We start from the raw sequence: 144179 nt of genomic DNA on the forward strand, positions 1-144179 counted from the left end.
AAATTATGATTGGAAGAAGGTGCTCCAGTCAGATGAGCATCGGCATGTTTGGCGTCGAAACACAGATGCAAACTAGGAGAGGCACCTCATACTCACGGTGAAATATGGTGGTGGGTCAGTGATGTTTTGGGGCTGTTTTAATTCCAGAGGTCCAGAGGCACTGGTTAAGATTGATGGCATAATGAATTCCACCAAGTACCAGGCAATTTTGGCTGACAATCTGGTTGCCTCTGCCAGAAGGCTGGACTTTCCAACAAGACAATAACCCAAAACATACCTCAAGATCCACACAGAAATGGTTCTGTGACAACAAAATCTATGTTCTGTCATGGCCATCTCAGTCGCCGGACCTAAATCCAATCGAAAACCTGTGGGCTGTTGAAGAGGGCAGTTGATAAGTTCAAACCCAAGAATGTGAAGGATCTTGAAAGGATCTGCATAGAGGAATGGTCCAAAATCCCTCCAAATGTGTTCCTTAACTTTGTCAAACATTACAGGAAAAGACCATGCTGTGGTCACTAAGTACTAAATGAGGAGTGCCAATAATTATGAAACATTGATTTTGGTGAAATCTATTTTGTATTAAATAATTCTATGATTTTGGTGGGTTCCATTGAAACATTAATAATGTACAGTATTTCTAACATGTTGGTATTTTGAGTTTATCTCTATAATTATACTGTTTATACTTTTTCAAGGTATTGTTTGTGCATTTGCAGCCCACTGTATGACATTCTATAAAGGTGTGATTAGCTAATAATTGTATTTTTAATATGGACCCTACCCCCTGATAAGTTTGCCACTGGAGAAAATGCTAAAGGTATATCTTTGTAATCAGTGATTTTCATGGCAGTAACACCAATGACACACAACTGAGGGATACACATTATACTAGTAAAAAATATATTAATTTTAATAGCCTTTATTTATATTGATATATACTTTTGTTCACTGTCTAGCATTCAAAATAATAGATATCTCTCATTCCCCAAAACTACACCTCTACACATCATCAGCGGGACAAGCCAATTTGCTAGCCCCCAGTAGTTTCTACAATGCGTACAAATAGATGTTTTGCGGTATAAAGGACTTACATACAGTATGTTATCTTATTAAATAACTTCCACGTTTTTAATGTCACATGCACAAGTACAGTAAAATGTCTTTCTTGCAAGTTCTAAACCCAAGAATGCAGTAATCAATATCAATGTAGTACTAAAAACAATAAATACAAATAAGAACACGAGAAAGTAAGTAAGCTATATATATATAGCGTCAGTTTCAATACCATATTTATAATGTGCAGGGATACTCGAGTGATAGAGGTAGATACTTTTGGTCATGTAGTGTATGTGGTCACCTGCTCGTTGAACATGGGCATTAATATGGAGTTGGTTCTTCCTTTGCTGCTATAACAGCCTCCACTCTTCTGGCAAGGCTTTCCACTAGATGCTGGAACATTGTTGCGGGGACTTGCTTCCATTCAGCCACAAGAGCATTTGTGAGGTCAGGCACTGATGTTGGGCGATTAGAACTGGCTCGCAGTCGGTGTTCCAATTCATCCCAAAGGTGTTCGATGGGATTGAGGTCAGGGCTCTGTGCAGGCCAGTCAAGTTCTTCCACACCGATCTCGACAAACCATTTCTGTATGGACCTCGCTTTGTGCATTGGGGCATTGTCACGCTGGGCCTACCCCAAACTTGCCACAAAGTTGGACGCACAGAATCGTGTAGAATGTAATTGTATGCTGTAGCGTTAAGATTTCAGTTCGTTGAAACTTAGGGACATACCATGAACCAGACCATTATTCCTCCTCCACCAAACGTTACAGTTGGCAGTGGTGTAAAGCTCGCCGCTATGCGTTGGAGCAGGTAGCGTTCTCCTGGCATCCGCAAACCCAGATTTGTCCGTCGGACTGCCAGATGGGGATGCATGATTCATCACTCCAGAGAACACGTTTCCACTGCTCCAGAGGAAACGTGTCGGCGAGCTTTACACCACTCCAGCCAATGCTTGGCATTGCGCATGGTGACCTTAGGCTTGTGTGCGGCTGCTCAGCCATGGAAGCCCATTTCATGAAGCTCCCGATGAACAGTTCTTGTGCTGACGTTGCTTCCCGAGGCAGTTTGGAACTCGGTAGTGAGTGTTGCAACCGAGGACAGTTGATTTTTACGTGCTTCAGCACTCAGCGGTAATGTTCTGTGAGCTTGAAGGGCCATTTCCATTTCACAATAACAGCACTTACAGTTGACCAGGGCAGCTCTTGCGGAGTAGAAATTTTACGAACTGATTTTTTGGAAAGGTGGCATCCTATGACGGTGACACGTTGAAAGACACTGAGCTCTTCAGTAAGGTCATTCTACTGCCAATGTTTGTCTATGTAGATTGCATGGCTGTGTGCTCGATTTTATACACCTGAAACTGAAATAGCCGAATCCACTAATTTGAAGGGGTGTCAACATACTTTTATATGTGCCAATATACTGCCAATGTTTGTCTATGTAGATTGCATGGCTGTGTGCTCGATTTTATACACCTGAAACTGAAATAGCCGAATCCACTAATTTGAAGGGGTGTCAACATACTTTTATATGTGTAGTGTATGTTTAGGGGTAAGGTCACACTGCTGTTCATTGGCTACAGCTCAGCATTCAACACCATAGTGCCCACAAAGCTCATCACTAAACTAAGGACCCTGGGACTGAACACCTCCCTCTGCAACTGGATCCTGGACTTGGAAAGGTGGCATCCTATGACGGTGACACGTTGAAAGACACTGAGCTCTTCAGTAAGGTCATTCTACTGCCAATGTTTGTCTATGGAGATTGCATGGCTGTGTGCTCGATTTTATACACCTGAAACTGAAATAGCCGAATCCACTAATTTGAAGGGGTGTCAACATACTTTTATATGTGCCAATATACTGCCAATGTTTGTCTATGTAGATTGCATGGCTGTGTGCTCGATTTTATACACCTGAAACTGAAATAGCCGAATCCACTAATTTGAAGGGGTGTCAACATACTTTTATATGTGTAGTGTATGTTTAGGGGTAAGGTCACACTGCTGTTCATTGGCTACAGCTCAGCATTCAACACCATAGTGCCCACAAAGCTCATCACTAAACTAAGGACCCTGGGACTGAACACCTCCCTCTGCAACTGGATCCTGGACTTCCTGATGGGCCGCCCCCAGATGGTGAGCGTAGGCAACAACACATCTGCCACGCTGACCCTCAACACAAGGAGTACTTCACTGGGGCCAAGCTCCCTGCAATCCAGAACCAGAACCAGAACCAGGCGGTGTCAGAGGAAGGCCCTAATAAGTGTCAAAGACTCCAGCCACCAAATTCATAGACTTATCTCTGCTACCGCACGGCAAGCGCTACTAGAGTGCCAAGTCTGGGACCAAGGCTCCTTAACAGCTTCTATCCCCAAGCCATAAGACTAATAGTTCATCAAATGGCCCCCCAGACCATATACATTGACCCCCTTATTTTATTCTTATCTATTATAATTTTTTTAGCACAGGCTCGAAGTACACTCACTGGACTCTAAACACCCACACGTACTACACGAACACTCCAACACACACACACACACACACACATAACACATACACACAACCCGTACACACATGCATATTGACGCCACACACACATATACATTCACACTTTTCACACACGTTGCTGCTACTGTCTGTTTATTATCTATACAGTCACTTTACCCCTACCTATATGTACATATTACCTCAATTACATTGATTACCCCGTGTACCCCTTTTTGTTAGTTATTTAGCAGTTTTATGGCTTGGGGATAAAAGCTATTCAGGCCCCTGTTGGTGTCAGACTTGATGCACTGGTACCGGTTGCCGTGCCGAAGCAGAGAGAACAGTCTATGACTTGGGTGGCTAGTGTATTTAACCATTTTCCAGGTCTTCACCACCTGATAGAGCTCCTGGATGGCAGGGAGCTCAGCCTCAAAGATGTACTAGGCTGTCCGCACCACCCTCTGTAGCGCCATGTGATCGAGGGCGGTGCTGTTGCCATACCAAGCAGTGATGCAGCCAGTCAAGATGCTCTCAATGGTGCAGCTGTATAACTTTTTGAGGATTTGAGGAACTATGCCAAACCATTTCAAACTCCTTATTAACGGCTGTGCGCATGTGGACCATTTTTTTATTCCTTCGTGATTTGGACACAGACTTGAAGCTCAGTTAAATTAAACTGAACATGTTTTAAAGTGTTTTTACATGGTGCCAAAGTCAAGGGACAGACCACAATAGAAGGCCTCAGCAAAGGGTCATCCGCAAGTCACCTTTTCGTCACCCTGAATCCATCCTCACTCTGTTACAGCTGGGGAAAGACATGGCTTATAACTGAGTCTGAGGTGGAGGGGAAACTGAGTTTGAGCGAACACAGTGGGGTCCTGTCCTGATGGTAGTTCTGCTCTCCTCAGTGGAGGTGAAGGCTGTGACATGGGCTTATCAACATCAGATAAGGACAGAAACACGCTGGAATGGAACTTAATTTATTGCACATGGCTTCTTAGGCCATTATCTAAGGAGGAGAACTGGGTTTATGTATGAGAGAGAGAGAGAGAGAGAGAGACACACAGAGAGACACAGCGAGAGAGATGTACTATGGGCTGAGGTTTCTCTGTCTAAACTGGTTCACCCACCAGCCAGCCACCACAACCCTACGTAGGCCACCAGCGCCTCTGGCCATTTTTCCAGCTTTGACTTCCAGATGTCAATAAAATATGTAATTATAATCACCTACCTCAACTCCTAAATCATCTAGTCAGGTCTGGCCACACAAGAACCTTCCTTATTACTGGTGGTGTAAAGTACTTAAGTAAAAAATGCTTTAAAGTACCCTAAGTCGTTTTGGGGGGTGTCTGTACTTTACTATTTATATTTTTGACAACTTTTACTTTTATTTCACTTCATTCCTAAAGAAAATAATGTACTTTTTGCTCCATACATTTTCCTTGACACCCAAAATGACTCGTTATATTCACACACTTATCAAGAGAACATTCCTGGTCTTCCTTTCTGCCTCTGATTTGGCAGACTCACTAAACACTCGTGCTTTGTTTGTAAATGATGTGTCTGCCCCTGGCTTTCTGTAAAGAATTTAAAAAAGAAAGAAAATGGTGCCGTCTGGTTTGCTCAATATAAGGCAGGGTTCCCCATGTTTTTTTAGCATTTTTTTGTCTTTTTTATTGTTGGACATGAGACTTTAAAAACACAAACAAATCAGCTCCAAGTGATTTTAATTTAGGAAATCCAAAGTATTTCCACGCATAATCGAGATATACACTGACTGTACAAAACATGCTCTTTCCATGGCTCCTGGGGTACCAAAGGTACTAACCCTGACAGACTGACCAGGTGAAAGCTATGATCCCTTGTTAATGTCCCCTGTTAAATCCACTTCAATCAGTGTAGGTGAGGGGAAGGAAAAGGGGATACCTGGTCAGTTGTACAACTGAATGCATTCAACTGAAATGTGTCTTCCGCATTTAACCCAGAGGTGCGGAGGGCTGCCTTAATCGACCACGTCTTCGGCTCACGGGGATGGGAGGAGACATGTCAACGAAGGATTTTTAAGTCTTGAGACAGGGATTGTGTATGTGTGCAATTGAGGGTGAGTAGGCAAGACAAAGGATTGAAGTACCGTTGAACATTGTATACGGTAGTAGGTGCCAGGCGCACCGTGTCAAGAACTGCAACGCTCTGGGTTTTTCACACCGTTTCACAAGAATGGTCCACCACCCAAAGGACATGCAGCCAACTTGACACAACTGTGGGAAGCATTGGAGTCAATATGGGTCAACATCCCTGTGGAAAGGTTTTGACACCTTGTAGTCCATGCCCTGATGAATTGAGGCTCTTCTGAGGGGAAAAAGTGTGCATCTCAATATTAGGAAGGTGTTCCTAATGTTTTGTACCTTCAGTGTACGAGATAGTATACAAATGTAAGCAAGGTTTGAAATAATGTTTTAGTCAAATATTATATCTGTTTAGGCTTCTTGCGTTATGTTTGCAGTCTTCAAATGATTTGCAGCTATGTTACGGCCCCCTGCTCATCGCTCAAGAAAAAATTGGCACATGACTGAATCTAGATGATGATCTCTGATATTTGAAATGATTTATACTTTTACTTATACGTATATTTTAGCAATCACATTTACTTTTGATACTCAAGCATATTTAAAACCAAATATTTTTAAGAGTTTTACTCAAGTAGTATTTTCCTGGGTGACTTTTACTTGTCATTTTCTATTAAGGTATCTTTACTCAATTATGACAATGGCCTTGGTATAGTGTTATTAGTTTAGTTTGTTGACAACCTGGTTGATTAACAATATTGGGTTGTTAAAACGTTTTGTTTTTTATATAAATAAATGTGGGACACACAAAAGGCTGTGCAAAGCAACATTGCACATCATGCATTGCTCTAATAACTTTTGAAAGATTGTTCCGAAGTTTGCCTCCTCTAAATGAATATCGCACAAAAAAATGTGTTTTCCTACGAATTAAGCCACACAAAAATGCATAAAATACTTTTTGTACATATTTGCAGTGTGAGAGTGTGTGTGAGAGTGTGAGATTGTGTTGATGAGAGAGATTTTCACCGACCACTTTTGGCTCGTGAGCCTACTTTCAAAACTACTGGCTAAAAAGTATACAAAAGCACCGGAAAATCCCTTTAAAATTGTCTCAGTCATTTGAAATGATATTATACTGTATAGTAATTTTGTGTATAGCCTCTATGCCAAAGTATTCACAGATGGATATTACTATTCAGAGATATCTCAAAACTCCAAATAAGCATCAAGCTGATTACAAGCTTGTTATAAGGTCCCAGCTTCCTATAACCATTAAGGGAAAAGGAAAAGCATCAGCAGTGTAATGTCCAGATGACAATTTCCTTCCAAATGTATCACTCTTGCATGCGTTTGCCCTGGGGCCCTTGTGTTATCAAATTGACACAGATAGCCATAAATCAAAGACTTATCTTCTCCCGCCATGACACTATAACCCCACTTTACAGCCAAAACATTAGCTTGGGGTTTAGCTGGGAGGAGGGGAGGGGGGGGAGATAGCTTGACTGGCAGAACCAAAAGATTACATTCTCCTCTGACTGTCCTGTCGCTCCTACCACAGACAGAAAAAGACAGAGCTGCAGAGATGGGCTCGTTGTGCAACACTGACAGATTGCATGCTGGGATAGCCCCGGGGTGCCTGTCGTTTGCGGTCCTGATTTATGCCCTCTTTCCTGTTTAGCCAGCTCAAGTTATGCCTGTCTGTGTGTATGTGGTGCGACCGCCTGCCAGCATATAAATGAAAACCACACACACGCACACTGCCATGCACTAATTCGTTTCTGTTCTGGTACTCACCAGTACTCTTTTATCTCTGGCATTTTGTTTGTCGTAATGATCTTGTGAGAGATGGCTGGCATGTTCTGGATGTATGTGTGTGTCTGCTATAACACTCCCTGTAGATATACAGTCAGCTCCAAAAGTATTGGGACAGTGGATTTTTGTTGTTTTGGCTCTGTACTCCAGCACTTTGGATTTGAGATTTCATTGGAGGTTATTTTCATCCATATCTGGCGAACCGTTTAGAAATTACAACACTTTTTGTGGTGTGTGTGTGTGTGCGTGTGTCCCATTTTAGTATTGGAACAAATTAATTGTGAGTTATGATAATAAGTGAAAAAGTTACAGATGCACAAATATCATACCCCCAAGACATGCCACCCTCTCGCCATTACAATTTTATTTATTTAACCAGGAAAAGCCCATTGAGACCCAGAGTCTCTTTTTCAAGGGAAGGCAGCAACAATCAATACATTACAGAATTAAAACATACAACAATACAATACAACAACATGATCCAGCGTAAAAAAAAGCATTTACACTCCTCTGTAACAGAGTGTCCCTTCAAAATTTTAAATGAATTCAGTGGCACTAACATATCTAGATGAAGCATGGATTGTAGATTATTCCATGTGTCTGGGGCACAAGAAGAGAAGTCTTGTCTAATACTGTGAATGTCCTGGGGACTTTTAAGTAGCAACCACCTAGCAGACCGGGTATGGTAACTGCTGGTGGTGAAGTAGACTACAGAGGTAAAGAGTGAGTTTTGTAGATGAACACATACAAATGTATCTTTCTGCGCAGATAAATTGAGGTCCAACCTACCATTTGGTACAATGTACAATGGTGGGTGAGTGACTTTGCATTTGTAATAAAGCGCAAGGATGCATGATAAACAGAGTCCAGTCTCTGTAAGACGGAGGAGGCTGCATGATAAACAGAGTCCAGTCTCTGTAAGACGGAGGAGGCTGCATGATAAACAGAGTCCAGTCTCTGTAAGACGGAGGAGGCTGCATGATAAACAGAGTCCAGTCTCTGTAAGACGGAGGAGGCTGCATGCATATACAACAAGTCACCATAATCATTTACAGAGAGAAAAGTGGCCTGAACAAGCTTATTTCTAGTCATTAGCGGGAAGCAAGCCTTATTACGAAAATAAAAATCAAATTTCAATTGAAGCTTTGTCACAAGATTATCCACATGGACAACTTGTCATCCAACCAAACACCTAGGTATTTGTAGGATGACACTTTTTCAATGGACAAGCCAATGCTTGACAATGCTACATTTCTCAGGCAGAGTTCTAGCTCTGGAAAAAGGTCATGAATTTATTTTTTTGTACATTCAAGACCAGTTTGAGACCATAAAGGGAGGCCTGCAGTGACTGAAAAGCAGTCTGGAGCTCTTCAACAGCCTGAACCAGAGAAGGAGCACATGAATATATGGCTGTATCATCTGCATATAGATGTAACTTTGCATGTTGCATCCCATAACGGGAGGTTAGCATTTTGGTGGGGAATGATATTTAGGCTTCTAACTTTCTCATTCATGATTCATTCAGGACTATCCGTAATCATGGTATCATCCACATTAATGTAGACATTTTTTAGAAACATTATATTCTTATTTACAATAAAAGTGACTCCAAAATGACACTACATTATTTACCATTCATTTCTATTGGGCACAAAATAATCTGAAACACAACCAAAACAAACAGCAAATTCATCCAACAAGTTTGTAGAGTCACAAGCTTGATGTAATGGTTGCGCACTAGGAATATGGGACCAAATACTTCACGTTTGACTACTTTAATACACATAGAAGTGAATTTGTACCAATACGTTTGGTCTCCTAAAATGTGGTGGACTATGTACAAAAAGTGCTGTAGTTCACCCGATGGATGGAAATACCCTCAAAATCAAGCTGACAGTCTGCACTTTAAACTCCATCGTCATTGTCTTTCAAATACAAAGTGCTGAGTACAGAGCCAAAACAACATAATTGCCACTGTCACAGTACTTTAGGAGCTCGCTGTTGTAGAACCCGAGAGAAGAGCGTTCCAAATGTATACCTCTGTGCACACAAAATGACTCCCGCTGTTTTAACATGACAGTTCTATAAAAGGGACGTCAGTCTCACGGCCGGGCAGAAAATCTCAGGATCAATGCACAGGCCAGTGTGTATATATATATATATATAACTACAGTAATTTGTGTATGTAATGTAGCCCTTTGGCCCTGTGTCATACGTTATGACAAATGAGCTCAGTGCCAGAGTATAGGCAGGGTGATCATTATGTGGAGGCCTATACTGTTGGAACAGTATCCTGTTGTGTTAGGCACTCACCTTTAGCCAGTGACAAAATAGCTGCCCGTTCCTGCCCCTGCCACTTCCACTGGCTGGGATGGGAAAGTCAAGAGGACATGAACTTGGGGAGAAATCCCAACTTTCCCTGTAAATATGGAGGAGTTCCAGGAGCAGGGTATGTATCCTTTCCCTGCTGTGGCTGACTCTTACAGTAAGTGACCATGAGACCATGAGAAACAGCCAGGGCTGCACCATCCGCGCCAGCAGGAGGGGGGAGTTTCACAAAGCCCTGATAAGAATATTAACTTCAGACACTGTGTGCTCCCCCTCTTCTCGACCAGTCCAGGGGAGGATGTCTTGATGGTGGTGTTGCTGATTATGACAGTGCATCTGCTATGTTCTGTTGTGCTCTCCCAATGCAGGCTGAGCAGGCCAGGGTCTTCATTAAAAGTGTGTTAGGTTGCCTCCCCTGTGCTCCGGCCTCACCCATCTCTCCTCACCTTCCCTGGCCTGAGATCTCTCCGCTCGCACCCCAAGCCAACAGCCCACCTCACTTCATCACTGACGTCCAACAAAAACAGCAGGACCTGGGAGAACCCATGGATCACATTTTCCATAATACCTGGTTGTGCACATCTACCCCAAACCTCTCCCACACACACACACTATTATTCTCTCCCTCTCGTTCTCACACTCACACACACTAGATTTTCTTACAGAACAAAACTCCAGCATCATGTAAGATTTGTATTGTTTTAATGTAATGAAAAATAATTGTTATGCTTCAAATTGTCCAATCAACCTATACAGACATCTGTGCTTGGTATGAGAGCCCATCCTTGAACAGTATTAATCATTGGATTCACCAGGGTGTTGAATGCCTAACTTCAAACTTTAGTCTTCCAATATACAGTGCCTTGCGAAAGTATTCGGCCCCCTTGAACTTTGCGACCTTTTGCCACATTTCAGGCTTCAAACATAAAGATATAAAACTGTATTTTTTTTGTGAAGAATCAACAACAAGTGGGACACAATCATGAAGTGGAACGACATTTATTGGATATTTCAAACTTTTTTAACAAATCAAAAACAGAAAAATTGGGCGTGCAAAATTATTCAGCCCCTTTACTTTCAGTGCAGCAAACTCTCTCCAGAAGTTCAGTGAGGATCTCTGAATGATCCAATGTTGACCTAAATGACTAATGATGATAAATACAATCCACCTGTGTGTAATCAAGTCTCCGTATAAATGCACCTGCGCTGTGATAGTCTCAGAGGTCTGTTAAAAGCGCAGAGAGCATCATGAAGAACAAGGAACACACCAGGCAGGTCCGAGATACTGTTGTGAAGAAGTTTAAAGCCGGATTTGGATACAAAAAGATTTCCCAAGCTTTAAACATCCCAAGGAGCACTGTGCAAGCGATAATATTGAAATGGAAGGAGTATCAGACCACTGCAAATCTACAAAGACCTGGCCGTCCCTCTAAACTTTCAGCTCATACAAGGAGAAGACTGATCAGAGATGCAGCCAAGAGGCCCATGATCACTCTGGATGAACTGCAGAGATCTACAGCTGAGGTGGGAGACTCTGTCCATAGGACAACAATCAGTCGTATATTGCACAAATCTGGCCTTTATGGAAGAGTGGCAAGAAGAAAGCCATTTCTTAAAGATATCCATAAAAAGTGTCATTTAAAGTTTGCCACAAGCCACCTGGGAGACACACCAAACATGTGGAAGAAGGTGCTCTGGTCAGATGAAACCAAAATTGAACTTTTTGGCAACAATGCAAAACGTTATGTTTGGCGTAAAAGCAACACAGCTGAACACACCATCCCCACTGTCAAACATGGTGGTGGCAGCATCATGGTTTGGGCCTGCTTTTCTTCAGCAGGGACAGGGAAGATGGTTAAAATTGATGGGAAGATGGATGGCGCCAAATACAGGACCATTCTGGAAGAAAACCTGATGGAGTCTGCAAAAGACCTTAGACTGGGACGGAGATTTGTCTTCCAACAAGACAATGATCCAAAACATAAAGCAAAATCTACAATGGAATGGTTCAAAAATAAACATATCCAGGTGTTAGAATGGCCAAGTCTAAGTCCAGACCTGAATCCAATCGAGAATCTGTGGAAAGAACTGAAAACTGCTGTTCACAAATGCTCTCCATCCAACCTCACTGAGCTCGAGCTGTTTTGCAAGGAGGAATGGGAAAAAATGTAAGTCTCTCGATGTGCAAAACTGATAGAGACATACCCCAAGCGACTTACAGCTGTAATCGCAGCAAAAGGTGGCGCTACAAAGTATTAACTTAAGGGGGCTGAATAATTTTGCACGCCCAATTTTTCAGTTTTTGATTTGTTAAAAAAGTTTGAAATATCCAATAAATGTCGTTCCACTTCATGATTGTGTCCCACTTGTTGTTGATTCTTCACAAAAAAATACAGTTTTATATCTTTATGTTTGAAGCCTGAAATGTGGCAAAAGGTCGCAAAGTTCAAGGGGGCCGCATACTTTCGCAAGGCACTGTGCATTTTGGTAAGACTGGACTGTGGCCCATTGGCCAAAATCCTCTGAAAGAGTCACTGCCTAGAGTCGACTTCAGACTTAACCACATCCACTGGATACATGATGGACAAAAACCTCAAAGTACATTGTTTATTATTCCCGTGTGAGAATTTCTTGAGCGCAGTGCAAGGTGATGACTGTAGACAGTAGATACAGGTGGTCTCCACAGCACTCGCCACATTATCCTAATACCTCTACTCCTCTTCTTCAGGTATTTCCAACACTAAGTTTACCTGACAAAATTATATACCTAAAAAAAATGGAGAATGCTTGAGGATTAGCTGGATATAAGGATGAACAACTACATTTCCTGGTAGTTGTAATGGATAGCTCATGCTGTGGTGGCTGTTGAAAGGCTTTGCCAGTTCCCACAGCCATGCAGATGTGGCCCTGGCTGGCTGCAGTTCTGTGAGAGTCTGCTCCACTGTCATTAAGGGCTCTGAACCAAAGGAAAGACAGCATGGCACAGCATGGTAAACCAGGTTAGACGGCATGGTAGACAGGGTTAGACAGCATGGTAAACCGAGTTAGACGGCATGGTAGACAGGGTTAGACAGCATGGTAAACCGGGTTAGACGGCATGGTGCAGCATGGCAGACAGGGTTAGACAGCATGGTGCAGCGTGGCAGACAGGGTTAGACAGCATGATGCAGCATGGTAGACAGTCTTAGACAGCATGATACAGAATGGTAGACAGGATTAGACAGCATGAAGCAGAATGGTAGACAGGGTTAGACAGCATGATGCAGCATCAAATCAAATCAAATGTTATTTGTCACATACACATGGTTAGCAGATGTTAATGCGAGTGTAGCGAAATGCTTGTGCTTCTAGTTCCGACAATGCAGTAATAACCAACAAGTAATCTAACTAACAATTCCAAAACTACTGTCTTATACACAGTGTAAGGGGATAAAGAATATGTACATAAAGATATATGGATGAGTCATGGTACAGAGCAGCATAGGCAAGATACAGTAGATGGTATCGAGTACAGTATATACATATGAGATGAGTATGTAAACAAAATGGCATAGTTAAAGTGCTAGTGATACATGTATTACATAAGGATACAGTCGATGATATAGAGTACAGTATATACGTATACATATGAGATGAATAATGTAGGGTATGTAAACATTATATAGGGTAGCATTGTTTAAAGTGGCTAGTGATATATTTTACATCATTTCCCATCAATTCCCATTATTAAGTGGCTGGAGTTGAGTCAGTGTGTTGGCAGCAGCCACTCAATGTTAGTGATGGCTGTTTAACAGTCTGATGGCCTTGAGATAGAAGCTGTTTTTCAGTCTCTCGGTCCCAGCTTTGATGCACCTGTACTGACCTCGCCTTCTGGATGATAGCGGGGTGAACAGGCAGTGGCTCGGGTGGTTGTTGTCCTTGATGATCTTTATGGCCTTCCTGTAACATCGGGTGGTGTAGGTGTCCTGGAGGGCAGGTAGTTTGCCCCCGGTGATGCGTTGTGCAGACCTCACTACCCTCTGGAGAGCCTTACGGTTGAGGGCGGAGCAGTTGCCGTACCAGGCGGTGATACAGCCCGCCAGGATGCTCTCGATTGTGCATCTGTAGAAGTTTGTGAGTGCTTTTGGTGACAAGCCGAATTTCTTCAGCCTCCTGAGGTTGAAGAGGCGCTGCTGCGCCTTCTTCACGATGCTGTCTGTGTGAATGGACCAATTCAGTTTGTCTGTGATGTGTATGCCGAGGAACTTAAAACTTACTACCCTCTCCACTACTGTTCCATCGATGTGGATAGGGGGGTGTTCCCTCTGCTGTTTCCTGAAGTCCACAATCATCTCCTTAGTTTTGTTGACGTTGAATGTGAGGTTATTTTCCTGACACCACACTCCGAGGGCCCTCACCTCCTCCCTGTAGGCCGTCTCGTCGTTGTTGGTAATCAAGCCTACCACTGTTGTGTTGTCCGCAAACTTGATGATTGAGTTGGAGGCGTGTGTGGCCACGCAGTCGTGGTAGACAGGGTTAGACAGCATGATGCAGCATGGCAGACAGTGTTAGACAGTATGATGCAGAATGGCAGACAGGGTTAGACAGTATGATGCAGCATGGCAGACAGGGTTAGACAGCATGATGCAGCATGGTAGACAGGGTTAGACAGCATGGTAGACAGGGTTAGACAGCATGATGCAGCATGGTAGACAGGGTTAGACAGCATGGCAGACAGGATTAGACAGCATGATGCATCATGAAAGACAGGGTTAGACAGCATGATGCAGCATGGTGCGGGATGGTAGACGGAGATCTAGACAGATAGTGTCTGATGGATCACTAAGGGTTGTTGCTTTTAGCTGTGTTATCTAAAAGAAATGGCTCAATTGCCTTGTTCTTGGGTCATATACTTGGTTTTAAGTTTCTTTGCTGTCAACAAGAATATATATTTTAGTTGAATAATAACAGGTATTAGGCACAACACAAGCAATAAACATGTGTTCTATAGATTTGATGTTAATGTTCCAGTTTCCACTGTATGTATTCATTACTCTATGGTATGTATTCATTACTCTATGGTATGTATCCATTACTCTATGGTATGTATCCATTACTGTATGGTATGTATCATTACTGTATGGTATTTATCCATTACTGTATGGTATGTATCCACTACTGTATGGTATGTATCCATTACTCTATGTTATGTATCCATTACTGTATGGTATGTATCCATTAATGTATGGTATGTATCCATTACTCTATGTTATGTATCCACTACTGTATGTTATGTATCCACTACTGTATGGTATGTATCCACTACTGTATGGTATGTATCCATTACTGTATGGTATGTATCCATTTCTGTATGGTATGTATCCATTACTGTATGGTATGTATCCACTACTGTATGGTATGTATCCACTACTGTATGGTATGTATCCATTACTGTATGGTATGTATCCACTATTGTATGGTATGTATCCATTACTCTATGGTATGTATCCATTACTGTATGGTATGTATCCATTACTCTATGGTATGTATCCATTACTCTATGTTATGTATCCATTACTGTATGATATGTATCCATGAACTAACGCTGCAGTCTTGTTGAGTGTTTTGCACTGGATGGTTGGTGTATCTCCTCTGTGGTGAGAGAGAAGACCATTCTGAGTGAGTGACAGGATACTGATTCTAGTTCTATCTACGGTTTGGCTGCATGGTCAGGTCCAGCCAACAACAGGACCTGGCTGGGCTGGACAACCTAAAGCCTTTCTAATTTGGTGATGAGCTGTAAGATGACCTGCTTGCCCCTTCCCTCTTGGTTGGATGGATAATAGTGATCATAGTAACCCCCCCCCCCCCCCCCCCTCCTTGGACCCAGGGAGACCGGGGCACTGGCACCCAGGTGCACTGGGCTGGCAGACATTGTCATCCACACGAGGTAAACTGAGACACAGCCACCAATAATTGATGAAGATGTAGGGCATGGCATTTGACCAGGCCAGTCAGCAGGCACGTTCCTGTGGCCCTCCACTGAAGGGTCATAATCCTGCCACCTCCATTAGCTGTAATTGATTTAACCACAGATGCCCCTCCTTCCTCCTCTCCCCTCCTCTTCATTCCCTCCATCGACTGTCTGCATTCTCTTCCTCCTCCCTCCCATCACATTAGCTACAGGTATATGAAGTGGTTCTTTCTCTCCCACTTCTTTTTGGTTTTTCAGCTGTGGTTGATGTAAAGTAATCATTCATGACCATGTGTGTGGCATATTTCCAAGCCCTCATAAAGACAATACGTCACACTGTACATGAATTCTTCTTCATGCCAAATTCTTCCTTGGTCCCTAACAATATTTTTGACCGAACACCTGTGATCTTGTATTCTTTATTGTTTCATTTAGGAGTGAGGGGGAATTGCTCAATGTAGCCATCTTCCAGCCTTAATCCATGGCCCCTAAAGAGGTTTAAAACACTCTGGTTACATCTAATCTTCTCGCTCAGACCCAGCCGAGCTTGAAACCTATTTTCTATGATAGGAATGGACAAATAAAGGTCTCTCCCAGCACACTCATGAAAGGACACTGTGTGCTCTGTGGATTAGGGGCTTGTTTTTTTCTCTTTCTCAATTACACTGAAAAAAATATATTTTTTAAATATAGTCTCGTTTGCTCAGTATTATACCTTGCCAAAGGTTTTGCAGATTCTACTCGTCTATTTTCAAACCTCAGCTGTGCTCTCCAGAAACAGCATATTCTGTCTTTGACGGGACTCGGGATCTCTCAAGTCAAATCCAGGTTTCAGATTGAACATATTCAGAGAATATTTAGAATATTTATTTATTGCTAAATTGTCAGTGGTATTATTAGTAACCACCTTACAAGTTGAGTGGCTTTTATGGGGCTTCATATTTTCATATGCTATGACTGAATCTGATATATTTAATAAATGTGAAATTTGTATTATCCTTGGGCTATTCATATAGGCCTACACTCAGATTCAGACGTGTTAGGTTGTGCCATTAATTAATTGTAAACACAGCACACATCTGATATAATATATAATTCATTATATTAAGTTATGTTATATTATATTATCATGATAATATCTCTTTAGTATTGTATTTACTGTAGGCTAATCTTTAGAAATTCAAATTGTTTCATTTACACTACGAGAGAAAGGGGCACTCAGTTGGCGTTGGTACAGCCAAAAGCTCAATGGCCCAGCCTGTCAGCGCATGAACTGCAAAAAAAAATGCAGGCACTGGTAAGGACGACTGAAAAGAAGGGTCCTTCAAGTTCAACCGGGGCTTGTTTTGCATCGCTTCCCTACGCCTTACTAAGGTACCTTCCTTGACACCTTTCAAATTACATGCACATTGATAATGTATCGTTTTTCCTATTGTTAGTATCACTGGTATTTGGACTCACGTTAAAGAGCTAGTGCTGTGTTTTTTTTTGCAAATGTTGATAGCCTGTGGACTTAGATAGCTAATAAGCACACTGCATTGGAAAGCCTGTGCTAGCTAGGCTAACGTTAGCTGGGATAGAAGCTTCTAGCGAGTAGTTAAATAATAATATCTTAAACGTTGACAATACATACAATTGTAGTATAACTGCATCTGTATAGGTAAATCAAGCTAGATTGCGTTGTTTACAGCAAACTCTTAGATATGAATCCCTGCTAGATCCATGCTTCCTGTTCAACACCAAGGTTAGTAAGAGACTAACACCAACATTAGTAACAGACTATCAAGGAAGAATAGTGTCACACGGGTTGTTAAGCACACACTTTAAACATGTCAGGAGAATGTGTGATACAAGAGTGCAGATGAGAACAGTGATTAAATTGAGAGCCAAAAAAGTTGTCTAACTAGTTAGTCAATTTTATTGATTTGTTATGTCTTGGAGAGGGCACATCAGGTGGTTAGCCAGAGGAGTACAGCAGTGGTGTAGGCTGGTGATGAATAGCAGCCAATCCTCATGTCCCGCTATCCTGAAGTGTGCAGGTAAAACCCCAAGAGGAGGGAATTGATGATAATGCAAACAGATAAGACGGAGGTACCTGTTGCCTTAAGTCAGGACGATGCAGCGACAAAGTGCTCCATCAGTGCCTGCCTGCTTGATTGAGGCTTGTATGGTATTAGAGCCCCTTATCTACCATGGCCCCAGTTCAGCAGTCACGCCATTGACGGGAACAATGCCTCCTCTTCCCCCCCCATTGGCGCCATGAATGACAGTGGGCGTGGGTGCACTTGTGTCTGACTTTACCCTCTATCTAGGCTAGCTGCCGGTGTGCTGGGGTGTCAAGTTATTCCAGTCCAGATACCCTCCCCACCAGCCGATCAGTCACACAATAAAAGGGCGTGTGTCCCTTCCACTTCCTATGCTGTTGAATAAACTGGAGTTTTATAATGGACCCGGGTCTCCATTCAGCTCGTTGGTTTCCTCCTCGGGAGAATCTGATAGTATTGGCAGGGATGTGGGGAGGGTCGGAAGAAAGGCTGACTAATGGTTAAAGAGTCAAGGCAGCCTGGCCCCCAGTGAAGTGGAAATACCCTTGGAGGAAAAGGGAAACGCGAGATAAGACTTCCGAGGCGCAAATTGAAGATGTTGGAAGAACCGTCCACGTTTACTTTTTGTCAGCCAACAAGATGAGTAGGCCTAACGAACAGCAAAAGGACTGGCCTATATCAATCTACTATCCCCTATAGTACAAAAGTTGACCTATTTTATAATGCGAGAAATAAATATTCCAAACATAGTACAGCTGTCCCCGACTAAAACAAATATTGGTCGACCGAGAATCGTCCTGTTCTTTCAACCAATTGATTGGTCGAAATGTTTAAACTTATTTTCCATGTATTTATTTTATTTATTTAACATTTTATTTAACCAGGAAAAGCCCATTGAGACCCAGAGTCTCTTTTTCAAGGAAAGGCAGCAACAATCAATACATTACAGAATTAAAACATACAACAATACAATACAACAACATGATCCAGCCTAAAAAAAAGCATTTACACTCCTCTGTAACAGAGTGTCCCCTCAATATTTTAAATGAATTCAGTGGCACTAACATATCTAGATGGAGCATGGATTGTAGATTATTCCATGTGTCTGGTGCACAAGAAGAGAAGGTAGTCTTGTCTAATACTGTGAATGTCCTGGGGACTTTAAGTAGCAACCACCTAGCAGACCGGGTATGGTAACTGCTGGTGGTGAAGTAGACCAGACTACAGAGGGAAAGAGTGAGTTCACCCAAAGGGGCTTTGTAGATGAACACATATAAATGTATCTTTCTGCGCATATAAAGTGAGGTCCAACCTACCATTTGGTACAATGTACAATGGTCGGTGAGTGGCTTGGCGTTTGTAATAAAGCGCAAGACAGTCACACCCTATGTGTTTGAATAAAATCAACTACATATGCACTGAGCCTGTCTGATGCTTTAAACACACTGTTTGATTCAATAATTATGACACACAATTGACTAAAGAAATAGCCCGATGGTCACACTGTTTACATTGTTTTTTACAGCCAATGTCTGTGTGACTGGCGCACATTGTCTCGCTCTCCTCCCTACTGCAGCAAAAAAGCACCACAGCAAGTGTTTATTGCGCTGTGTGTGCTGAAGCTGCCACATCATTTTATCCGTATATTTTATTACTTGTTTCAGACTGAACATTTCTGTTACCGAAATCCCTAATTTGTTTAGGAAAAACATCCCCTATTCCCTCGACCCTTGCTCTCTTTACTTGACCAATAGGGCCTGATCTATAGCCTATCATAATCACATCAATAAATTGGTTATAACAAACTCTGAACACAGTAACACATGACAGTAAAATAGATGAGGAGGATGTGAAAAATGTACTTGAAACGGGCAAATGTTTACTGGTTGCTCAGGAGGGAAAGGGGAAGTCAGATCTGTGGAATACATTGAGTTAGTTGTGGAAACTACTGGAGATCCAGATAAAGGAGGGTATAGGAGCAAGAGTTGCGAGAGGTATTGTGTGTCATGAAGTTGATGTCAGATTACAATATAAATGTTTCTGACCGTTTGGAACAGTGTAAACAACACTAAATAAATACATGTACCGGAGTGTCATTTCTAATGAGAGAAAAAAAGATATCTAAAGCCCTTATTACAGCAAAAAAACAGTTGCATGCGTTCGTGAATTGCCGTTTATTTATTGTTTAGGCTAATTATTCAAAGCTGAATGCTCCCTTTTTGATATTTATTTAAAAACTAAAATGATTGATTGCATTTCAAAGCATGAATGTCTTGTGATACACTAGGCCAGGGCTGCCCAACCCTCTTCCTGGAGATCTACTGTCCTCTGGGTTTTCTGTCCAACCCTAATTTAACATACCTGGTTCTACTTATTAGCTGCTCAACAAGAACTTAACTAGCTGAATCAGATATGCTAAATTAGGGTTGGATTGAGAACCTACAGCACAGTTGATCTCCAGGAAGAGGGTTGGGCAGCCCTGCACTACACTATATATTGAAATATAGGCCTAAGTAAGTTACGGTATTAAGACCAAACAGGATGCGCTCTTAGGCCTACAGTTCGATGGTGTTTATACAAGGCTGCTATACTAAACCTACTAATGATAATGACATTACTTATTATTATAATGATGATCATAATAATAGTAATTATAACAATAAGGAGATCAAGAAAAAGGAGTGTATAGGAGCGAGAGCCTCTTTTGAACAGTGTAAAGAACACTGAATAAATTATAAGCAATACCAGTCTATTATAACCAAATCAATTGTAAAGCCTTTACAGCATAGCAAAGATTTAAAAACAGCTGAATCTGTGAAATTGCTTTATCCAACATTTTGCCATTGCATGAGGCTTGGTGCTCGCAGAATCAGTAAGCTATTAAACACTCAAACAGGCAACAAAAGCTAAATCTGTCTCAATTCTGTAGATCAATATGGACTATTTATAAAGCCAGGCACATTTTAACAGTTAGGCTATTGATTATAGACCTAATTAAGTTTAGTTTCCTCTCTCCTCAATTTTCGTAGACAATTAGGCTAAGGCAAGGGCTGTTTCCTTGTCTCTGCTGCTACTGGCTCGTCCTCTGCTTTTCCTATGGTTCATTTTCATGCCAGCCAGTTAGGCTATACTCCTGTTGTAAAGAGAAGCAATGTGCGTAATATTAGGAAAGTTGAGAAACATATAGTAGGCCTAGCCTATAGAAAGCTGATGGGATCCTCCTCTTTTTATTAGCGGCCATCACTCTGTTTTCTCCCGCAATTACATAGCCTATAGAAATGTTGAACAACTTGAGCTCATGGGCTCTCATGAAGTGTTTGATTAGATTTTTCATATACATTTCTATTGATGTCAGAGGGATTTAAAGGGACAATAGTACCCGTTAGCAAGTTTGGTAGCCTACAAACGACCATCGGCAGCATCAGAGCTTGGAGAAGCCTAGTAACCGTGACCAAAAGGTAATGTGGAATTTGACTACAGTCATGACTCGTGACCACCGGTGAGGCGGTAATACAGTCACCGTAACAGCCCTAGATGTGGGGAGGGTCTCAGAAGATAGGCTGACTAATGGTTAGAGTCAATGCAGCCAGGCCCCAGTGAAGTGGAAGTGCCCACAGAGGAACAGCGAGAAAAGGGGGAAATGCAAGATAAGACTGTTCCAATAAAGAACAATGACTAATAGCTGAGGTATGATCTCACTAAAGGAGGCATTTCATAGTTGCCATGGAACCTACCGTAGTGTGTTTAGCCAAGTAGGTCAAACCTGTAGTAGAAATATTGTTAATTAAAATAACCTGTAAAAGCAGGCTATTCAGAATGTGTGTGTGTGTGAATGCTCTGCAAGGTGCTTGTCATTTTCATCATGCTTATCAAGGCTGAAATGTGATTATTATAATCAGACCCTGGCCCTGTTCTCTCTACATAATGGGTAGTGGGAGACTGGGTAGTATATTTTCCGTAACAGCCTCCCTGTGATCTGTATGTCCTGCTCGTATTTATGAATGGCATAATATGACAGGGGCAGCTCAGGTGGGTGGCTAACTATCATGTGAGAGGCAGCTACCGACTCCAAAGAGCCACTGAAGGAATGTGGTCTGGACAGCCGTTATTCCACAACTTTGAAGCCCCCCCTTCATATAAGCAGCAAGCTCTGCGGAGCAGGGGACACAGGTAGTGGCTGCGTTTGATCTGAAGGTCGCCAGCCCCTTGCCGGTGTTGAGCGATACCTGGCTGGAGGAGCTGGCTCTTATTTAATAACATGAAGGGGAAGCGGACTCTCTCATAATTAGGCCTAATTACCCCACAGGTGTTGACAGATGGGCCGAGAAGAGACACGCTGCCTTTATCCACGGACTTAGAGTCAGATTACCAGAGCTGTCTTATCTGTTACAGGGCCAGTAGGAGACTTACTCTTTCCCTCCCTGGCCTGGCTGCCTGGCTCTTCCCACTGGGACAGGCAGGCAGATCTGGTCCGGAGGAGCTCAGGTATATTAATCAGTCAATGTGATTTATTATTCCCTTCCTCCCTGTCCCACAAATTTAATTAACCCTTCTATAATTTCTTGCGGGTAGGCTATATGACAAATTCCCTGACTGACCCACTGGTTTTATGGTTATCTGTTGGTTCAATCATTTTTGAAATGTCGGGTATTTAGTTTTATTAACTTGGGGGGGGTTAAGACCTGTGGTTTGCCCAACAGTGATGATCCTCCACAATAGCGTGCGGCCTACTAGCCTAGTCTCCTATTTGCCTTCTATAGACCTACTGCTACAACGATCCATTCCTCCACACAAAAGGTGAGCATGCGAGGCGTGTGTGTCATATATTTTAGAACTCATTGTTTTGAATTATAATGATGCCTTGCTCAATTAGAATGTGTCTCTGTTTTTGTGTTTTGTCTGGCACTGTAGTCACACAGGGAAATGTTGTCTTTGTTCACTTTTTTCCCAAGCTCATTTCAGTTGAGGTAGCTACGGGTTAAGGCTTTACCATACATGTTAAATAACATCAACGCATCCACTTAATAGAAACACAACATCGCTATCAGCGAAGGTGATTGGAGATATGGACTATCCTGCTAGCATACAGGCACTGCTCTGCCTGTCCCGTCCTTTCCACCCGCCTCGCTCTGTTTGTTCCGCCCACCCGCTTCTGGTGAGTTTTTCGCTTAAGTACAGTATTTGTCTTGATTTTACATACAACATTTGGACTAGAATACCAATTACAGCTTTGTTTGCTTGGTTGCCGCCTCAGGTTAGCGTGAAACAATTGATGAGCCTCTCTGAATGGGTTTGAGTGACACCCTGTCACTGGACTGTTTATTTGTGTAGTTTCACTGCCTTCCACATGTTTGTATTGGGGTTTTTGGGTGACTTGCTAACAACCAGCCACCATAACAGCTCCATTGTTGGGGCAATCACAGGCAGCGGCTCTGGAAATGCTGACGCCACTAAACAGAGGATGAGGACAGTGGACTGAGGAAGCAGTGGTGTGGTAGATGGGGTTGTTTCTATTTCCACCTTCACCATTCTATTGTGGGGGATGCAGGCTGGGTGGTGGACGCACAACCTACTTCTGTGATATTTTCCCAACTGCAGTAGTTTCCTTGTCAATCATCCAAACCCCCCCCCCTGCACAGCCAGTGTGTTTGATTGACATGCAGGCGGTTGGTCAGGGGAGGAATGTTCTGAGGCCCAGGCAGTCAGTGTTTGTACAACGAAAGCACAGTGTGGTTCCAAACTAGTTGAGCCTCAGCCCAGCTCCAAGAGCTGTAGGCCTGCAGCAGTACAATAAGGGAAAGGTACCTTAATCCACCTGTTATCAGGGTGAGCCTCCTTGTCACATACAGAAACAGCACGACAATAGCTATGGAATGTAGCCTGGCCTTCCCACCCATCCTTTCACAACCTCAGGCTTAACTAGTATATCTTCACAAACTTCTACGGTTGCCGTTTTGTTCAATTTCTTCATACCCCAATGTAGGTTACTACACTGGGTGTACAAAACATTAGGAACACCTTCCTAATGTTCTACCCCTTTTTGCCTTCAGAATAGCCTCAATTCGTCGGGGCATGTGTCGAAAGGATGCTGGCCCATGTTGACTCCAATGCGTCACACAGTTGCCAAGTTGGGTGGATGTCCTTTGGGTGGCGGACCATTCTTGATACGCATGGGAAACTGTGGTGGTGAAAACCCAGCAGCGTTGCAGTTCTTGACACACTCAAACCGGTGAGCCTGGCACCTACTGCCATACTGCGTTCAAAGGCACTTAAATATTTTCTCTTGCCCATTCATCCTCTGAATGGCACACAAAGTATTCAAACCCCTTGACTTGTTTCACATTTTGTTACGTTACAGCCTTATTCTAAAATATATTTAAATAGTTTTTTCCCCTCATCAATCTACACTCATTTATATTTAAAAAAATAACTATCACATTTACTTATGTATTCAGACCCTTTACTCAGTATGTTGTTGAAGCGTCTTTGGCAGCGATCACAGCCTCTAGTCTTCTTGGGTATGACACTACAAGCTTGGCATACCTGTATTTGTGGAGTTTCTCCCATTCTTCTCTGCAGATCCTCTCAAGCTCTGTCAGGTTGGATGGGGTGCGTTGCTGCACAGCTATTTTCGGGTTCGGTCTCTGGCTGGGCCACTCAGGACAAGTCTCTGAATGTCCTTGAAACCACTCCTACTTTGTCCTGTTGGAAGTTGAACCTTCGCCCCAGTCTAAGGTCCTGAGCGCTCTGGAGCAGATTTCATCAAGAATCTCTCTGTACTTTGCCCCGTTCATCTTTCCATTGACTAGTCTCCCAGTCCCTGCCACTGAAAAACATCCCCACAGCATGATGCTGCCACCACCATGCTTCACCGTAGGGATGGTGCAAGGTTTCCTCCAAACGTAAGGCTTGGCATTCAGGTCAAAGAGTTCAATCTTGGTTCCATCAATCCAGAGAATCTTGTTTCTCAAGGTCTGAGAGTCCTTTAGGTGCCTTTTGGCAAACTCCAAGTGGGCTGTCATGTGCCTTTTACTGAGGAGTGGCTACTGTCTGGCCAATCTACCATAAAGGTCTGATTGATGGAGCGCTGCAGAGATGGTTGTCCTTCTGGAAGGTTCATCCATTTCCACAGAGGAACTCCTCTCCCTGAACAAGGCCCTTCTCCCCCGATTGCTCAGTTTGACTGGTCAGCCAGCTCTAGGAAGAGTCTTGGTGGTTCCAAACTTTTTTGGGGGGGGGGGGGCACTGTGTTCTTGGGACCTCCAATGCTACCCTTCCACAGATCATTGCCTTGACACAATCCTGTCTCTGAGCTCTACAGACAATTTCTTCGACCTCATGGCTTGGTTATTGCTCTGACATGCACTGTCAACTGTGAGACTTATATAGACAGGTGTGTGCCTTTCCAAATAATGTCCAATCAATTGAATTTACCACAGGTGGATTCCAATCAAGTTGTAGAAACATCTCAAGAATGATCAATGGAAACGGAATGCACCTGTGCTCCATTTCGAATCTCATAGCGAAGGGTCGAATACTTATGTAAAAAGGTATTTCTGTCTTCGCTTTGTCATTATGGGGTGTTGTGTGTAGATTGATTAGGGGGAAAAATATTTAATATATTTCACATTAAGGCTGTAACGTAACAAAATATGGAGAAAGAGAAGGGGTCTGAACTTTTCGAATACACTGTACACAATCCATGTCTCAATTGCCTCAAGGCTAGAAAATCATTCTTTAACCTGTCTCCTCCCTTTCATCTACACTGATTTTGAAGTGGATTTAACAAGTGACATAGCTTTCACCTGGTCAAGGGCTCATAGCTTTCACCTGGTCAAGGGCTCATAGCTTTCACCTGGTCAGTCTATGCAATGGAAAGAGCAGGTGTTCCTAATGTTTTGTACAGTCAGTGCTTTAGATTATTAGGTCGCTTGTGGTAAACCTATAATATGCTTACGATGTAGGCCTATGTCTCTGGTTTCTGGTTAGACTAGTCATTTATGATGATGCAGTGACCGATTCCAGAAGCTTTAGGGGATCCTCTTTCTCTCTGCTTGAGCGGTCAGACCCTGGGTGATAGTGTGATAGTGGTGGCTGGCTGGCTGAAGTGGTAATGGGATAGTGGTGTGGGACTGGGGATGACTGTGGTCTTTGTGATGGTTCGAGTTAGACGGTGGTGCAGGTGCCCTCTTCTTAATTAGGGAGGCTGTCCAGAGGTCTGTCTCTCTCAGCTTCACAGATTAACATGGACAATTGAACCAATAACCTTCTGAAATGAGCTTCTCCAAAATACCTGCGGCTCCAGTTTCAGCGTGTGCTGATGTGGAGGGCAAGGGTTAGCCTATAGGAGTAGGGGTGGGTGTGATTATAAACTAAGATTGCCGAAAAAGGAGTAATACAAAAGTCTTGAAACAAAATCGGCCTATTCTCACGTTTCTTACGGAGCGATTTCAGTGCCAACAGAGATTGGATTTGAATTCCATCATTTTTTACTTTGTATTAAGATAAGGAACTTGAATTTGTTTTTCGATGGTAATGCAATTGAATCATTGAATTCATTCATTTGAATTTATCGTTCACGATTTGAAACTGAATTGAATGAATTGCATTCAGCTTTAAATTTCCATTTCAATTTATATATTCAATATTTAAATATTCAGTTTCAATATATATGCTATATATTGCATTCATTGTCCGTGTATCAAGTTTACAACCAATCATTTAAGTTTGTCAACGTTTCATATATTCAACTTCTGCATTCAGATTCAGTTTTTAAATTCAGTTCTCTAAATTCAGATTCAAAAACAGACACAACATCCTGGTACTTTGCCAGCCAAGAAAGATATAGAATCAGAAACCACCAATGTGACATGTTGAATTGATTTCCTTCCTATGGATTTGGCTCTAGCGTTTTAACCATTTTGTCTATAAGCTAGTATGACCCCATTCCTGAAAGCTAAGACTCTCCCCTCTATGATGATCACAGGGCCTTTCCACTCCTTGTTTAATATGTGACTGACTGGTTTTGAACCAGGTCTCCTGCATTTTACAAGACTGTGTTACCCCACTTAGCTTAAGCCCATGGGGAGGAGTTCAGGAAGCTGACACAAATCTTCAAGTCTCCAGCAATGTTAGGCCTCCTCATCAAAATTGCATGGTTCGTTCATCAAACCACCGCAGTTAGGTTTCATACCCCCTTTGACCTCACACGCAGAGATCACAGCACCAATATAACTGACTGGGTTTGAAATCAGGCCTCCTGCACAACAACAATTTCCAGGAGGATCTGTGTACCATGTTTAATGAGAGTGCAACAGAGGTGGTTTGGTGATCCATGCATGTGATGAGCAACCTTGCCTGAGACCTGAAGACATGTTAGTTTGACTGATGGGGTTCTAACCAGGAAAAAAAGAAACGTCCCTTTTTCAGGACCCTGTCTTAAAAGATAATTAGTCAAAATCCAAATAACTTCACAGATCTTCACTGTAAAGGGTTTAAACACTGTTTCCTGTTTCTTCACTGACGAGTCGCGGTTTTGTCTCACCAGGGGTGATGGTCAAATTTGCGTTTATCATCAAAGGAATGAGCGATACACCGAGGCCTATAGTCTGGAGCGGGATCGATTTTGGAGGTAGAGGGTCCGTCATGGTCTGGGGCGGTGTGTCACAGCGTCATCGGACTGAGCTTGTTGTCATTGCAGGCAATCTCAATGCTGTGCATTTCAGGGAAGACATCCTGCTCCCTCATGTGGTACCCTTCCTGCAGGTTCATCCTGACATGACCCTCCAGCATGACAATGCCACCAGCCATACTGCTCGTTCTGTGCGTGATTTCCTGCAAGACCGGATTGTCAGTGTTGTGCCATGGCCAGCGAAGAGCCCGGATCTCAATTCCGTTGAACACGTCTGGGACCTGTTGGATCGGAGGGTGAGGGCTAGGGCCATTCCCCCCAGAAATGTCCGAGAACTTGCCGGTGCTATGGTGGAAAAGTGGGGTAACCTCTCACAGCAAGAACTGGCAAATCTGGTGCAGTCCATGAGGAGGAGATGCACTGCCGTACTTAATGCAGCTGGTGGCCACACCAGATACTGACTGTTACTTTTGATTTTGACCCCCCCTCCTTTTGTTCAGGGACATATTATTCAATTTCTGTTAGTCACATGTCTGTGGGACTTGTTCACTTTGTCTCAGTTGTTGAATCTTGTTATGTTCATACAAATATTTACACATGTTAAGTTTGCTGAAGATAAATGCAGTTGAGAGTGAGGGGACTTTTCTTTTTGAGTTTAGTTTGTAAACTTGATACACAGACAATGAATGCAATATCTACCATATTAAAACTGAATATATTCATGTTGAAATTTGAATTTGAAAACTAAATGCAATGTTAATTCAATCCAGTTTCTAGTCCTGAACTACAAGTTCAATTTGAGTTCAATGATTCAGTTTGTGCATGACAAATTCAAAAAGGTTTAAATTCAAAATCCTGCTGCTGCCTTTTGAGAAGCGTATGTGGATCGAAACTCGAGGGAAAATCCTAACTCTGTGTTTGCAGTAATTAAGCTGTCAAGTGGTGGGATTTAGGACGTATTGAGTAAGATCAGCTCTTATCATGCAGGCCTAGAAGGACGAGGAAGAAATATCTCATCCACTTCTTCGCCTAATGCCCACAGGCCTTATTTATGTAGTGAATAGATAGTGTCTATTAGACATTCTCAAATGATTACCATAATGGAAGATGGCTGAGGATTTGAGGATGTATGAAATATAGTCCTTTTGACACTGTCCAAAACATTTTGTTTTTATAGCAACAAATGAAGATGGATACTAAGGCTTGTTTTAGGCACGTTATTATTATCCCTCTAACTTGCACAAATTCCTTCTACAAGAGTCAATCTAATCAGCTCTGTCTGGAGAGTAGTATTCATTAATTCCCTTTTGTTAATGGCAAGGTCTTTCTCAATCATAGCTGACACCGTTGACATCAGCCCAGGCTTGCGTGTTAGCCAAACTCCATCTCACTATCGGATCTGGATTTGGATCTGCACTGATTGGAATAATTCACCTAAATGAAGTTAAAATTACACCCTCATTCCTTTCACTTATTATCAACCCCCTCAATTCCATTGTAATCAGAACAGGATTTACCCAACTCACTTCAAACAGTCTCCATTGTTTGGTTGACCTCTCTCCTTTTTAACACAGTTCAGTTGTGACTGCGGGATCTTGCTTGCGTTCCAGTGGATGAGATGACTGTGGTGGTGACCTCCAGAGCTTCGAGAGTGACCCAGTGATGGCTCGTCCTGCCCCTGCTCCCCTGTACACCCTGAGGGGGGCTGGATCCCCCCTTAATGCCTTGCACTTCGGCTGCTGTGAAGGGGACCCTCCCCTGCTCTTTTCTGGGTACGGGATCACGCCCCGTCTCCATAGAACAGCTGAGCTGCATTAGTAGCCAGACACGCAGCATTTGTCTTTTTTTAAACATGTCCTTGTTGAATGGTTGGGTATATGATTTGTTGTTTTTGAAAACGTCTCGTACGTAACAACATGCTTTAGTTACATGCAGATGAATCTTTATGACGTAAGAATGATGAGGACTTGAATGTTGTGTTGTGTAGCTCAGGCCAGGGGTCAGTCCATGTGTGGAACCTGACCACCAGAAGAGCTGAGAGGGTTCTAGAAGGTCATTCTGGAGCCTCTGTCACCTGGCTCAACATGCTCCACTCCAGAGACACTCTCATCAGGTAATGACAAACTACCTTACTGACAATACCAGGCCTCAACTGCTCTTCAGTTTTTTCTTACCATGCGCATTGTTTAGCTGTATGAAATTAGCCAGGTTCAATGTTAGCATGACACATGCTGAATTAAATGGTAAAAGGATTTGAAAATAGAAACGCTTGGTATACACTCAGTGCTTGCTCTGTTGACATTGCAGCAAAAATGGCTTGTTTTTTTTTTGTTGAGAAATCTTCATGACAGAACTGGAATTTCAAATTAACATGAAAAGCGTATACCATCAGAGACTCTGGGTTCGCGCCCAGGCTCTGTCGTAACCGGCCCCGACCGGGAGGTCCGTGGGGCGACGCACAATTGGCCTAGCGTCGTCCGGGTTAGGGAGGGCTTGGCCGGTAGGGATGTCCTTGTCTCATCGCGCACCAGTAACTCCTGTGGCGGGCCGGGCGCAGTGCACGCTAACCAAGGTTGCCAGGTGCACGGTGTTTCCTCCGACACATTGGTGCGGCTGGCTTCCGGGTTGGATGCGCACTGTGTTAAGAAGCAGTGCGGCTTGGTTGGGTTGTGTATCGGAGGACGCATGACTTTCAACCTTCGTCTCTCCCGAGCCTGTACGGGAGTTGTAGCGATAAGACAAGATAGTAGCTACTGACAATTGGATACCACGAAATTGGGGAGAAAAAGGGGTAAAATTAAACAAAAAAAACAAAAAAATAATAATATATGAAAATACTACATGTCCCTTGTCAAAATTGATATTCATCTTACCTCTTGTTTTATGTCCTGCGGATTCGAAAAGATGACGAGTGAACCTGTCAGGTAGCCTTAATCCTTGCACAGATTCCAGCCTGGTTTACAAGGTGCAATTGTCCAGATTTCCTATTGCTTTTTTCCCTGTGGTCTCCATTGATTTAGTCACCTGAATCCTGGCCAACCTACGAGGGTAAAAACTCCAATAACCTTTTGAACGGATTATGATAGAGACATGAGGTTGGACCATTGGTTTAGTCACCTGAATCCTGGCCAACCTACGAGGGTAAAAACTCCAATAACCTTTTGAACGGATTATGATAGAGACATGAGGTTGGACCATTGGTTTAGTCACCTGAATCCTGGCCAACCTACGAGGGTAAAAACTCCAATAACCTTTTGAACGGATTATGATAGAGACATGAGGTTGGACCATTGGTTTAGTCACCTGAATCCTGGCCAACCTACGAGGGTAAAAACTCCAATAACCTTTTGAACGGATTATGATAGAGACATGAGGTTGGACCATTGGTTTAGTCACCTGAATCCTGGCCAACCTACGAGGGTAAAAACTCCAATAACCTTTTGAACGGATTATGATAGAGACATGAGGTTGGACCATTGATTTAGTCACCTGAATCCTGGCCAACCTACGAGGGTAAAAACTCCAATAACCTTTTGAACGGATTATGATAGAGACATGAGGTTGGACCATTGGTTTAGTCACCTGAATCCTGGCCAACCTACGAGGGTAAAAACTCCAATAACCTTTTGAACGGATTATGATAGAGACATGAGGTTGGACCATTGGTTTTCTTATCAACTAGATTCAGCCATGGGCCGATTTTATAATATTTTTTTCTTGAGCAGATTGTCGGGGGGGGGGGAGCATAATTACAAATAATTTGTAGACTGCAAATGAAGTGCAAGTTGGGGAACCCTTGCCCATACATTTGTAGCCTCACTGCGGGTGCCATGTTAACTGCAGTCTTTTCTGTAATATGTTAGTGTGTGATTATGATCCATGTACTGTCGGTCAGTCAGGGGCGCGACATGCGTGTGTGCTTGTGGGACCTGGCAGAGGGGCGCGGTGATGTCACGGACGCCCTGTGGACCGGCAGTGTGGGGTTCTGTCGCTGTTCCCTGCTAGAGACTGGCCCTGGGAGATGGCTACTGGCCCACGCTGGAGAAACCATGGAGGAGGTGAGAGAGGGAGGGGAGGGGCTGAGGGATGATGAGAGGGGGGGGGGGGAGATTTGTGTTTGTGGAAGTGCTTAAGCCTCTCTTACAGAAACTTGTGAGCAGGCGTAGGTTTCGTGTGTATCAGCCAATGACAGACGAATGATTGCACATTTCACCTTCCCCCCCACTTTCATGTGAGTTATTCTTAGTGTCTGTGACAGGCAGCTTTCCAGGCACCGTTATTCAGATTCGTGTTATTCACCCTGTTCTGATGAAGCCTCACATGAATGAGACAGATGTGCCGCCGCTAACTTCAGCCTATAGAGACCGGCAGGGCGAGGCCACGGGGCGCCTGCAAGACCAGCACCCTCAATAATGACATTGTGACGGCACTCATGCGTATACACACACACACACACACACACACACACACACACACACACACACACACACACACACAAACCCTCTGTCTTATCACTCTGTCCCACTCTCCTGTCTCACCCCTGGCTGCCCCACAGTCATCCATGCCTTTCCCACAGTCATCCATGCCTTTCCCAGGGGATCTTAATCATAGGTCTAGACCCATGCCTCCACAGACCCATGCCTCCACACACACACACTCAGCTACAAAGCATGGCACGCTGGTGTAGATCTGAGCCAGAGGCGGAGGGAGGGAAGGAGTTGCACCATCAATTTGGGAGGCAGGCAGGTTTAATGTTTCCCCCTCGCTACCTCGTTGCCATCGGATTGCTTCCATTGCAAAAGCATTAATTAAAAGAGTGGGTGTTTTATTTATGGATATCAGTGTGTGCACCTGAGGCACAGCGAGTGAAGCAGCTACTTAAAGCCCTCTTTGTCTGGCTGGCAAGTTCGGGGTAAACATGAGGCACCCCGATTAAAATACAGATCACTCCCTTAAACGGGATGTGGAATCCGATTGGTCCGCGTAACGTGGTGTGAATTGGATTGGTCTGTTGAACAGGATGTTTAATCTGAGCCTTAATGAGGATGTATCTCTCTGTTTCTGTGTCAGTCAGAGAGACTGAGTAGTCTAGCCATAGGGGCTGCCTCCCTCTCATTAGATTGTATCTAGGTACAGAGACGGAGTAGCTATAGGCTCTCTCTCTCTCATGGGCTTTCATTAGACTGTATTTTATCAGTCAGTGCCAGCGTGTCTAGGTCAGGAAGTCAGGTCTTATTGGGATGTATTATAGACTGTAGCTCCGCTCCCCCCTGTTTGAGTCTAATAAGAAGAAGACGGCCATAAAGTGTAAAGCTGTTATGTTTCCTGTTGCTGCGCTGAAATGAGGGATTCGAGTTTGAACTTGATTAATGAAAAATAAATCAATTAAGTGACTGGCACCCGGCCTAAAGTTTGCCTTGTCTCCGTTGTTCATGTTTTATATTTATTATGGATCCCCATTAGCTTCTCTTCCTGGGGTCCAAACACATTAAGGCACTTACATCACACATAAAACCAAATATAGAGCAGTACATCATGTAACATTATTACACCACGACATATCTGCTTGTTTGATCATCTCTTGCCTGGGTGGGAAAGTTAATGACTTAGTTTGAATGTAATAACCATGTAGAACTCTGTGTCTTATTCTGCCAAAGTGTTTGACTGTCCCTCTTCCTACAGGTGAAGATCATTGAGCTGCCCAGCAAGAGCCCAGTTTGCTCCCTGATACCACAAGCCAAGCTGGGGATGGTCATGTGCATCAAGCTATGGCAGGCAAGGAGTATCCAATACATTGTCTTGTTCTCCCAGAAGTCTCGGCCTGCGTCCCAAATGGCACCCTATCTCCCATATAGCGCACTAGTTTTGACCTTTTGGGACACAGTCTAGCCACCTGCAGCTACAGTGCAGCATCACACTGCACTATAGAGTTCAGTCAGTTCACTTTACAACCATAAAAGGGAGAGGGAAAAAAATGTATTTTCCCTTCCTCTCTCTTCCTTCTTAATGTTTCTATTTTTACTGGTTGTAAACGGATTGGCTGAGAGCCTTTGACAAGACGCATACATAAAAGATACGTCAACAAATATGAGACTACTCTTGGCTCTGTGATTTATAGCTAGAACTTGTCCCGGGCCATTTTTTCCAGTGCCTTTCTCGATTGACGACGAGCGAGTCGAGTCCCAACACTGTAATTACAGTGTGTGCAAGGGCTGGGGTTCAACAGCCATATATCAGCCACTCAACCAGCCCTCTAACCACCAGCCAGCTGCACATTGCATCTAAAGATTCTTCACCGCCCTCTGTTTTGTAAATACTGTCGAGTTTTATTCCCCCCCCCCCATGAAAGAGACCTGTAATTATTTTCACGGTTAATTAACATTTCTTGCTTTGCAGTATTTCTGATTTTCTGCTTATGCAAGACGTTTAATGAATTGCGGCCGGTTGGTTTGATGACACAACAGGGGCGGTTTGGGTCTGCGTTCGTTGGGAGTTTAGTGGCAGCAGGAAGCAGAGCAGGCGATAACGTGTGTGTACTGTGTGTTGACCCAGGGCAGTTTGGGTGGCTGTATGTATCACCAGACATCAATGGTAATTGTCCTTTATTGCTTAATACTTTTTTGTTTTCTTTCCTTGTTGTGTTCTTTACTATTTCCTTTCATTAGATTTTGGAAGCCAATGCAGTTTCAGTGTTAAGTGCCAGAAAATAGTATTATTAATTATGGAATGTCAATGGGAGGGATACTTTTGCAGGCAGGCAGATCTGTAAGACACCAGGCCCAGGTTACATTAAACCATTCCAGTTTGATCCTTTCAACACCGGGCCAGAATCATCTGTTACTATCACAGAGCTACTTGAAAACTCACTGCAATGCTGCTGGGTGGAGATCAATACAGAACCTTAACTGCCAGGGGAGAGTTGAAAACAATGTGTGTTTGTGCGTACGAGAGTGTGTACTATATGCGTGTGAGTGAATGTGTGTGTGTCTGTACGTCTTTGTGTGTTACACGTTTCTGCGTGTGAATGTGTTAACCAAGCGTTGAGGGGTATAGTAGGTCCAGCCACACACAGGCAGCCTGAATATATTGGCCACACATTCTGTCAATCACAAGACGCTCACCTCGTTATTCACGTGATCCCTGCTGGTGCAGCCCGCTGTTTCCTCAACCTCTGACCCTCTGGAGGGGAGACAATGAGTTGGCTCTCCTTTCTCTCTCCTCCCTCCATCCCGCCACAGAGTGAGAGCAAGGATCCTCCATCATGCTGACGGAGACCTGAGAACAGATTTATTGGCGCCTTTTAAACGCTCGACGCTGGACGTTTGGAGAGGATTAAATCCATATTACGGAGCTCTTTCATTTGCCCTCCCCTCTTGGGTTTTTGCTCTGTATTTTTTCCCCCTCCTCTCTCCTCCCCAGGCCTCCCTAAAGTTAGCATGCGTAATGGGGTCTGGGTCTGGAAGGTAAACGAGCTAACGGCGCATTCTGATTGGCTAAGGCCGGCGAGCGGAGGGAGAAAGTGCCTCCATGTGTTGTGCGGAGGGGAGATGTGGACGTGATGTATGATGTGCAAGGCTTTTAACATGAACAGAGGCTGCCGGCTAGAAGGAAATGTTCCTATACAGATATCCATCACTCTCAGCTCATCGCCCCACAGCCATCGTCGAAGTGAAGTGAAGTGGAGTAGAGCGGATGGATGGACGGGGATGGGATTGGTTCCGTATGTGCTGCTGTGGTGGGGTGCCCACCGCTCCTTTCCCCTGATCAGTCACATCACCGGGCCTCTCCCTCTGTCTCTCTCTTTCTCTCTCTCCCTTTCCCACCACTGGTTTGGGACATACTGTAGTCTGAGTCCTGTGACTGTGTGACTGATGATGATGAACAGGTTGAGTATGGTGTGCTACATTACATACAGCAGATTGGTAGAGCATGTGTGACCCTGCTTTGGTTATTAGAAGAACACATGAAAAATCGCAAGACCTCTTCTGCTCAAGTCTGACCCTCTACTCAGTGAAGCAAAGCTTCACACACATATATATATATATGGTGCCATTCTGTACAGACCTCACCTCACTCTGTGCTCCTAAGCTTTGCTTCGTGTGTGTGATCAAAAGTAGTGCACTTTATAGGGAATAGCGAGCCATTTGGGTTGCACCTAGGAGATGGTGTTGGATGGTGAACAACAGTTTCCTGGAGTACAGTACAGCGGCCCCACTTCTCTGACTCCGGGTGCACCGTTCATCCATCTGGCCAACGGTGCTTTATGATGATGAATCTTTCCCTGAAGCGTGAGCCCTACTCCAGCAGAGAGCCCTCTCATAGAGGGGCTACGGAGGATGTAATGAATTAGGTGTCTACCCGGGGTTCCCTGACCTCCGCCCTGTGACATCGTCAATCGAGGAGCTCCTACACTTAGAGTGAAGTGCAAGGGCCGAGGGGCAGCAGGCGGTAACGCTTAGCAACCCAGAGAAACCCAGCCGGCAGGCAGGCGAACGCTGATTTTCACTTTGTTTTTATTTGTTTTTTTTTATCTCATTAATATCGTTCGTTAGTGACGTGTTTGTAAGGAATACACGGGTCTGTCTATAATTTGTTTAAGGCTTGAGAAGAGAAATATACTATTATACTATTAAGTGAGAGGAGGACTTGCGGAGGAGGGGAGAAAGTGTCTTCGGTTCTCTTGGCTCCTTACACATATGGAAAGAATTTCTGTCGTCCATCAGCCTTGCCTTTGCAGGGCACACTATCGCTTGAGGCCAGATGGTATGCCCAGCCTCTAGATGGGTCAAGTTTGTAGCGAAGGCTCCAAGACGAGTGCTACCAATACAGAGAAGCATAGTTGCTTTCTAAATACTTGATGGTTATGGTTGGGTTGCGATACCTGCAAGCATTCTATTTTTGTTTTTTTGCTTGACTTTTCCCCAGAAGACATAATGATAGGTGAGGTGGAGGTGGTTGTAAGGGGGTGGGGCTTTCAGACTGAGGGGGCTGTGCGTTTACTTTCTGAGAAAGATGAATGGTGGGCCCGTGGTCAGGGGCGGGGAGAGGGAAGCGCCCTCCCTTTCTCCCGCCTTTCCTTTTCTCCCTTCCTCCCTTTCTCCAGCTGTGAGGTCATCTATGAAGCCCTCTGCTTGTTTTCATCCACTCAACTGATTTAGGAGCCCACTGTATTCCTCCTCATAACTCCTCTTTCCTGTCTGATCCTTCAGTCAGCCAGTAAACACATAGTAAAAGGCTGTTGTCTGGATGTGCAGTAGAATAGGATATGTAGAATACGTCTGTATAACCTGTGTGTGTGTTAGGACAGTGCCCCCCCCCCCCCCCCCTCTTATCTCCTATGCTATTTCTCCATTGCTCTCTTTTCCCTCTCTCACCCTCGTTATCTCGCTCTTTCATCCCCCTTAGCCAGACTCAAGCCCTGGCCCTCTCCTCCTGGCCGGTTATGAGGACGGCTCCCTGACGCTGTGGGACGTATCCCAGAGGTCTGTGCTGAGCCGTGCGGCCGCCCACCCTGAGCCTGTCATGTGTCTGGACTTTGACCCCGCCGGGCAGAGGGGCATCTCTGGCTCCTCCGAGAAGAGTCTCGCCTCCTGGAAGCTTGACGGACAGCACAGACTCCAGGTCAGTGAGTGTGAGCCCTCTCCGCAGACTCTCTCCTAGACCTGGGTTCAAATACTATTCAAAATCTTTCAAAGGCTTTGACATTTGCTCTAGCCAGACTGGAGTGCCATGTGGGCGGGGTTTGCCCTTTTGATTATTTTCTATTGTTTCCGTCGCAGCTCAATCAATCACTAATAGTATTTGAAAGGATTTTAAATAGTATTTGAACCCATGTAGTTCTGTTCTTTCCAGACTCTTCCTGGCTCTCGTCTCTCTCTGGTAAAACATACAGTCCAGAGGAAGAGTCTCTGCAGGGCTCTGGGACATAAATCAGACCGCTGGTTACACAGCGTTGGCAGGCCCAGGGCTGGGGTGTCACTAGAGGCGCAGACCGTCCGCCATACACACACACACACACACACGTGCGTGCTCAGTCCTTCACAGACCAGAACCATCCTGATGCTCTAGTCTAGCTGCTTTAGTGACTCTGAAAAAACAAACATCCCATCACTCTTCTGCCATATATTATCTTGCGTAACAACCGAGCGCATCTGAGCCGCAACGCCTCATTTGACGCCATATTTTCTGTTGATTTCATGAGTCAAAAGGAACGGCCCAATATTTCACGTCTACCCCATGAATCAGTGTAGAGGGGAACCTGAGACTTGATATACTACAGTTCTGTACTGTGGAGGGGTGTTATTCTTTCCAGGCCTTTTTACAAATGAACGCTTGAATTAGAAATATTTGTAAACCCTCAGTTTTTTTGCTGAAAACGCCTGCAATAACACTGGAAAGGGTTTGATTCAATATACTGAAAATAGGAGCCCTGGCTATTCGGTTTATTTTGAACAAACACAAAATATTGATTTAATATGTCATTCTGGAGAAGATTTTAAAAAGTGAGTGGGGGAAAGGATCCAACTGGGGCTTTTAAATGATCCTGAAGTGCAGCGCAGTGTGACGCCCAGACAGCCATCTCCACTTCTTCCCACAAAAGTATTTTTGTGCGGACGGCAGTATAGTGAGGCGGAGGGCTGGGGTATCTGCCTTCCGGGTGGCTGCCCTTCTCGGCCCTGCTCTGCCTTGCCTGTTGAACGACCCGCGAGAGGTAATACAAATATAAAAACCTCGGAGGCCGTTAACCAAACAAAAAACACATCTGCAGTAAAGGAACAGTAGTTCACAGTGGGAGGCTACAATCAAGTCTGAGGAGCTGGAAGTACCCTAGGACCGCCCAGCGCAGTGGAATCAGCCCCACACCGCCCAGCACAGTGGAAGCAGCCCCACCACCGCCCAGCGCAGTGGAAGCAGCCCCACCACCGCCCAGCGCAGTGGAAGCAGCCCCACCACCGCCCAGCGCAGTGGAAGCAGCCCCACCACCGCCCAGCGCAGTGGAATCAGCCCCACCACCGCCCAGCGCAGTGGAATCAGCCCCACCACCGCCCAGCGCAGTGGAATTAGCCCCACCACCGCCCAGCGCAGTGGAATCAGCCCCACCACCGCCCAGCGCAGTGGAATTAGCCCCACCACCGCCCAGCGCAGTGGAAGCAGCCCCACCACCGCCCAGCGCAGTGGAATCAGCCCCACACCGCCCAGCGCAGTGGAAGCAGCCCCACACCGCCCAGCGCAGTGGAAGCAGCCCCACACCGCCCAGCGCAGTGGAATCAGCCCCACACCGCCCAGCGCAGTGGAAGCAGCCCCACACCGCCCAGCGCAGTGGAAGCAGCCCCACACCACAGGCCCGAGCTGGGGGAGGGATGGAGTGAACTCTGAGGTGGGGGGGGGGGGGGGAACTGAGTTTGAGCGAACACAGTGGGGTCCTGTCCTGATGGTAGTTCTGCTCTCCTCAGTGGAGGTGAAGGCTGTGACATGGGCTTATCAACATCAGATAAGGACAGAAACACGCTGGAATGGAACTTAATTTATTACACATGGATCCTAGAGGCCATTATCTTCTGTTCAGATGAGCCTTGGTGTCTAAACTGTTTTTGTTAGTTACTTGTATGTGAGGATACCGTGTGTGTGTGTGTGTGTGTGTGTGTGTGTGTGTGTGTGTGTGTGTGTGTGTGTGTGTGTATTGACCAGGGGAGAGTGCATGGATATGGATTTAGGTTGCTGCTCACTGCTGACAGACACTGTGAGATGGTTTCCTCCAGTCAGATATAGATAGACAGGTGGAGGAGAGAGAGACTGAGGTAGAGAGAAGTGGGCATAGAGAGAGACCGAGGGAGATTAGCCGTGTAAATCAGGCATGGCTGAATCTGAGAGGCCAGAGACATGATGACAGCTCTCACAGGTGGAGCTCCACATCCCACAATCACAGCCATCTCTAACCCCAGCGCCATCTCAACCTCCCGACCCTGGCCCAGCTCCCGAATGCCAAGCATCCCCGGGTCACCAACACATACCTGCATAGACACTCCTGTGCTGACCTGGGTTCTAATACTATTTGAAATAATTTCGCATACTTTAGGTGTGATAGGGTGAGCTTGTTTGTGGAAAATTTTACTGACACCAATAGAGAAGTGCCAAAAGTGCATATCACACCCGACTGGCACTTCAGGCAGGCTTAAGCAAACACTCAAAGTATTTCAAATAGTATTTGAACCCAGGTCTGCTCCTGTGTACCAGGAATTCTAGTGAGGCCTACATCTATCAGCCCGACAGGGAGCATAGGTCAGGTCATTACAGACTGATGTCTAATCTAGGCTGGAGGTGATGGACTGAGGGATGGATGACTTGGATCCCTTCTTTCACAGTTCCTCTGAGGCGTGGCCCAGCCGCCCCGGTGTCAAGAAATATTCTCTTTTAGTGTTTTAAAAAAAAATGTTTTGAAGGGCAGGTACAGGTGTAGCTCTTGCCTGTCCGTCACGTCCATCTCCTTTCCTCTCTCTTGAGACGGGGCCCCTGACACTGACACCCACAGTGTTATTCAGACCTGGGTGGGGTGTCAGAAATACCTGCTAGAATTCCGGAATGGAATGGACACGATGTGCTCGAGTGAGACTGTGATGATGGGACGTTTCAATAGATCAGCGTGAAACTTTGCGCTCCGTGCCAAGAAATGGTCCTCCGAAGCTATCTGTGCCGAGGAGCAGAGCAGACGCTCCTTTTGAACTTCCGCCTTATCTGTCCGCTTCGCCAAGAGCAGGATCTGAACGTATGAATTTTCATTGGACCAGACCCTGTAATCTGGGGAAAGGAACGGCATTTTGGGAAGGCCCCAGCTATGGAACTGAGCAGAGCAGGAGGTAGCCTAGTCGTGACTGACTGCTGAGATTACTGGCATTTAGACAGCAGGCCTTGTGTGTGTGTGTATGTAACCAAGCCAGGAAAGAATGCTCAAACAGAAAAATGAATGAGTCCCAAAGACTTATTTTCATGATATAGAGAATTTGATGGTGGGGGGGGGGGTTAATGACACTGCTAGTGGATGACTACACTCACTGGAGGAAGTGCCTGATGTAGGAGGGAGGGAGGGAGGTGTGAGACGGAACCATCTAGACTACAGAAGGTTCTGCTAGAGGACAGCCCTGCAGCCATTTTCTCAGCATCATGTCTCAGATTGGAGAAAGTGTAGAGAGAATAATTAGGCTTACAACCTAACAATGGATGGACGATTACTTACTGTTTTTTTCTACGGCCATTTGCGGCTTACAACTGACCCCTTCAGTCGAAATACATTTTCCTGACACAATCTATGGGAAGCAAAACAAACAAAAATAGACAGTTGAACCTATCATTATCAAGGTCTGTAATGACAACCAGATGGAGAGGGGTTTGGGCATACCAACTTCTTGAGGTAATAATGGGATTCCAAATGATCTCTCTTTCACCCCCCAGCCACCCACCCAGCCCCACTTTGTTGAATAGTAGGCCTCTTACACGGGCTGGTCTAGTTCGGCTGACAATACGTTCCTTACTATTAGCTTGTTCTAAGTCTAGTAAGAAGAACCCGTATAAATCCTACAAGTTATTCTAGGTTTTTGTATTGGTTCGTTGGTTGTTTTATGATCAATGACATTCCTCTGTAGTCTTTCTCCCGTTGCATTCCACTCTATCCACTAGGGTCGGGACTGGGAGGACCTGGCTTACGTCTTCCACATGCAGCGCTGTACTCCTCTGATTTTCCCATCCGGAACAGGAGCACGCAGACAAATTCTTGGCCTGTCACCTCCTGCACAAGACAATTAGTCTGCAAGGACACAGCTTATGAAGTCAAATTTTACGCTGTCCAGATTCATTCCTGCTTCCATGGCTAGATGTGGATGTCCCATGCAAACACACCAGCGTTACGCTGCGTAGTCTTTGCGAAGAACTGGGTAGAGCACGTGCGTTCCCCCCTCGGGAATGTCAGCGGTGCGTATGGCCCATTGATGGGGATCTAGGCACCATCCGTTAGAATATGTCACAATGTTTCCCCCTTTACTGAGATAAATTCAGTCTCCGGGACATTGTTGATCAGAGAATGGAAGCGGATGGTGATCTGAAGCGGGCAGACGTTCCAACTGTGTGTTTCTCGGTCTCTTCTCCTGTCGACCAGTCCTTTCAATGCACATGTAATTCATCAGAGGTGCTTAAAGAAACACAGTTCTACAAACAAGGATTTCAACGAGATGGTCTATCTCTTTATTTACTTACTCACTCTCTCTCTCTCTCTCTCTCTCTCTCTCTCTCTCTCTCTCTCTCTCTCTCTCTCTCTCTCTCTCTCTCTCTCTCTCTCTCTCTCTCTCTCTCTCTCTGTCTGTCTCTCTGTCTCTCTGTCTGTCTCTCTGTCTCTCTGTCTCTGTCTCTGTCTCTGTCTCTGTCTCTGTCTCTGTCTCTCTCTCTCTCTCTCTCTCTCTCTCTCTGTCTCTCTGTCTCTCTCTCTGTGTCTCTCTTTCTCTCTCTCTCTTTCTTTCTCTCTCTCTCTCTCTCTCGTATAGAAGTGACAAAAGGTATCTCAGCCCCATTTGCTCTTGCTATTGAAAACCTCCCAGCCTCTAACTCCAAACCAAATAGTTGAATTGTGAGGGGTTTGCTCTCCACTACTCATGTCGTAATGTTTTATGCCCGATGATTGAGTCCCTGGAGTTTCTTGGCCAGGTTCAACAACAATCCAGGCCTCCACTTGGACCTCAATCATCAGATCAGCTGATAATCTCTCGCTCCCCCTCTTTCTCCCCCTCTTTCTCCCTCTCTTTCTCCCTCTCTTTCTCCCTCTCTTTCTCCCTCTCTTTCTCCCTCTCTTTCTCCCACTCTTTCTCCCTCTGTGTGTGTTATTGGGCACACTTCCCCAGACGGGAATGATTAAGTAGCTTGGTGAACTAATTGGTGTTTGATAATTATTTTTCCTCTCTCGGTTGGTTGCGCAATTCTGCTGAGTCTCATTTTAGATCACGTGTGAGAAGAATGCAACAAAATGATTTCCTCAATTACTGTGCCGAGAAGGCTATTTTTAAATCTCCATGGGTTTCTGTTTTGCGTGAACGTCTAGCGTATGTTACTTAGCAACTGAAAAGCCCTGACCCATTAACAGCCTACAATGTTATACCCACATTGGAGTGCATTGCTGTACTTTTCTTTTGTTGAAAACTGTGCGTGTGCGTGTGCATGCATGCTTGTGTTTGTGAAAGACTGTTCTCAGTGAGCCTCAATGTATGGATTCTTATGGTCCCTCTTCCTTCCTTGCTCTCTCTGTGGCCTTTGCTGTTCAATCCTCAGCTCCAGGAACCCGTAGCCCTTGTGAATCCTGGGATCTCCCAGCTGTGCATCCGGGGGGACCGGAAAATCGTGGCGTCGGCCGGCTGGGACCATCGTGTCCGTGTGTTTGGCTGGAAGAAGCTCCGGCCCCTGGCTGTCCTCCAGCACCACACAGACATGGTGCTAAGCCTGGCCTTCTCAGACCACCAGGACCCCAGGAACAGGATGCTGGCCGCGGGCTCCAAAGACCAGCGCATCAGCCTCTGGTCCATATACAACCAGGGCAGCTCGGACACTGGGTGAGCTACTGGGCCCTGTTGGTATGTTATAGGGAGTCTTCTCGCCAGTGATTATACCAACTCTTTTACGCTCCTTTTACTATCCCAGGACTATATCTGAATGTACTGACTAGAGCTGGACTATGTGAACTACTGGGTAGGAACTTCTGTCTCAGACTGTGAAGACATTTCCGACATAGCCAAGATGGATCAGGTCAGAATGAGATGTCTTTGTGCTTCCAAACAAAAGCTGTCAAGACGGCTGGTTAGTTCTGCTAACAATTCACTGAGACTTAATTTGAACACATTATTTTTGGTCAAAACCAACTGTTTTATTGTGTTTGCTTATCTGGTAGGAGATTTGCCTGAGCGGACTTGAATTTGAGGTATAAGTCGCGCCTGAGTGACTGTGTAATCCTGTGTTGTTGATCTAGTTTAACATTGCCCTCTGCTCTGACCTACACTGCATCAGTCAAACAGGGTTAACCACAGAACTTGGACAGAAGAGACAAAGCTGTTTGTTAAGGAGGGCCACTGAACAATCTTCCCTCAACTAGAGAGGCTGTCTGTACGGATTTGGACTTAAGAGGTTACTTGTATTTTCAGTTTGGTCTTAAATGTATTTCTGTTTGTCATTGTGAGTACTATATGTTGCCCCTGTGCATTGTGGGAAAAATGTGTCAAATTCAAACTGTGATTGGATGCGTTTAAGGTTTGTGAATTACACCCCAAGTCCACCAAATGTAAATAGTATCTGCTATGCTTTTTAACTTTTTTATTTCCTGGTAATAAATATGTTTTTCTGTACATCCACCAAGCATCAACAGTTGTATAACTGGAACCTAGAATCTAAATGAGTCTTCCTTGGTCAGGGTAGTTGAGAAGCCGTCCGGCATACTTGTTGTCAAACTACCAGAGAAAACAGAAGTAATGTTTGTCTACTGTGTGTAAATGGTGTCTCTAATAATATCCCAGTGAGTCAATGAGCAGCATGGGATCTCATGTGTTACAGGGCTGCGCTGCCTACACTGCTATAAACTTCAAACAGACGTTCACATAGACATTTTGCTTCATAAAGCCCCAGTCTCCTGGGATGACCTAGACCGGACATTCTCGTCAGACTACAGGAAAAGGCCAGAGAAATCAAAGACTCCTCGCAGCAGTGAGATATTCCTCCATCCCAAGTAAGAGGAAAGAGCAAGCCGTTCATTACATGAACTAACTCCCCTGGCGCGTGCTCCGTCCTTGTCTTCCCTCCGCTCAGACTTCTCGCCGTACCTTTGTCTGTGACCTCTGCCGCGACTTCTTCAATCTCTAATAGCTTCCTACTTCTCCTGTAGACTTTGAACAAACAACAGAAGTGGCGTGGGCCGGCTTCCGTCCGTTCTCTGATAAATCAAATGCTGCTTCATTGCTGCAGATGTGTGCTGAATGGAGGAGCGACCCACAAGCTGGGGGGGGGGGGGGGGGGACGTCGTAAATCGCCTCATAATGGATCATTTAGGAAGTCAATAAATGGAGAGACGAGAGGACCCCACAACAGGGCCGGACGCACAATAGAACCCTGCCTCAGTCAGTTATCACCTAGCGTGTCTACCATGGCCTTGGAGGTCAAGGGTCAGCGGGCCATTGTGATTTTGAATATTTTCTTTCAGTTCAGTCGAGTATTTAGCTTAGCCTAGGCCTCTGCTCTGCTATTACAGCACAGGTTGTAATATACCTTGATGTATTGAATGGTGGGTTGGATTACTGGGTGATGACATGAGACAAAGTCATCTTTGTTTGTCGTCTGCACACTAATATGAATGCATCACGGTTGTTTCTCTCTCTCTCTCTAGTGGTGTTTTTTATATTCAGCATAAAATGTCCATCAGCGTTGGCAAATGGAACAAACTGTAGTTCCTTCACTCGCTTTGGGAAAATGTGAAACACTTGCTCTGCTCTCTCTGCATAACTTTTAGGTAAACGACTCCTGTAGGTCTACCTCGGCTTGTTTTTAATATCTGTCCACAGATATGCCAAGCTGCCGGGGTGTGGCAGGGGAGATGTACACAAAGGTGAAACAATCGGAGCACAGCTCTGATAGGCTTGTCACAACAGATGGGCCAGATGCAGATGAGTGTCAAATGATGCCTCTGGTTGCATTATCATTCATTCTCCTGAGTCTGTCCTCATATGGCAAGCATGTGGCATCCTATCTTATTTGGAGCTGAAGACATATGTGTGCATAGCTAGGCTGTACAGAAATACCAAAGATTTCACTCAAGTCTTATTTTTCTGTCTGATTGGAGTATGTTTTTCCACAGGCGGCTCAGCCTGAGACATGCCCACTCAACTTTTTAAAGCATTAGGTTAGTAGTGGGGAAACACAGGAATTAATGTCAGTATTTAGGCCTACCTGAGCTGAATGTGCAGCAAAAATGAACAGTCATGGCCTTATGTCTAAAATGTAGCCTATGTATCACAGATCATTGTGAAGCATTTATTATGGTGAATATAAACGCAACATGTAAAGTGTTGGTCCCATGTTTCATTAAGTGGAAAGAAAAAAAAAATCCCCAAAATTGTCCATATGCACAAATAGCTCATTTCTCTCAAATTTGGTGCACCCATTTGTTTTACATCCCTGTTAGTGAGCGTTTTTCCTTTGCCAAGAAAATCCATCCACCTGACAGATGTGGCATATCAAGAAGCTGATAAAACATGCTCATTACACAGGTGCACCTTGTGCTGGGGACAATAAAAAGCCACTCGCTCTAAAATATGTGGTTTTGTCTCACAATAATGCCACAGATGTCTTGAGAAAGTGTGGCATGCTGACTGCAGGAATGTCCATCATAGCTGTTGCCCTAGAATTTAATGTTAATTTCTCTACCATAAGCCGCCTCCAACGTCGTTTAAGATAATTTGGCATTATGTCCAAACGGCCTCACAACCGCAGACCATGTCTATGGCGTCGTGTGGGCCAGCAGTTTGCTATGGACAATGAACACAATTGCATTTTATCAATGTAAATTTAGGCCCATTGTCGTGTCATTCTTCTGCTGCCATTATCTCACGTTTCAGCATGATAATGCACGGCCCCGTGTCTCAAGGATCTGTACACAATTCCTGGAAGCTGAAAATGTCCCAGTTCTTCCATGGCCTGCATACTCAGCAGACATGTCACCCATTGAGCATATTTGGGATGCTCTGGATCGACGTGTACAACCGCAAGTTCCAGTTCCAGGAGATGTGAAGAAGATGTGTCACGCTGCATGAGGCAAATAGTGGTCACACCAGATACTGACTGATTTTCTGATCCACGCCTCTACTTTTTTTTTTTTTTTAAGGTATCTGTTATCAACATATTCCCAGTCATGTTAAATCCATAGATTAGGGCCTAATTTATGTATTTTAATTGACTGATTTCCTGATATGACCTGTAACTCAGTAAAATCTTTGAAATTGTTGCATGTTGGTTTATATTTTTGTACAAAAATAGTTTTAGTTGTAGTAGTTTAACTTTTTTTTGCTGTTGCAAGGAGCAGCATCCAGCCCCTAAAATGAACTGCTGTTTTAGATGTATTTTTAATTCCACTTGTCCCACGGTTTGAGAGCAGGTATAGGCTACTTTATCTAGGGTGGTATGTTTACAGGGCATTTTATATGACAAAAGTATGCATAGAAATTTAATTAATAGCAATGGAGTGTATTATCAATTCTATTTAAGAGTTATGCTACTTTTGAGCCGTAATGTAGGCTGTAGCATACCCCGTAATACAATCTGTCATGCGTAAATGTCCAGTTTGGATTTAGTTGACGGTGATAAGTTTATGGGACTCAGAACTCTCAAATATATTTTTTCACTCTAATGATATAGGCTACTGCGCATCGTCCGTCACATAAATATTCACCTTGCTCTGAGATTATTTTGTTGTGTCCAAGCGGTAATTATCTGTCAGTTATGTCCTGTCCTCACCTGGCGGCCCTCAGCGAGCGGACAGTCGGAGAGTGGCGCAGGTTCGGGACCACTGGCCCAACATCAAGGCGAAGCACTGCAAGGATAAACACAGCTGGGTCTACCTAACGGAAAAGTCCTCGACCAAACGGAAGAGGCCTGGGTCTCGGTGTCCTCGCCTTCCTGGTGGGTCACTTCTCATTACGCCCAGCCGAAGTTTAGCTCACGCTAAGGGAGCCTCAATTCTCCAGACTGACGCTTCCTGTCCAGGTCACACAGGAACCAGGAATAATGTGAATGTGAAGGAAAATGTGTTTACGTATTTAGCAACTACAAAATGGTTAGTAACTCTGCAATAGCATTATTGTTTCGAAATTAGCGTAAGACGTTATAATATTGTAGAACCAGTCCATATCGAATCAGTGCATGATGGTAGGCCTATAAATGCAAACTTTCGTGAATACTTTCTTTGCTTCCAAATGTATCATATAATCACACCTTTATCCTGGATTTATGCAAATATAAATGTTAGAATTGTTTATACATTAGGCTTGCATTATTTTAGTTATTGAATAACTATTGTGTAAATGTGCCAATTTTGTAGGAATGTAGTGTCAGGAATAACTTTCAATCGAAACGAGTATTGTTTTTCCAAGGCTAATTTGATCATCAAATTTATCGGGGTGTGTTTCAATTTCAATCTTCATTTTGTTCCAACTTGGAAATATGTAGTCTAGTCTTAACCTACAATAAAATGATTGTCTTTTGAAAAACGACTTCCCTCAAACGAGAGCAGCTCTTATTCCATGATATTCCTGAATTCCACGCGTTCAGGTCTCTGTTGGTGTTAGTACCCTGAACAGAATGTATACAATCAGTTAGTTGACGGTCAAATGAGTGGACAAATGATTTACGCTTCGATTCCTTCACAAGTCATTTAACAGGCAGAGGTCAACCTGCGCACGGGCGTCCTTTTCACCTACCTTGGACCCTTCGGCATCTGCAATGCGCTTGAAGAGAAGATGCATACTTGAAATGAATCATGACGTCTCCTATTGTCATGATTGTCCCAGATCCCCGAACAGCATGTTATTTTAGCAATAATTATTCTTGACAACAAAGCATCCTTTATATGACCGATTTCTAATAGAGACAGCACTGCACGGAATATGAATGTGTGTTTTTGGCTAGTGATCCTTTTTAAGCAAAAAATATACTGTGGCATTTCATGTGAGGAATAGATCCTTTAAATGAACGCAGCCGTTTTTAATATCGATATCAAATCATTTCTGGATGACAATTAAGTAGATTTACTGTGATTTTTTTTTTCAATTTAAATGGTTTGCTTCAGAGCAATTTCTCAAGCAAGAATTCTGCTTTGACTGTCTGGGAGTGGTCACGTGTTTGACTGCACCGGGCCTTTAGGAGGAAATGTTTAATGTTTTTTTATTGTCTGTGTAGAAGAGACAAAGTGGGTATTTTTCTGGGAAGTCAGATGTTTGGCTGTATGACCTGTTGTTCATGGTTAAAGCTATTCCCGCTCCTGATATTGTAGATGATTCTAAGTTAAAGTTGAATGTTGATAATACGTTTGAATCCATACTGCACTATTTTGTTTTCTCAATAATTTAATGTAGCAATTGCACAATTTGATTTATATCGTGGTCTGATCTATTGATATCTAGATGCAAAAATATTTTGTTTTATAGCCTACACTTTTTGTTTAATTTGCCAACAATATTATGAAATATATATTTTTGTAAATCAAAAAATTGCATCTAGGCCTACACATGCTTATTACATTTAAAGATTTTTTAAAAAGTGTTTTTTGTTTCCGAACAAGAAATAAGAAATGTTTGATTTAATACATTTGGGTTGGATAGAATTCTTGATTGAGTATCAAATTTTGTTGCTGGGTTGCTCAATGGCATACCTAGTTGATTTTACTGTTTTTTGCCTTTATTTTCAGACACACACACTTGCACACACAATCCACACACACACTTGCCCACGCACACAACCCACATATATACATGTGCACACAGAACACATACTTGTGCGTGCCTACACACACACACACAATTAAGGGGCTTGGCCTTTCCATGTGTACGTTTACCTTTTGGAAGTATGGTCCTATTACTGTGCAACTATGAGTGTGTATGTGTAGCGTGATTCCTCTTCTATGCAACACACCATTTGAATAATTCTGTAGACCCAGGTGTGGATGTTGACCTTTTGAACTGTAGCATATCGGTCGGTGTTCAACCTAATGTTTAGACAGGTTCCAAGTCCCCCCTCTCTCACACATACACTGAACACCATAATCCAACTGGGTAAATCCAGTTTGAGGAAACAGAATAATGCAATCAATGAGGCAAGGTCTTTCCTGGCCCCCGTGATAGCGCACAGGCAGGGAGGACTCGTGCTTTATGAATTAAAAGTTAAGAATGTGATGTTTATTTTACAGTTACAGAACAGTCATGCTGCTGCTTTATTTACTTAGAATTGCTGCAAGTCAGTGCCATGGTACAAGCTTCTCAGGGCTGCATCTCAGGATGGTTAAAAAATCAAATCCATTTTTTTTTCTCGAACAAAAAAAACATTTCAAAGGCATTTTAACCTATCTGATGAGCTCAACATGCAAATATCTTGTATATTTATGGAAGCTTGATTGACTATATAACATATGGCTTTTTTGAAAGCAAAAATAAAACAAAGTGCATCCAACACAAAAAAATAATAATTTCCAGTCCGTGATAATGCATCATCCATGTTTTAAGAGAGGGCTCACTGTCTGCTTCGCTCTACCACACAGGAAAAAGGTACCCTCATATAGAGCTATTGCTGTCAACGTTCAGAGGTCAAGACAGACCCCTGCTTGGGCTCAGAAGGCAGTCTGTACTTCCTGCCAAGATGCGTTTCCCTAAAATAAATACGGAAGTTTTTGTCTCTCTGAGGGGTGGAGGGTATCCAGCAACAGGAGTGCACCGCGCAATCTCCCGACTCACTTGACATTGCATCAGCCATGAAGACAGAGTTGTGTTGTCCCTCCCCTCCTGTGTGTTTGCTTTTCCACAGCGCTAGCTAGCTAGTAGCGGTGGCCCAGGTGCGTCGGCCATGGGCAGCGGCTGCCAGCTACAGCTAAACATTCATTATCTTGGCCCGTAGTCATAGTTAGATGGGGCGCTGGTGGCAGAGTACATGTTAGCTGGGGCTGGGTTCATGTGGTGGTGGTGGTACGTGTGTCCTCTGATGCCGGGTAAAGGGTACGGCGATGGCCGGGTTTTAGCCCCAAGGTAGTGTTCATAGGATGTGGGGTACTTGTAAGGGTGGTGATGCAGGGTGTCTGGGGCCAGCGGGTGGCCGTCCGGGGTACGCAAGTCGTGGGGAGGGCTGGGCCGGCCGCTGCTGAGGGGGACGGCGTGGAGGCCTCCTGGGATGGGGAGAGCGGGGCTGAGGACGCGTGACATCAGCTGATGGGCGGGGTCGGCGTGCATTGGCGTACCACTGGGGTCCCGGTCGTAGTCCCGCCTACTGTCCTCTAACGTCAACAACAAACAATAGCAGACAGTCAGAGATCGGCAAAACCTTTATTTAACTAGGCAAGTCAGTTAAGAACAAATTCGTATTTACAATGAGGGCCTACCCCGGCCAAACGTTAACCCAGACAACATTGGGCCAATTGTGCACCGCCCTATGGGACTCCCAATCATGGCCGGTTGTGATACAGCCTGGAATCGAACCAGGGTCTGTAGTGATGCCTCTAGCACTCAGATACAGTGCCTTAGACCTCTGCGCCACTAACACATTAGCCAAGTCAAGAGCAAGCACACCAAAGCATCCTGATCTGTGGTAATACAATGCATTTCTAAAATTCTGCAATCTACATTGTGAAAGTTACATTTACTGTAGGTGATATCTGTTCTATATTTTTCATGGATATGAACTTATGAAAGCAAACCTTTACTCTTATTTCAGTTATAGTATTGCTAAATTAAGATGAAATGTGTACATTTGTTCTAAAAGATCATTCCTGGATTAATTTGGTCTCTCGGTGAAGGTAATGAACTTGTTAATTATATTCCTCATCTGAGAAAGGGAGGGCTACAGACCTTTTTCTGAGCTGTTCTGCTGTGGGGGAGACGACATTGGGTTCCTTGTTCTTGCAAAGGCACTCATAATTGGCAGAGAGCCTGGCCTGTGATTCCTGGGCCTGGAGCAGAGAGAGTGAATTCAGTTATACTGTCAAATATTTTGTGTGTCAAAAACACCAATAGCTTTATTATTTATTAAGATAGAGGATGCACATTAACAGAGCCACAAGACACAAATAATTAAATGGGATTTATTTATGTATAACATTGGCTGTAAATAGACTAGCACATTTCATATTGACTGGGTCCATTAAAACAAGTTGATGCAGTTTTGTGAAAATTCATCAAATTGTTACTGATAAATTGAGTAGACCTAAATGGAGTTAAAAGTTTTCTCACCAGTCCTCCGGATCACAGTCCCTGAAGCCCTTTGCAAAAGGATTACTGGCGATTTTCAGCTGCGTGATCTACAACCAAAAGGACAAAGTCAGGTAAACCTCCATGTCAAAGTGGAAAGTCCAACCCAGAACAACACGCATTTACGTGCGGCCTTTGGGTTTAGGTTATGATTAGGGATAAATGCATAACATTCGAACGTGTAATATTCACGAAATATAATGTAGCCTAAGCCTACTCAACACGAAAAAAAATTGAGCGGAACGTGTATCTCTGCCTATGGCGTGATATAGGCTTAACTAGTGAGGGTCAAAGCGTTTACTGTTACGTTGCCATAAATAACGATGCTATAGCCGCTCCCCTTTTCCCTTGTATAGAAACATGCCTATTATAATCAACATATTAAAAGGTAGGTAAGGAATCTTTTAACATAGTCTACAAATATAAAACGTATTTTTGTAATAATGGCTAGGCCTATGCCTACAGAATTACAGTTTAGTCATAAGAAGTGTTTTATTGTGGCCTTGACACTGAATAACAATGTCAGCTGAACATGTCATTTTTAATAATTGACCAGGCTAATAGTTTTGTACATCCGCGAATGAAGTTATGTGGTCATGAATTTCCGGAATGAGTTGAACAACAAAATGAATGCCCCTTAGTTTGCGTAGAAGACCAGTTGGATACGAGGTGGTCAAACAGATAGAACACATAGCAGGAAAGACGGAGGAAAAACGAGAAACTGGACAGCTGTGCAGGGGCATCAGTGACACAGATAATTTTCAGTCGCAAAAATATCACGTAAAGGAATTATGTTCAGCTATTTGATACAATAAAATATTTTGTGAAAAGTTAACGGGGATCAAACTGAAATGGGAAGGATCAAAAGAAGAGGGAAGAATCAGATCTTCCGTAAAATGAATAAGGCTTTTTTTCCACGGCCAGAAAAGCGTTTTTTGGCCTATAGCCTATTTCTTAAATGTGTTTGTCATGTCTTTAATTTAAAACTTGTCAGCATAATCCATAATCTATTTCACTGAGGTATAAATACTATTCTTAGTCATTTTTTTTATGTAGCCTACATTGTTTTATGAAATAAAGCCATGTTTTCTTGCAACGAATGCTGTTAGGTTGTGCCTTGTTCGAAATATGGAAGGGTCAAATAATGCATATATGAATAAAATATATATATTTGCAATCCTTGCGTCAGTTATAGGCTATTCGTTTGCCAATATAATTATTTGTCCTGCAAATTATTAGGTTAATTACTAATCTAATACAAGTTTATAACCTAACAGATCCCTATTCGTTTTACTTCATTATTATAGAAATATAGGGAAACAGGTTGCCCCCACGATTATCCTGTTGTTTAAGGCCTGCTGATTTATATTTGGCCTCATTCATTTATACTTTTTAAATTGTCCCATGTTGTAAAAACACTGCCTGTTCACGAAATACAGTGTAAAACTACCAACAATAACAATCATCTATTATCGTGTTATAAGATGTTACAATGTGTGTTATTATATCTGCATAGCACATAGAGGGCGATATCTTACCCTGTGGTTTTGGTATGCTGTTACCGCCGTGAACCGTGTTTCCTCAAAAACAAAGGTCTTGTAATTCTCCTCCGCATACTTCTCGCTGTCTTTGCGTGGGTCCACATAGACGACGTGGAACCTTGGCTGGTATCTGTGCATTGAGTTTAGAATTATCTGCAGGGGGAGAGAGAGGAATAGGTTAGGCCTATTTTACTTAACTCAATGGACATTTGTCGATTGTGTTGTCTCTAAATAGTGTTTTCGAAACCCCATGTTGGCTCGTCAACGCAAAGGTCAGTTAATTAATGACTGAGCATAATTCTAATGGAAGTCGATAGATTTTCCGCACTATAGTCCTACCATTTTACGCACAGCCAAATGTATCAAATTACGCATGGATTAAAATGATGTACAATCAAAAAGATGAACTAGACCTATACAATTACCCAGAGCTATCCAACACAAATGGGTAAACTGGAAAACTGTTGTTGTGTAGTTTAGGAAACGTGAAAAAAATCTGCAGTGGAAACTATTTGGCGCACAGACATACACATGTGCAGGTATAGTTATTTTGAATCATGCTCTCTTTAAAGTCATTTGAAAGCAGATACAATCAGTTCAAATGAATACTTTCAAATAATATGATTTCATGTGACAGGTGGCCTATAGGATATGGGCTATAACGTCTTACTCATAGATGCACATTTTATTTAGTAAACCAGGGTCTTCGCAGCAATATACTTACATGTCCATTGTCATCCAGTAAATTGTTAGTGAGTTTTAGTTTATCGAATGAGACTATCTGCTTCATCCACTGTGCGCCCTTGGCTGGAGAGTCCGGGTGGTAGTGAACTCTCCCCGGAGTAGCAGGGTCAGCTTTACCCGCCACCAGCCACGAGGAGCTGTGGAAAGCATACCTATGAAAGGAAGAAGAAACACGAGCAACATTTTCACCGAGTTTACAGGGGGTCTCAATGGATTGTAATTCCTACGTTCTGTTTTCCAATTGAATGCATTGTCTCGGGCCTACTGTGAGTTGGATGCACGTCCACTGGAACTATAGGCCATTGCCCTACACCACTGCAGCTAATGTTCACTGGCACAAAATATTTCCCAAGAAAAGTGTAGATTTGTATCTTGTTCATTTGGTAAATAAAACGTACCTGTATCTTTTGTCGTCGACTGGTAAGAAATCCATTAGCAGCATGTAGTCTGCCATAGGATCCATTCCAAATATTTTCACTTGAAACGTAGGAAACATTCGCCTGACAGAGAAAACACATGGATATATTCAAATCAGTTTTCTTTGCCTTGGCTCTATCATTGTGTGGGCTGATCTGCAAGTGTTTGTCAATGGGGTGTACTTGCGATTTTGAGAAATTCCCATCAGGATATGAGCAATATGTTGTGATATGCTTTTTGATAACATATTGGGTTTTTACAACAGTCGAAAATATTATTTCACCCGCAGCCACAACCGTATTGTTATGGTTTTGGGGTTTTGTTGTTGCAGTAGGCCTACATGATGTTATGACGCCTTCCTATTCAACAAAAAAGCAGGCCCGGGATTTTAGGCCTATACTGTGTATGACGCGATTTAATGGGTGGATAAACGACGTGCTACATTTTTGGTTAACCCAAATGACGCTTAGCTTTATATAACACTGCACATCCACTTGCATTTCTCTTCTACCCTTTGATGGATTCCAGTCATTTATACGCACGAGGGGCTGTTCTTTTCCCCCGTCTCTTTAATAAATATGCCTACTTTCTCTTTCTCCTGCTCACACTCGCATGAGGGGTGTATCATACCGTAAAACGTTTTATTATGTGTGGAGTAAATCGCCAGACCAGTGAAAGTGATCCTAAAATCACCGCTCAATTAACGTCAGTGTCTGTTCAAGGCTGCAGTTGTGGATAGGTGAGGTTAAAGTAGCTTTTAAAGTACCCTCCCTCGGATCCTGTGTTGCTTAGTATCTCGGGAATGACAGATGTTTTTCTGCTGTCACCCTATAGGTAAACTGAGCCGGCGTAAATGCCGTCTCTTATGGAGCTCAAATCCATAAAACACAACTGTACATTTTGAATTAAAAAAACGCAGTTATTAAAACTTAACTGATAGTAGATATGGCAAGTGGACCTAGTCATACAGCGAATTAATCTATATGTTTTTTTGACTGATATTACAAGTCCATCAAATATTGTGTTACTCTGTTGCCTATGAGAAAGCATAGAAATCAAGTTATATTAGAGCAAGAAATGGGTTATAGGCCTGTCATTTTACTATTATGTGGAATGTTTACAGTAGGAAGTTATTTTTATGCGAACATCGGCCTATTTCAAAACTTTCCCTGGCTTTTGAAAAGCGCTAAATGCTGCATTTCAGGAGGGTATCAAGAGTAAACCGTAACCGTAAAATAACCATAGCGCCAAAGGAACCTCGTTGTTCATTGCCCGAATAAAGTCGAATTCTGGACCGTTTTCTATCTGTTTGAACAATCTAATGTAGCATCCCCTAATTCACTGTAGTGAGACTCAGCGGACTAATATTTATGTTTGAGTGCCGCTGCTTTGTTGGTTAACGCATATACCCAAGGCCTACTGTGACCCTAATGGTCTTATAACGATCTGTGACATTGGCGCGTAAATCGGGGTTTAGGGTTCCTGAAATAAATGCCTTAGGTATGGTGTTATGACTCAGAATAGGAAAGCTCAAGTTCACATTTTGTGCGGTGGGCTTATGTCAAGGAACGCACGACCCATTTAGGGGGAAACAGAAGGGCATTTACACGTACAATTCTTCTCTAAAATGCATGCGTAAACTGTTGGATAAATATCGTAATATTATTCAGTCGGAAATATTGAGTTTTCTCTGCGCAAGCATGTAGGCCGTTTTGAATGTATTTGTGGGGAAATAGCATAGTTTATAGCAGTGTATCTACTACTACAAATAAAAATGCTTAATTTAAGAGAATGCTTAACATACTAATAGGCTAATATGCATATTTGATTCCGTTCCAATCTGTCTAGAAATTTTATCAGGGCTCTGTCTGTCTATTGGCTGGAGTTAATTATATCATAACACTACAGAATATTCCTTAAATAGTTTATTAGTGAATAATTTGTCTAGGTATTATAGTAAAATGTGACGAGCTATTAAAAAAGCATGATCTGAAAGATGTTTTCAGTAGATCCAAAGCCTGTATCTTGCTGCGTAATTTCCATTGCAGCATCACACCAACATCAATTTGTAATTGACTATACAAACCGACTTTAAATATCTCCCAACATATCTCATGATTTGCGTTGTATGTGTTAGCTCTCAGGGGATACATTTGAAATGGGCAACTAAATATTTGTTCATGTATAACATAAGCTCATATCTGGAGGCCCAGTGCACCCTAACCCAGTGAAGCCTGCATGTATCATGGTGTAAATTCCACTCACCTTCCAGCCTTGGTAACGATCATCTCTGTTCCCAGCTGATTAAATTCATCCCATAAAGCTTTCATCTCCAACTGAACGTTAATGTTGGCCACCTTAGGGTTCTTTTTCACCAGAGACTTGCTGTTCGGCGTGGAGCTGGAGGACGACGAGGAACAGTTGGAAGTCCCGGTGTCGCTGTGCTGGGCCTGGGCCGGGTTCGACCCCGAGTAGTTGTAGCCGTGTTGAGCGGCCGGGCAGGGCTCAAAGTGGGTTTCATGTTGGCTGTAGGGGTCCCCGGGGGACGGGGAGAGATGGTAACTTCCTGACGTGTTGAGGCTGCTTAGGCTGCTAGTAGTGAAGGCTGCAACATCGCAAAAATGGGACAGCTGCGTCAGCCACGGACTGGATATTGCTGAAATCATTCCAAAAGCTGGATTTTACTATATGCGTTGCACTTGTGGATAGAAATAAAACAACAACCCTGAAAAGCAGTTGTAGGCTCGCGTTATTTATTTCAACGTCAAACACCCTTTATAAATGTTCGAGTAGATCTACAATAGTGTGTCTTGGTGTTTTCTGCGTTCATTAATCATCGCTGTTGCATCCGATGCTGTAATAAACCACAACCTACATCCTAAAATGTCTGTTACAGTTACAGAATTCGATCGCAGCATTTCTCGCAAAACGTCCAAATAGTGAAAAAAAGTTGATTCAGAACTTTGTTTTTTCGGCGACCCTAATTATAATTCCCAAACCTGATCAGAAATTGTTTTGTAGAACTTACAACCCTGTGCACACGCAAGTTGTTTTTTCGAGGGATTGTGTTCAAAAGTATTCCAGGCGGCCTCTGCTCTGCTGCCCTACTGCAGTATGATACACTGCAATCCAGACGTCTTCTCTCTTATCTAGGGCCTCCCCTTCACGATAAAACCAGGTCTTATTTCTATTTAGATAAGGAACTGCAGGTAAAGTCCCTTTCCCCGCCTGCCTTGGGACGAGACTGATTGACAGTGAAGTGCGCCCCTTTTTAATGGGCTTTCCGGCACCCATTTACTTTTGGATAAGGGAATCGCCCACATCGACTTCCCGTAACAATAGACGGGATAGCTGGCACAGTGGAGGGTAAACGTTTTTACAAGGTAAACAAACACTTATTTGCATGCACAAACAAACACATAAGGTTATTTCGAGGTGAATTGCATGTTACATTGTTTTGCCAAATGGAACTGGGATAAGGGACACATGCCAATGTGTTGGATATAGGCCTATCAACTGTTTTTACCATTAATACGAACTGGTGCCCCATGTAGGCTACCCTGGCCACTAACTTCGCGTTCCCTATTTTCAAAATGTGTTATCGTGCTCTTTTCTTCTCTGAAAGTAGTATTTACGAACTCACTGTGACTTGAAATGCAACTGAAATCCCTATTTTGACAAGATATGTCAGTTCTATGAATATAGGCTACATGTAGCCTATGATTACTGGGTGTTTTATAAGTTGTGATTCGTTTATTAGCTATAACTTCTTATCGTCATATGCATCATAATTCTCCCCGAACTTTCCTATTGCCTACTGGATGTGACTTTTCGGGAATATCTTCATAGAAGCCTACTTTTTTTTTAAAACATTCTACTCCAGTGTCAACATTGCTTATGTTATGCATTTCATATCTACACTAACGCAAACATGGTTGCTCAATTTGAGGATATTACGGGAACAAGATCACATCTACATGCAACAAGAACCTGAGATGATCAACAAGCAAACTTAACGCAGGCAAATATTTACACGGTTATTGTTAAGACCGCGCTCGTACCTTCCATTTCCCTGGTGACAGTGCTGTAGTGCATTTTCAATGAACTGTAACAGTCGTGCTGGTGTTGCTTGTCCAGGCCAATGCCGTGTTTGTCAAATGTTGCGTTTCCTGCTTGCTCTGCAGCTGAAATCAGAGAGGCTATACTGAAAGCATTTGCCTTTGGAGAGAGGGGACCGCTGTCGTCCATAGGCGAGAAATGAAGTCGAGAAAAGCCGTCTCTCCTCTGCTTCCTTTATGCTCTATTCCAGAAAGCAGAAGACAAGACACAATGCGCAGGAACATACGCTACAATAGTTATAGTATTACATTTCGCCTCTAACATTCGTTGGTAGCCTATTCAGGGACCTTTCGGCGAAGTAGGCTATGAGTAACTCCGCTGGTTTCAAAGCAAAGTATTCCCACGGAATCTTTTTGAAGATTTGAACAACTTTAAAAACGTTTCCCTTGCACGAATTCAATTCATATGCCCAAACACATCCACTTCTATTAAAACATCGTTCATCCGCAGAGAGCTGTTCCCTTCTTCCCCCATTCGGTGGCTGGGTGATGTCATAAGAGTTCGCTAGTCTGCCTTGAGGAGAAGCTACCGCAGAGAGAGAGAATGTCAAAAGTGAGAGCTCCACGCCTCCCATGCAAGACTCGAAAAAAAGTGTGCACGCTTTGACTGGAACTTTTATTTGAATAAGACCTTGTCAATCAATGTGCCAAATGTTTTATTCATTTTACAACAACAAAAATGTAACGTGATTGTGGATGTCAGACTTCAAAGTACTGCGATTGTACAGTGAATTATATGTTTAGATTCTTTGGTTGTGCAAGGATAGCGCGCGTAATTTCCAAATAGTCTACTTTGGACATGTGGGCGTTGTTGTCCCTTCCTGTCTAATGAACTAGCCTATGCATTATCGTGTTGTCATCCCTACTTTTATAGAGGTAGGAATAGTGTATTCATTTAGGGTTATAGTCAATGAATTCACTCCCACACACTCACTCACTCATTAATTGTACGCATTGCCTAGTTGGTGCAATGTCTGGCCCAAACCGAAAGGCCTACATGATCTCACCACCAGACAATTTTAAGCAATATGGATAATATCATTATGATGTGTCCACAAATGCATTTTTTTTTACATCTCGCAACGTTTACAGATTTTCTCAAACGTAGGATAATGTAGTTTGTAACTGGCCATGGTGGACTGTAAACAAAGTTCAGCGCAAGTGTTAATAAAGTCACTAGGGGCTGGGCTGCTGTCCTGGGAGCCTGTCTGTAACGCAAGGAGAGCTGCCATCATGCGCGATCCTAGGCACTTGACCATTATCTTGCGTTTACAGTAGGCCTATCGGGTTATCAGCTTATCAAGCTTCATAATTAATTCATAGTAACAAAAGTTATGTTTTGTTGAGCTTCTACGATAGCAACTGGGGTTTAGTCTAATTTACACTTGGGCGATTGAATAACTTGCGGCCCGCAGCGGGCTACTAATGGGATAACCTAGTTAGCCGCACCGCTGTTGTCTTTGCGGATCAGCCCTATTTGTTTTGGATGTTTGTCTTGGTGCTATCGAGCATAAATAAACTACTGTGGTGAACTGTTGTTTTTAAGTGTAGAATTATACGGAACTATTTGGATCGTTAATATATTTAGCCAACATAATTAACTAATGCAAATAACCCTGGAAAGGGACACATGTATTTAACAGCCAGCAATCCCTGATTTATTTTTCTATTTGTTTAATTACGACAGTATCTAAACATATAGGCCCTACACTTAAGATGTATGTTGTTATACAGTAGCAGGCAGCTTAAAATGCATAACCATTTGATAGCCTAATAGACCTAAACCATTTCTAGATAGGATATAATACACAATGATGTGTTTTTATTGTTGTATTCCTATATAGTCTATAGGCCTATCTGTTTACTATGCTATATTGATATTTCAAGAAAATGCAAGACTAACAACGTATCAAGTAGTCCACCTCAATACAACGCTGCCATTTCCTTATTTTTATCAGATGATGCCATTGATACCAACTCACTTCATCATTGCCAAGTCGGAAGCGTCCTTTGTAAATACCCAGGTGATAACAGACAAAATACAGAACCTGATAAAATAGGAAGACTGTTTAGGAATTCGATTGAAGGCCTTGGCGCACTGGTGGGAGGAGAATGAAAACAGTGGACTTATTCATGCGTTTTGCATGAATACTTAAGACAAGTTAATAGATACATTTCCGAATTATTGAGAGAAATGGTTTATAATATTAAAACATATATTTTCATTAGGCTACCAGGACACTTGAATGAACAGAGTCTAAACATATTTCCGAATGAGTTTCCTGATGTTGAGCCTGTCCGTGTTTTAATTTCACTCACAAACTCAATTAGACTATAAATGTTAAACCCTATAAACCTACAGGTAGGTCATATAGGACTACTTTCACATCGCGAATAAGAAACAAAATAGGTGTAACCCAACCCCTTGGTGGATAGGCTATACTGCACCAAATGTTTAACCCTTTTTTAATGTCCATATTAATTGTAATTATAATGGAAATGTTTCCTGAACATTTGAATCGGGTATTTTACATTTATTCAAAGCGTGGTTAGTTTCGCGGGACTCCACAGCCCCGGCCATGTTTCCTGTTATGACTCCTGCTGGCTCCTCACTCTACACCAGGTGTGCCTGTTGCTTCTTCGCATAGCTTACCGTAGTACCTCTAAAGTTTTTTGCAGTTCTGTTGTGCGCAGTGAGAAGCATCCCGTCGTTGTTACTAGTGTGTTATGGAAAGTAATTAGCAATAGGCCTACATTAGCTCTCCAGTCTCTAGGTGCAGCAAGACATCCTCCATAGCATATTCCGATTCACTTCATTGAGCACTTTGGGGGGCAAGTTCCCTAACCGATTAACAGGCAGCTCAACCAATTTTAAATTAAATTAAACATATGAATTTTGTGAAGCATATTTTTATCTCATCCAATGCCAGTTAGTCAAAGGATCATGTGGTTTTCACGAGCGAACTCCTTTATTTTGTCAAACACACATTCAAAGATGGTTGAAAGGAGGTGAATGTTGGAAGGTTAGCTAAACCTAACCTTGTTAATCACGCATTTTCAGTAGGGTACTCATTGTGTGTAAAATGTTGTTGACCTCTGACACATAATTTTGTAATGATGAAATTCTAAAAATATTGTTTTATAATTTTAGGAACTCTTGAAAAAGATGCTCTACCAGGCGGTTGAGTTGCCCATTAAAGCAATGTTTAGTCAAAGCTAGCTATTATTGACAATGGAGAAATATTGTTATGTTATTTTTTTGGTCTGTGCAAATAGAAAACATTTTCACATTCATATCAGTAGCTAATTTACTGTATGCCTGTTATGTTCAATATGTTTCACAATATGATTCAGTCGATGTCATTTTACAGGTATTATGAGCATATGAACCGTAAACACATTAATTTACATAAATATGAATATTCATATTTTGAAACGCATGTAGGCCTATCATTTTATTCATATTTGATATCAGTCCTCATTTAACTAGGCCTGTCTTCATTATAAGTCACTGAAGCAGACCATGTTAATGCATTTTCTTTTTAGATTAAGTCTACCCTAATGGGGCAGTTAACCGGCTAGTTGAGATGTTTGCAATGCGTTAATTATCAAATGTTAAGTCATGAAAATGCAAATGGTTAATTTATGGCCTATATTAAGGCTAAATAGGCCTACAGATAGTTTTCAGAAATATTTTTTCATAGTCTATATATTTCTTGGTGTGCCACTTTAAGGGTTAATTTGTTGGTCGGCTACAATTAAATTATTCTATTGAGGTTATTTCAAACCCTAGAATTTAGGCTACCTACTAGGTAATTACACCCTTGTTCGTTTATTTGTGAACGTATTCAGAAGTCTTCTTTTTAATAGATTTCCCTGGTTTGTTTGCATGAATTATGCTGTTAAAATCGTGTTCTCATCATCCATCGTCAAAAGATGTAGGCTATATTTCACTATCAAACTTCTAGGCTTGTCTTAAACAGGCGACATGGATCAGTTAGCCTGCAAATATCAACAAAAACATACAATTATTATTATTTCTATGTTTTGTATTTCAGTTATAGCAGACGAGATGTATCTGTCGTTATTCCGATGTTGGCTATAACCACCAATGAGGTATACCCATTTAACATTAGCCCAGCAATAATGTGTAGGCCTTACGCAGAAATATTGCCTGTTTTACCGTGCTTAATTAAACTGTGTTTATTTTACCAAGTATCGTAATGTAATTTATTTCGTCCTTCTGTATGGTGGTTATAAGTTGGGAAATACTAGATTCCCGAATTTGGATGTTGACGCATCGGAAGAGGCCTTAGTGGATATTGTCCAAATCCGGGGCGTCATCCCCATCAGTAACGTAGATATTCCGTCTGGATAAGGAGCCGCGCACAGGGACAGCAGTGCCATTGACCTCCAACTGCAGGAAACCGGGGACAAAAGGAAGGGGTGTTGAGCTCACGTATTTTACTCATCTCGCTGTTTGCAGTTCTCTTGGTTTGTATGTTGTTTCAAGAAGCATCCAGGCCTATTATTGTTCACACGTCTCAAGAGTGTAGTGGAACCAATAGTGTAAATATCAAAAGCCAAATTGCAATTCTATGATCTTGGCCTATGTATGATATCCAACAACCTTTATATTGCCCTCGGTTTGTAATGGACCTTTTACACCAGTGATTTTACAAATATGTGATTCCATTCCTTTATCTTCTAATTTGTGCCCGATCTAATGCCATTTTTTTAAACGAACCCATCAAACTAGCCCTATAGGTAGGCCTAGTGATGTAATAATATTATATAGCATAGCCTATATTATATATTTTGTTTATTATTATACATTTTTTGAAGATTCGTTTTCAGGTGTGTTTCTCATTCTACGGAAAGCCGAACGCTTTTTCATTAAGTAGGCCTATATTGATTGCCCAGAAACATTTTTTTGGCGGAAACCATGTCTCGAGGTGACACGCGCAATATGAACTGTGGCACAGGCACCAGTGTATATCGGGGGTTTGCTCAAAGCATCTAAACGTGCCCAATCGAGCGCTGCAAAAAGATGATTCTGAGATAATTGTCTTTAAAGTTCCATGGTTTGAATTGTGGCAACAATTTCGATCTTGCATTCTTTTGAACTTAACAACATTAGTTGGGGGTATTGAGAGTACTATGTAGGTAGAGAGCCTTGTTTCGTTCAATGTTATGTCCATAACTACATTTTGAGGAACATGCAGATAGAACGTTATAGTCCCGAGCTCTCGCAATGATTTTACATTAGGAATTTAAAATGAGGATATGCACAGTTTTGGAACACATTATATTGTGTAGCCTACCAGCATATAGGATTTTGAATTGTATGAGTTTTGTGTAGGGATATAGCCTATATTTATTTTGAACACTCGGAGTTGGAATATAGACAACTCTAATATCCAGTTGAAAGATTTAGACACAGGCTTACATTACTTGTTTTTATTAGCCTATTATCTCAAAATAAATCATACATGAATATATTTGGCGAGTTGTCCCGTTCTCTGAACAGATAGCATAGCCTATTTGTGAGGATGAAGTGAATAAACCTGAGCCACAAACATGGACGAAAAACGCTGTCAACACGTATTTCTTTCTTGTCTTAGTACCTCTTATCACTACTTTCTCCCATGTATGTAAAATGGTCCAGTGTCTGTCCTTCTGTGTTTCTTTAAGATACGTAATTTATGCTGGTCCCAGTAATATTTATTATATTCCACTGTCATTGTGCGTTATGTATGTCTTGCGCAATGTAGGCCTAATTTATATCACTAACCATCGCTTGTTTATCATTTCCGTTTACCCATAGGGCTGATGTATTGTTGTGTTGTATGTATACCTCTCTGAAAAAAAGAGGCATAGGTTATGTAGCCTGGTGTAGGAGTTGATTTTTTATTAGATCTTAAAACATAATTTATGAGTAGGCCTATAGTCTACCAGATTCGAATTAATTAGTCTATTAATGTTGTTGATGTGATTATTATAGGTCTATTCATTCTTATCGCTGTTTGTTGACACCGTTGTGCATGTTGTTTTTGCCGCTGTCAAAAGTTTGAAGGTGCCGTAGTCTCATGTTGATATATTTGCTAAGTCCTGTGTGGTCCAAAGCTATGTGCTAAATAGTCCTCTGTTGTGGTTACATGATATATCGCTAAAACAAGAGCCCCAGTCCATGCCTCATTAAATAACTTAGGACACACGGTATCGGTTTAGGCATGTTCTCTGCTATCTTTGTGTGTTATCAAACGTCTAGGTGCGATGTGGATTAGGTTTAGACACTTGGGCATGCTTGACTCAATACACGACTCGATTGCAGTTTGGGGTTAACTGATCCATGACTATGAAAATCATTGACTAATTCTAGAACACACCACGTGAGCGTTTTTTGTGTGTTTGCTTTTTATAATCTGGTTCTATTGAATTTAAAAATACATTTTGGACCATAATGCATCTTCGACGACTGTCCAGGAACTATTTTCTATATCTGCATAACCGCCGAGGCAAAAAGGTTCGATGTTAAATTAGGACTTTAGATCAATTAACAGACGATAAATCAAGTGGTGTCCAAGGATCATAAAACAATAATTTTAACATTCATGCAGCGTGACTGAAACTGTTGCGACTGACCCGGCGCGCTCCATATATAAAACTATATCTTGTGTAAATATTGATCTAAATCTTGGAATTAGACAGAGAGGAAGTCAGCTAGTTGACCGCTGACAGTTGACTTGCTGAATAGCTGCTGCCCAACCCGGTCGAGGTGTCCCGTCTTTCCACGAACATTTAGAAGTAATTAACAGACAATAGTGCATATATAACCAGTTTAATAAAAAGCCTTCAATATACAAAACGTTATTTGTTTAATTGTCTAAATAGGTCCACTGGTCATTATTGTCTATCAAATTATTGTCACCATACCCCTGTACGATTTTAATTCGAGAGACGTGATCGGTATGGGTTTACATACAAACTCATTTTAACGTTGAATTAATAAGAGCACCAGATTTGAATTCGTTGCCCATTCTGTTTCATGTAAAGGCATTTCTGCTACTGGTCCCAAATGGGAAAATGGACCTCTTTCTCATAACCTCTTTCTCATAACCTCTTTCTCATAACCTCTTTCTCATGGACCTCTTTGTTTGATGTCTTCATACACGCATTGATAGATACAATACAACGTTATCGAGGTTAGGATGTACATGCCACCTGACAATCGGTGCAATCTGCTTTAGGCTACTCATTACTCTAAATATTTGACTGTAAGAAATGACTGGCTTCTTCGTTAATAAACCAATGTAGCGGACTACTCTCTGAAATCGATTCAATTCGTGTGATGGGATGATTTAATTTAGAAGTTCGTTACCCAGCCATCAGAAAACAAATTTGGATAATGTTTCAGTTATTTCGGTCGATCAATATGAGCTTTAAATTACCACAATTATTCGATTTTCATTTACGTTAGTTCATAAGCTATTTGTTCAGATTTCGATTCAGATATCCCAGTAGTAAATAACCAGCGGCGTAAACTGAGATATCGAATAATTCGAAACGACATGCATCATTCATTTTTGTGATGTGACAAGTTGTTTTTGTGTGGTGAAATATGAATAATTTCCCATCAAGATTATGCTATATATGCGCTGAATTTATATTGTCACACGCGATACATAAGGATAGTAACCCCCCCCCCCCCCCCCCCCCCCGACACCCTCTTACCAGAAAAGTAGGCCTATTCATTTGACAAATGAGCACGAATTCGATAACGAACTAAAATGGTAGCTTACATAACCCCTGACTTTAGTTGCCAGGAAACTTGCAGACACAAAAGCCGTAAAGAGCGAGTTGCTTTCTAGTCTTGTACTAGAAGCCGCCCAACAGGTGTTTTTAAATCTATATTTGGGGATAACCTTACCAGTGGACACAGTACAGCATGGGACCATGATGACCAGCTACACAGGTGCTTCGTGTCACTGTAGACCCGCTAATCTGTTTCAAAGGCACTTTGACTGCTGTGCACTTTATTTTAAATTCCATGCAAGATGTGAATTTATTCTTCTGAGAGCCGCTTTTTTATCCCTTGGGTGAAGACTTAATATCGTATATTTGTGATTGGTAAATTGTTGGAATATTTTTTGCGATTAAATGAAAATTGCATGTGACCGAACATGTGACAAAAGTTGAAAACATAAAAGGAATGACTAGCTTTTGGAAAATTTACAGTGAAACACGTTTCCTTGTTGGCTTGAAAATCTACCTTTCCTGTTCAACCCTTTTGAGTTTGGTCATCTTTGAAAACGGACATGGATGGCCATAAAAACACAATGGACACGAACAAAATGGTGTCTGACCATCATCCCCTAGTGTCCAGACCAGGGCAAATTCCAACACACTAATAACCCACATTTCTAATCACGAATCACAGCACGATTTTTAACCAGCTCATTTGTGGAGAGCGATGTGATGGGTTATTTATTGTATATTACTATTTACGTGGTAGGCTAATATGTTTTATTTTTATTTTTTAATTTGAAACTTTTGCTAATTGAGTCTGAGTGTTTAATACTTCTTTTAATATTTGTTAATAGGTTTGGCTGGTGTGTCCGTAAAATGATTCTCACACTCACAGGTTGACACGTGCTGTCGGTTGAGTTTGAATCTGGCAGGATGGAAAGAGCAGGTGCTTTGTGGATGAAGAAGTGAGAAGTGTTGAGGCCATGATGAAAGAACCACCTGCTGTATATATCTCCATTTACTGTATACAGGAATTGACCCAACATAAGGCTTGTATTCTTGAATGTATGTTCCATGAATAATGCTTTGTGCAGTCCATACAAGTTATGTAAGAAGTCAACACACATGCTCACATGAAGAGCTAATACACAATTGACAAAAAAAGCTTCAGCCATATACACCCCTCTCTCATCTGTGTTAGTCTGGTTATAGTACACAGTGATGTGTTTGTGTAGTAATGGGGAATATGAATCACAGACATTGCTTGTCTTTTACAATCAAAACGTCAAAAATAATACTACTACAGTGAACTACTATGAATAAATTGAGCCATAAAACCATTGTTTTGTATTTTCATACATGAATAAAAATAAAAAAGAAGCTGCATGATGACTGAAAGCTAACGATGTCATCTTAGTGAGTTCAACCAACCTTGATGACATTAAGCCATCAAGACCCTGGTAAAAGCACCACAGTATCATTTAAAGTACATCCACTTAGACCAAATCACTTCCTCTACCTGCTTCCTCAACCTGGCTATTTCTTTCTTTTCCTTTCTCTCTTTCTTTCTTTCGAAGATGTGTGCCAACCCGGTTTGTTTATTTTGGGAAGGATGGTCTTCTCTCCACATGTCTTTACAGAGTTAACAAATATAGGCCTGACAGCTGCCAACGGTGCCCTTCAACACGTCTGAACAGCCTGACCAGCCAGCCCAGTGCTCTCACCAGTCCCTATGCATCTCACCTCAGCTCTGATGCAGCCCTGCCTGCCAACCCTAAGGCACAGCCTGAGGTAGAACAATTGGGCCAGAGGCAGACTGAGTGGCAGCCATTAACCCCTCATTGATAGGCCTATCATGTTTGCCGATGCATATGTTCAGAGAAAAGGTAGTACTGAGATTAGTCTTTATGAATGTCATCGTGCGGTGCTTAAGCAGATTTCTCAGAGAGAGAAAGAAAGAGAGCGAGAAGAGGAGTGCAGAAACAGCCTGGAATGTCTGGAGGAGAGGAGGGTAGAACCGATCCCTTTTCAAAATCACTTATTCTCTTCCCCCCCCACCTTTGTTTTAAAACTGGGAAGCTTTTAGCTTTTGAAAAGTATCCTTTTCCTATCTGTGGGGAAGCGGCCGGGACGTCAGCACCTCTCCTCTCCCTGCCTCCAATTGAACTTCCCGTAAATAGCTTGCATTCCTGCCACAAAGAACCGATGATATGGAGCTGGGCCCTCGGTGATCTTCCAAATTAATTAAGGCCTTTCTTCCTCATGACCTGTGCTGAGCTGAACAGGATCTGTTTTTTTTGTGTGTCTCTAATACGACTTAAGCTTGGTATTAAATGCAAGGGCAAGGTCTGTGCTCATTATAAATCTGTCACTGCCTGCTTTCTTCTTCTCAGCTAGCCCCATGAGCCTAAATAGGCTTTAATGTAGTAGAGAAGCCATCTTACTCCCCCTGTCACCCCCCTCGGTCCCCCTCTCCCTGCCCATCCCTGCTACCCCCTTCGCTCAGTATTTATTTGAATATGAGAAGGCCTGATGTTGTTTCTGGCAGAGGGGGTCTTAGACACTATAGGAGCTCACCCCCCCCCCCCTCCCCCCTCCCTTATAGCCCCATGCTTCCGCGGCCTGCTGCATGTTCAGTCCTCACTACTCATGGCCTTTACTTTCATCAACTTGAACCAGAGCCTTGTCTGCACAGACCCCAGTCAAAGGCCATTACAGACAAGCCCATGTTGAGTGTGTGTATCATTTATCACCATGGTGTGTTTTCTTCCTTAGGAGCCCCTGCAGCAGCGATTAATAAGGCTGTTTGGTGTCATGTCCAACTCAGTGCGGTTGCTAAATCCTGTTCCGCTGCGTTCCTGAATGTAGCTGAGTGACTACTTCCTTTTTCGCCAGTCCAGTCTCTAAATGCACCTTTCAGGAGCTGGAACCCAATCACCGGTTCCTCCTTCTCTTCATCCTCCGGCCCACCGCCCGGCCCCATAGGTTGTCCAGAGGAACGGCCCTACCACAGGGAGGTTTACATGATGACCGTTCGAAAACCCTGTGAATGCGAAACCCTGGATGTTTTTTTTGTGGGAGTTTAACGTGCCGATTCGGTCTGTGACTGTGGGACCAGATCTCCACTCACCATGAGCAGGAAATGGATAACATGTCCATTTGGGGAATCCCCACCCCTGCACCCCACACAGAGCCCAAACAGTGAAATTGGGGATCATAGGCGCAGAGATCCAGCCTCTGCAATGCTGATACCCACACTACACACGCCCCCACACCCACGTCGGTAACACACTGTAGAGTTGAGAGCAGTCAGGAAAATTAGCTACAATATGGGTTTTTGTTTATGAGTAACGGCTGTTTCGGGAAGGTTGGGTCGAGGCAAGAGAGAGATTGCTGCTTCCTGTGCTCCTCTTCCCCCTTGCTGCTGCCTTCCCCAGATGAAGGGCGGGAAATCACATGGTCCCTAAACAATGTGGAGAATGGGGGCCAGTTCGATTCCGAAGCCCCAGGAATTCACTTCCCTAACCCATCAATTTGTTTCAGGGCCGGCCCATAATGGATATGCCGGTGCCCACCACCATCACCAAAACATCTGCTTAAACTGGTACGTTTCCCATTTCTCCCTCTGCCATTTTCCCTTTACAACTGCTTGCATTCAGAGGCTCGGCACCGTATATCTGTGGACAGCTCCACAGTAAAGAAGGGGGATATTTTATGTTAAGTAGCCGGAGCCTTGCTCTGATCTGTTACCTCCCTAGTCTCGGATGGTGATCCAGGTCACAGATCCCACTGTGTGTAGCCTGTCACTCTGCGGCTCAGGGAATCCGTCAAACCTCAGCTCGCCAAGCTCTGCCAATGGGAGAGCAGTGTGAGTCGCCTGATACTGATTACAGTCATTCATCATCTCAGGCCGTGCCCGCCACCACGTGTTTGTTTTGATCTCTTCCCCACCAGCGTGGTGATAGTGAGAGATGAGGGGCCATGCAGCCAGGCCCGGGCCGGTCGGCACAGAGCCATGGAAACCTGCCTGTAACACCAGCAGCCCAATCTCAGAGCTCCATACCCACCCAGTGCCATGGGCCTCTACCTAAGGGCCGATTTCAGAAAGCATCTTGGATTAGGAGTGCTGATCTAGGATCAGGTCCCCTGTCAATTCATTATAATCAGAAAGGCAAAACTGATCCTATATCAGCACTCCTACTCTAAGACGCTTTATGAATAGGGGCCCAAAGCTTCATACCCAGACCCAGCTCCAGCCGTAGCCCTATATCTCAGTGGGGTGTGGGTGGTTTATGCCGGCTGGCTAATTGCAGGCCGGGCGCAGTGTAACGTCAGGTGATGGGAGGATTATGGCATGTTGACTTGTGTTCACTGGGGGAGCTAAACTGACACTCTCTCCCCCCTGACCGGACAGTTCTAGAAAACTCTAGTCAGGAGGGGGGGTCTAGGGGTCTGGGTCAGATTAGGGGGGCACTTCGTGGCCTGGTTGATCTCCCTAATGGCACCCAATTCCCTTTATAGTGCACTACTTTTGACCAGGGAGGGCCCAAAAGTAGGATGCCATTTGGGATACAACCTTGGTTAGGAAGGCAGAGGCAGACCACATGGCTGCATGGCTCCTAGTTCTAACACAAGCTGTACTGTTGTGTTCGTGATGTCAAACATTTCCTCCATTTGCATCCGTTCGCCCGATGCGTTGAATCGAGGAACATTTGAGCCCAGAAGGAAAACAAAGATTCCAGATTACACGTCCTCTTTCTAATGAAAAGGTTTCCTCAGCTCAGCTCTTCGATTTACAAACACCCAAAAATTCAGTTTCTGTATAAAAATTGGCTGTTGATTTTGTGGAAAGTAAATAAAGATTACAATTTAAAATATATTCAATACATTTTTTAAAGCAATATTTCATTATTTAGAAAACATGAGTCATGAATTTATTTAACTTTACGTTCAATATTTTTCATCACTTTTATAAATACATACAAAATGTATGAGAACACCATTTTAAATCTATCCATAATTGATCAATAATGCTAATTTACTATATTTGTCATTCATTAGTCTCATCAAAACAGAAATGGGATCTATAGGAAGTGCAACACTAATGTTATTTCGGCACACTACAATTCCTTGGGTCATTTTCAATCACATTTATCATATATTGGAATCATTCCTTTCTTCTAATTATGCATTCACTTCATAATTTTAGGGATGAGGTTATGTATTATGTTGTCAACATTTGTTGTTTTTATTAAATGGAATCAATTAATTTACATTTGTGTCATACATTTAAAAAAAACATTTTTTAACTCACCACAAAGATTACACATTTTAGAGATTTTGGTTTAAACCACATGAAAAAGAGAATTACTTGTGACCCGTCCCAAAATGAATGAAGAGGATTACAAAAGCTCTGCGATTACAGCATTTACATAACATGAAATATTGCAGAGTGGTGCAGTGGTCTAAGGCACTGCATCTCAGTGCTGGAGGCGTCACTACAGACAGCCTGGTTCCATTCCAGGCTGTATCACAGCCGGCCGTGATTGGGAGTCCCATAGGGTGGCGCACAATTGGCCCAGCATCGTCCTGGTATGGCATTGAAGGGCGACAATACGATTGTAAATAAGAATTTGTTCTTAACTGACATGCCTAGTTAAATAAAGGTTAAAAAAAATAAATAAAAAAATGGGGGGGGGGGGGTAATTTAAATTAATTTAATCTAAATTGGAAATGTACTTTCAGATATTAGTACCCTATGTATGATATATATACACACACACATAACTATATATATATTTATTTTACTGTGGTATAATAGGCCCATATTGTGTGTTTCTCTGTAAGATCTTGGTATGGAAACTATTCATGTTCCATACATACATATTTCCATATAGGCTTCGACTTTTTAAAACCCTTTCCAAACCTTAATTTGATGAATGATACATAGAGAAAACAATCGATTTAGATCTTAGTAGCTATACTGCAATTATTTAAATATTAATGTTTTATTCATTTGAAACACATTAATTCTGATTCATGATCATAAATATTAAATGTGTGAACTCTGAACTAAAATGAATTCTCTCAACTTCGCATCGTGTTGCTCTAATAACAAACTACCTGATAGGGTCCTCTAGAAAACTCCTGTTGGACATCAGAAAAGCTTGAATTAAACATGTATTTAGGTATTGAGCGGGGGAATGATAGTGTTGTGCTCAACTCGAGTCATGTGTGTGTTCTACCCTCTAAAAAGAGTGTTTGCGCCCTATTTTCAGTTCCTTCACCTCTATTTCAGGAGCCCACATCACTCTTTACCCACACACACCCTGTAAAAGTATCGGTGGGATCTATGACAAACAAACAGAGACCCTCAGAAAACAACAAATCCTTCTCAATCATGGCTACAGAAGAATAGGCAAAACACAGTAATTCATTTGAGAAAAAAAATGTATGTGTGTATTTCTCAGTTCATTTGTCTTCATTCATCCAATGTGTCTCAGAGGTTGGCATGGCCCAGAATGAATGTAATGATATTTATTACATGTCGTAGCACGCAGAATGCCTATCTCTTACGTCATTGTCATAGCTACAGAGCGGTGTTGGACTAAGTGACTAACATGTTTTCAAAAAAACATATATTTTCCTATTCCTTTTTTTTTTTTTTAACAACTCTTGTACATCCGTTTGGATCTGTGAGCAGTTTATATCAGTAAATGTTAGTTATATATTTTTGTATATTTAACTTTTGTATTGTTCAATGAAAACATGCCCCCATAACTGTATTTACACCAATATTTAAATGTAACCTTGAAATGAAGATGAGTTTCCTGGTAGTGACTGTATGCATATAGTAATAGTAGTAATAATAATATGAATAATATGAATAATAATAATACCTTTTATTTGGCAGATTCCTTTCAGAACACTCAAGGACATGTTACATTAAAAGTAGGCCTACATAAAATCTAGTGCAGTACATAAAATCTAGTGCAGTACATAAAATCATAAAATCAAGTTCAGGTATGAATTGTATTGGTGTGGTTTATAAAAGTCATTTAGGTTTTGTGTCCTCCTCATGAGTATTATTGGTGAAAGTATGTGATTTCACCCATATTCATATTATTAACCTCTCCAATGGCACAACGAGGACATGTCACATATCGTGGAGAGTGAACATTTGAATCTTTCCTGCAAATGCATGTTCCAAACTCTGGTTTGTTGGATTGCAGTGTAGTGCTGGACAGATCTGATTCTGTCTGTCTGTCTGTCTGTCTGTCTGTCTGTCTGTCTGTCTGTCTGTCTGTCTGTCTGTCTGTCTGTCTGAGACTGACTGACTGACTTACTTGTAAAAAGCTGTAGCTCCCCTATGTGGTGCTGGAGTGTAAGAGCACCTGGCACCTCGAGATTGGAGAAGAAACGTACACGTACACACACCTCTACCCCCCCACACACACACACAAACACACGCACGTTGAGAGGTATTCCCGCGTCATGCCCCATTGTCGATGGGCCTTTGAGGAAGCCACTCGCCTGTTTACTGATGCAAATTAGCTAGTGGCAAGCCTTCCAGAGGATCAGCGACCGTGGAATGCACGGTGGGTGGTGGTCTCGGCTCTGCTGTTCCCCCACCAGTCCCCCAACATTGCCACTGACCAGCCCCTCGACTCCCACAGCAGGAATGCTCTCAGTGGGTCTCACTTGACAGGAGCGCTGGGTCAGAGTATCAGGTCGTCAGGCCACAGGGGTCTGACACTGATACACTGTGCTCTCAGGGCTGTGGAGTGGAGGGTAGTGGGCCTCCGAGGTGTTGAAGCCTAGCCTCTAGTCTAAACTGTAGTCTTGGAGGGCTGAGGACCAGGGAATCAGAGCAGACATGAGTAGACCTTTTAGGAAGAAATACCTCACATAAGTTAATGTCTCAATAGTCCTGAGGAAAGGATAGCCACCATGATATGCTAATCTACAGTCACATTTAAACAAGGTGCCTGAAATGTGCTAATATTGTGTATTATTTGTTATATGCTGTGTATTAGGCTGTTGTAATATTTGATATTTCCTGCCAAGGCAGTAAACATTATTAATTATTTTGATAGCCAACAACAAGTTGCTTTTGGTCCTCGATACATAAACGTGTAAATAAAGTTGTCCCATTGGGATTCCCGCTGTTTGTTGTTTCAGCGTTGAATGGTGAGAACGGCTGACTCCATGTTTTCCCACTTACTGACCCTTGGACAAAGTGGTGTTGAGCTGTGGGTGTGTGAGCTACGCACACTTCCCTCTGTAAGTGTGTGTGTGTGTGTGTGTGTGCTCATGTGTGTGCATGCATTCGTGTGTATGTGTGTGCGCAGATTTGTGTTCAGCAGTGAAGAGTCTGAAATGGCTGGTGTATGATAGGCTTATCCTGGACTCCAACTAGAGAAACCCCCAGACCTCAAATGAGTGCGTCTCCTGAAATGTTTTGGGGCCGTTTCTCACTAAGGCAACCACAGATACCAGGCTGCAAGCCTAGCAGATAGTCTTTGTGGGAGCATGCACATACACACACACACACACGCACTCATGCACGAATGTGCACACACATTAACACATACACACACACGCACACACACAGGGATCTGAAGGGCCGCTGTGATTTGGATAGGGGGGAGGCAGAGATTTTGGAGAGAAGGGGCGGGGTTTGGGGGTGGGGGATGTTTGCTTTGAAGAAGGGTCATTATTGGTGATGGGGATTATCGGTCCCCCCCCACCGCCCTCATTCTCCACACCCTCCTCCCGGGACAGCCGTCAGTGTCACTCACTGGCCATGGAGTTCCCGGCTCTAGCACATCTGCAGCTGCACAGAGCCATGCAGAAGAGTCTCGGCAAAGCCCGGATGGGGAGGACAGGGGGTGTTTGTGTTGGGATGTGCAGTGCAAACAAGACTCAGGTTACCTCAGGAGGGTTTCCAACTGGAAAGGGGTCAATATCACATGGAGGATAACATGCACTCATAAAAGTGTCCTACATAAGAATAGATGCTAAGGTATCCAACGTGTCATTCAGACGGACCATTCCACATTTATCTCCACATGGTGTGGTGTACAGAAGGAAATGATTAACTCAGTATAATACTGTACACGCTTACTTCAGTACTTATTTAACAGCTGAATTATACTGTACATTTCTAGAAGCTCCTCTCTGCTCCTCCTCCCCCCGATGTGTCCCTGGTATCTGCTGTTTTACCTAGAGAGCCCAGGTGTGCGTGGTGAACTCCCCTCAGGGAGAGGGACATTCCAGGCCGCCTCCTCTCCTCTGCCCAGGGAAGTCCCGTTCGTCCTCAGTCTCAGCCCCAGCTCCTTACAGCCATTCCACCAGCCCCTACTCATGCATCCCCCACCCCCAGCTTCTCCAACCTACAGTCCTAAATATCTGTATGTCAGCCCTAACCCTATCTATAACCCTAAAAAACACCCAAACTGTGGCAATGCCCTTTACAAACACTAATACACCTTCCTCCCTTACTGAGGCTCATACTCATCCCCCTACCCACCACAGGGGCCTCTATCAGGGCCAAGAGACAGTAATCACCCCCAGCATACCCAGGGCCTCAGAAGGGAGGGACCAGACCAGACACTTCCGATCAGCCCTCCCTCCCCAGCAGTCACACCCTCCCATGTTTGGCTGGCTGCCGCCTGCAATGCTGTGGTGGTGAAACAGTCTGGCCTGAAGCACAAAGACAATATGTCAGTGCCTTGGGTGACGCACTGCAGCTGCAGCTGGTGCAGCCTACACAAGGGATTTGCACATGTCTGAACTCAAGACACTCAGACCCACTCAGTCAGACAGCCCTGTGAACTGAAGAGTGTTATCAGTTTAGCAGTATAGCTCCCCCTGCTGAGTGGGGCATGGATCGTGGATGCAGTGAGTGGGTGGTCCACTTGCTTCCTTTCTCTACTATAGCAGCCCCTCCTCGTACAGAGACCTACTGTAGATACACACAGACCAACAGACAGGCAGACACAGACACACCCCTCGTGCTCTTCTCTGCCCTTCTGCTCTATGATTAGCAGCCCCTGACACCTGTGGGGTTTGGTGTGTGTTTGTGTGTATTAAATGGAGATGGGGGGGTTAGAGGAGGTTACATTAGAGAGCTGGATTCCTCAGGTTTGTAGAGGGGACTGGGAAGCGCTCCTGGCCCATGCAGCTGTGCAGGACCCTTCATCTCACTGCCTGCCTCAGTACTTCGAGGTGTAATTCCTGTAAATTGGCTTCCGACTTTTGTCTTGTGACCCCCCCCCCACCCCCCCCCCCCCCATTCCTCTAGGGCTTGGCCTTCTCCTTGCTGTGTAATATGCTTCCTTTCTTTAACTTCACACATTCCTGTGTGCAATGCAGGCAGGCAACCGAGTGATCTGGGGCCCAGTGGCATGCAGATGCGTCTGCAGAGAGAGAGAGAGAGCAAGAGAGTAAAAAGAGAGAGAGAGGGAAGGCGACAGCATGTGCTGTTACATTTTTACGCATACACAATATGTTATTAAGCAATACAACTGCTCAGACCTGCATTGAAGGGCAACAATATGAAAAGTCTATTTTTTCTCTCCTCCTCTCTGTCTTGATTTATCCCCTGCTCTGTTTTCCCTGGCCCACATGGCCCTGGAGTTTGCGCTAGGCCCACTCAACCAGAACCGATGTCATTCAAATCCAGTGAAATAAATGGCCCTATAAATTTCCTCCAATAATAATCCTGGGTGCTGGAGGAATGTGTGGCGGGGATGGAGAGAGAGAGGGGGAGGGAGATGGAGAGGGAGACCCAGACCCAGACAGCTAGGGCCTGTGCGGCAGTATGAGAAAGGCAGGCTGCCGCTTTGTGTTAGAGGGGAGGTCTCTCTCTGTTTTCCTTTCTCTCTCTCTGTCTCTCTCTCTCTCTCTCTCTCTCTCTCTCTCTCTCCTTCACTCTTTCAATTCAATTCAATTAAGGGCTTTATCGGCATGGGAAACAAGTTTACTTTGCCAAAGCAAGTGAATTAGTTCGTACAAGTGAAATAAACAATCAGAAATTAACAGTAAACATTACAATCACAAAAGTTTAAAAGGAATAGAGAAATGTCAAATGTCATTATGTCTATATACAGTGTTGTAATGATGTGCAAATAGTTCAAGTACAAAAGGGAAAATAAATAAACATAAATATGCGTTGTATTTACATTGGTGTTTGTTCTTCACTGGTTTCCCTTGTGGCCACAGGTCACACATCTTGCTGCTGGGATGGCACACTGTGGTATTTCACCTAATAGATATGGGAGTTTATTTGGCAGGAGGTTATAAAGTGCAGCTCAGTTTCCATCTCGTTTTGTTGTCCAGTGTGCACACAGCTCTCTTCTCACGAGAGCCAGGTCTGTCTACGGCGGCCTTTCTCAATAGCAAGGCTATGCTCACTGAGTCTGTACATAGTCAAAGCTTTCCTCAATTTTCAAATTAAATCACATTTTATTGGTCCCATACTCATGGTTAGCATATGTTAATGCGAGTGTAGCGAAATGCTTGTGCTTCTAGTTCCGGCCATGCAGTAATATCTAACTGTAACGGCTTTCTTCTATCTCCTCCTCTGACGAAGAGGTGGAACAAGGATCGGACCAAAATGCAGCGTGTAGATTGCGATCCATGTTTAATGAACAAACGTAAACATGAATTAATACAAACACTACAAAACAAAAGAACGTAATGAACGAAACGAAAACCGAAACAGCCTATACTTGTGTAAACTAACAAAGACAGGAACAAGAACACTAAGGACAATCACCCACGACAAACTCAAAGAATATGGCTGCCTAAATATGGTTCCCAATCAGAGACAACGATAAACACCTGCCTCTGATTGAGAACCACTTCAGACAGCCATAGACTTAACTAGAACACCCCACTAGCTACAATCCCCATACAAACACACCACATACAAAAACCCATGCCACACCCTGGCCTGACCAAATAAATAAAGATAAACACAAAATACTTAGACCAGGGCGTGACAGAACCCCCCCCCCCCCCCCCCCCCCTAAGGTGCGGACTCCCGAACGCACCTCAAAACAATAGGGAGGGTCCGGGTGGGCGTCTGTCCATGGTGGCGGCTCCGGCGCGGGACGTGGACCCCACTCAATCAATGTCTTAGTCCCCTCTCCTCGCGTCCTTGGATAGTCCACCCTCGCCGCCGACCATGGCCTAGTAGTCTTCACCCAGAACCCCACTGGACTGAGGAGCAGATCGGGACTGAGGGGCAGCTCGGGACTGAGGCAGCTCGGGACTGAGGGGAAGCTCGGGAGTGAGAGGAAGCTCGGGAGTGAGAGGAAGCTCAGGAGTGAGAGGAAGCTCAGGCAGGTTGATGAATCTACCAGATCCTGGCTGGCTGGTGGTTTCGGCAGATCCTGGCCGACTGGCAGATCCTGGCCGACTGGCGGATCCTGGCCGACTGGCGGATCCTGGCCGACTGGCGGATCCCGGCCGACTGGCGGATCCCGGCCGACTGGCGGATCCCGGCCGACTGGCGGATCCCGGCCGACTGGCGGATCCCGGCCGACTGGCAGTTCTGGCAGATCCCGGCTGACTGGCGGATCTGGAAGAGTCTGGTTGACTGGCAGATCTGGAAGAGTCTGGTTGACTGGCAGATCTGGAAGAGTCTGGTTGACTGGCAGATCTGGAAGAGTCTGGTTAACTGGCAGATCTGGAAGAGTCTGGTTGACTGGCAGATCTGGAAAAGTCTGGCTGACTGGCAGATCTGGAAGAGTCTGGCTGACTGGCAGATCTGGCTGCTCCATGCTGACGGGCTGCTCCATGCTGACTGGCAGCTCTGGCTGCTCCATGCTGACTGGCTGCTCTGGCTGCTCCATGCTGACTGGCTGCTCCATGCTGACTGGCAGCTCTGGCTGCTCCATGCAGACTGGCGGCCCTGGCTGCTCCATGCTGACTGGCGGCCCTGGCTGCTCCATGCTGACTGGCGGCCCTGGCTGCTCCATGCTGACTCTCGGGCTTCCGTCCGCGCCGCCGTGCTTGCTTTGTCAACTCCATTCTCCGATAACCTTCCGCGCACTGCTCCATCGAATCCCAGGCGGGCTCCGGCACTCTCCCTGGGTCGACCGCTCACCTGTCTATCTCCTCCCAAGAAGTATAGTCCATACTGTCCTCCTCTTTGGGCTGCTCCTGTTGCCTCTTCTCCTGCTGCACCTTTGGGCGGCTACACTCCCCTGGTTTAGCCCAGGGTCCTCTCCCGTCGAGGATTTCCTCCCATGTCCAGAAATCCTTATTGCGCATCTCCTCTTTGGGCTGCTCCTGCCTGTTGACACGCTGCTTGGTCCTTTTGTGTTGGGTGATTCTGTAACGGCTTTCTTCTATCTCCTCCTCTGACGAAGAGGTGGAACAAGGATCGGACCAAAATGCAGCGTGTAGATTGCGATCCATGTTTAATGAACAAACGCAAACATGAATTAATACAATCACTACAAAACAAAAGAACGTAATGAACGAAACGAAAACCGAAACAGCCTATACTTGTGTAAACTAACAAAGACAGGAACAAGGACACTAAGGACAATCACCCACGACAAACTCAAAGAATATGGCTGCCTAAATATGGTTCCCAATCAGAGACAACGATAAACACCTGCCTCTGATTGAGAACCACTTCAGACAGCCATAGACTTGTAAAGTAGAGTCGCAATTCAACGGCTCAGACACATGAGGTATGTGGCAGGGTCTACAGTCAATCATGGACTACAAAAATAAAACCAGCCCCGTCACGGACCACGATGTCTTGCTCCCAGACAAACTAAACAACTTCTTTGCTCACTTTGAGGACAATGCAGTGCCACCGACACGGCCCGTTACCAAAACCTGTGGGCTTTCCTTCACTGCAGCCTCGAGTAAAACATTTAAAAGTGTTAATCCTCGCAAGGCTGCCGGCCCAGACGGCATCCCTAGCCGCGTACTCAGAGCATGCACAGACCAGATGGCTGGTGTATATGTGGACATATTCAATCAATCCTTATCCCAGTCTGCTGTTTCCACACGCTTCAAGAGGCCCACCATTGTTCCTGTTCCCAAGAAAGCTAAGGTAAATGAGCTAAATGACTATCACCCCGTAGCACTCACTTCCGTCATCATGAGGTGCTTTGAGAGACTAGTCAAGGACCATATCACCTCCACCCTACCGGACACCCTAGACCCACTCCAATTTGCTTACCGCCCCAATAGGTCCACAGATGATGCAATCGCAATCACACTGCCCTAACCCATCTGGACAAGAGGAATACCTATGTAAGAATGCTGTTCATCGACTACAGCTCAACATTTACCACCATAGTACTCTCCAAACTCGTCATTAAGCTTGAGACCCTGGGTCTCGACACCGCCCTGTGTAACTGGGTCCTGGACTTCCTGACGGGCCGTCCCCAGGTGGTGAGGGTAGGTAACAACATCTCCACCCCGCTGATCCTCAACACTGGGGCCACACAAGGGTGCATTCTCAGCCCTCTCCTGTACTCCCTGTTCACCCATGACTGCGTGGCCATGCACGCCTCCAACTCAATCATCAAGTTTGCAGATGATACTACAATGGTAAGCTTGATTACCAACAACGACGACAAGGCCTACAGGGAGGAAGTGAGGCCCTCGGAGTGTGGTGTCAGGAAAATAACCTCACACTCAACGTCAACAAAACAAAGGAGATGGTTGTGGACTTCAGGAAACAGCAGAGGGAGCATCCGCCTATCCACATCGATCGAGAAGGTGGAAAGTTTTAAGTTCCTCGGGGTACACATCACGGACAAACTGAAATGGTCCATCCACACAGACAGCGTGGTGAAGAAGGCGCAGCAGTGCCTTTTCAACCTTAGGAGGCTGAAGAAATTTGGCTTGTCACCAAAAGCACTCACAAACTTCTACAGATGCACAATCGAGAGCATCCTGGCGGGCTGTATCACCGCCTGGTACGGCAACTGCTCCGCCCACAACCGTAAGGCTCTCCAGAGGGTAGTGAGGTCTGCACAACGCATCACCGGGGGCAAACTACCTGCCCTCCAGGACACCTACACCACCCGATGTCACAGGAAGGCCATAAAGATCATCAAGGACAACAACCACCCGAGCCACTGCCTGTTCACCCCGCTATCATCCAGAAGGCGAGGTCAGTACAGGTGCATCAAAGCTGGGACGAGAGAAGCTGTTTTTCAGTCTATCTCAAGGCCGTCAGACTGTTAAACAGCCACCACTAACATTGAGTGGCTGCTGCCAACACACTGACTCAACTCCAGCCACTTAATAATGGGAATTGATGGGAAATGATGTAAAATATATCACTAGCCACTTTAAACAATGCTACCTAATATAATGTTTACATACCCTACATTATTCATCTCATATGTATATGTATATACTGTACTCTATATCATCTACTGCATCTTTATGTAATACATGTATCACTAGCCACTTTAACTATGCCACTTTGTTTACATACTCATCTCATATGTATATACTGCACTCAATACCATCTACTGTATCTTGCCTATGCCGCTCTGTACCATCACTCATTCATATATCTTTATGTACATATTCTTTATCCCCTTACACTTGTGTCTATAAGGTAGTAGTTTTGGAATTGTTAGCTAGATTACTTGTTGGTTATTACTGCATTGTCGGAATTAGAAGCACATGCATTTCGCTACACTCGCATTAACATCTGCTAACCATGTGTATGTGACAAATAACATTTTATTTGAAAAAGCTCTGTGACACTGCAGGGCCCAATCATTCAGACTGTTCTTATGCCATCATTTTCAGAATACAAGCCTGAAACTATTTCTAAAGACTGTTGACATCTAGTAGAAGGCATAGGAACTGCAAGTTGAGTCCTAAGTCAATGGATACTGTAATGGCATTGAATAGAAAACTACAAAGCAAAAATAAATCCTACTTCCTGGATGGATTTTTCTCAGGATTTCACCTAACAAATCAGTTCTGTTATACTCACAGACACTATTCTAACAGTTTTGGAAACTTTAGAGTGTTTTCTACCCACATCTACCAATTATATGCATATCCTATCTTCAGGGCCTGAGTAGCAGGCAGTTTAATTTGGGCACGCTTTTCATCCAAAATTCTGAATGCTGCCCCCTACCCCAGAGAAGTTAAAAGCAATGTTTCACGCTTTCAGTTTTGCGTGAATGCTGCCATCAATCCACAGTTTCTGGTTGGGGAAGGTTTTAATAGTCGCTGTGGGTACAACATCACCGATGCACTTGCTAATAAACTCGCTCACCGAATCAACGTATTCATCAATGTTATTGTCTGACGCTATGTGAAACATATCCCAGTCCATGTGATCGAAGCAATCTTGAAGCGTGGAATCTGATTGGTCGGACCAGCGTTGAACAGACCTGAGCACGGGCGTTTCCTGTTTTAGTTTCTGTCTATAGGCTGGGAGCAACAAAATGGAGTCATGGTCAGATTTTCTGAAAGGAGGGTGGGGGAGGGCTTTGTATTTGTCGCAGAAGTTAGATTAAAAATGATCCAGGGTTTTGCCAGCCCGTGTCGCTCATTCGATATGCTGATAAAATTTAGGGAGCCTTGTTTTCAGGTTAGCCTTGTTAAAATCCCCAGGTACAATAAATGAAGCCTCAGGATATGTGGTTTCCAGTTTACATAAAGTCCAATGAAGTTCTATCAGGGCCATTGATGTGTCTGCTTGGGGGGGGGGATATACAGGACTGTGATTATAATCTAAGAGAATTCTCTTGGTAGATAATGCGGTCGGCTTTTGATTGTAAGGAATTCTAGGTCAGGTGAACAAAAGGACTTGAGTTCCTGTATGTTGCTATGATCACACCACGTCTCGTTAATCATAAGGCATACACCCCCGCCCTTCTTCTTACCAGAGAGACGTTTGTTTCTGTCGGTTCGATGCCTGAAGAAACCAGGTGGCTGTACCGACTCTGATAACGTATCACGAGTGAGCCATGTTTCCGTGAAACAAAGAACGTTACAATCGCTGATGTCTCTCTGGAAGGGAACCCTTGCTTTGATTTCGTCTACCTTGTTGTCAAGAGACTGAACATTGGCGAGTAGTATGTTCGGGATCGGTGCGTGATATGCCCGTCAACGGAGCCTGACCAGAAGACCGCTCCGTCTGCCCCTTCTGCGGCGCCGTTGTTTTGGGTCGCTGGCTGGGATCCGATCCATTGTCCTGGGTGGTGGACCAAACAGAGGATCCGCTTTGCGAAAGTCATATTCCTGGTCGTAATATTGGTGAGTTGACGTTGCTCTTATATCCAATAGTTCCTCCCGGCTGTATGTAAAAAAAAGAAAATATTTCCTGGGGTAACAATGTAAGAAATAATACATAAAAAAACAAAATACTGCATAGTTTCCTAAGAACGCGAAGAGAGGCGGCCATCTCTGTCGGCGCCGGAAGTCCACATTTTGGGTCAATCATAGTGCTCAGGTATTCTTCCAGTTAGCTTAGTTTTTTTGCTAATTCTTTCCAACGTGTCAAGTAATGATCTTTTTGTTTTCTCATGATTTGGTTGGGTCTAATTGTGTCGCTGTCTTGGGGCTCTGTGGGGTCTGTTTGTGAACAGAGCCCCATGATCAGCTTGCTTAGGGGACACTTCTCTTGGTTAATCTCTCTGTCCGTGATGGCTTTGTTATGGATTGTTTGGGAATTGCTTCCTCTTAGGTTGAATTTAGCGTTTCTTTTTGCGATTTTGATAATTAGCAGGTATTGTCCTAATTCTGCTCTGCATGCATTATTTGGTGTTTTACGGTATACATGGAGGATGTTTTTGCAGAATTCTGCATGCGGAGTGTCAATTTGGTGTTGTCCCATTTTGTGAATTCTTGGTTGGTGAGCAGACCCCAGACCTCACAACCATAAAGGGCAATGGGTACTATAACTAATTTAAATATTTTTTGCTAGATCCTAGCTGGGATGTGGAATTTTACATTTATTTTGATGGCGTAGAAGGCCCTTCAGATCATTCACAGCTTTGTAGAAGTTACCTCTGATGCAGATTTTTAGACTGAGGTATGTCCTGTATATTGTTTTGTGTGCTCTAGGGCAACGGTGTTTAGATGGTTTCTATTTGTGGTCCTGGCAACTTGACCTTTTTTGGAACATCATTATTTTTGTCTTACTGAGATTTACTGTCAGGGCCCAGGTCTGACAAAATCTGTCCAGAATATGTAGGTGCCTCTGTCGGCCCTCCTTGGTTTGGGACAGAAGCACCAGATCATCTGCAAACAGTAGACATTTGACTTCAGATTCTAGTAGGGTTAGGCAGACTGTTCTAGTGCCGTCGCCAATTCATTGATAAATATGCTGAAGAGGGTGCGGCTCAAGCTGCATCCCTGTCTCACCCCATGGCCCGGTGGAAAGCAATGTGTGTTTTCTTTACCCAATTTTAACCTCCCACTTGTAGTTTGTGTACATGTGTTTTATGATGCTGTGTGTTTTTTCCCCAATACCGCTTTCCATCAATTTGTATAGCAGACCTTCATGCCAAATTGAGTCAAACTTTTTTGAAATCAGCAAAGCATGAGAATACTTTGCCTTTTTTTTTGTCAATTAGGGTGTGCAGGGTGAATACGTGGTCTGTCGTACGGTAATTTAGTTCAAATCCAATTGGACATTTGCTCAGTACATTGTTTTCACTGAGGAAATGTAAAAGTCTGCTGTTAATGATAATGCAGACGATTTTCACAAGGTTGCTGTTGACACATATCCCACGCTAGTTATTGGGGTCAAATTTGTCTCCAATTTTGTGGACTGGGGTGATCACTCCTTGGTTCCAAATATTGGGGAAGATGCCAGAGCTGAGGATGATGTTAAAGAGTTTATGTATAGTCAGTTGGTTTTGTGGTATTTTGTCATTTAATTTAGGATTTCATCAACACCACTGCCCTTTTTGGGTTGGAGTGTTTGTTTGTTGTCCTGTAGTCCTGTAGAATCCAGTGAGTTTTGCTAGTGTTTAATAGCTCATTCTAAGATTTGTAATTGATCATGTATATGTTATTGCTGTTTGTTCTTTATTATGGAGACAAAAAGATTAGAGAAGAGGTTTATTCATATCTTCGTTTTGGATAGATAACTCTTTGTGTTAACTCTATGCCTTCACTGTTCCTTCTTTTTCCGTAGTGTATTTCTTTATTGTTTAAGTGATTGACCATCGTGAAGGCGTAGGCTTAGGTTTTCTGGGTCTCTTAGGTTTTCTGGGTTTTTTGTTGGATACGTTTCTCAATTTCCTTCTAGGTTTTTGCTTTCTTCATCAAACAATTTGTCATTGTTGTTCATTTTCTTTGGTTGTCTGCTTGACAATTTTAGATTTGATAGGGAAGCTGAAAGGTAAATAAACTGTTTAGGCTCTCTACTGCCAAGTTAACACCTTCACTATTACAGTGAAATCTCCTTTCTTTCTTTCTTTCTTTCTTTCTTTCTTTCTTTCTTTCTTTCTTTCTTTCTTTCTTTCTTTCTTTCTTTCGGTCTCTGTCTCTGTCTCTGTCTCTGTCTCTGTCTCTGTCTCTCTCTCTCTCTGTCTGTCTCTGTCTCTGTCTCTGTCTTTGTCTCTGTGTCCCGCCTGCTCCCTTCCTGGAATTAGACCTCAGGGACACTTTAAGTCAGCCCACTCAGAGATTGCTGGCTACGGCTATTAATCTTCAGGACCCTGTGAGAACCACAGCGGTGTCTGTCTGAAACGCTGCTCTGTGTAGGTGAATTGTATCAGGAACATTGTTTTTGGTGGGATTAATAGAACATCATTAACGTATCATATGTAATATCCTTCCATAGCCTCAGTCTTCCTCAGTGGCCTTGATGACCCTGCGTAGACTTATGATCATAACCACAACTGCAACAGTTCCATCCAATTGTATTTTGAAATAGTTGTTACTTGCTGTTGTTTATTGTTGAAACACATCACAACCTGCATCAAGTGACTGTCCCTCCTTTACCCCTATAAGCTAACCCATGAACCACAAACTGTTCCACATTCCACATCCATAGGTGGATCTAAGGCAGTGGCGGTCAGTGCCGTTTTAAGATGAGGGAGGACTATTATTTATTTTAGAAGCATAGCCTTATTTTTATTACAGCATGTTGGATGACTGTCATTCATATTCCATTCACCCAGCTCAATGTAACGTAGATAGGTTTAGGCTACTACATGGTACTTGAATTTTCCCTATACCCATCATGAGGTTGCTACATTCAAGCCAATGAATTAAAGTTTACAATGTACTGTTCGAGAGAAAAATGTGAGTAGTCAAGGTGACAGATAGTGACACATTCAATACCGCCTTGCACACTCTTGCCTGCATCTATCTGATCTGTGGTGTAATCCGTAGTCCAGCAGTTGCAAATGAGAGTTTCTATTAGACAAATTCAGGTATGTTTATCCCCGTTTTGTAACGCTTGCTTCCGTTTAAGAAATGTTTATCAACTGAATCGGCGGAATGAATACACCCCTGATCACACATAGTTCACTTTAATTGCAGTCACATACAAACAGCATGATCACTTTACTCGTTTTATAATTTCTTCTCGCAGCTACACTCTCCTCCTCTCACCTTTTCCCTTCCCTTGTGGACTTCAGTGCACAACACATTAGTTGTCTGAGACCAGGCAAAAAAACCTTTCTAAGCCAAACCTTCATATCATAACTGCTAACCTCTACACACAGCCTACATTGTTATCACCGTAATAGCTAACGTCATAGTCAACAGAGCTAATAGAAAATGTTAGTAAACCTGCTACATTCATGCAGTACAGTGTATAGTCAGCAAGCAGTTTAGCAGTTACACCGGCTTACTTTGACTTGGAAGAGTTCCAGTGTTGCATAGCCATAGCCTGCTAGCTAACATAGCATCCCTCTATGTTTGAGCTGGGTGTTTGAGTATGCTAAACTAGCTAGCTCCATTTGCTAGCTAAGTAAGTGAAAGTGAAAAACAATGCAAGGAAATATAGCTAACTCTCTCTCTTGCTTCTGCATTTTTTAATTAATTTAAAACCGTTCAACTATTGTCTTTCTCTCTTTGACTTAACTACTCACCACATTTTATGCACTGCACTGCAGTGCTAGCTAGCTGTAGCTTATGCTGTCACTACAAGATTCATTACCAGATCCTTTGATTGGGTGGATAACATGTCAGTTCATGCTGCAAGAGCTCTGAAGGGTTTGAGGACGTCCTCCGGAAGTTTTCATAATTACTGTGTAAGTCTACGGAAAGGGGTGATAACCATGAGCCTCCTAGGTTTTGTATTGAAGTCAATGTGCCCAAAGGAGGACGGAAACTAGCTGTCCTGTGGCTACACCACGGTGCTACCCTAGTTCTGTTGAGGCTACTGTAGACATTCATTGCAAAACAGTCTGTTTTAATAAATTATTTGGTGATGTGAATATATTTAGTATAGTTTTATGTTTCACAACTTTTGTTATTATGACTTTTCACCGATGGGGATGGTCCTCCCTTTCCTCCTCTGAGGAGCCTCCACTGATGTAAGGGGCAGACTCCTGAGCGGAGCAAGGTTTTTGGGGGGCTCGTTGGTTTGTACGGTCAGTCGGTTGGTGTGTTTACCCTGAAGCAGATTTATCGGTAGTTCCGCAGTAGCCGGGTCAGCTGGCAGAGCATGAGAAAGCAAGCGCCCGGCAGGCCCCCACACCATCTCAGCCAGACAGTTACACTCTGTGGGAAACAGGAAAGGCCAATATTATTCCTGCTACCACACAGGGATGCTCTAACACGACTCTGCTTCGGAGTGACGGATCGAGACGGGGGCGTCACGTTGTGTAAGTGTCTCATTCACACCACGGTTACAGTGGCGACCATGACAGAGAAGAGCCGCTAGGGCACATCAAAGCCCCCCACAATGCCTTCTGGGAAACGGTGGCATGCAGGGGCCACGGCCCGCTACGGTACGCATTGTAAACGCTGCATGCTTCCTAAACGACATTACCTGGCACTATAAAACAAACACACACTGCCCTGCCACGCTTTGAATTGAGGGGCTTTGTTTGAGCTGGCAACCCCAGGGGGGCCATGGTCCAGGAAGAGTAGGAGAGGGTGACCCAGCCCCCCCCCCCACCCCTCCTTCATCCCTGAGCTGAGTGACTGAGCCACTGTGCAATGCCAGTGACCCACAGCCTGTTTTCTGCCTTAAATCGTTTCTCACCCCCCTCGCCGCCCTCCTCCTCAGGAGAAAGAAAAATCACCCAGAGCTCCTTGAAATGGGTCTGGGACAGGGTGAGCCAGGGCTGGGTAACTCCCTGCAGCCTGCCTGGTTAGAGGAGGCATCATTTCTCATGCAGCAGAGAGTGAGAGAGTGGAACAGGTCAGACCTAGCTCAGCCTGACCCATAGAGAACCACTCAGTGGACTAGAGAGTCTCTGTATAACTATTACGTGTATCTAACGTTGGAAAATAAACTGTGTGTAAGGCGAACGCTGACGGAGTGGCAAAATGGGCTGACGATATGAAAGGCTGGGATAATTAATGGTGGCCACGGACAATGAAATGAAAAATAAGTGGTTATTAATCATGAGGAGAAAAATAAAATGGATACTGTGTGTGCATGTGTGTGTCTGTGTGTACGTGCATGTATGTGTGTCTGCTGCTCTGCATATTTGTCTGCATTGATGTCTTTGTGTGCGTATGGGTGTCTGCATTTGTCCGACTGTGTATGTATGGGTGTCTGCATCGATGTATTTTTGTGCGTATGGGTGTCTGCATTTGTCCGACTGTGTATGTATGGGGTGTGTAAGTGTACATATACGAGTCTGGCTAACATTTACAGCGGCTCAATGTGTATCTATCATTTCCTCTGCGCTTACTTGCCACTTCAGTCGCTGTACACCCAGTGTAAACAACATTTATCATGACATGCAAATTAGTGTCTTTACCTCCAGCCCCAACAAAGAGGACCATTGAAGGCTGCCTGGGCATTTAGAACCATGTTGAATTTGATACTCCAGATTATAGGCTTATTCCAGACATTGTGTAGTGGTTTTCTGTCACTCACACTCAGTAAACGCTCCCCGTTACAAATAGCTTGGGCATCCTGGACCCATCATTTAGGTTATGACCAATATGCACTCCTATAAACTGACAGGCCCAGCCACCCGGCTGCAGCAGAAACTATTTATCTCTCTCTCCTTTTCTCCCTCCTCACTATCCCTCCCTCTCTCTCCATTTCTCTCTCTCACTACCTCCCCCCTCTCTTTCACTCTCTCTCCACCCCCGTCTCTCTCGCTTTCTCTCTCACTACCCCCTTCTCTCTCCCGTTCTCTTTCTCACTAATCCCCCTCTTTCCCGTTCTCTTTCTCCCTAACCCCCTCTCTCTCCCTTTCTCTCTCTCACTACCCCCTTCTCTCTCCCTTTCTCTCTCTCACTACCCCCTTCTCTCTCCTGTTCTCTTTCTCACTAATCCCCCTCTTTCCCGTTCTCTTTCTCCCTAACCCCCCCCTCTCTCCCTTTCTCTCTCTCACTACCCCCTTCTCTCTCCCGTTCTCTTTCTCCCTAACCCCCCTCTCTCTACCTTTCTCTCTCTCTCACTACCTCCCCTCTCTCCCATTCTCTTTCTCCCCAACCCCCCCATCTCTCTACCTTTCTCTCTCTCTTTCACTACCCCCTCCCCCCTCCTCTCTCTCTCTCTCTGGGAGGTGGTATGTGTCTGTGTGTGCTGCTGATTGTAGTAATTTTGCGGTGGGAGGCTGAGAGGCACCTCTGGGTACAGTACATCAGCCCTGGCCTGCAGCTCCAGTGTAGCTGTGAAATATGACAAGAGGCCCCCAATGGGAGAGCAAAGATCTATGTGGCACTAATAAGCACTATCTCTCCAGGAAATCACACCCACAGATAGACCCAACACAGCAAGTCCTCTATAGCAGCTAAACCCTGTCTCCCAAAAGCCTTTTGACACTCTCTCTCTCTCTCTCTCTCTCTCTCTCTCTCTCTCTCTCTCTCTCTCAATGTGGGTTAAGACATGTTCTCTGTGCTGCTTCAAGTGCGGCAGGCTTTGGGTTTGACATGAGCTGCCTTCTATTAAGACATGCCCGTGACAAGGCAACAATACCGTCAGATCTGTGCTAATAAACGTCAGCCCTTTCACACAAAAGAAGCAGAAAGCCACAATAAGACACTGATCTTACCTGGCTGTATGTGTTGTGTGTGTTCACCTGCGACAGGGCCAGTTGTCAAGGAGTAAGGAGGGATGAGCTCATGAATGCTGGGCCAGGGACAGATTGAGGAGCATGTTTAATACTGAGACAAACTGGTGTGGCCTGTCTCGAATCCTGGCTTTATCCTACCCTTTGACTGAGAAAGTCAAGACCTCTGCTCGATGGGAGAGAGTGAGACAAAAAGAGAGAATGACAGAGGAGAGAGAAAGGGGAAAGAGATGGAGAGAGAACGAGAGAGAGAGGATCCAGATGGGGCCCTTTGAACAAGTTTTGAATGAGAGACTCATTAAGACCACTCTGCCAAGTAACGATAAGGGGGAATGAGGGAACATACAAACTACAGGTGTGCCCCCCTCTCGCCGCACACACACTAACTTGCTAACCACACCGCCTGCATTGCGTGCGCGAGCGTTGCAAAATAAATTGACACACGTTATTCAATAAATTCATCCCAACTGCAACTGGCGTCTGGTGTGGATAGACAACATCAACATGCGCAAGATTGTGCGCGCGGACGCATGGATGTGCCCGGTAAGAAAGTGTAACATCCAAACACATACACAGACACACACGTCTACATTGAACAAAAATATAAACGCAACATGTAAAGTGTTGTTTCCATGTTTCATGAGCTCAAATAAAAGATCCCAGAAATGTTCCATACGCACAAAAAGCTTATTTCTCTAAAATGTAGTGAACAAATGTTTACATCCCTGTTAGTGAGCATTTCTCCTTTGCCAAGATAATCCATCCACCTGACAGATGTGGCATATCAAGAAGCTGATTAAACAGCATGATCATTACACATTAAAATGTGCAATTTTGTCACACAACACAATGCCACAAATGTCTCAAGTTTTGAGGGAGCGTGCAATTGGCATGCTGACTGCATGAATGTCCACCAGAGCTGTTGCCAGAGAATTGAATGTTAATTTCTCTACCATAAGCCACCTCCAATGTCATTTTAAGGAATTTAGCAGTACGTCCAATGGCTTCACAACTGACTAGTATTCTGATCCACGCACCTACTTTCGTTTGAAAGGTATGTGTGACCAAAAAATGCATATCTGTATTCCCAGTCATGTGAAATCCATAGATTAGGGCCAAGTTTATTTATTTAAATTGACTGATTTCCTTTTATGAACTGTAACCTAGTAAAACCTTTGAAATTGTTGTACGTTGCGTTTTATATTTTTGTATAGAGTGTCTTCTTGGCGGCATGGGCAGCTGCAGCCGTTTCCCAGCAGCCCCATGCGATGTGAGGTGGGTTTAGTCATATCTCCATGGGTTTAGTGGTCTTTATGAGGGCAGATCCTCTGTGTGTGCCTCCCTGCCCTGGCACAGCTGACACGGCAATAAACACGCCTTGCAGCCACCATGTAGACAGTGCCACATAGTGAGGGGATTAGGAGAGTAAAAGTCTCAGACACACACACACACACACACACACACACACACACACACACACACACACACACACATATTCAGGAATACACAGATACACTAACTAAAAGTGTGAAAACCCATTGAAGATGATGAAATCAGGAAAATATGTTTCCATGACTACTAATAACTCTCTGTCTCTCTCTCCTTCTCTCCCCTGTTGCTGATTTATGGTTTTATAGTGTTTTGTCAGCAGAGAATTCCACAGGAAACCGTTGTGATTAAGAAATATAGATGTTGAATACATCTATTTACTTTCCCAAAAAGTATCATTAGTGAAGTTCTGGTTGTTTCATTTGTCTCTGACTGGGAGTTTGGCATGGAACACATATGCAGGCCCTGGGCCTGTCCTATGATTCCTTATTCAGTGCCCCAAATGGGACACTATTCCCTATATAATGCACAAAAGTAGTGCACTGTAAAGGGAATAGGGTGCCATTTGGGACGCCCCCTTAGTGTGATGACTTCATTAGGACTTCATTTGCCTCTCTGTAAACACGCTGGTCTCCGTGAGATATGAACTCATAATGATACAACCTGGCCTCATTGATCTCATACAAGTGTTCTGAAGCACACTGACCGAAACGAGCAAAAAATAAATAAACAAGCATCAATAAAGGTCTTAGTGATTGGAGGAAAGCCTTTGAGGTTAAATGCTGCTGTATAGAGCTACGAAACCAGGACTAAGAGAGTTTAAAATGTGCAGTTCACTCCATACTGAGCCTACTGTGAGATTTCATGTGAGAGAGGGGAGTGTGTGAGTTTTGAGGGGTTCGACGTTGATCAGTGAATGTTTTGGGGCTCTAATGTCCACTGCTCTGCTCCCAGTGTGTGGTGGGTCAGGGAGAGTTTGATATATGCTCCTGGTTCTGTGTTTGTTTGTTTGTGTGTGTGTGTGTGTGTGTGTGTGTGTGTGTGTGTGTGTGTGCAGTGATTCATGAGTAGGCCTCTCTCCCTGGCTGCAATGTTGAGCACTCGACCCCGGCCTGTCAACCGCACCAGGCCTCACAATAAATTAGTGATCATTTGAAGTGACATTAGTGAGCCTGCACGTTGTCGCTGTGTGTAGGTTCATGCGTGTGTGTGTTAGGCCTGCCTGGTTTAGAGAGAGTGATTTACGCCGCGCCTGTAGCACATCATTTATCCAGCGTTTAGAGGATAGTTTGCTAATACCCTGCGAGTCCTCCAGGTTTTCACTACGAAATGAGCCATTGTCAGTTATTTAATCCAATCAAAATCTGAAGTCAGTGTGCTACATAAACAGGACTATGACAATGCTAATATTATTAAAAGCAGTATTAATCTCTTGACACAATTAATGAAGTCTCTTTTCCAGGCTGTGCTGCTGACATGCCTGGGGGTGATATCTATGCTTGATCATTTAGTAAGTAACTTTACAGCATGTTCTCTTTGTGTACTAAAATCACCTCCCTGTTTTCCCCTCAGTTAATGAAAAGAGAGAGCGCTTGTCAACGCTTGCTCAAACATGCAGAATTTCAATAAAAGGAAGAGTCAATTAAAAACTGGTTTCCTGGAGAAATCCCACAGAGATGTTAGAGTACCACCTACTGTGGGCGTGTCTGTGTCAGGTATGTCAACCACATCACCTGGGAGAAGGAAGAGGAAGAATGAATCATGTGTAGTCTAACCTCTTTATGAGAATACTAGCCTGGTAAAAGATCTGTTTGTGCTGTCTTGTCAAAACACATCTGGGACCAGGCTAAGGGAATACTGGTTGCCATTAAGACTGGTGGTCCTGTTGGCCCTACTGAACTGGCTTCAGTTTGTCAGTCCCAGTTCCAACAGGTTTCAGTCAAGGGGGTACGTGTCCTGTGAGGCCCCAAAGGATGCTGGGTAGGATTAGTCGGGAGGGGTCGGGTGTCTGTTGACGCCGACCCCCTGCTCTCCTGGAGGGAAAGGGAAAGCCACACTGTGGTGTGTTTCAGAGCACTGTGTCTTTCAGGTGCCTCACCAGCCCTGGTAACTTCTCAAAGGCGTCCTTCTTTCCCCTCCAACTCTGGGAGTGGAGTCAGGAGCCAACCCCCAACATTAATGCAAAGACAATCCCTAATTGCAGGATCACGTTACAAGCAAATTCTTCTCAAGCCCATTAACAATTGTACTTAATTACAAGGTATAGGAGGGGGGAGGGAGAGAGATCTTAGGTTACATCTCACACACATACACACAATAGGTGGTAGACCTCCCAGTCCCAGACTAAAGCTTTCATTCATTGCTGTCTTTGTGCGGTGGGGATTTGGTTGAGTTAAACAGAGGATCAGAAGAGTGACTCGCACATTGTCAGTGTCACAGGCAGCTATTCCAATATTACACTAAGTCTATAGTGTGAAGTTGTCAAGAAGACATCTGTATTTTCCAATTATAATTTGACAGCTGAATGCGCATCAGTCTAAAAATAAAGAGAGTGCTACAAAGTAACCAGGCATGAGCTCTAAGTCCCTTGTAAACTATCATAATACCCAGGCAGATGTTTCCATTGACAATGGGATGTTCAACTAGTGACACATCCATGGTTTACACTTGTTTTTATCCTGAAATCAAGGCCAGGATATAGGTTAGTCACGTCATCTTTCTCGATGCTGTCGAGACAGATTGACAGGTTACATATACTGCCAATGCCCCATAACTCTTTCCATTCACCAACAAGCCCCAGCAGAGACATGAGCTGAATCCCAGATGGCACCCTATTCCTTATATGGTGCACCACTTTTGACCAGAGTCCTATTGGACCCTGGTCAAAAGTAGTGCACTAGATAGGGAATAGGGTGCCATTTGGGACACAGCCATGCACTGCAATGTACTTGAGCTGCTGCTGCTAGATTCATTTGATCGCCGTCTATTTATGCTGAAGAGGCATCCATTGTGTGCCTTCAGTTTCCTGGGCTTGTGCTGTGCTCCCTATACCCAGAGCCGCCTCTTCCTATAGGTGACTACACACCGTGTTAACTCTCTACTGTTGAGAGTTAGAAAAGTAGAATACACAAGGTGCCATTTTGAAATTTGGTAGTGCATTATATTTGTTGTTCTGTTGCTAGGTAAGTTAGCCGAGCCAGCTGTCTAACCCTTGTAGTAGGCCTAATCATCACTAAATTACAGACCAGGCACGCAGGGCATGTTCTCCGGGGCCCTGACCCCCAGGGGGCCCACATTGATTTTGTTAGTCACTCTCATACACATATCATATGAGCATGGCATAAGTCATGGCAAAATGTAAGGAATTGCAGAAAATGTGCTTTAAAACTGCAACACTTTCTCTTCACCCCATGGCAAAATGTGTAGAACTGCAAGAAATGAACTTTGACACTGCAAAATAAATCATCCACTGCCAAGAGAAGGGGCACTCAAAAGTTTTGCCCTTCAGTGGGGTATGCCTACCCAGAAACTAGCTGCTCCCTGTGGGATCGGTGCTTTAGAGCCTCCCTTTGTCCTGACTCCCGTGCCCTCCAAGCTGTCCAAACACACAGTACCTGAGAGAGGATTATGGGAGTCTGGTGGCTGGGAGGAGCACTCCCGCCCTGTCTGCAAGGAGGAGAGGAGAGAAGGGGACACGTAGAGGAGGGGAGGAGGTGTTGAGGCTGTTCCTGCGCCCATCAGACCCGGTGCTCTAAGCCTGCCTTATTGAATTGTCTCTTGCCTTTATGAAGAGGGGCCAACAGGTGTCAGTCTCAGCAGGGTAAGGTGGTCGACTTAGAATGTCCACTTTGACCCCCAGCAGTAACTTGGACAGCTGTGGTGGTGGCTGTAGGAAAAACGGTTGAGGTGGGGGGTGATATAATGCATCCACATTAAATGTAAAATGAAATTTAACAGAATGAAAGGTTTTGCATGTATTCCTTGGTAAAGACATTGAATGTGCACATGTATAGATCCAGGCCATGATTTTCATTCCAGTGGGTTCAAATTATGTTGGTCAAAATGATACCTGTCACTTTATGTATGGTGTCATATGAGTACTGTAGTTAGAGAGCAAAATGGCTGCAGTGTGAGAAACAATGAATCAAGGAAGTGTTTGTTTGAAAACTATGAAATAAAATAGTCCTGTAATTGTTTCCTCTGATTATTTGCCTGGAAAATAAAGTTAGCTGAACTACTATCACAAAATAACTTAATATCATCAGCAAGGAAGGGCAGATTTTTCCTTTGTTGATTGATTCTACTGCATTTACTATGGGATTATGATTTATCTTCTTGTGGACATACATCTGTTCAGGAAGGACAGGTGATTGTTAGAAGCAGCGATTATTACTGTACCTTTATTATCTAGGCTTGATGGGTGCTGCTTTTTGAATTGAAAACCTCAGGCCTATTTTCACAGGAACCTCCAAACCATGCCAGACCTGGTGATGAGATCAGACCGCTCTCCCTGACCGTAGCTGACACCAAGTCATTCTCAGGGATACTCAAGGTCAATCCAGCCACCCCGGAGGCGACATCACGGGCCTAGATGTGTTTATTAAGGCTCCCTTGGTAACAGCAAAGCAAATAGCTGGCTCTGGTTTTGTTGCTTTTGGCTCCATTTGTCTCTCTCCCTCTCTCCATCTCTCTTGCCCCATCTTCTTCACCCCCCCCCCTCCTCCCCTGTCTCTATTCCAGCTGCAGATGGGACCAGGGAAACCCCAAGTCAAGACAGCCAGTCAACCAGTCAGTCAGTCAGTCAGTCAGCTCTATAGAGGGCACTGCAAATCAGAACCCTGCAACAATGATGTTATCCTGGCAAGGATGAAGGACTCAACCCCAATGACATGATGTAGCGAACTCAACTCAGCGAACCGCATTACTGCATTATATTATAATATATAGTATGCGTTGTTTAATGTTCACCCGTGGATTATATTTCACACAATGATACAGATGAGGTTAGACATGGTGTACGAAAAATAATGACATTTTATGTAGTGTAATGTATATTGAAACAGGTGTTGAATCTGCCATGTCTATAAACCATTTGATATCCTTTCAATCCAGCCAAGATCAGACCAGAAATTGGATCGGTCATTCCGATATATCACACTCTTTACCTTGAGAGAATCCCTAGTGTGTGGTTCTGTGCTGTGAATTTAAGTTAAATATGTTTCTTATTGGTAACATTCTCAATGGGCCAGAACAAAAGTTCTGACTAGTCGCTGCATGTGTTGACGAGCGTGAGACATTTGTTTGCCCAGCACTAAAATGGTTTCCATTGAGATGATCTGCGTGGCTCTGTTCTTTCTAATGTTGTACTAACTGGGGAATGTTTAAGGCAGCAGAGCACTTGTGATGTGCGAAAGAGACAGATGACTCTAAATCTGATGATTAGCTGAGTAAACTCAGAGATGTGTCACTTGTGCACAGACGAGGGTTGAAATACAGCCGGAATTCTGGCTGTGAATGTGTCATACCTGAATGCATTCTGACACACAACAAGAGATTAGTTGTTCACTTCGCAGCAGTTCTTTACACTCCCAACAGTCCAACACATACCCGCGGCTTATGAGGCGAAAGTGGAGAGACATAAACAATAGTACCAGAGTTTTGGAAGAGTTTAGAGAATTGTTAGAGCGTATCATACCAGCTTCTCAGGATAGACTGGTTATGTCATGTCGACTGGTACTGTAACTGTAGATGACTTATGAACCCAGGCAGGAGGACCTTGTTTTCATTGAGGTGGTGTAGTTGTGTGTCTTATTCTAAACCACCCAAAGATATGACGGAGGTATTGAATACACTTCCACATCTGAAGTAATTACAAGATACAGTGGGATGTCTTCTGGCAGACACTTCAACGCGCGATTGGCCTTCCTCACCATTCAGACACCTGTCTGAGTGATAACAGCAAAGCCAATTTGTTTGCCGCTTGGCGAGGCTGTGAGGTAAACGACACTGGGAGAAAGTGTAACAGCAAGTCATTTATCCTCTTTCTCTCTCGCTCTCTCTCGCTCTCTCTGGCCCTTTTCCCCTCTATGCAAGCGGTATGAAAGTAATGTAGTCAAGATAGATTACATGTCTCCTTAAAATGTTAGTGTCTTGCCAACTGGTGTAAAAAATATGAGGGGAAAAAAAGGCCTGATAATAAAAAGCTTTGTAAAGACATCGATATGGCGTTAAATATCATCCCCCTAAGAACAAAAACTTTGGACTGTGAATGTTATTTTATAGCGATGACAAATTGCAGGTATCTCCTGTGGCTTTCTGTGAGCTTTCAGGGCGGCTTGCCAACTGGCTCGGTGCGAGCTGTGTATGACTGACTGCTACACCTGACCGTGCACAATCCTCTGTGACTCCCAATCATCAGTATGTCCCAGAGCTAGCGTTGGCCCTCCAATGAGCATGGACTTACTATTAGCATGGCCCGCCAACTCTGTCTAATGAGGTAGCCTATCCAGTGAGCATGTTCCTCCCCCTTATCATGTCCCTTCTGAGTATGTAACAAACTGGAACCTGTCGCCTGCTGGTAGCCCCTGTCATCCTGTATAGGGGTTGAAAATGGCAGATTTTGTAATTGATAACCTCTTAAATTGAAATGCAGTGGCTGTACAGTAACATGCCATACATTACGTCAGAGTTCGGGGTCTCCACTTCAAAGCGCTGTATGGGTTTGACTGACAGCCGTTATACACTTGAGCACCGAGTGTGACAAGAAGATGCCTCCATCCCTCCTGCTAAGTGGTCTACTTTTGCTCATTTGTTGTTGTTTGAGCGAGGGAAAGGCTGTAAATTGAGAAGTGTCAATGGGTTATGAAAGATAAGACGTTGAGGATTGAAAATCTATACGGTTTTGATGCCGTACAAGCAAACCCCACACGAGTCCAAATGTGCACTTCACATTTCCATATTATAAAACTTGTATCATTTACAGTATCAACATTTACGATCGATATGTTTGATCCACAGGTACAAGAATTACATGCAATATACCCTGGGTTGGCCTGAACAGAATGAGCCTGTTTGTCTTATTGTGAAGAAAATTATTCCGTGGAACACGCACTTGAATACTCTCATGACTCCATTCTATGCAGCACCAACATTACCGTCTATGTGCCTTGTGAAAGCCTAACACTGTAAGATCGTATTTCATAACTTAGCTAACCATGTTGGCAATAGAATACGCTTTCAAATGATGCTCACCTGACCCAGATTGTGATTTATAATGGAGTGGTTTTGCATTGCGTCAGCAACAACAGTAATTGTGTGATGGTGGGGACTCAGGGTTGTTCCAAACAAAAAACGACAAGTGTCCTTGCTTCAGTTCCTCAACGGCAAAGCCAGAAGAGCTAAAAAATAAAATAACCTTACAGTTGAAGGCTCTTTCCTTGAGTCATAAAACTGCGGCCAGTTAGACACCAGTTAAACCTCTCACTCACCCTTGTAATTGTTTTCTCTTATCTTGTCTTGTACCCGCTCCAACGTGTCAATTCATATTTTTATTATTCTACTGAATGTATCTAGACTATCTTCAGATTTCCTTTTGAAGATGAATGAACTGACTTGTAAGTTGCTCTGGATAAGAACATCTGCTAAAAGGACTAAAATGTAATGTAAATGTAAAAATGATATTGACAAATGCTGTGAAGATCTACAGTAAATGTCAAATGTACATAAAATCAACAGCCTACTGTTTGGATTCAGTCTTCTGTCAGGTGAACTGTTGTTGATCAGACCAAAGGTGAGGACACAACAGTTCACATGACAGAAGACTGAATTCAAACAGCAGGCTGTTGATTTTATGTGCAGTTAACATGCACTTAGGTTGGAGTCATTAACACTTGTTTTTCAACCACTCCACAAATTTCTTGTAAACAAACTATAGTTTTGGCAAGTCGGTTAGGACATCTACTTTGTGCATGACACAAGTCATTTTTCCAACAATTGTTTACAGACAGATTATTTCACTTATAATTCACTGTATCACAATTCCAGTGGGTCAGAAGTTTACATACACTAAGTTCACTGTGCCTGTTCCAGAAAATGATGGCATGGCTTTAGAAGCTTCTGATATTCTAATTGACAACATTTGAGTCAATTGGAGGTGTACCTATGGATGTATTTCAAGGCCTACCTTCAAACTCAGTGCCTCTTTGCTTGACATCATGGGAAAATCAAAAGATCTCAGCCAAGACCTCAGAAAAAAATTGTAGACCTCCACAAGTCTGGTTCATCCTTGGGAGCAATTTCCAAATGCCTGAAGGTACCATGTTCATCTGTACAAACAATAGTACGCAAGTATAAACACCATGGAACCACGCAGCCGTCATGTCGCTCAGGAAGGAGACGCGTTCTTTGGTGCGAAAAGTGCAAATCAATCCCAGAACAACAGCAAAGGACCTTGTGAAAATGCTGGAGGAAACGGGTACAAAAGTATCTATATCCACAGTAAAATTAGTCCAATATCGACGTAACCTGAAAGGCCGCTCAGCAAGGAAGAAGCCACTGCTCCAAAACCAGCATAAAAAAGCCAGACTACAGATTGGGATTGTACTTTTCTGACTTTTTGTAGAAATGTCCTTTGGTCTGATGAAACAAAAATATAACTGTTTGGCCATAATGACCATCGTTATGTTTGGAGGAAAAAGGGGGAGCTTTGCAAGCCGAAGTACACCATCCCAACCGTGATGCACGGGGGTGGCAGCATCATGTTGTGGGGGTGCTTTGCTGCAGGAGGGACTGGTGTATTTAACAAAATAGATCACATCATGAGGTAGGAAATGTGAATGTGTAATGTGGATATATTGAAGCAACATCTCAAGACAACAGCCAGGAAGTTAGAGCTTGGTTGCAAATGGGTCTTCAAAATGGACAATGACCCCAAGGGTACTTCAAAAGTAGTGGCAAAATGGTTTAAGGACAACAAAGTCAAGGTATTGGAGTGGCCATCACAAAGCCCTGACCTCAATCCCATACAACATTTGTGGGCAGAACTGAAAAAGCATGTGCGAGCAAGGAGGCCTACAAACCTGACTCAGTTACATCAGCTCTGTCAGGTGGAATAGGCCAAAATTCACGCAACATATTGTGTGGAAGGCCACCCGAATCATTTGACCCAAGTTAAACAATTGAAAGGCAATGCTACCAAATACTAATTGAGTGTATGAAAACTTCTGACCCACTGGGAATGTGATGAAATAAAAGCTGAAATTAATCATTCTCTCTACTATTATTCTGACATTTCACATTCTTAAAATAAATTGGTGATCCTAACTGACCTAAGACAGGTAAGTTTTACTTGGATTAAATGTCAGGAATATTGAAAACTGAGTTGAAATGTATTTGGCTAAGGTGTATGTAAACTTCCAACTTCAACTGTATAGGGAAGGTAATCAGGGAAGTGATGGAGGCCAGGTGAGTCTGATGATGCGCAGGCAGGTGAGCGTAACGATGGTGACAGTTGTACGCCATAACAAGCAGTCTGGTGACCTAGAGGCCGGAGAAGGAGCACACGTGACAACACCGATCACGAACAACATCTAAATTGATCTCCATTTGGCATAAATGTGCTAATTTCCCATTAATGTATCCTAATAAATAATAATAATAATAAATCATATTTTAATGCAGCTTAGTGTTCAATATGGAACGAGGAGGATAAGACAGCAAGAAATCTACCCTAGTTTACTGAATAAGCAACAACTCTTCAAACAAACACAGTAGCTACTGTGGGAGTAATGCTTCCGTTCTGGCTCGCCGTTCAAAATCATTTGCTAAGAGCAGGTGGATATGTACTCAGACCTGGGTTCAAATACTACTTATTTTCTTCCAAATATCTTAACTGCACTTGATTGGGCTTGCCTGACGCAATGGAACCAATGAAATAGTCCCAGAAGCGTAAACCCCACCCATCTAGACCCTCCTGGAAGGCTCAATCAAACACTCTCAAAAGGAAAACACACGTTATTTGATCCCAGGTGTAATGTAACAATGTAATCCACAGCAGGGCTCACCAGCACAGAGATCTCCTCGCACTGTTTAGCTTTTTTGAGAAGCGCCTAACTAAGAATGAAGCTTGAGAGACGTCTTGAGGCCAGCTGTGAGTAATGTGTACAGCAGATATGTTCAGTCTGCTACTCATGCTAATTGCCTGTAGGGCCTCAGCTTCAAGCTGCCATCAATAGACCACCCATGGAGAGGCCGCTGCATTTATCTTGATTTCAAGCATATAATTACATTGTTGGCTTACGTCTGTGTTATCTGTGTAGGTCTATTGATACTGCTAAAAGATAAATGCTGTAATTACATTTAATATGGATTTTGATGTAACTCAATTGATGTCGTTCACTTAATTGAGCGTACCATACGCTGGTCTGTTTTGGTATATCTGTTAGTTTGAGACGATGACTTATTGAGAGCTGGATTCATTGTGGTATATGTTCCTCTCAACATTACCTTTTTGGATATTTGATACAGAACACTTTGTTCTTTCTGGTCTTGGCAGTTACAGTTGCTCTGCAGGTGGAGAGAGAGTTTGGAGTAATGCATGAGCTGGAATGGTTGGCAGCAGGGTATATTTTGATGCTCAGTGCTGCACAGGCAGACCTCTCTCTCTTTCCTATAACAAAATCCTCTTTTGCTACGCACTCGGAGAGTCTCTCTTCTCTGCCAACGCCTGCTGTGAGGGGTCTGAGCTAAACCAACAACTGTGCTGCATGATGAAAGGGTGAGCAGTAGGGGTCTCGCAATGAACTCTGGGTCATCCCACTGCCATGATGACTCTATCCCTGCTTCCCCTTTCACTACCACATACACTACAGTACAGTAATATACCTTTCACTACCACATACACTACAGTACAGTAATATACCTTTCACTACCACATACACTACAGTACAGTAATATACCTTTCACTACCACATATACTACAGTACAGTAATATACCTTTCACTACCACATATACTACAGTACAGTAATATACCTTTCACTACCACATACACTACAGTACAGTAATATACCTTTCACTACCACATACACTACAGTACAGTAATATACCTTTCACTACCACAGTACAGTCATATTCACCTTACAATCTCTCCCAACTGGGATATCCATATTGGGATTGTGGTTAGGGCGTCTTTGGGTCGGGAGATGTACATTTGTGGCCCACAAGGGAACTCATGCTACTCCCTCAGTTCATTACACTGGTGTCAGAAGTGGGATAGTGCTTGTTGGCAGTTGAGAGTATTCGCTGTACTTATGTATACCTATATTCTGGTACTATTTACCAAGGTTCCACTCCAGCAAGGTTTAAACTCCTCTTCATATCAGTATACTCTCACAAATCCACAAGTTCTGTGCTCCTCCCTCCTCCTCCCCGATTTCCTTTTAGTGGAAATCTTGTTTGCCTAGTTTTCGACCATGGCATTTTGAAAGAGGGTAGACGGATGTGTACCCAAATGTCTTCCCTGTCATTTCCTCAGCGAAGCGCCACTGGCCCAGAACTCGACTGTCAACTGTGAAAACAGGGCGGGGTTGTTGGAGATGGAAATGGCTTTGTTTAGCAGTTACAGTAAGACACGCTTGTGTTTGTCTCCTCAGCTCTGTACGAAAGCTCTGTAGGAGTAACAAAAGCACACGGGCTCTTGTCAACTTCCACCCTGAACTTCAGCTCAAGCAGCACCGTTGCAACGTGAGCACGGCACATTCACTCATTATGACTGTAGAGATTATTTTGGACCGTACTGGAGTGGTGGAGAATTATTATAATTTTTTTTTTTACAGGTTCCTGTTTCAAGCTGGATCCCTTCCTGAAGATAAGACAAAGTGTTTCTGCGACGCTCCGTAAAAGACAAATAAATAGTGGGGGGAAAAAACGAGATCTTTAGCAGCACAGCATGCAGGGCTAAATCTAACCTTCAGGGGTGTATTTTTTCTCGTGCGATTCCAATGAAAGCAGCAGAAACAAACACAGCCTCATACCAGGACATGCTATTTGTTTTCCTTCAGGCGCTCGATATTTGCACTGCTTTACAGTATGTGAGGCGTGACAGAAAATACATCTGATTTTATTTCTCCAATGGGAAGCTCTGCGTTTTTTGCATATGGAGCTCATCACAGACAAACGACTTGTTAATGCCAGGTTACTTCAGCTGGAAAGCTGTTTTCAAGCGCCAGGCCAAGCTATTGAAGAAACACATGTAATGAAACACCAGCCATGAAGCCCCAATACTCCCCACTCCTGTGATTCTGCTGCACTCCCCATAACAAAGAACTCAATCTTTAAAGAGCTTTTACTTGTGGAGCGAAGCAAAGCTTCCATCTAGGGCCTGACCAAATCATTATTGCACAGATAAGGATCAGAACTGAGGCAGATGTCTGCTGGCTTTACAATATGTGCATGGAGATGACCTGCAAGGCCCCTGCCAGCGTACAGTGCTGAGGCGTCTCAGTTTGCTTTCTCTCAGACATGTTGAAGCTAGCTGGAATCCACTGGGGTTGCATTGCAGCTAGGTGGTCTTGATTTTGCCTCAGGAGGCTAATGTGCGTGCCAAATGGCATCTTATTCCTATATAGAGTGCTACAGGACTTTTGAGCAGAGCCCTATGGGACCTGGTCGGAAGTAGTGCACTATATATGGAATAGGGTGTCATTTGAGACACTATCTGTGGTGGTCAACTGAGTCACATTGTTCTTGGGACTGGAAGTGGAGTGTTATGTTTTTCCCTATTGATGCCCAGAGCAGCTGTCTCAATGAAACACTTTCAGTACAGTTGATTTGTTAAGAAGGAAACATTAGGAGGGGGAGTGTGTTTGCACAGGAATATGGTTATTTTAGAAGTATTGGTGTTGGTGGTGAAGTACAGAGAAAGTAAAAACACTGAGCATGTGTCCAGCTGCTTCCTGGTAACGTTCACCACTGACCACACCTGGGTTCAAATACTATTTGATATCATTTCAAATACTTTAGCAGGGCTTGATTGAGCTTGCCTGGCACTATGGAACCATTAGAATAGTTGCAAAAGTTTCCCAACTGGGACCCTAGGCAGGCTAGAGGAAATGTTCAAAGTATTTAAATGATTCCAAGTAGTATTTGAACTCAGGTCTTCCTATTCAAGAAGGTGTGAAGGTTATCTTTAGAGCTAATACTTTGTAGGGATAATATGATACTCTGTTGACAGATATGAGTCAGTGTGACCTGCTGTGAATACAAAGCGCCCAAGAGGTGCATTTTCTCTCTATAGACACGCGTGCAGACACTCATTCACACACGCACGCACCTACGCACGCACGCATGCTGTCACGACTTCCGCCGGAGTCGGCTCCTCTCCTTGTTCAGGCGGCGTTCGGCGGTCGACGTCACCGGCTTTCTAGCCATCGCCGCTCCATTTTCTCATTGTTCCATTTGTTTTGTCTTGTATTTGTCATACATTTGTATATTTGTGAGTGTTTTCGCACTTATTGACTTTTACCTCTGGCTGGAGGATTTTGGACGCAGTTGCATCTGTCTTTTCTGCTGTTGCCAAATAAAAATGCGCTTGATCACCACTCACTGCTCTCCTGCACCTGAATTCGTACCAGTAGCGCACAACCTTGACACACGCATGCACACGCTCACACACGTTTGTTTTACTATCCTTGTGGGGACCAAACAACAATCCCAAACCCCTAAACTTAACTTCTACACCTAACCCCTAACCATAATTTTAACCCTAAACTTTACCGGTAAGCCTAAAATTGCCTTTTTCCTTGTAGGGACCAGGAATATGTAAAGCAAAACAAAACACACACGCACACACAGTAGGGAAGCCTTTACAATTAGGAATATTATGTTTTGTATGTGAATGTCACTCTGAACATTTCTGATCCCTAAACGCTTGACCTCAGTAAAGGTTTGAGCTTAGTATATTTTGGAGTAAAATGGAGGGAACCCCCTACTAGGAAAGAGCAGCTGAGTTAGGTCAGTGATTCCCAGATCATATTACATTCCACCGCTCCACTACAGTAGCCACTTCCAGAGAGAGCTCCACCCATAACTGCAGAAGACAAGGTAAACACCCCTGAAGGACATTTTTATGGCTGCTGTCACTCTGTTGTCTGCAGTGCTTTGGCAAACATGGGAACACACCTAACACGATGGCGTATTCCTCTATCATTGTGTGCAGTTTTGAAAATGTTAAGGTCTTCATTTCAAGATGAAAGGAAACGTGTACACTATGTTGAGACACATGCAGTATTTGTAGCTGTGGGCTTTGTGTGGTGTGATGAGGAATCCCATTTGAGCCGAGTACTTTGCCAATCAAAACACAGTACTAATAGCTGACTGGAGTTTCCATGAGATGTATATAAACATGTGTAATATATCAGTAGAGTGACATTCATGTTATAATCATCAAAGCTGATAATTGAGATTGCATTAACTTTGAAATATCACAGTGCTATTTTGACACTTTGCACTGCACGTCTTCCGCTTCCGTGGAGAGAGAGGACTAGAGACAGTTGTGCCCGAGGATCAGTCCAAATGGTCTCCTTCTTTTGCTTCTCTCTATTTCTCCGCTGAGCACACCTCGTCATTTCAATGTGGATAATTGGGTAATATTTGGCGTTGACCATTGAGATTACGACCTATATTCACCCACTCAAAAAGACAGCCAAAAGTCAGTCACATTTCCAATGTGTTATCACTATGCTTCCAACCATTTAAAAGCACAACAAAGTTCAAATGGGAATACAACGTATACAAAGATATTTAGTTTATTTATACCACATATTAATGTGTTATCACTGTGCTTAATCTAATAGCATAATGAAATTACCTGGATTACAGTTGAGATTATATTAAAACTACATTGTGCAAGTGCTCAATGCCATTTGAGATTCTGCACAGATTATTACGGCTATTGTGAAGATCTCCACAGACCTGCGACGACCTATGCATGCTATCTTGAACATACAGCTTTATATGATTACATAAGAAGACCTGTGTAGTTACAGTAACCTCAAAATGTGTTACTCATTTTAAGGTTGGACATTACATTAGTTTGTAAGATATCATTAACTTTAGGGTATTTACTGTATTCCAAATGTGATATTTAAAAAAATAATAATAATAACTTGGCAAGTCAGTTAAGAACAATTTCTGGTTCGTAAATTCGACTCCGATTTCAGAGTGCTCTCGTCTGAGTGCGCCAGAGCGCAGAATAACTGATGAATTTACGAACTCGCAACACCCGTTAAATATGACCGGTGTCAGTAAACGTCAGCAAAAAAATATTATTAAATGATTGCCAGCAGGACAGTTGCAGTCACTAACTCTCTAGATTACATGAAAACAGCCTAACACACTGGAGGCAATTTACGAACAGTCAGTGGCACAGCTGGAACTACCCAAGCAAAAGATACATCTCCTTCAAATGTTTATCGTTGGTTATGTTGACAACCAAACACAATTCAACATCACTAAATATCATTACATTTGAAATCAACCAGAGCTTGAAACCCTAGGCCAATTGTATTGTCTACTTTTTTCTTTAGTTGAATTCTGGGTTGAATTGAATAAAATAGCTATTGACTTTGAAAATGCTATTTAGGCCTAAATAGCATCATTGATGATATGAGTGATAAAGTATGGTCCCATTTCATTTGCTCTGTTTATCCTACCTTTGGAAAGACTTCGATAGCAACTGTGAATCTATATAGTTTTTAAGTAGAAGTATCTCAACATTTGTTCTCAAGATAGCACATTGGTAAAAGTCAGTGATAAATGCCATAGCTATGCAGGGTGACCAAAGGGTAGCTATAGATAGATACATTCTCCAGTAGGAGGTGCTGCCCAGCCTATTGATTATTTTTCTGATTGTGGACGTTAAGTTGAAGATCTGACGTTGTTTTAAAGGTACACATTCACATGGTTTGTCTGTGTTGAAATGTGGTTACCATGATGACATAATCCTGTGGTTGAAATTTTACCCTCAAAACAACAGTTGATGAGTTTTTCCACGCAGATTCCACGCCGCAAATGACATTTGAAACCATGTGGATTAGTTTGTGCCCAGTGGGTCCTCTCTGTGTGCTCACTTGCCTGTTTGGAGCCTGAGTCACGATGACACTGACTGCTGTGTTCTCATTCATGTTCGTTCAGAACGTTTTATAGCATAAATCCCATGTAGGGGTGAGTGACAGTTCCTCTTGCTAAGCCTATAATTAATCAGAGCCTCTGACTATTTACCCAACCCCTGCTATGCTACTGACAGCCGTGATGGATTGTGGAAGTTGCTCAAGCTTGCAGGGACAGTTTGTCAGTCTTAAAGCTCTGTCATTCTGCTGTCATTCAGAATGCATGGAATGGTCCTGACAATGCAGTTGAGGAATTTATGTTAACCATAAAAAAATTGCCAGTTTGTTGTCTGGTTGGTGAAGTATTAGCTGTAAACGTGGTGATTTATGTCATAGCTTCTCTGCCTTGACGTTGAGTTCGTTCATTGCTGTCATTTGTGAGGAAAGGGTCATTTACCTTAAGTACAGTAGTACCCCTTTACGGGCTTACTTTGGTTTCAAATTCTCCTGGCATCTATGAATCACATGATGAATGTTATGTAATATTCAATACATCATTCTGTGAGCTCGGCAGTGTAATCGGTATTTATTCATCATTTCACATCTGATTACATTGAGATTATATCGTAATGTAAAAAGATAAATTGAGCTGTAAACGCACAAGCTGTAAGGAGTCAACACTTTACCCGCACAGATTGAGAAATCACTACCACCTAACCCTCTCCACCCTAACCCACCCCAGAGCCCTGGTCAAAAGTAGGGCACTAAATAGTGAACAAGGTGCCATTGGGGTCGCAGTCCGAGAGAGGGCTCTGTGCTGTGGTCCCCTGCCAAAGCTAATAAGGACTGGGGCTCTGCTGAGCTATCACACCATCTGTCTGTGACTCATGCTTCTGGAGAGCTGCCAGCCTGAACCAGCGGTAGGCAGCCAGCCCAGGATTTACCTGCCAGATAATGAGACAGCCAACGCTCACAGGGATCCTCTTCCCAGCAGGCAACTCATAATTAGGAGCACTACTGAATGACTTCAGATAGATAAAGAAATCAGAAGAACACAGTCCGAGATACTGACTCAAATATGATAATGTGCTATAAGCCCAGTGGTGGGAAAAGTACCCAATTGTCATACTTGAGTAAACGTAAAGATACCTTCATAGAAAATGACTCAAGTTAAAGTCACCCAGTTAAAAACTACTTGAATAAAAGTCTAAAAGTATTTGGTTTTAAATATACAGTAACAGTCAAAAGTTTGAACACACTGAGGTAGACACCTGTAATGCATTTCAATTAGCAGGTGTGCCTTGTAAAAAGTTAATTTGTGGAATTTCTTTCCTACTTAATGCATTTGAACCGGTTGTGTTATGACAAGGTAGGGGTGGTTTACAAATCAAATCAAATCAAAGAAGATAGCCCTGTTTGGTTAAAGACCAAGTCCATATTATGGCAAGAACATCTCAAATAAGCAAAATGATGGTGTGGGGGTGTATTGCGATACGCCATCCCATCTGGTTTGCGCTTAGTGGGACTATCATTTGGTTTTTAACAGGACAATGACCCAACACACCTCCAGGCTGTGTAAGGGCTATTTGACCAAGAAGGAGAGTGATGGAGTGCTGCATCAGATGACCTGGCCTCCATAATCACCCAACCTTAACCCAAACATGATGATTTGGGATGAGTTGGACCGTAGAGTGAAGGAAAAGCAGCCAACAAGTGCTCAGCATATGTGGGAACTCTTTCAAGTCTGTTGGAAAAGCATTCCAGGTGAAGGTGGTTGAGAGAATGCCAAGAGTGTGCAAAGCTGTCATCAAGGCAAAGGGTGGCTACTTTGAAGAATCTCAAATATAAAATATATTTGGATTTGTTGAACACTTTTTGGTTACTGCATGATTCCATATGTTATTTCATAGTTTTGATGTCTTCACCATTATTATACAATGTAGAAAACAGTAAAAATTAAGATAAACCCTTAAATGAGTATAAAGCGTCCAAACTTTTGACTGGTACTGTACCTAGGTATCAAAGAAAATGTAATTGCTAAAATATACTTAAAAGTATCCAAAGAAAAAGCATAAATCATTTCATATTCCTTCTATTAAGCAAACAGATGGCACAGTTGTCTTGTTTTTAACATTTACGGATAGCCAGAGGCACACTCCAACATTTACATTTGTGTTTAGTGAGTCCGCCAGATCAGAGGCAGTAGGGATATCCACCTATTCTCTTGATAAGTGCATGACCATTTTCCTGTCCTGCTAAACATAACAAATGTAACAAGTGCTTTTGGGTGTCAGAGAAAATGTATCAAGTAAAAAATACATTATTTTCTTTAGAAATGTAGTGAAGTAAAAGTAGTCAAAAATATAAATAGTGAAGTAAAGTGCATACAGTTGAAGTCTGAAGTTCACATACACTTAGGTTGGAGTCATTAAACCTCGCTTTTCAACCATTCCACAAATTTCTTGTTAACAAACTATAGTTTTGGCAAGTCGGTTAGGACATCGACTTTGTGCATGACACAAGTCATTTTTCCAACAATTGTTTACAGACCGATTATTTCACTTATAATTCACTGTATCATGATTCCAGTGGGTCAGAAGTTTACATACACTAAGTTGACTGTGCCTTTAAACAGCTTGGAAAATTACTGAAAATTATATCATGGCTTCAGAAGCTTCTGATAGGCTAATTGACATCATTTGAGTCAATTGGAGGTGTACCTGTGGATGTATTTCAAGGCCTACCTTCAAACTCAGTGCCTCTTTGCTTGACATCATGGGAAAATCAAAAGATCTCAGCCAAGACCCCAGAAAATAATTGTAGACCTCCACAAGTCTGGTTAATCCTTGGGAGCAATTTTCAAACGCCTGAAGGTACCACGTTCATCTGTACAAACACTAGTACGCAAGTATAAACACCATGGGACCATTCAGCCGTCATACTGCTCAGGAAGGAGACACGTTCTGTATCCTAGAGATGAACGTATTTTGGTACGAAAAGTGCAACTCAATCCCAGAACAACAACAAAGGACCTTGTGAAAATGCTGGAGGAAACTGGTACAAAAGTATCTATATCCACAGTAAAACAAGTCCTATATTGGCATAACCTGAAAGGCTGCTCAGCAAGGAAGAAGCCACTGCTCCAAAACCGCCATAAAAAAGCCAGACTACAGTTTGCAACTGCACATGGGGACAAAGATCTTACTTTTTGGAGAAATGTCCTTTGGTCTGATGAAACAAAAATAGAGCTGTTTGTCCATAATGACTATTGTTATATTCGGGGGAAACAGGGGAGCCAAAGAACACAATCCCAACCGTGAAGCACGAGGGGGGCAGCATCATGTTGGGAAGGTGCTTTGCTGCAGGAGGGACTGGTGCACTTCATAAAATAGATGGCATCATGAGGTAGGAAAATTATGTTGATATATTGAAGCAAAATCTTAAGACATCAGTCAGGAAGTTAAAGCTTGGTCGCAAATGGGTCTTCCAAATGGACAATGACCCCAAGCATACTTCCAAAGTTGTGGCAAAATGGCTTAAGGACAACAAAGTCAAGGTATTGGAGTGGCCATCACAAAGCCTGACCTCAATCCTATAGAACATTTGTGGGCAGAACTGAAAAAGCGTGTGTGAGCAAGGAGGCCTACAAACCTGACTCAGTTACACCAGCTCTGTCAGGAGGAATGGACCAAACTTATTGTGTAAAGCTTGTGGAAGGCTACCCGAAACGTTTGACCCAAGTTAAACAATTTAAAGGCAATGCTACCAAATACTAATTGAGTGTATGTAAACTTCTGACCCACTGGGAATGTGATGAAAGAAAGAAAAGCTGAAATAAATCATTCTCTCTACTATTATTCTGACATTTCACATTCTTAAAATAAAGTGGTGATCCTAACTGACCTAAGACTGGGAATCTTTACTAGGATTAAATGTCAGGAATTGTGAAAAAGTGAGTTTGGCTAAGGTGTATGTAAAATTCCGACTTCAACTGTATACCCCCCAAAAACGCCTTAAAGTAGTACTTTCAAGTATTTTTTACTTAAGTACTTTACACCACTGTATAAGCCACATGAGAAAATAAGTTTTCAATGTGTTTTTTCCAGGGTCAGTGTTTGGATCACTTGACTGCAACCACAGCATGGGGATGTCGTCCTAATGTTGAATATGACCTCAACAGTGTGATTACTGTCATCCTCTCCTCCCAGCTCCTCAGGGCCTCACCTGACTGGCTGACCTGATTGGCTGACAGAGTTATAAAGTGTAATAGAATGTAGGAGCAGCAGTAGAGAGGCTGGCTAAACGGCTCAGTGTGTGAGTCATAGATGGATCCAGGTGGTTTGTTTTATTCTCCTCCCCTCCTCCCCCACTACCTCCTCCATGAATCTTAACTGCCCACTCATGACCTGCAAAGCTCACTGGGAGAGATAAACTTGGTTGTTCAGACAGGAGCACAAATTGGCTTGAAATGTAACCGACCATTCATGAAAGGGGACCTTTTCTGCCGTGCAAGTTCAGTCGGCCCCTGCTTAGCTGGTCCATCAGTTTCATCATTGCAGTACTGTACTGTAGTTAATGACTAAACCACCCCCCGTCCAGATCCACTCACCAAACCACCGCCACCTCCTCTCCCTTCCCGAAGAGTGATGATGCCCAACATGAAAGCTGTGGTCTATAGACTCTGTATGACAGTACATATGCTCCTGCTGCAAGGACCTCTTTGTTCTCCTTTACCCCTCTCCAATCCTTCAACCCATTGGCTGTCAATGGACGGGTCAGTGGGTGACCTCACTGTGAAGCCACAGGGTTTATAAATGGACGTGTGGGCCAAGAAGACTTAGCCGAGAGGGCCAGGGTCTCCATGGGACTGCACGGCTTGGAGATAAACCGTGTCTGAACATTCTGAGAATGATCAAGGTTACTGGTGTAGATAATGAATGATTTTGCTTTTTTCCACGTTTTCCGCGACTGGAAAGAGCTGAGCCGCAGCTGACCAACATTAGTAATAAATTCCTCATGCTTTGACAACATGTTGGGTGGACTTTCTGACTGCCTGGGATTAGGATAGCTCTGAAGACCCCTTATTGTCCCATACAGATGTAGGATCTTAATTTGATCACCCTGTTGCAGGGGAACTTTCCTGCAATACAGGTCATTTAAAACCTTTAGTGCATTTGAGGTTTAAAAAAAGCTTCTGAAGTTTGTATTTTCCACTTTGAAATTTCAGACTTGATTTTCCCTACCGAGAAATATATCAATCCCTACAAAAATGTCCATTAATTACAATGCACATTTCCCGTTGCTCATTTCCCGTTATTTTCCTACTGTAGCAAACTATCTCAAATTAAGATCCTTCATCTGTTGGTTTCACATTACACTGAAGATTGGAAGTGTCCCAGAACGTGTCCAACACACCAAAAGTATATATTTTCTCTCTGACTCTCTCACACACTGTGTTAAGATACCTTCCCACAAATCCAACCCATTATGACATTAGATATGGGATACTTCCAGTGGTGTTATGTTTGTTGGTCCAAACACAGATGCAGGGTTTCCTCCGCTGAGTAGGGAGGTTGTCCCTCACAATTACACAGGACTTAGTCATCTTATTTTGTGCCCTCTTAAGAAATAAATACAAATGTTTTTTTTGCCATTTTCAGTGATATTAAAATCTATAAGTAGCAGCCCTATGTCATTCTCCTTGAGGCGATCGACGTTAGCGCGAGAGGACTTATTGGAGGTAGGAGCAGAGAGCTTTTGGGCGGCAGAGAAAGCCTGGGATCAGTTGGACCGGTCAGAGTTTGGGGCATTGGATTTTGGTACACGGTGGATACTCAGGCGACCCGGCTTTTTCTGAAAGACTCACAGGAGTCTCAACTGGTCATGGAAGAGCTATACATCTGGCTCTGGGCTATGGTGCTAGACAGACAGCATTACATCCATAACAATGTCCCCAGCATGACTGTCATATCACAACTATAGTGCCAAAGTGGCCTGTATGTCCCAATTCTCTGCGATCTCGGGAATGAAACCAACATGCTTCCCTGGTGTCAATTGCTAGATTGTGTTCTGTATCATTGTGGAATTTCACTACAGCCATTTACTTTATCGATACAGCAACTTTCAAATGTAACAGCATCTTTGGGAATAAATATTTGAATTAGTATAGCCAATAGTCCCAAATGGCTCTAGAACATTTGAGCCCAATACTTTCATCTTGAAAAAGCCCCTCTGATCCCAGCCAGGCCATTTGTGGAACTTACATGCACTCTCCCCAGACAGACTCATCTGCACCATCTGGATTGAGGTGGATTTTTGCTACAGATCCCATTACAGTGAGTGACGAAGCTGTGGGAATATCCATCAGTGTCTTCAGTCTGCCTCTGCTTCAGTCCTCAGACTAGGCCCACTCTGCCATGGGGGTCTGTGGTGTGGAGGGGTTCTTCTATGTCCCTGCTCCCAAGCTAGTAGAGCCATTCTCGGGCAGGGCTGGGTGAGAGCTGCCCCCTGTGTGCCCAACAACGCACTGGTGACTTTGGCAGTGTCAGGCAGAGCTAAGAGGCTGCACCTGCTCTCTGTGTAAATAACTCTGACTGTCTGAGTAGAAAGACATGATAATGGAAGGAGTCCATAGTGTCAGTGTCAACTATGTTGTGTTGTGTTATGCAATTTTGTGCGCTCTTGGATTATTGGAGTTGTAATTATTATTATTATTATTTATTCATTTGTTATTGGCAACCCCCCCCCCCCCCCCCCCCTCGTCAGAAGACAAAAGTAACTCTGTTAAAAATAAATGTTTGTTACGAATACATTTTTTACATACATGGTACTTTTATATAGAATATCACATAACAGCATTATTTTGATGTACACATTACATTTGGATTAAAAGTGCTTAGACATGATATATATTATTTTCAGTCCCAACTACTACAGATTAAATCCACCCTCAGCTTCTCTCAGCCCATCCCACCAATCTCCATAGACCCCCCCCCCCTCTTGATTTCCTTGTGCCATATATTTTTTTGTGTTTTTTTGTGTTTTTTATACCACCTTTTTTTCTCCCCAATTTCGTGGTATCCAATTGTCAGTAGCTACTATCTGGTCTCATCGCTACAACTCCCGTACGGGCTCGGGAGAGACGAAGGTTGAAAGTCATGCGTCCTCCGATACACAACCCAACCAAGCCGCACTGCTTCTTAACACAGCGTGCATCCAACCCGGAAGCCAGCCGCACCAATGTGTCGGAGGAAACACCGTGCACCTAGCAACCTTGGTTAGCGTGCACTGCGCCCGGCCCGCCACAGGAGTCGCTGTTGCGCGATGAGACAAGGATATCCCTACCGGCCAATCCCTCCCTAACCCGGACGACGCTATGCCAATTGTGCGTCGCCCCACAGACCTCCCGGTCGCGGCCGGTTACGACAGAGCCTGGGCGCGAACCCAGAGTCTCTGGTGGCACAGCCCTTAACCACTGCACCATGTGTTGTGTTGTGTTGTGTTGTGTTGTGTTGTGTTGTGTTGTGCCAATCTGTGTGCTGGTGCTTTATTACATTTAGATTTGTTTGATTATTTGGATCATTTCTGCTGTGCTAGGGTATGTGGGCATGCATGTGCACGCGACAAGAGCATGCATTGTTTACATTGTGTGTCAATTAAAAATAACCTCCCATTTTACATTCAAGTAAGAGGTAAACCCCTTTCCACGAAGAGGAGGTTCCTGGGACTGCTTTGTAAATGAGCATGTTGTCTGACTGTGGTCCGAGCTCACGAGCCTCCTTGTCATTAGCAGGGAGGAGTAAGGTGGAGCAGTATAGATGATCTCTATCATCACACCTACCTAGCAGCTACAAGCTGTCTATCGACACCTGGCTGAAGAGATGCAGGAAGTAGTGCATCCTCCTGCGGGGAGAGAGAGAGGGAGGGAGCCTTCTCTCTCTTTCTCGTGCCTGGCCCACTGCCACCACCACACCATTCGTTCGCACTACTGCTGTGAATGGTCATAGCCGAACTGGAGCAACTGTAATCCTAGTTAAATCACTGATCACGCACTAGGATATCCAAACGATTCAGTTAGTATGGTGTGACATAACGAGGGGATGTTACGGGTTGGTTTTGACCATGCAGAATCGCATCAGCTGTTCTAATGTGTATTGTAGGTGTATTAAAACTGTCAAGTGATGCGGGGCTAGCTTCACCTTAAGGGCTAACCATAGAAACACAATTACTAGAATGTGAATCCGAATCCCCGTTCAAGTCAATGGGTCTGTGACGGGCGGATGGCCATTCTAGTGGTTCTATTTCTATACAACACTATCCGCATTCACTTCCAGCCAGACTTTCACTTAGCCTGTCATTGTGGGTTCCCAGGTAGCCTAGCTAGTACACTGCAGCTTTGTGGCGGAAGCTGTTAATGAACCTAAACGGATTGTTTGACTCCTTAGGGTAAAGATCAACTTCTTCCATTTCCCCATTCCCATATCATCATTTAGGAGATTACGGTTTCTCAAATGAACCATTTTGCCAATGAGTGTTACCTTTATGTTCCTCAGAGGACTGAAGACCACAGAGCCATTGACTTCACTGCTGCAGTGATAAAAAAAAAAGAGAGAAGGAAAGAAGAAGAAAATCTTGTTTGTGTTGTTGTGTTCCATGAGTAAGTGTGAGTTGTCTGGGACGTGGATGAGGTAGGATATTTATACGTCTCTCCTTCATACCTCAGAGATGCACATCAGGTTAGAAAAATAACTGCTTTCACTTTTATTTGATTGATTGCTGAAAGGAGCTTCTGCTGTTTCAGTCAAAACAGTCCTAAATCAAACTTGTCACAAAGTTCCGGATTTAACAAGGCATCATCACATACTAGGAGAGGGGAGAAACAAAAGTTTATTATGGAGCACGGTCACATGCGCACCGTTTCTTTTTTGAAGTGATGGTGAAGTGAAAGCCATTGATAAACATCTAAGAATAATTATTGAGTTATCGTCTTGGGTTGTGTGCTTATGTACACACAGTATATCTTTCAATTACAGAGGGCTCCTTTGAGATAAAGTGGTGATTAAAAAACACGTTGAAAACATTATCTTCAGAACGTACATATATTTTATCTGTATATTTTCGCAGTTTCAGATTCAAAATTCCAATTTTTATATGAATTCATTTAGCCAAAGTTTCCAAGGTATGTTGGTCAAATCTGCTGATAGTAAAGAAACTTAGAAGTTAGAAGTTACAAATGTGTTGAGTTTTATAAGTTCACAGGAATCAGGTCACAGTGTTTCTGCAGTGGCTCATGGTCCAGATGGGGTCCTGTCCTGTCCCTGATGTCCACAGAACCCTTTCCACACAGTTCTACCCACATTTTATTTTGTAAATCTACTGTTTTAACTGGACCATGCAGCACGACCTTTGACCCATGACTTGTGTAAATGTACTTTTGAGGATAAAATGTTTTATCATTTTATTTATAGTACTATACATTGTTAAACATTTGTTAGATTTATCAAAAAGCCATATCTCTGTATTTTCAGTTTCTCCTCTGTGTGGTGTGCATCCCAACTGACACCATATTCTCTATATTGAGCATGGCCTTTGACCAGACAGCTATGGTCAGTGCGCTATAGGGAATTTGGGACACAGGCTAGGAGTGGACGGTTCCACCTGGACCCCATCATGGCTGCTGTGCCGTGGTGAGCTGAAGTCTGGGACATCGGACACCCTGTCCTGGCTGATGATGCTGATGAATCTGCGTACCCCTTGCCCTGTGGCCTCTACCAGATCCATCCTGCAGGGAAACAAGTGTGTCTGTCTCTCTCTCGGCTGTGTCCCAAATGGAGCCCTATTCCCTATATTGTGTACTACTTTGGACCAGAGCGTAGAGGGCCCTTGTGAAAAGTAGTGCACTAGAGAATAGGGTACCATTTGGGACGCGTGCTCTGTCGGTGTATCCCAGACAAAACACATAGAGGAGATCCACACTGCTCTCTGCTCTCTGAACTATTAATACCAATTGGCCTCTCTTGATAGTTACAGATCTTTTTCCACATACTTTTGGCATCCTCAAAGATCATTTAGAGACCTATCACCACAACAGAAGGACAATATTCCCCACTAAGAGAGGCTGAAAAACCACAGGGCACTCTGATATTTTTGAACATGATTTGTGAAACTTGTCTGACCACAAGGAGAGGTATCTATGCTGGGTGTAGGAAAGAAAGGTCTGATATATATCCCACAAGCACATTTAATGGTTCCTTTTATTGTGTCTAGAAACACAGCCCTCACGGACTTCTGTTTAAGGTTGTTATACATTCTGTTGCATGCCAGTCTGACACACAACAAGACAGGCATTATTTTTCTCCCTTTCGTAGAAGTTTTCAAAGTACTTGGGGAGGAGTGTTTGCACTCTACACATCAACAAGCAGGAGTCCTGAAGGGCATATCCAATCATCATAAAGAGATCTTCAACTCACAACAGGAAGTACCCTTCTCAGTTGAACCCAATGATATTACATAACAGTGTCCACTGAACAGTGACATCCTTGCTATAGGATGTTTTCTGACAAATGTATTCAGTATTTCCTGAGGGAAGCGTGTTGACTTGCTAGAACTAAGAGCAATTTAAAGTGTAGTAGTTGATCTGGTTTTTCATCTGGTTACCGTGTGTTTTATGGTCCAGCCAGGCCCATGCAGAGCAGCCACACCCTGCCTAGGTTCCTGACCATGTCATGTCTCTATAGCCAGGCTGTTCTGTTGAGCAGTGCTCTGGCCTCAGGCTTGGTTCGTCAGTACAGTAAGCGGGACGGGAAGCCCTGATGCCAGTGTGTCGTGTTTACTTTTCACACAGCATATTAGATATGTCACTTCACTCTACCCTGATGCTGGTATCAGCTGTGTGTAAGTGCATGCATATGATGTGTGTGTGCTCTTGTCCAATTCTTCATCCCATCCCTCCACAGACACACCAGGGAGACCAGACTCGGTTTATCAGTCAGGAATCTCATCCCCACCCTTCTCTCCCCTTTACACCCTTCCCCCTTTACACTATGGCCATATTTATCCCTGAGGACTATCTAACATTGTGGAAATGCATGAACCAAAACAACAACACTGACAACGATCAATGGCTCTGTGCAGTACGTGTGAAACAGGAGATTGGGACCAGTGGATACAGGGCTGTTATTCCACGATCAAGAGGATAGGGATGGGCCCGGGGGTGGGGCTGGAGATGGGCCTGAGGATGTGACTGGAGCTATGGGTCTGGGCTCGGGATGGGTCTATGAATGGGGATAGGTATGGGACTGGGCTCGGGATGGGTCTATGAATGGGGATAGGTATGGGTCTGGGCTCGGGATGGGTCTATGAATGGGGATAGGTATGGGTCTATGAATGGGGATAGGTATGGGTCTATGAATGGGGATAGGTATGGGATTGGGATCGGGATGGGTCTATGAATGGGGATAGGTATGGGTCTATGAATGGGGATAGGTATGGGTCTGGGCTCGGGATGGGTCTATGAATGGGGATAGGTATGGGTCTGGGCTCGGGATGGGTCTATGAATAGGGATAGGTATGGGACTGGGCTCGGGATGGGTCTATGAATGGGACTGGGGGGGATGGGTCTATGAATGGGGATAGGTATGGGACTGGGGGGATGGGTCTATGAATGGGGATAGGTATGGGACTGAGGGGGGGATAAGCCAAGAGATGTGGCTGGGGCTTGCAGCTGGTGATGGGTTTTTAGCAATGGTCCTAGGGTTAGGGGTAGAGCTGGAGATGTGGCTGGGGCTGGTGGATAGGTCTGGTGGCTGGGGTGGGGGTCTTGGCCTGCTCTAATGACAGGGTGGTGGGCAGCTGGATCCTGTTTTCCAGTCTGATTGGGGAGCTAGCGTAGCGGGGCTGAGGCATGGACAGCTCGAGCACTAGATGCATCTGTGGGCCCTATGTTCATTAGTTGAGCAGCACTGTGGCCTGTTCACAAGCGTATCAAGTTAAAAAGGAATGCCTGGCCACAGAGGGATTTTCCTGATGAAACAGGGAGGAGGGGAGAGGAGGGGATAAAAGGATGGTAAATTTGAATTGGAAACTACAACCGTGAGACACTTGAAAGTCATCTCTGATCACCCTGTTTTTATTCCAGGCTGCGTTTATTCCTTTTCCCTTCGTCTCTCCCTCCATCACACAAAGCACACTCAGGCATTTGTGTCTTTTGCTTTTGCATGGTATTTAGAATACAATTCAAATATCTCTGTCTTTTCTGTCTCTGGCCTGCTCATCTTGTGGTTATTTGGAGACCTGAGTCACGCGTTCTGTGTTTATCACTGTTTTCTCCAGGCTGTACTGCTCCGCCTGCCTCCCCGCCTGCTTCCCACTGGCCTGGTCCAGGAAGAATGCCTGTTGATCAGGTTTCAGTCTGCTTGTGTTTGCTGTCTGTGACTGGCAGAAACCAATAAACACTACACCCCCCCGTGAAGGAACCATTCTTGCCGAGCCAAAATGCACGAGGCATTCATGTTGGCCTATAAGGGAATTGGCTCTTTCCCCCCATTCCCCTCCCCTTCCAACTCCAACGTTTGCCCCCTTTTGTCTTCTGCCCCCTTTGTCTAAATTCCTTAAATACCTGGATATATGCCGCGTGCAACCTCATCAATACAGCCAATTAGAAGCTGGCCTGAGCTCTGACACTTCTGGGAGAGAAAGACTGAATTATTTAGTGTATCACTGTAACTGAATCTATTTTTCTATGACGCTGTGGACCCCGGCACTCCATTTGTCTCCTGTTCTGGGGGTAGAGACCACAGGGTTCTGTTGGGGTGGTCCTTTATGTTTGGAATCTGGTCCGCCTAGCTGCCCTGCTTCCAAATGTTTGAATTTTTCTGCCATATCTGGATTGAATTTGTCGCCTCCACCTTCTTCTGTTTCATGTAGTTTGTAGTTGCAGCAGGACTCATGTGGTTTTTGATGTCAAACAGACTGTTGGCTCTCCACCGTCCTCATTACAGAAGAAGATACCTACTTTGATAATACTTTTTTTATGGGACATACTGTGTGATTATTTTGACAAATTCACATGGTTCAGACACAAGATTGTCATCGGCATATATTGCATTTGTTACGGTCTTGAACTGAGGCATTTGTTACGGTCTTGAACTGAGGCATTTGTTACGGTCTTGAACTGAGGCATTTGTTACGGTCTTGAACTGAGGCATTTGTTACGGTCTTGAACTGAGGCATTTGTTACGGTCTTGAACTGAGGCATTTGTTACGGTCTTGAACTGAGGCATTTGTTACGGTCTTGAACTGAGGCATTTGTTACGGTCTTGAACTGAGGCATTTGTTACGGTCTTGAACTGAGGCATTTGTTACGGTCTTGAACTGAGGCATTTGTTGCGGTCTTGAACTGAGGCATTTGTTGCGGTCTTGAACTGAGGCATTTGTTACGGTCTTGAACTGAGGCATTTGTTACGGTCTTGAACTGAGGCATTTGTTAAAGTTCTAAGCTGAAAGGAATTCCATTGGCTGCGAAAGGCATTACCATAGGCTTTATCTCTTCAAACATGATCATAGGCTTTATCTCTTCAAACATGATCATAGGCTTTATCTCTTCAAACATTTTCATAGGATTTATCTCTTCACACATTATCATCTTTGCTTTATCTTTGCAAACAATACACCAGCATATGTCCATAACGGCATTCACAAGAGACGTCAGTGTTTTGAGAATATATAGACTGGAGACAAATTGTGTACACACACATGAGCACACAAGGACATGTGTATATATATATATATATACAGCGCATTTGGAAAAGTGTTCACACCCCTTGACTTTTTCCACATTTTCTTACGTTACAGCCTTATTCTAAAATGGATTAAATAGTTTTTTTCCTTCATCCATTTACACACAAGATGTCTACCTTAATGACAAAGAAAAAACAGGTTTATAGACATTTTTGCAAGTTTATAAAAATAAAAAAAACTGAAAAAACACATTTACATAACAATTCAGACCCTTTACTCAATACTTTGTGAAGCACCTTTGGCAGCGATTACAGCCTCGAGACTTCTTTGGAATGACGCTACAAGCTTGGCACACTTGTATTTGGGGAGCTTCTCTCATTCTTCTCTGCAGATTCTCTTAAAATTCTCTTGAACTTTGGCCCCAGTCTGAGCTCCTGAGCGCTCTGGAGCAGGTTTTCATCTGTACTTTTCTCCGTTCATCCTTCCCTCGATCCTGACTAGTACCTGCTGCTGAAAAACATCTCCACAGCATGAAGCTGCCACCACCGTGCTTCACCGTAGGGATGGTGCCAGGTTTCCTCCAGAAGTGACACTTGGAATTCAGGAATCTTGTTTCTCATGGTCTGAGAGTCTTTACAGTAGGTGCCATTTGGCACTCTACCATAAAGGCCTGATCTATGAAGTGCTGCGGAGATGGTTGTCCTTCTGGAAGGTTCTCCCATCTCCACAGTGGAACTCTGGAGTTCTGTCAGCGTGACCATCGCGTTCTTGATAACCTCCCTGACAAAAGGTCTTCTCCCCTGATTGCTCAGTTTGGCCAGGCGGCCTGCACTAGGAGGAGTCTTGCTGGCTCCAAACTACTTCCATTTAAGAATGATGGAGGCCACTGTGTCCTTGGGGACCTTCAATGCTGCAGACATTTTTTGATACCCTTTCCCAGATCTGTGCCTCAGCACAATCCTGTCTCGGAGCTCTACGGACAATTCCTTCAACCTCATGGCTTGGTTTTTGCTCTGACATGCACTGTCAACTGTGAGACCTTACATCGACAGGTGTGTGCCTTTCCAAATCATCTCAAATCAATTGAATTTACCACAGGTGGACTCCAATCAAGTTGTAGAAACATCTCAAGGATGATCAATGGAAACAGGATGCACCGGAGCTCAATTTTGAGTGTGATAGCAAAGGGTCTGAATACTTACAGAAATGAGGTATTTCTGTTTTTTATTCTCAATAAATGTGCAAAAAAACTGTTTTCGCTTTGTCATTATGGGTTATTGTGTGTAGATCAATGAGGGTAAAAAATATTGAATCCATCTTAGAATAAGGCTGTTATGTAACAAAATGTAGAAAAAGTCAAGGGACTGAATACTTTCAGAATGTCCTTATATATATATATATATACACACACACACACACACACACACACACACACACACACACACACACACACACACACACACATACGCACACTCACTTGCATGCTCCTATTCCTGTTGGACGGCCTGTCATGTTCTTCACAAGTCTGATAACAATAGTCCTGTCAGAGGAAGATGGAGGTATATCCTGGACAGTCTGGCACACAGCCTCTCTATGGGATAGCATGTAAGCAATGTTTATCTTCCTCCTACGCATTTACTGACTGGAATTCTCCTCCTTTTAGACGTCTTCATGGTTGAACTTATACAGTGCCTCGACAAAGTATTCATACCCCTTGACTTACTGTACATTTAGCTGTTTTACGGCCTGAATTCAAATGTTCTAAATATATTATATATATATATATATATCTACACACAATACCCTGTAATGACAAAGTGAAAACCTTTTTTTAGAAATGTTTGCACATTTATTGAGTATGAAATACAGAAATATCTCATTTCAAATCAACTGATATTATATTGGTTGCATACACACATTTAGCAGGCCCCGTGTTTTAGGTTATTGTCCTGCTGAAATGTGAATTTGTCTCACAGTGTCTGTTGGAATGCAGACTGAACCAAGTTTTCCTCTAGGATTTTGCCTGTGCTTAGCTCTATTCCATTTATTTTTTATATATATAAAAACTCCCTAGTTCTCCCTAGATTTTTCCCAAACACATCTTTGTATTCAGGACAAAAAGTTCATTTCTTTGCCACATTTTTTTGCAGTTTTACTCTAGCGTCTTATTGCAAACAGGATGCATGTTTTGGAATATTTTTTATTCTGTACAGGCTTCCTTCTTTTCATTCTGTCAATTAGGTTAATATTGTGGAGTAACTACAATGATGTTAATCCATCCTCAGTTTTCTACTATCACAGCCATTAAACTCTGTAACTGTTTTAAAGTCACCATTGGCCACATGGTAAAAGGTTTCCTTCCTCTTTGGCAACTGAGTTAGGAAGGACACCTGTATCTTTGTAGTGACTGGGTGTATTGATACACCATAAAAAATGTAGAACTTCACCATGCTCAAAGGGATATTCAATGTCTACTTTTAATTTTTTACCCATCTACCAACAGGTGCCCTTCTTTGCGAAGCATTGGAAAACCTCCCTGGTCTTTATGGTTGAATCTGTGTTTGAAATTCACTGCTCGACTGAGGGAACTTACAGATAATTGTATTTGTGGGGGTACAGAGATGGGGTAGTCATTTAAAAATCATGTTAAACAGTATAGTCCAGGTAACTTATTACGTGACTTGTTAAGCACATTTTTTGTTGGACACGTATTTAGGCTTGCCATAACAAAGGGGCTGAATACGTATTGACTCAAGACATTTCAGCTTTTCATTTTTCATTAACTCGTAAAAATGTCAAAAAACACAATTCCACTTTGACATGATGGGGCATGTAAATCCATGTAAAATGCAGGCTGTAACCCCAACAAATGTGGAAAAAGTCAAGGGGTGTGAATACTTTCTGAAGGCACTGCAGATATAATCTGAGAAGTATTTCTGAGGAAGGGTTCTTGACTGAAATTGAACAGACATTGGAGAAAGTTGATGGAACATTGAACAGTAAAGTATTATACTTCGGTGCAAGATCAACAAAACACATAAACAAAGGTACATTTAGTAATCTAGTAACAAGGCTCTCTGTCTTTTAAAAGTAGGCCTAATCATTTTTTATCATGTATTTTTAAACACAAATAATTACACTAATCTTAATAAACATAGAACTTTCATGAATGACTTATAAATGAACTAACTAATTGTCTTGGTATCCTGAGCTGTAGTCACCAAAAAAAGTGTACGAAGTTCATTTGGCTCCAAACCGTTTTACCTCCCTCTCCATACATCACCATAAATCATTTTCCTGTAAACAGTAGTGACATGGAGCCTCATGTGTATTTCCATATACATTTAGGAGACCTCAAGCACTGAAACACGAGCTCTGCTCTGTTTAGGAGACAACTGTAGAGACGTTAAGCTCACATGTGTTTTGGTGGTAGCTCATTCCTGGGTGTGCGAGTTTCTCCTTTTGGAGACGTAAGCAGTAAGCACATGTTGTACACAGATGCTAATTTATTCTTATTGATACAAATCAAGTTGTCGCGTTTAAGCATGGTAATGCTACCAGTAACAATAACACAGACACAGACTCACGCTCTTCGTAGGCAGCTGTGTGTCGCCACCATAGAGTAGGCCTGCCTGGGGAGTCACTGTGTGGGGTTGCTACATGTCTGTAAACAGAGACTGGTTGGAATAATTAATGTTGCAGTATATAGGGACACCTTCAGCTGTGTTTCAAGGACAGAGACCCACTTTATTGGACTTACAATCCTTAAAAAAAAAATACTCTTAAAAACACAACATGAATTTCATAGTTTTAACTCTATATTATAAGTCCTTCTGCGGGATTACAAGGTTGGACATAGTAATCATGGATGTTAGCTGTTCCATTGTTAGTTTGCTGCTCCCGTCATAACTCCTGTGTGTGGGTCTGTCTGTGTGAGCTGTGTTCTCCCTCCCAGCAGCTTTTCATCAGGGCCTGGTACCGCGTTAGGCTCTCAACACCGGATGACAACTGGCAGCCTCAGCTCCTGAAACCCAGGAGAAGCGCTGAAAAACGCCCCTGATTACGGTCCATTATTAATTGTGAAAGCAACAAACAGGAACCACAGCGATCCTTTTTCTGGGGCCTGGCGGTCTGCGTCCGATGAGCCTAACCTTGGTCCTTCTCTTATCTCTCTAATCCCAAGCTCATCCCTTTCCTGTCCGCACCGGCTCAATATTCTGGCTCTGGGGCTGACCCAGTACTGAAGAGTGCTGGGAGAGACCTAACTGGGGGTGAGTTAATGGGCTGGGGACAGATTGAGGGAGTAAGGATAACATGGGGCGCACACGCACGTACTCACACACACCCAGCAGTGCCTCGATACTCCAGTCCAGAGGACCACTCTGAGGTCCAGGTGCAGGGTCTTAATGAACCCGGGGAATGAGGGGGTGAGGCAGGGGGAGAGGCGGGTGTTGTGTTCTCCCAGGCCCATGTGAAGTCTCACTCATCACCACGCCCCTCTTTGACCCTGGATTAGTTTCCTCTTCCAGGTTTAGTGGCAGGATGCTGGCCCTCAGCCTAGGCCTTTTCCCACTACCTGAACACTGTGAGATAGCCTTTGTTTCCCAGGGGAAGGATATTACTGTTGCGCCTGTTGCCTGGAGTTGACTCTGTAAAGCCAGCTTGTCATTCTCACAACAGAAGTGGTGGTGCCCATCTGGCGTAGCGGACAGGACTCTTTGTTCCCAGTCCTTCTGAATCCATCCTGTTATGCTTGTGTTGTGATATACCTATTGCATAAAGAGTTTGTCCTATTGTTTGGGTGATATGCTAAGAGGACGTGTCTTTTTTAATTTGAATTAAGGGGGTGTCTTTTTGTGTCTTTTTATTGTTGTAGGGATAAATACCAAAGGAACTCTTCCCTGAAGGTAGTGATCACCCCTCATTGTGTGACATTCATCCTATATGCATTGAGAACCCTCTTTTCTAAACCAGAAGCATATCCGGTCCTTTAGAGGGACTGCAATGTCGTGTGACCCTAATAGACAGTGGAACGAACTGACAAAATGGCTGCATTGTACATACCCTGTGCTCACTTTACAAAGTATCATTGAATTTTACTAAGGGTTTGGGGAAGTGTATTCAAATGCGTCTCATTGCTAATCTAGGATCAGGTCCCCCCTGTCCAAAAATTCTTATTCACTAACTTTATCCAATATCAGCATTCCTGGGAACATGGACCCAGATCAGCTCTTATAATGAAGTTGTATGGAGAGAGTTTCTTTGGTTGTAAATGGATTTTCAGGAGCACCCACCCCAGGTATGTATTTGTCCTGGAAGCCTATGTGTTAGTTTTGGTAGGAAATATGATTGGGAAATCATGTACCCAATAGATCTGCTTACATCTGCTTACTTTAGATGGATCGATAGATAGGTGGGATGAGAGGAGAAGAACATGTGAGGTTAGAGGAACGAGTGCCTTCATCAGGTTGTGGGGTTTGTGGTATGCATAAACACAAACATCTCTTATTCCTAGAGAGAGAGAGAGAGCTAACCTAATCATAACCTTAACCCTAAACCCCTAGAAATAGCATTTGAACTTGTGGGGACCAACAAAATATTGCTAGTTGGTCAAATTTTTGTATGTTTACTATTCTTGAATAGTTAAACATGTCCACACACACACACACACACACGCACGCACAAGCACACACTTTGTCTGCATTCTCTCCATGGCCTTTCATGCAGCCTGGGTTATCTTTCCTCATGTATTCATTGACTTCCTCACACCTGCTGATAAAAGACATCCTCACTGGAAATCCAACGCCTGTCAGCACTCCTACCAATCCTGGGTCTGCTCCTCAGAAGTGCCCAAAATATTTATGCCTCTCTCACAAAGTCTCCCTCCCTCCCTCCCTCCCTCCCTCCCTCCCTCCCTCCCTCCCTCCCTCCCTCCCTCCCTCCCTCCCTCCCTCCCTCCCTCCCTCCCTCCCTCCCTCCCTCCCTCCCATCTTTGCCTCAGATACACCCACCTCTACCTCCACTTCCTTTTAAAACGTGTTGAAGAAGAAAAAGAGGTGAAAGAGCTCATCAGATCCCCAGATTGTCTCTTTGTTGAAGTATTGTTTAGTGGGAGTAGAGGGTAGAGGTTGGCAGTGCTGTGTAGTAGAGATCCTCTGGGCTGCCTGGCTGAGTCTAGCGCGAGGTGAATGGAGGTGGCAGGGTGTTGATAACCGAGAGGCAGGGAGGTTACAATATGTGTTAATAGACGTCTTCCTAAAGAGGGGATCACAATACAACCTAAAGCTTTGTGCCGCTCGTATTTAACGTGTCTAAGTTAAGCCCTTTGTGTGTCTTATCTAAACACGTGAATATGTGGAAGTTGGTAGAGATATGCGCTTGTATTTCAGGTTTGGGATTTTGCCTCAGGGCCATTTACTTTAAAGGTTAACACAATAATAACTCCTATTCAATAGATGACAGAGACCTGTATTCAGACAGCATGTAGGCCATTAGAGCCGCACAATTTGTCACTAGAAAAGACTGAAGTAATGCATGTTATCTCCTGAACTACGGTATCTTATAACATGCCTTGTGTAACCAGCTTGCTTGCTGTGTGTGTGTGTGTGTGTGTGTGTGTGTGTGTGTGTGTGTGTGTGTGTGTGTGTGTGTGTGTGTGTGTGTGTGTGTGTGTGTGTGTGTGTGTGTGTGTGTGTGTGTATTTGTGTGTGTAGGCATCTCTCTCTTTTCCTTTCCATGCCTACCTACAGAGGTGGCCTAACTAACTGACATCCCATGCAGCCTGTGGGGCCTGGCAATTGGACAAGCCTGAAGATGAATGAAGCACAATTACTGAGGAGGGTAACAAATGTTCCTCATGATTTATACCCAGATCGGGTTGCTTTATTTTCGCCCGGCAACTATTTATCCAGGAGGACAGTGGTGGAGCAACCCTTGCTCCAGGCTCCATACGATGATGGTCTCACACTCTACTGCAGACATTGACTAATGGGCTATTTGAGACCACTGCCATTGATATTTAGCTCATTTTCTTTGCTCTAGATTCCATAACCGCACTGGGGCATTGTCAGGTTTGAGGTTACCCATCTATTTAGTTATTTTCTCTAGCTGGAGGTGACGAGGGTTAGAGGTCCCCTCTCACTCGTCCTATACGTTTTGGGTCGTTTTCGGGCCCCAGGTGGTGGAAGGAGAGTGAGGGCAGGTCAAACAGTCACCCTGGAGCACATAGAGAGAGAGACATGAACCCAGCCCTTCTTCCATGTTTTCATTTGTCTGGCTCTCCCAAGCCGTCACCTTAAGACAGTCCCTGTCTATGTTGAGGAATAAGACACAAGAATGTTGTTGCTTTTAGTGAAAACTAAGGCTTTCTCTATTCTGAAGTCCAAGTTCAATATAGAATCAAGTGGTGTACAAAGCTGACATGGAGGCTCAGCGTGGCTTTGACACAATGCATATCTTTTGGAGGCAGGATATCATTATATTTACTGCAGCGACAATCTCCAAACATGCGCTCTATAAATGTTAGAATGTACTGGGTGCGCAAAACACTCCCACAACATGATGTTGCCACCCCCGTGGTGTTCTTTGGCTTGCAAGCCTCCCCTTTTTCCTCCAAACATAACGATGGACATTATGGCCAAACAGTTCTATTTTTGTTTCATCAGACCAGAGGAAATTTCTCCAAAAAGTGTGACTTTGTCCCCATGTGCAGTTGCAAACCGTAGTCTGGCTTTTTTATGGCGGTTTTGGAGCAGTGGCTTCTTCCTTGCTGAGCAGCCTTTCAGGTTAAGTCAATATAGGACTTGTTTTACTGTGGATATAGATACTTTTGTACCTGTTTCCTCCAGCATCTTCACAAGGTCCTTTGTTGCTATTCTGGGAAAGATCTGCACTTTTCGCACCAAAGTACGTTCATCTCTAGGAGACAGAACACGTCTCCTTCCTGAGCGGTATGACAGCTGCGTGGTCCCCTGGTGTTCATACTTGCATACTATTTTTTGTACAGATGAATGTGGTACCTTCAGGCGTTTGAAAATTGCTCCCAAGGATGAACCAGACTTGTGGACGTCTACAATTATTTTCTGAGTTCTTGGCTGATTTCTTTTGATTTTCCCATGATGTCAAGCAAAGAGGCACTGAGTTTGAAGGTAGACTTTGAAATACATCCACAGGTACACCCCCAATTGACTCAAATGATGTCAATTAGCCTATCAGAAGCTTCTAAAGCCATGATATAATTTTCTGGATTTTTCCAAGCTGTTTAAAGGCACAGTCAATTGTTGGAAAAGTGACCTGTGTCATGCACAAAGTAGATGTTCTAACCGACTTGCCAAAACTATAGTTTGTTAACAAGAAATTTGTGGAGTGGTTGATAAACGAGTTTTAATGACTCCAACCTAAGTGTATGTAAACTTCTGACTTCAACTATGTAATATGCTTTACTTTCATATCTTGGCACATGATATGGAAGAGGAATGAAGTTGACAACATTACATTTAAAAACGATGTAACCCATTGAATTAGCTGTTAGGGGGTCAAAGGTTAGGGGAGGTGGGATGACCAAAATATTCTGCTTTTACAAAACCATGTGCTGTTTTCAAATTAAACAAAATACCTTGCACTTGTTAACGCTTTTAGAATTGATTTGTTTGTTTCTCTCTCTCCTTCTCTCTCTCTCTCTCTCTCTCTTAAGACCATACTGTACTATACAATGACGTTGGAAACTCTCCCTAATTACATAATTTTCAGTCCAACAGGTGGTCGACCTCAGACCCCCAACACAAACCTAACCTTGATCATGAATAATATTCCGACTGCATATTTACAATGGAAAAGAAACCTCCCCTCCCTCCCCACTACTGGAAACAAGCTCTTAGCGTGTAAGAAATCAATCAGTATCATATTTAGTAGGAAACACTAAGCATGTTCTGTGGTGTAGGGGTGTGGGGCTATAGCATTACAGCATGGAAGTGCTTAAAAAGCAAAGGCTAATTTTGGTGTCAGTTCTAATCAGCCCAATGAATCTTTTAATTGCCACTTAAACTGTGCCATTAAGACCTAAGAGTGTGTGGGGGCACGGACAAAATAATATAGTAACGCATTACTCTGGGTTGAAACCATTTACAACCATGAGTAGTGCATTCGGATGATGTAAACAATAAGAGAAACCCAAACAACTGCAGTTAAATGGGATGTTGTGTCCCTGATTGTTTTTCACTGTCGTTGAGATTCTTTTGCAATGACACAATCGTAGCCTATCATCAACAAAGTAACTGATGAATGAATGAAGTGTGGTGTGCTCTAGGAAGCTCTGAAATGGTGAACACACGACTTAAACATTGATCAGGTCCTTCTCTGTTTACTGTTCAGTGCATTACTCTTCTGAAAATATTGTACAGTAAACGTATGGACTAGAACCACCAGTGCATGAATGAACTCGGTGATGACTGAAGACTTGCCTCTTGCCTCAGGCATTCCTCCATTACAGTACCCACACACACACTGACACACACACACACACGCACACACACACACACACGCAAAACACACGCAGATACAAAGGACCCAAATAATCTAGACGTCATACAGATGCTGGCACTTAAAACACAAACATTCCCTGGTTGTGTGTCAGCCACAGGCCCTGTGAGAGTTAATCAGGTGGACCGAGTGATGGGAAGACCTGCACACGGGCTGTGGAGGCTGCCTTTCATCTGAGGTCCTGTTCATCCTCATTCCTCGTGGCGTGCCGTTGCCCAGAGATATAACTGTCACAAATTCCTCACCTGCCCGTCACACTCAGTGATACACACAGCTACGGGCTTCTCCATAGACAGACAGGCAGAACGTATGGGACAATCGGGCTGCACCCCACATGGCACCCTATTCCCTATATAGTGCACTACTTTAGACCATGGCCCATAGGGCACTATATAGGGAATAGGGTGACATTTGGGAAGAAGTCTAACTCTACCTCAGTACTTCTGACATCTGGACAGCAGAGCCTGCTAGGAAATGGTACCCATCATTATTCACCAAGCACCTAGTTTACAGTAACAGACCAGAACGGTTCAGATGTAGTTTCGCACTAACTGATAATATAGTAATAATAATTCCGATGCATACGCTGGCTGTACCTGACCCATCTGAGGTGTATCAGAGTGTATAATAACCCAAGAGAAGTGTGAGACGCGCGCTCTCTGTCTCTCTCTCTCTCTCTCTCTCTCTCTCTCTCTCTCTCTCTCTCTCTCTCTCTCTCTCTCTCTCTCTCTCTCTCTCTATCTCTCTGTCTCTCTCTCTCTCTCTCTCTCTCTATCTCTCTCTCTCTATATATATATATCTCTATCTCTGTCTCTGTCTCTGTCTCTGTCTCTGTCTCTGTCTCTGTCTCTCTCACTCTCAATCTCACTCTCTTGCTCTCTGTCTCTCTCTCTCTCTCTTGATGGGTTTAATGGGGAGCACAGTGAACAAGGAGAGACCATGACCTCTGTAAAACCACATGGAGTGATAAAACCATGTATGGGTTCGGCTGATGCTTGCATGTCAGGCTTTGGGTTTGCGTTCAAAATACCAGGCCCCAGGCAGAAAACTAACCATTGTTTTGTACTGTATCTAAATATTTACTGTGCAGTACTAGTAAAAGTGTGGGTTAAATGGTCCATAAAAGTGTTCAAGGCACAGTGTAGGGAGTCTCCTCCCTTGAGAGCCAGAAGCTGTTCAAATTAATCCACGTGGCAGACGTCAGGGAGAATTACCAAAACATGGCTCCAAAGGTATTATTTTGGTAGAGGGTTATTTTTGTTCAGTTTGCCATGCATTCTGAAAATAACTATTTTTCATGTTTTTCTTTCCCTCTACTACAACAACAGAGACACTCAACGCCAAAAACAGCTCTCTGCCCAGAAGGAAAATGTCTCAGTTCCTGTGCAAATAAAAAACAGAACACAGCTAGGCATGACAAAACAGCAATTATCCATATGGGGGAGAAAGACAAGTTACTTCAGTTCACAATCATGTTTTCAAGTTCCCTCATAGGAGGATCTCCTTTTCTTTCCCAATAAAAACTCTTTGGGTCAAATAGTTATTATGGATAGTCTTTAAATATGCTCACACATGGGTCTTTCTAGAAATAATGGGGCCAATGTGTAGCACTGGGGTCAACGTTTCAAAATGGTTTGAAACATTATAATGCAGTTCCACATGTGTACTTAGAGGAATAGCAATGAATATATGCAAATTGTCCCATAACTCCACCTATACAACAACATGGCACATCCTTTAAATTAAGCAGGTCTCCTAAAAAAAAACATCGGCAAGTCAAATTCAGGGACTTTCAGCACTTCACTGTCATTTTCAAGGACCTCAATGTTATGCAATTGTATAATTTCTATAAAAGCGTTGGGTGTTGCACCATAGTCTGTCCCATTGGGCACCGTAGACTGGCTGTCCAATCCGAGGCACAAAACCATGTGAAAACATCAGTGGTGGGAAAAGGTCATACTTGAGTAAAAGTAAAGATACCTTAATAGAAAGTGACTCAAGTAAAAGTGAAAAGTCATCCAGTAAAATACTACTTGAGTAAAAGTCTCAAAGTATTTGGTTTTAAATATACTTAAGTATCAGAAGTAAATGGAATTTCCAAAATGTACTAGTATTACAAGTATTATTATTTCAAATTCATTATATTATGCAAACCGGACAGCACCATTTTTTTATTTTTTATTGACGGATAGCCAGGGGTACACAACAACACTCAGACATTCATTTACAAACAAAGCATTTGTGTTTAGTGAGACCGCCAGATCAGAGGCAGTACGGACGACCAGGGATGTTCTCTTGATAAATGTGTGAATTGGACCATTTTCCTGTCAAAATGTAACAATTACTTTTGGATGTCAGGGAAAATGTATGGAGTAAAAAGTACATTCTTTTCTTTAGGAATGTAGCGATGTAAAAGTTGTCAAAAATATCAATAGTAAAGTACCGATACCCCCCAAAAACGACTTAAGTGGTACTTGAAAGTATTTTTACTTAAGCACCTTACACCACTTGAAAACATGAACTCATTGCCTTAACGCTTTCTCTGAGACCCTGCTGTAAATCAAGCAGACAACAACAAATGATCAACATGAATTTGCCAGGGATATTAGAACCAAGGTGGATCCAGGCACTGCTGTCTTCACCTGCGTAATGAACGAGACACCAAAATATTCTTGACATTCCTCGTGAACACCTTCTTTTCCAGCTCTTGTAGCATAGAATGTACTATCACAACAGCTGTTTGTCACTTGACTGTCTTTTGGAAAATTCCTTCTCGGATCAGATGATGATACATGAAAATGTCATGTTGTAACGAATCAGCTGGACACCAACCGAGCATCCGACAAGTCTTATGCATAATTATTGAAGAACCACATTAATGACCGTAATGATTTCGGTTTCAAGTAGCAAGGTAAGGGGACTCTTTCGGGTTCGAAGCATTCGATTTTGCAGTCGAATACATCATTTTGGATTTGTGTGCCCATGAAAAGTGTTTTCACCCCATAACATAAGGAGACATGACATGTCATGTGGTTACACTGCATTTCTGAGATCTCTACAAAAAAACTGTCCAACAAGCTAGATCCAGGATTCTTACACTGTTCAAGTTCAATGTCTAATTGAACTGATTAACGCTTAATATATAATATAAAGACAACTTACACTGCCATAAATGCAAGGACGGAAAAGTTATGTTTTATGTCACAAAACCCGTCAAGACACCAACCCTGATAAAGGGTTAAACATTGGTTTTAAATCAACTTGTGAATTTGATTGAATACAGCTAAGATCGCCCCTTTATATTTTCATGTAGTGACATAAAAATGTCAACGTAAGGTTATTGTCAATGTAACAAGTGGTCCGGTGTAGGAAATCCTCACTGGTACCCTAGTTTATAGAAAGACCCATATACCTTGTCATGAGATACAGAGACACAGGAAGCAGCAGTTCCTGTAGAATTCTTTATTATTCAAACTGGAACTGGGGTTGATTTTAAGCTCTGTTGTGCTTCCTCATCCTTGCTCTAAAACGAGGCCTTAGTGTCTGTTTGAAGCTCTCTCGTCTACAGTGGTCCTTGTGCAAATGGAGACATGTCCGCTTACAAATTTGAGTCTGTGTATAAACTGCTTCCTAAGCCTGGCTGACAGGAGAATTTGATTTTTTAAGACGCCTCGCATAGAAGCTTTTCCACCCTTTGTTAAGTAATAAGAGATTACAGGTAATCTCCAGGTAATGGCAAGCTGGCATTCCTCCGCAGTGAGGGATTCTGGGAGCTGGGGGACATGTTGGTTTATGACCTAAAAGGTTTTTTAATCCTGTCTCCACATATTAATTGGTTTTACTGATCGGCATGAAATGAGGGCCTTTTAAAAACTCCACTGTTCCTGCTGAAGGTTATAATCTGTCTCTTGTGTGTATGTGAGTGTGCATGTATGCGTGTGTATGTGAGTGTGTATGTATGCGTGTATATGTGAGTGTGTATATATGTGTGTGTATGTGAGTGTGTATATATGCGTGTGTATGTGAGTGTGTATATATGCGTGTGTATGTGAGTGTGTATGTATGCGTGTGTATGTGAGTGTATATGTGAGTGTGTATATATGCGTGTGTATGTGAGTGTATATGTGAGTGTGATTATATATGCGTGTGTATGTATGTGTGTGTATGTGAGTGTGCATGTATGCGTGTGTATGTGAGTGTGTATGTATGCGTGTATATGTGAGTGTGTATATATGTGTGTGTATGTGAGTGTGTATATATGCGTGTGTATGTGAGTGTGTATATATGCGTGTGTATGTGAGTGTGTATGTATGCGTGTGTATGTGAGTGTATATGTGAGTGTGTATATATGCGTGTGTATGTGAGTGTATATGTGAGTGTGATTATATATGCGTGTGTATGTGAGTGTGTATGTATGCGTGTGTATGTGAGTGTGTATATATGCGTGTGTATGTGAGTGTGTATGTATGCGTGTATATGTGAGTGTGTATATATGTGTGTGTATGTGAGTGTGTATATATGCGTGTGTATGTGAGTGTGTATATGTGCGTGTGTATGTGAGTGTGTATTTATGCGTGTGTATGTATGCGTGTATATGTGAGTGTGCATATATGCGTGTGTATGTGAGTGTGTATGTATGCATGTGTTTTGATTTTCTGTGTTTGCGGGATGTCGGTTTCTAGGTCTTTGGGAATGAGAAAAAAGTACATTTATTTGTTCTTTGTTGTTTTTTTTCTCCCCGTTTTTTTTTTGTTCTTGCATTCAGGACACACATGTTGTGTACTTACAGTATGTTCCACTGTCACAGTGGTCTCGGCTCTGAACCATTCCAGTGAAATGACCATTTACACAGTGCTCCTCCTGCCCTGTAATTGACAGTGCCTGAAACAGATTGAGCCCAGTGACATGTTTTTAGATGCCAATACTAGTGATTTTATTTAAGTGTCATATTGCTGAGATGGCTAAAGATTATAATAATCAGCATTTACCTCTGTTTTGGTCATTTGGAGGTACAGGGGTGGTTTATGATGATAAGGGTAATTTTGTTTCTGCTGCTGAGGTAGGTGTTTTTGAGTGAGTGTGTGTGTGTGTGTGTGTGTGTGTGTGTGTGTGTGTGTGTGTGTGTGTGTGTGTGCGTGCGAGCGTTCTTGTGCATGCACGTATGTGTGTGTGTGCCCGTGTGAGTAGGTGTGTATGTCAGTCCCCAGCACAGCGAGGGGATTGAGAATTGCCTGTTTTCCACCTCATTTCCACTCCTCCGTCTCCCTCCCAGATCTGTGTGCTATCTTTCACCGTAGAGGCTGCCTTACCTTTCATATGGAAATAAATAGAAACCCATAAAAACTCTATTAAAAGTTTGAAACCCCTTTGGCTCTCAAAGAAACCCTATTGAATGGCCCTCTACCATATCCAATAGTCTTTAAAAGGCGATTCAGGAGGAAAGCTGAGGTGAGGTAATCACCTGAACGCTATATGCTCTCAAAGTGTGTGTGTGTGTGTGTGTGTGCGTGCGTTCGTGCGTGCGTGTGTGAGAAAGCGTGTGTGTTTTTCCTACTTGCTGTGAGCCGGCGCATGAGTGCCTGCTCCTAGGCAGATGTGAGGGATTTGCTGTGTGCTGCTGCCAGAATCAGAGGTGCCTGTTCAAGGTCACTGACCCTGAGATGAATGGCCATTTACAGTAAAGGTATCCCCTTTGATACCCCTTTGAATTGCTGCATCACACACATTCACTCTTTAAATAAACACACACACACACACACACACACACACACACACACACACGTCTGGTCTCTTGGCATGAAGGCCTGCTCTGGCCTGGAGTATATGATGAATGACACCAGTGTTCAGGCTCGTTTGATGAAGACGACCCTAATGACATTGGACTAACACATTAACAACATTAACGGCAGAATGGGATCTAAGGCTCGTTACAGTAAAGCGCACTGGACAGCCGAAAATGCACCTTTTAAATGTAGTGTACGCTTGAGTCGACATTCCCAGTGTTTACTATGAATATGTCTCCACTGTCGGCTGTCGAGTGCACGCCTCTATAACACACCTTGGGTTGAATTTGGCCGTAACATACTGTAACGTCATAGTGTGTTTATTTTATATCAGCAATTATCACAGTGGAAATCAGAGCAGCAATAGTATATCTTGCCAAACATAACATAAGATTGTTGGAGGAGGTTCTGTGCAGCTACAGGGGGCTGTGCTGCTGTTCTGCTGTTTGGAGAGGATTTAGGGCTGTCAGGTGCGTGTCACATGCACAGCGCTGTGTAGAGTAAGGTGGCGAAGAGGCCCAGGATTAGAGAGGAGAAGAAGTAAAAATTCCTGCAGGGGGAGGGGTGTGCATCCGGGCACTTTCAGGGGGGAGGGGGTTAGAGAGTCGTAGGGTGCGTCTCAAATGGCACCCTGTTCCCTACACAGTACAGTACTTTTGACCAGGGCCCATAATGCGCTATATAGGGAATAGGGTGCCATCTGGGATATAACAGTACCCTCAATCCCACACTGCCTGGGCTCACACAGAGTAAACAGAGCAGAAGCGTTCACACACCACATAGTGTTACCCTGGTTTTATCTAGCACTGGTAGTCTTTTTGGATTGCCTCACTCAGAGGTACAAAACAAAGCCGTACAGCAATCCCTTACCTTAGGCATTACATACCATCTCTCTTTACAGAAAAAGACAGAAACGATGAGCTGTCAATTTTCCCATTGCGTGAAGTGCATGTCAGTATCTCCCCTCTACTCTCTCCCACGGCAAAGATGGTGTGTTTGGAGAGCCCCAGAAGGACAACAGAACATGTGTTACAAAGCGCTGCCACTTGAGTAACTAAGCTCATTGTCATCGTCTGATCAGAGATTCCAAGGGTATAAACAGACGGCCAGGTAACAGCCCAGCCTCATTTTACCGGGGTGTTCCTGTGATTGTCATCTGAAATGTCTGCGTGTGTCAACGCCTCCAACTAGACTCCGCGTTAGACTCACTTCGGATCAGGAAGGTACAACAGTGTTGGTACAATGTAAGAACGGTGCCATCCCTGTCATCACCCTGATGTGTGCTACAGCACTGGTAGTGTGTCATTACTAAGTGGAACATACTCAGATAGGGTTCCAGTTGCTTTAAGTCGTCTTAGAGGTGGGAACATTTGGGATCAACTGTGACAGGTATCTTTGTGAAATAGTGTGTCATGGAATGGACCTAGGATACGTTCACTGCTCCTTCACATTTGCCAGAGAGCGAGACAGAAAATAAGTTCAAGCTAGACCACTTCACTCTGGTAGTTTCTGACCAGGGGAGCATCGCTGTCAGCCTGTGTGAGAGAACAGTTCAAAACCTGCTGTAGTTAAATCTAGAGTGCCATTCTGCTGGCTCTCATTAGGAACATAAACCTTGGAGTCTGCCAACGCAACGCAGGACGTCACTCACGATGCTCTGGTGACATGATGCTGGACAAACTTTAATGAGACAAACCTGATACTTCACAAGACTGTGTTTTTCAGAAACCCCATGCACAGAGGATTGAAAATAAAAACCAATTTTAACACTGCTGGGGGATAAAAAGCCCAACGACCCATGAGAATATCTGATTTTGTATCGTTAGCTAGCTGGGCAGGAGAGGTGCAGCTGAGCTAAGTCTTTGGCAGGCTTCTGTGCCACTCCAGTTCACTAACAGGTTAGCCAAGACACCAGGCCCAGTGACTGATCAGATCGGACCGAAGCAGACAGATTTTTCCAGTTGGCGGTCTTATGCATTGTTATCAAAGTTTTTTTTCCAGGTAGGGTAGTATTTTGGAAGAATAACCTCTTTCTTTGCCTTGTGGAAGGGTTGGCAGGAGGGTGGCTGGGTCACCGGGATCTCTGTCAGTAGAATGGATATTTTTATTACCTTTATTTAACTAGGCAAGTCAGTTAAGAACAAATTCTTATTTTACAATGACGGCCTACCCCGGCCAAACTCTTCCCTAATCCGGATGACGCTGGGCCAATTGTGCGCCTCCGTATGGGACTCCCTATCACGGCCATTTGTGATACAGCCTAGGATTGAACCAGGGTCTGTAGTCAAATCAAATTTATTCATAAAGCCCTTCTTACATCAGCTGATATCTCAAAGTGCTGTACAGAAACCCAGCCTAAAACTCCAAACAGCAAGCATTGCAGGTGTAGAAGCACGGTAGCTAGGAAAAACTCCCTAGAAAGGCCAGAACCTAGGAAGAAACCTAGAGAGGAACCAGGCTATGAGGGGTGGCCAGTCCTCTTCTGGCTGTGCCGGGTGGAGATTATAACAGAACATGGCCAAGATGTTCAAGTGTTCATAGATGACCAGCAGGGTCAAATAATAATGATGACACCTCTAACACTGAGATGTAGTGCCTTAGACTGCTGCGCCACTCAGGAGCCCATGAACATGAGGATATGAATATGAGGTCCTGCTAAGTTGCTAGCTAACTCTGCAGCCCCTGCTTTTGGCTGAGCTGAGCTGCTGATCCCGCCCTCACATCTGTGTGGCTGAATCCAGGTCCAGGCCAGAGGCAGGGAGCTTCTCGCTCTCATTACTACCCTAATGGAGGGATCCAAAACCCTCTGACCTCATCCATCCATCCACCCCTCCCTCCCTCTGCCTCTGACTACCCCATCCCTCCAGCCAGCCAGTCATGGTCCCTCTGCCTCTAGCGCTCTCTCTCTCTCTCTCTCTCTCTCTCTCTCTCTCTCTCTCTCTCTCTCTCTCTCTCTCTCTCTCTCTCTTTAACTCGCTCTCAATTCAAATCAATTTAAGGGGCTTTATTGGCATGGGAAACATATGTTTACATTGCCAAAGCAAGTGAAATAGATAATAAACAAAAGTGAAATAAACTATAAAAAATGAACAGTAAACATTACACTCACAAAAGTTCCAGAATAATAATGACACAACAGTGATAGGCCTGATCACCGACAAAGATGAGACAGCCTATAGGGAGGAGGTCAGAGACATGGCCGTGTGGTGTCAGGATAATAACCCCTCCCTCATCGTGATCAAGACAAAGTGATGTATGGCCCAGTACATCACTGGGATAAAGCTTCTTGCCATCCAGGACCTCTATACCAGGCGGTGTGAGATGAAGGCCCTAAAAATTGTCGTAGACTCCAGCCACCCAAGTCATAGACTGTTCTCTCTGCTTCCGCACGGCAAGCAGTACCGGAGAGCCAAGTCTAGGTCCAAGAAGCTTCTAAACAGCTTCTACCCCGAAGCTATAAGACTCCTGAACAGCTAATCAAATGGCCACCCAGACTATTTGCATTGCCCCCCCCCTTTTACGCTGCTATTTGCATTGAACCCCCCTTTTACGCTGCTGCTACTCTCTATTTATTATCTATGCATAGTCACTTTAACTCAACCTACATGTACATATTACCTCAATTACCTCGACTAACCGGTGCCCCCGCACATTGACTCTGTACCGGTACCCCCTGTATATAGCCTCATTACTGTTATTTTACTGCTGCTCTTTAATTATTTGTTACTTTTATTTCTTATTTTTTTACTTATGTATGTTTTACCTAACACTTATTCTTCTTAAAACCGCATTGTTGGTTAACGGCTTGTAGGTAAGCATTTCACTGTAGTCTGCGCATGTGACAAAAGCAATTTGATTTGATTTGTTTTGAAGACATTTTAAGTGTCATATTATGTCTACACACAGTGTAACAATGTGCAAATAGTTAAAGTACGAAAGGGAAATAAATAAACATAAATCTGGGTTGTATTTACAGTGGTGTTTGTTCTCTCACTGGTTGCCCTTTTCTTGTGGCAACAGGTCACAAATATCTCTCTCTCCCACACGCTCTCTCTCTCTCTCTGCCCCTGAAATAGGCTTGCCCATTCATCTCCGGCTCTGAGGCATGGCATAGCAATTGCTCAATATCTTCACCTCATTAAAGCTGATACTTACTGAAGGAAATAGATCTTGTGTGCTCTGAAATCTTTCAACAGATCAATAAATGAACTTTACAGCTAGCTTTAGAGCTCTGTCTGTATGGATTTTTCCTGAGGCTATATCCCTCTGAAGCAGTCAACCATAATAATTGAACTATGAGAATAAAGGGGAAGTGGAGAACTTGTTTTCTGCAGGACTCTACACCTTCGTGACTTAGTAAGCAGGCTGTTGTCATGCTGACTGCAAGGAGCGCTTGTTGTTCAAAGGCCTGCATTTCAAGTTGTCTTATCTTTTGGTTCTGCCGCCACGTAAGGACGACAAGAGCGAGAGAGCAGAGACCCACACAGCCGTCAACACACCCTCCTATAGTGATGTCTCCCAAGACGTGATGGATAGAATCAATAAAGCCTCGGCCTACCCCACTGTATTCATCTTCATCATCAGTCCGCTTGGGCCATTTGAAGAATCAGCGTTTGAAAAGCAGGCTGTGACTGAGTCTTAAATAGCACCTTATTCCCTGTGTAGTGCACTACTTTTGACCAGGGCCCATAGGACACTATATAAGGAATAGGGTGCCATTTGGGACGTACCCTCTCACTATTTATAGGCCCAGCAGGGCTAGAGGGACCTTTCAGTAAGCTCATCTCATTTGGACTCATCTCAACTCATCTCCAGCGCTGAGACGAGAGAGAACCTCGCTGAGACGCAGAGTGATGGATTTGCCTTTTATCACACATCTCCATGTGTAATACCTCCAGTCGCTCCACAGCTCCGATCCATCATTCTTATTGGTTAGCCACAGTTCTCTCTCTCTCTCTCTCTCTCTCTCTCTGACCAGTAATTTTGCAGCCAAGTCTCGGTGCGCCCCTGTGATCAATGGCTATGGGCTCGTACAGAGAGGGAAAAAGAGAGACAAGAGAAATAGAAAAACTAAGAGGGAGAGGCGGAGTGGGGGAGGGGAAAAGAAAGACAGGCATGGAGAGAGAAAAGAGAATGAGGGATAGCGGGGAATTGGGAGAGAGGGATTCTGAGAGGCTACAGTGTGGATGGGGAGTGGTGGCAGAGGGAGGGAGAGAAGGAGGGAGAGAGGGAGGGAGGGAGGAAGAGACTGGCCTCGCAGTCGGCCATGGGGGAGGATTTTGAATGCATTTCAGTGATGCAATTCTTGGACCGCTCCTGGAGGAGAACAAAGGGAAAAATAAAAAAGTGCTACAGCAAAACATTTGGTCGCCTGGTAACAGGAGTTACAAGCAGCGGTTCTACGGAGTTATGAGGAACGGTGGCGCATAACTTACCCGTGGCCCCAGATATAGTTTCAGGATTGTGTGGGGGCGACGAGGGGCACAGAGGGCTCCACCTGTCCTGGGATGTCAGTGTCTGTGAGGGGTGACAGCACTAGAGTCTCTGCAGACTCTGGCCCCTGGGGGCCTCTGGGGGCTAGTGTAGGTGGGTCATTTGTGAACTAGAAGAAGTATTCACACAGCATATAAGCTAACGAATAGCTCATTACATGTTACTAATCCATGTGATGGGAGGGGGATGAAGAGGATAGAGGGTGTTTGGGAGGGTTTTGAGATGGGTAAAAAGAGGAGGGAGGGAGGGAAAGAGAAAGGGAGGAATAGGAGGTGAGAGGGGAACAGAAGGGTAAACAGTAAGGAGTGGAGAAGAGAGATGGGGAGAGAGAGGCATGTAATAGAATCCTAATATACTCCCTGAGGGGGGTCTGGTCCCCTGGAGCCCTGGACCGTGGCTGGGGCCTCCTCGGGACACCTGTTGTTGGGCTGAGCAACGCAGGACACAGCACCAGCATCCCTCAGAGTCTGTGTATGTGCGTGCAATTGTCTGTCTGTCTGTCTGTCTGTCTGTCTGTCTGTCTGTCTGTCTGACTGACTGACTCACTCTCTCCCTCCTTGTACGTCCCCTGGATGTATCCATGTAAGTCCCTATGTTATCTCCCTGTAAGTCCCTTGGTTATCTCCCTGTAAGTCCCTTGGTTTTCTCCCTGTAAGTCCCTTGGTTTTCTCCCTGTAAGTCCCCTGGATTTCTCCCTGTAAGTCCCTATGTTTTCTCCCTGTAAGTCCCTTGGTTTTCTCCCTGTAAGTCCCTTGGTTTTCTCCCTGTAAGTCCCTTGGTTTTCTCCCTGTAAGTCCCTTGGTTTTCTCCCTGTGAGTCCCCTGGATTTCTCCCTGTAAGTCCCTATGTTTTCTCCCTGTAAGTCCCTTGGTTTTCTCCCTGTAAGTCCCTTGGTTTTCTCCCTGTAAGTCCCCTGGATTTCTCCCTGTAAGTCCCTATGTTTTCTCCCTGTAAGTCCTTTGGTTTTCTCCCTGTAAGTCCCTTGGTTTTCTCCCTGTAAGTCCCTTGGTTTTCTCCCTGTAAGTCCCTTGGTTTTCTCCCTGTAAGTCCCTTGGTTTTCTCCCTGTAAGTCCCTTGGTTTTCTCCCTGTAAGTCCCTTGGTTTTCTCCCTGTAAGTCCCCTGGTTTTTGAGCATAAGTATTCCACAGGGCTGTCTGTCAGTAGACTGATTCTAGTCAAATCAAATCAAATGTTTTATAAAGCCCTTTTTACATCAAGATACGTCACAAAGTGCTAATACAGAAACCCAGCATAAAACCCCAAACAACAAGTACCGCAGATGTAGAAGTAGTCAATTTGTCTGACTTGTTCACTCTACGGCAAGCTTGATCCTGATGGAATGACAGCTTATGCCCTCTAAACCTGTGCTACTTTGTGCAACTCAACCTGCTCCAATTAAATGTTGCCCGTAGGCTCTGATCTAGGATCAGCTTTACCTACTCCAATCCCAGGCCTAAGAATTGGTAGTAAAAACAAAAAACTGATAGATCAACCTTATCTACAAATGATCTACAAATTCAGTCTGGATATTTACGTGGACTGTATTTTCATTGCTGAATTACACAACTCACAAAGACACACATAGACACGTGAAAAAACTCACATGCTGTACACACGCAAGGAGGAGAGAATGTTCACAGGTGTATGTTTGACTGTAATACCACCATACATTAACTATTTTATTTGTATTATTTTTTATTTGATTTCATCTTTATTTAACCAGGTAGGACAGTTGAGAACAAGTTCTCATTTACAACCGCTACCTGGCCAAGATAAAGCAAAGCAGTACGACAAAAACAACACCACAGAGTTACACGTGGGATAAACAAAAGTACAGTCAATAACACAATAGAAAAATCTATATACAGTGTGTGCAAATGAAGTAAGGAGGTGAGGCAATAAATAGGCCATAGTAAAAACAATATGGGGATGAGGTAGGTAGTTGGATGGGCTATTTACAGATGGGCTGTGCACAGCTCCAGCGATCGGTAAGCTTCTCAGATAGCTGATGCTTAAAGTTAGTGAGTGCGATATAAGTCTCCAACTT

The 144179-nt window shown here is 43.5% G+C and overlaps 2 protein-coding genes and 1 long non-coding RNA gene across 8 annotated transcripts; 2 read left to right on the forward strand and 1 right to left on the reverse strand.

The window, feature by feature from the left end:
* The first annotated feature begins 17000 nt into the window (after positions 1 to 17000).
* Positions 17001 to 43760, forward strand: gnb1l (G protein subunit beta 1 like). 5 transcript variants are annotated; one of them, XM_090237822.1, is made up of 9 exons: positions 21736 to 22550; positions 22782 to 22908; positions 23804 to 23982; positions 28959 to 29156; positions 29372 to 29497; positions 31280 to 31442; positions 33067 to 33159; positions 36790 to 37005; positions 42691 to 43760. In XM_090237822.1, the coding sequence occupies exons 4-9, from the start codon at positions 29047 to 29049 to the stop codon at positions 42970 to 42972; spliced, it is 990 nt and encodes a 329-aa protein (XP_090093948.1). In that variant the 5' UTR covers positions 21736 to 22550; positions 22782 to 22908; positions 23804 to 23982; positions 28959 to 29046; the 3' UTR covers positions 42973 to 43760. The 5 variants fall into 5 exon arrangements, with proteins under 5 accessions (XP_036835900.2, XP_036835897.2, XP_036835899.2 ...); XM_036980004.2 differs by lacking the exons at positions 21736 to 22550; positions 22782 to 22908 and adding an exon at positions 17004 to 17082 and having other exon boundaries at positions 28995 to 29156; XM_036980003.2 differs by lacking the exons at positions 21736 to 22550; positions 22782 to 22908 and adding an exon at positions 17013 to 17082.
* Positions 43761 to 49313: 5553 nt separating this feature from the next.
* On the reverse strand, positions 49314 to 59060 carry LOC110525855 (T-box transcription factor TBX1). Of its 2 annotated transcripts, none has more exons than XM_021606320.3 (8): positions 58162 to 59060; positions 56366 to 56705; positions 54082 to 54183; positions 53664 to 53835; positions 52937 to 53092; positions 51381 to 51448; positions 51000 to 51100; positions 49314 to 50428 (listed from the first exon to the last, which is right to left on the reverse strand). In XM_021606320.3, the coding sequence occupies exons 1-8, from the start codon at positions 58346 to 58348 to the stop codon at positions 50040 to 50042; spliced, it is 1515 nt and encodes a 504-aa protein (XP_021461995.1). In that variant the 5' UTR covers positions 58349 to 59060; the 3' UTR covers positions 49314 to 50039. The 2 variants fall into 2 exon arrangements, with proteins under 2 accessions (XP_021461995.1, XP_021461994.1); XM_021606319.3 differs by having other exon boundaries at positions 56366 to 56756.
* On the forward strand, positions 57317 to 96808 carry LOC149982843 (uncharacterized). Its single transcript, XR_016496636.1, has 3 exons — positions 57317 to 57483; positions 92941 to 92988; positions 95941 to 96808. It is a non-coding gene; the product is annotated as an uncharacterized LOC149982843 (long non-coding RNA).
* The last annotated feature ends 47371 nt before the right edge of the window (positions 96809 to 144179 follow it).

The sequence above is a fragment of the Oncorhynchus mykiss genome, chromosome 6 (genome assembly GCF_057628025.1).
Source record: "Oncorhynchus mykiss isolate SJ-2025 chromosome 6, ASM5762802v1, whole genome shotgun sequence".
Taxonomy (NCBI): domain Eukaryota; kingdom Metazoa; phylum Chordata; class Actinopteri; order Salmoniformes; family Salmonidae; genus Oncorhynchus; species Oncorhynchus mykiss.

Coding starts and splice junctions, on each gene's coding strand:
- gnb1l (XM_036980005.2), top strand. CDS start 29,047: ATGGCTCGTCCTGCCCCTGCTCCCCTGTACACCCTGAGGGGGGCTGGA. Junction 29,157..29,371: donor CCTCCCCTGCTCTTTTCTGG/GTACGGGATCAC, acceptor TGTGTTGTGTAG/CTCAGGCCAGGGGTCAGTCC. Junction 31,443..33,066: donor CTGGAGAAACCATGGAGGAG/GTGAGAGAGGGA, acceptor CTCTTCCTACAG/GTGAAGATCATTGAGCTGCC.
- LOC110525855 (XM_021606319.3), bottom strand. CDS start 58,348: ATGGACGACAGCGGTCCCCTCTCTCCAAAGGCAAATGCTTTCAGTATA. Junction 56,757..58,161: donor TGTCACCAGGGAAATGGAAG/GTACGAGCGCGG, acceptor GAATGATTTCAG/CAATATCCAGTCCGTGGCTG. Junction 51,101..51,380: donor GACTGTGATCCGGAGGACTG/GTGAGAAAACTT, acceptor TCTCTGCTCCAG/GCCCAGGAATCACAGGCCAG.